Source organism: Coenobita brevimanus, chromosome 14 (assembly GCF_032717465.1).
Source record: "Coenobita brevimanus isolate Jiangsu-jjx chromosome 14, ASM3271746v2, whole genome shotgun sequence".
In the NCBI taxonomy this organism is placed as follows: domain Eukaryota; kingdom Metazoa; phylum Arthropoda; class Malacostraca; order Decapoda; family Coenobitidae; genus Coenobita; species Coenobita brevimanus.
The window spans coordinates 10,321,597-10,465,775 of record NC_136967.1 but is presented as its reverse complement, the minus strand read 5'-3'; the positions used below and the strand labels follow the sequence as shown (position 1 = coordinate 10,465,775).

Sequence of the window (144,179 nt, the reverse complement as noted above, 5' to 3'; positions counted from 1 at the left end):
TGAAGAGGGTATTGGCTATCACCAACCCCCTCCCGGTACAAATGTCCACTAACTCACTGCCATTCTCATCTATCTCAGCAGGCACACCCCACTCACCAACTATTCCATCCACCTTCACATTCCCTAGTTTACCATTCATATCACCGATCAAAAACACTCTCTCATTCCTTCCAAACTTTTCCATGCACACTTCCACATTTGTCCAGAACTCTTCTTTCACTCTGCCTGCACGATCTTGCGTTGGTGCATACACACACACACTCGCCCACATTTGTATTCCAACTTTCAATCTTACCCACACAATCCTTGACCCAACTGATCCATACTCTATGTTCATCTTCCATCTTTTATTCACAACCGTAAATATATATATATATATATACACATACATACATATATATATATATGTGTGTGTGTATATATATATATATATATATATATATATATATATATATATATATATATACCGTATATAATCCATCCATCCATCATCCAATCCTACGTTCCTACGTTGCCCCATGAGGAGCGTAGGAGGGTGGGGTTAGGCAAGTTGGTCTTGACATTTAAGATGAGAGTGACCAGCCTCGCTCATCCCTGAGTGGTATTATGTGAGCAATTACCCCAACCACCCCTTGGATATAAACTTTCACCGGCTTAATCTGATTCGAGCGCCGTAATTACCCACTAAACCGCCAGGCGCCAAAATTTGGTTATATGGTTACCACCCAGCGTAGTAAATGGTTTCTTGGTGTTCAGGAAACCAGTAGGCTTGTCACTCAGTGTAGAGTCACCCACAGGCAGAAGGAAGAGGAAAGAATGAAGGGAAGAAAGACAGAAGAAGAAGCATAAAGTCACCTGTAAGCAGAAGGAAGAGGAAAGAATGAAGGAAACAAAGATAGAAGGGGATGGAAGGAAAGAAGGATGGAGGAGAGGAAAGGGCAGACACCCGACAGCAGAACTACATCGAGTGAGTGGATTGTGAGTGCCCCCACCTACCACCAATATATATATATCCATGGAGGGTGAAAGACTGACAAAGAGAGTGTATGTGAGTGAGGTGGAGGGGGGAAGAGGGAGGGGGGGCCGAGGATGAGATGGAGGGATGGGGTGGAGAGGTAAATGAGAGAGGGGGATGTGAGTTGGGAGCAGGGCAGTGAAATGACGGGGGACAGGGCGACTTGGAGGCGATTTGTTTGTGGCCACCCCAAACGGGATTGAGGCGTCTGGCTATAGATAGATATATATATATATATCTATTGCCAGACGCCTCAATCCTGTTTGGGGTGGCCACAAACAAATCGCCTCCTCTGTCCCCCGCCATTTCACTGCCCTGCTCCCAACTCACACCCCCCTCTCTCATCTATCTATCTATCTATCTATCTATCTATATCTATCTATCTATCTATCTATATATATATATATATACAGTATACAGTAATCCCTCCAATATCCGATGTAATAGAGCCAAAGGCATGTCCGGATAGTGATCCTGTCCGGATATTGGGCCCCAGCCTCCTTGACTTGTACTTATGGACCCTAACTCAGAAAAACACCTATACATCTCCCTCTGGACATGCATTGCACTTATTTAAGACCCAAATCACACCAATAAGGGACATAAAAGACTGAAATAAATGCAAAAGAAACATAAAATGAGGTTTTAGAGGTGAGTTTATATAATATTAAACCTTCTGGGTACTTACAAGTCCCTGGCTCCTGGACTGGTTTGAACCACCAGTTTGCAGTCCACAGTTAATCCTCTGCACTCTAAATTCTAATTTCTTAACACTGCACAACACCGTAAATTCCCATGAGTTCTAGTGGCGAGGTATTGCAGTTTATTCACTGTTTATTCACAAAAAACAAGCACCTGTGGCTTGCACTGCTATAAGCATCTGCTCTCAATTGGAGTTTGGCTGTGACTGTTGATGATGGCGGGATAAAAGAGTTGCCAGATCGCAATGGCCACATTACCAATCTCCTCATCTTTCATTACCAAATTTAATTTTTCATTACCAAATTCGTAAAGCTAGCATTTATTCTTCACTAATTATATATACAAGTGGAAATACATGTAATCACTCTCCTTATAATTAACACCATGTTGATTATTTTCACTCTATGTAGGGTAACAGATTAATCAGAGAGAGCAAACAATCCACCATCTCCATCCTGTTTATCCTCATACATGTGAAAAATCCATTTGGTAATGCATTATTCTGATTCATTGCCAAACGAATTTTTCATTACCAAATTGGCCCACACTTGGTAATGAAAAATACCAAATGGCAACCCTGACAGGGGAGGGGGGAGGGGGAGGAAGGAAGGGGTGAAGGGACCATGGTGTAACAGCTGTTCGGTGCCACACGGCAATTTCAAATTACGGGAGGGAAAAAAAGTCAGATTTTTTTTTAATTTTTTATGGTTTTTGGACCATTTTGGGAATATTGGATCCCAGGATGATTATGTCCAGTTAGTGGGGATGTTCGGATATTGGGCGTTCAGATATTAGAGGGATTACTTATATCTATATATCAATCAATCATTTCCTGTGGCACCCTCGGGGATGCATATATCTATATATATATCTATATATGTATACACAGACAGACATACATACATACATACACAGTATATACTGTATACATGAGGCTATACAGGCCAGTAGTGGCTATGCTCCACAGTTTAAATATATATATATATATATATATATATATATATATGTATGTATACACATATACATACATACATACACAGTATATATACATGAGGCTATACAGGGCAGCAGTGGCTATGCTCCACAGTTTAAAAATACACAGTGCAAAGTTTAAGCTTTTTTTTTTTTTTTTTTTTTTTTTTAATAGATTGCAGAATGATGCCTAAATAAATGTTTTAACTTTCATATTAACAAAGAAAATGACATAAGCTACAGCCATGGATTATTTTGTATATATTAATGTCATTAATCATTTACTATCCATAAGGTTAGCTATACTCTCTCATGAAAGTGAATTATTTGAACATTCAGGAGATCATTATCATCATCATAGTTTCATTTGCTTACATACAATTGGAGATTCATATCACTGATGCATCAAAGAAAAATTGATGCTGTAGTTTTTAATGAGTTCATATTAGCTCCTTGCACAGGTCACAACTGAATAACAGGAAGGAAGAACGCCGATTGGCCCTGAAAATTTTTATGCTTTCCCTGATTGGCATAGAAACAATGGGTAACCTAAAGGATATATGACCTGTATTCCCATTGGGACACTCCTCCCTCTGGGACTGTGTTAGACCTTAACCACATGTGGCTTGACACATGCTGCCTTTCCCCTCATAAAAGTCACATAGGTGACAACATAACTTTTGGGGGAATGGAATTTTTGCCCTGTTTTATCAGACCTAGAAACAGTTGTGTGACATTTGGCTGAACTGTGTAGCAGTACCAAAATCAGGTTTCAGCCTGTGGTGGTAATTAGCTGCATCTGACTTGCATTGCCCCATATACAGCATTTTGAAGAGTTTGTTTAGATGTTAAATGATCATATCTATACAGTACAGTATTTACCTTTTTTGCAACACAGCAAAATGCTTTGGAATGCATATGTAAATTTATTTGAAGCAAACCTGAAAACCATTTCATGTTTCATAAACTAATGCCAGAGTGACTTGTTCCTCACCAGCATCTTTGAAATGTCAGGTTTTCACAAAGACATTGGTAGAAATAGCAGCCAGTCCCATTTTATGCCCTTTGAGATGTACAGGTCTGAGACTAAACTATTTTAACCCAGTACAGTGAAAAATGAATGTCCAGTCTGTACCCCATGATGGCATCACATGATCAAAGAACCTTCAGTCACTCTTTGGAGATCAAACCTAGGCAAGGCCATCACTCCAACTGGGGCATTAAGATCACTACACTATCATGTTAATCAGTGCAAGACATTGTAAATAAAGTGTCATTAGTAGTAGTAGGTATAGATCCAAGCTCATCTAAAATGTGAATCAAGTACACTGCAGGCTAAAGTTACCTTTCTCCAGCAGTCCAGTGTCTTTCATTCAGGAGATAGGGTGAAAGTTAAGGGTCATTTGTATAACTAGTTAATAGAGATGACCTACTACAGTCTTGCCTGGTACTCAGTGGGGATATGCAAGTGAAACTTATCGCATAACGATTTATCATATTCCAAAGTCAGTATAACATGGGTTCAGTGGGGATATGTTAGGGCTCAGGGACAGCTTAACCTTTAACAAAATATTTTTTAAAAAGTGCTAACCCTCAGTGTCCTTATAGTACCATTCTTTCCACTAGGGGTAGCATCCTTGCCAGACATGATTTTCAAGTCGTGTGTTTCAGTATTTCACACCAAAAAATTTTAACACTCCACTTAATATAATGCACCGCACTATTCACTGCACATTGTCACTGTTACTTGGCGAAAGCAGTGGTGTTTCAGTGGCCTTGCATGCATGAAACGGAACCAAAGGGAGACAATCATGGTGAATGTAAATTGGGCAGCCATCTTGGCTCAAATGTCTGGTTGTCAGCAAGGATGGGAGGCACCATGTACACATGGGCTTGTCATACATGGCCACCACAATATTCGTATAAATGAATTTTGCCACCGTTATCACGAAATTAGCCACTGCATAACTTTTCCCAGTAGTTCATCACTCTGTCAATTTATGACATACATTGAGTCTTGACTGTATATTGTTGGCACCTCATGAAGGTGTCCTTCTCTGACACCAGTGTCATAAGGTATGGTGAATACAGTATAGTGATATGGGGTACTGTACAGTATATCATGGTATGTTAAATATAGAGGCGTAAGGAATGGTGAATATCATGGCACAAAGTATAATGAATACAGTGGCATTGCATACAGTGAACAGAGTGGCAAAAGGTTTAGTGAATAACATGCCTTTATGCCACTTACCCCATTTCTCAAGCTTATTGTAAATGGAATGTAGCTGAAATACGCAGTAATATTGGAATTGTCTCAGTTGTGAGAGGGTTACAAGTGCTAATGAGGTGAAGCTGATGCAGTGTTAGTACACTGCTTGGATGGCAGAAAATACCTTCAATGTTTGACACCATGCAGTGGCACTGATATATCCAGGTGGCAATGTTACTTGGTTAAATAAACATCCCTGCACTCCCTCCCTGTCTTTCAAAAAGAGGATGGTGGATTGCAGGGGAAGAGCAACTGCAGTTGTTTGTCCATAAACTTCACATTTCAGCAGAACCAGGGACCACAGTTACTACTAAGCTGCTAATGTTTCAGACAGCTTTGCAGATGATGGCAGAAGTAGGTTGTGGCTTAAAGTTACTACTCTGAATATTTTGTTGCAAAATTATAAATACTCTTGGTATATATTTAAAAACATTATTGGAAATTCTTAGAACTGACCTTGTACAGTAGCACTCTGTAATCTTTATGTAATTATTTTTCATCCTACTTGATTCTGATTTATTACTTAAGAGCTCACTTTTCAGTATTATAATGCACAAAGATTATTTATGTATGAATGCACAAAATGCAAAGCAGTATATTTATATGTACAGTATATATAAATGATATATATATAGGCAACATATGTGTAAATGTCCCTAGTGGTTGCAGGTGGCTCTATATATATATATATATATATATATATATATATATATATATGTAAATACACTCAAACCTTGATTTAAGGGACTAAATGGGGAATCAACTTTTCCCCATACTTGAAAATGTCTCTTACTTGAAAATGTCCATTGTTTTACCACATGTAAAGACAATCTTATTATGAAATGCAATGACTGTTTCACTTTTCTTACTTATTTATATGATTATGAATATTATTTTAAGGGTACCGTATAAAGAAACATATTAATGTGTATAACCTAGACATTACGTATCACTTTTGAATGGTCTTGTCTGTTTGTCAGGTAGAATATGGAGTCCTTAAAGCCGAAATCCCTTAAATGGAGGTCCCTTAAATTGAGCTTTGAGTGTGTATATATATATACAGTATATATATATATATATATTGAGGATATTTCATTATACATTTCTTTTGTAACAGATAGTATTGTAACTGTAACAACTAAATTTGTTTTAATATTGCTCTTTGTAATTAAAAGAACCAAGATTGCTGGTAAGGTATTTCATGATGGTTCTTGTTGATTAATCAAAATTAAATGAAAAACTTGTGTGTATTTTTCATGAAGTGAACCTTCCTTCTTTCTCTTTCATGCTGTAAATGCTGTTCTTTGATAACATATTAATTGTATTTTGTACATTATCCAGCATTTGCAGATGTGTGGCAGAGACAGAATTGTAGCCGAGTTTGTTGAAAATGAGAATGTAAGGTCAGTGTTTTTGTCTTATTCCCATGCATCCCAGTCCCAGTATGCTATTGCTTTGATGTATGTTGGTGATCACTTAGCACAAGTAATGTCATTCGGCTTCCCCCCCCCCCCTTCCCTTCCCCCAGTTTCAATCACAACCTAGTCAGTTACTGAATCCTGCAGCAAGAAGTTATAGCCTGCAGGTTAAGTGTATTTTTTAGGTATACCTGTATGCTGTTTTCTCAGTTATTGCTTATGAGAGACAAGTAGTCAGAGTTGGTGTGTCTGTTTTTCCCAAAAATCCACAGTGAGACACAAATGGTCTTGTGGAGATGGAAAAGCCTATTCATTGTATGGTCTATCACTGTCTTCTTACACTGTAGTACAGACCATAGTAGCCCTATTACTCATCCATAAAGCTGTTTAGCCTAGTGTCTTTATTTGATTAGCATTATGTGTGGTGTGACACTTTGATCTGTTAAAAGGAAATAATCATGCTCTGTTGTGGACATGGTCAGTTATTTTATCGTATTTAATGCTGGAAAGCGGTGCAGAAATGTAGAAGTTACAGTGGAAAGAAATGTGAAAGTGTGAAGGATATAAGTGGTAGATTATATACCCATGGGGATGAAGTAAGGACCAAATGGAAAAAATATTTTGAGAGTCTGATGAATGGGAATAGAGAGAGCAGAGTGACTGTTAACATGATTGGCTTGGGGGATGTACAGAGAAGGAATGCAGTGCCAGGAAACGTGATACTCGCAGAGGTGAAGAACACTGTGATGCGGCTGAAAAATGGGAAAGCAGCTGGGGTAGATGAGGTGTATGCAGAGATTAAGTGTAGTGGGGAGAGTGGAATGAAGTGCTTGTTGGAAATATGTAAGAAGGTGTGAATGAGTGACACTGCTAGTCGAGTGGAAAATGGCAGCGATTGTACCCTTGTACAAAAATAGAGGTGGGCAAAGTGATTACAAGAATTATCGTGGCATAAGTCTATTGAGTGTTGTAGGAAAGGCATATGGAAAAATTATTATAAAGTAAGAGAGAGAGATCAGAAGTCCTAGTGAGTGATGAACAGGGTGGCTTTAGGAATGGCATAGGATGTGTGGATCAAATATTTGCAGTGAGACAGAAAGTGGAGAAGGAGTATGAGAAAGACAATAAGATCCTTATGGCATTCATGGATCTGGAAAAAGCATACGACAAAGTAGACAGGGAAGGATTGTGGAAGGTTTTGCACATGTACGTTGTAGATGGTAAGCTGATAGGTGCCATCAAGAGTTTTTATGATGGTAGTGAGGCATGTGTAAGTGTAAATGGGCATCTAAGTAAATGGTTCACAATCAGTGTAGGCGTGCAACAAGGTTGTGTGATGTCTCCATGGTTGTTCAATACACTGAACCCTCGGCTATCATGCCCAATTTGTCCCGTTATGGCTGCGCTATAGCCGAAACCGTGATAGCCGAATTGAGGAACTTGGTAATAATTCTAATGGTGCCATGACCTTAATATTTACCCCTAAGATACCCTATTTGTACCACATATTAACATATAATAGTCTAAAAATGAGCATGTTTTATGATGTGATTACGGTTCTTATAAATACCTCTCACAGTTGATTCATTGATGTTATATTTCTTCCCCACATTTCGCTTGGTCTCACCATTGTCTATAAGTTTCACATTTCCAGTTTATCTGCATAACTTAAGTTCTTCTTCGTCTTTATTTCCCTGCCAGGTGCCGCAGCATTACGTTGGACGATCATAGGGGGACAGGGAAGGGGTACGTTGACCGTAGTCATGTCACAAAAAAGGTTATTGTTCTCGCTATCACTGTTCACGGTCTGAGGGCACGCAATTGAATGGTTTGGTGGGCAGGAGACTCAGTCGGGCAGCCAGTCAGCTCTCAGCTGGCGCTGACATCACAATCAAACACGGAGTGAATAATTTGTTGGCTAGGCGGAGCACCGGAGCCCAGCCTTTTTGAAATTTTCAAACATTTCCGGTGCGCGATAGCGGGCATTTAGTGTGTGATAAAGGAATTTGGGTAGTTTTTTTATATAGGCACGATAGCGAGATACGCTATTGCGGAACCCGTGATAACCGAGGGTTGAGTGTTTATACGTATGGAAGGGGTGATGAGAGAAGTAAAAACACGAGTAACAGAGAGAGGGATGGCGTTGGTAACGACTGGTGATGGATGGAATATCTCAAATTTGATGTATGCTGATGATGCAGTGCTACTTGCAAATACTGGACAAGAGCTTGGTAGACTAGTGCAGAGTTTTAAGATGTCTGTGGGCATCGTGCCTTGATAGTAAATGTAGAAAAGAGTAAAGTGATGGTTATTGAGAGAGAAGGTGACTTCCAGTGCAATGTTACAGTGAATGGAGAGAGACTAGAATTGGTAAGAAAGTTCAAATACCTGGATACTGTGATAGAGAAGAAAGGAAAATGTGCAAAAGAAGTGGAAAGTAGAGTGACATAAGGAAGGAAAGTAGCTGGTGCTATGAAGGCCTTGATAAGAAACAGAGGCTTGAGTGTTGCAGCTGCATGAGACTGACATGAAGGAGTGATTGTGCCACATTTAACGTACAGATGTGAGACCATAGTGTGGCATGAAAATGAAAAGTTAAGAGTAAGAGCAGTGGAAATGGAACTGCTGAGGAATGTATGTTGAGTACATAGAGTGGATAGTATACGGAATAATGTGATAATGTGAAAGATGCAGAGTGAAGAAGTATTTGGACATCAGAATCGAAGAGAGTATACTGAGATTGTTTGGTCATGTTGAGAGAACGGATGACAATAGAGTGGTGAAAAAGGTAGATCTGAGCGAATTTGATAGAGGTAGGAGGCGAGGTAGACCAAGAAGAAGGTGGAGGGATATGATGGATGAGTGTGTGAGGAAGAGAGGTATGGAAGTTGGTGAGGCTAAGGGATTGACAAGAGACCGCGTTGGATGGATGAATTTTGTGCATAGAAGTGCATAACCAGGGATTTGGCACCCCTTTTTAATGTGACAGTGTTCAAATTGGCTTTGTCAGATAAGTACAGTGTATGTGAAGCTACAGAATGTGGTAAAAAAATTTTGGGGGGGCCTGTCTGATGGAGCTAAGATTTCAAGTGCTTGAATGATGAGTGAATGGAAGCGTGGCCCATTAAATTGGACAAACTTTGGCTGTCTGGACATTGCTACCCCTCACCCTGCCCCAGGGTGGGAAAGGATGTCCAGATAATGATGATGATGATAAAGCTGACATATTGATAGGTCATTTCTGTGGATGGACGTCAAATATTAAGTTCCGTACTGTATCATCTGAATCTTTTTAGTTAGTTTAAGGATAGCGGAAGCATGGCCCATTGAACTGGGCAAACTTTGACTGGCTGAACGTTGCTACTCCTCACCCTGCCCTATAGTGGGAAAGGGGGTCCAGATGATGGTGATGATGATGATAATGCTGACATAGTGAGAGGTCATATGTTTCTGCAAATGGACATCAGCTAATGGGTACTGTATTCACTGCATCTTATTAGTTAGTTTCAGAAAATGAGTGTGCACTACTTCGGTCAGTCTGTTTTTATTAATATACCCGTCTATCATTATCATCATCTAATCCTGTGTTGCCCCATGAGGAGCGTAGAAGACTGGGGTTAGGCAAGTTGGTCCTGACACATAATATGAAAGTGACCAGCCTCACTCATTCTTGAGTGGCATTACGTGAGCAGTAAATCCCAACAACCCCTTGGGTATAAACCTGCATAGCCTCAGTCTGATTGGAGTGCCTTAGTTACCCATTAAACCACCAGCTGCCATAATTTGGTTATATGGTTACCACCCAGCACTATAAATGGTTTCCTGGTGTAAAGGAAGCCATTTGGCTTGTCACTCATTGTACAGTCACCCATAGACAGCAAGAAGTGGAAAGAATGAAGGAAAGAAAGATAGAGGAAGAAGGAAGGAAGGAAGGGAAGAAAGGGCAGTCACTGGAGAGCAGCACTACATCGAATGAGTGGATGGTGAGTGGCCCCACCTACCACCATGTTAATATATATCATCAGCCAATCCTACTTTGCCTCATGAGGAGCATAGGAGCCCGCAGCTAGGCAAGTTGGTTTTGACATTTAAGATGAGAGTGACCAGCCTCACTCATCCTTGAGTGGCATTACATGAGCAATAAACCCCAACCAACCCTTGGATATAAACCCTCATCGGCTCAATCCGATTGGAGCACCTTAATTACCCACTAAACCACCAGGCGCCATAATTTTGTTATATGGTTACCACCGAGCGTAGTAAATGGTTTTCTGGTGCATAGAAAACCATTTGGCTTTTCACTCATTGTAGAGTCACCCACAGGCAGAAGGAAGAGGAAGAATGAAGGAAAGAAAGGCAGAAAAGGATGGAAGGAAAGGAGGATGGAGGAGAGGAAAGGGCAGGCACCCGAGAGCAGCACTACATCGTGAGTGGATTTTGAGCACCTCCACTAACATCTCTCCTACTTAAAAAAGTTTGTTGCAAACAAGCATCTGTATCAACTATTACCATTGATCACAGAAGATGCATTACTTAGCGTTACGGTAATATGCAGTATGTCACCTGTAGACCAAACCTAGTATACAAAAGAAAACAGGCTTACAAAGTCCAGGAATAAGAATGATTGGAAGGGGACTATTTTCCAACTCCCTCTGATCAACTTAAGCAACACTGATAGGTCAAATAGTTTTTTATGAGTGCTAAACTGCATTCCATTAAACCTACCATATTTCTTGGTACTTCTCATTCAAACAGGGCATGGAAAACAGACCACTAGCATGCCTGTGCTTGGGTCGTACGTGAATTACACACGGTTACTTAATGTTCGACTCACTTGAATTAATCATCTTATAAGCTGCCACGATACTCTACTCAACACCATTGTGCTTTTCCATTTGCCAGAAACATAAGTGAAGGCGAGTATTCACTGAAATAGGTGTTCAGTATGGACAAGACTGGCCTCTTTTGGAAGAAAATGCCGTCCTAAACATAACTCTCGAGGGAAAAAAACAAATCTATGCCAGCAAAGATCGCCTTACTCCACTTCTCAGTGGCAATGCTGAAGCCGTTGTTCGTCCACCATTGGGAGACAATGTGCGCTCTTTGGAACCATTAAGCAGAGGTTACTAGTCGTGTGGTATTCAAATGCGAAGGCCTGGGTGATTAAGTTTATTTTCATGGACTACACGATAGACTACTGTACTTTTCATCCTTTGTCAAGAAATACACACGAGCAAATAACCTCTCAAACAAGTGCCTCCTAGTTCTCAACAGTGTCCCAGGACATCCGACAATAATGGAGGATGTGTAGCGACAAGATTGCCACCGAACACCACCTCTCCTGCAGCCAGTGGACCTGGGCGTTATAGCAACATTCAAGGCATACTACACAAGGAAATGTAGGCCTATTCAGGACTTGGTGGTGGCGACAGAGGAGGAGAGGCAGATGGTCAAGGAGTTCTGAAAGGGCTACACCATCAAGGTTTGCCCTTGGAAACATCAGACTGTCTTGGGAGGAAGTGAAATCCAATATGAATGGTGTGTAGTGAGCCTCGTGGCCATAGGTGGCACGAGAATTCCAAGGTTTCCCGAAGAAGGAAGTCCCTGTTATTAGCTGATAGCTACCATGGCACAAGTGGCTGGCTTTCACGGGGTGAACGACACTGATGTGGCAGACCCCCTTGAATCGCACACCTAGGAGCTCACAGAGGAGGATATTTTCCTCTTGGATGAGCAACAGAATCAGGAGGCAAGCAAAGAGCTGCTGCCAGCCAAGGAGCATACCACAAAGCGCCTGGGAGACCCTTGCCAGAAACACGGCTGACCTGGCGATGGATCGTAACCCACAGATGGATAGAACTCTGGAGTGCAAGGCTAAGCTGACGGAGGTTGTGAGTGCATACCAGGAGCTTTACAAAAAAGGGCCAAGGCAACTCAGACAACATTCGAGCAGTTCTTCACTCCAATGCTACCGCCACCACCTGATCCACAGCTGTCCACTAAGTCATGAGGAAATGCCACCTTCATGGGAAAAGGGTGTTGTCTTTAAGGAAGATCTTATGCCAGGAGCAGGACCTCATCGTCCTTGGCTGCTGCCACATCTCCATCTGTTCTGTCTCCTCCAACCACACCATCTCAATTCACAGGCACCCAGTCTCCACCCTCTCCGGACCCTGACAAGCTTCTAGAATTTCCCCTGGAGGCAAAGGTTCTTCTAATGCCTTTGGCAAGCAAGACGGAGGGAGGGAGATCTTTAGCCACCCGATAACATCGCCATCACTTTTCTCTCGTGTCATGGCGAGAGAAAGTGTAGCCAGCCCCATTGGTGGTGGAGAGACTTGGGGTGGCTCAGGCAGACAGCGTTCGTACTACTTTACAAGCAAGTTTACTTACAGTATTATTGCTATTTCTTCCTTCTGTGAGCATCCATAACCATAATTATGCATTATTATAGGGCATATGGTAGTATTATAGGTGTGTATGTGTTTGTAATCTTTATTCCGTAAAATTATCTGGTCGGCCACCCTTCAATGTACTGGACCACAGTAGCCTAGCCTAGCCTCAGGCCCCTACACCTTGTAAGAAAGGTAACCTGTGGCTGTCTTATGCAGTGCCCTTCTGTCTACCAACCTACCCACCTGCCTATTAGGCTACATTGACTACACAGTGCCCACCTACCTAAACCCACCCACCGCAGTGCCTACCCACCTACTTATGTACCTACCTATATACCATAATGTCTACCTACCTATCCCCCAGTCTCCCACAGTGCTTACCTTCCTACCCACCAAAATAACTACCTCCCTTCCTCCTACAGTCCTTTCCTACCTACCTACCTGTCTTGTGCAGTGCCCACCTATCTACCCATCATCCCACTGTGCTTACATCTCCCATGGTGCCTACCCATCTATTTCCCACAGTGCCTAGCTACTTACAACAGTGCCTGCTTACCTATCTATCTCCCTATCTTCCCACTGTGCTTACCCACCCACCTGTCACAGTGCCCATAACCTACCTACCTATCTACCAGTGTTATACCTACTTACTTTCCTACCACAGTGTTATACTGTACCTATCTACTTTCCTACCACAGTGTTATACAAACCTACTTTTCTACCACAGTGTTATACCTACCTACCTACGTACACTCAATCCTTGTAAATCGCGTGTTCATAAATCACGGATTCGTAAATCACAGCTAGGTGGCTGTCAGACTGCCGGCAACCTTAAATCACTGTTAAGTCACGAAAATCGCGAATCTAGGCACCCAAGTGGGCCTTTTCCAAGGAGAACCGTAAACCGTGGCATTCAAACAAAATTGCGACCCAACAACCAATCACTGTGTGTCCCTGGTGGCATATGTGCATACTAATGCCGCCATGTTGTTGTTCTTGTCCCGCTAGTCCGCACACTACAGACCGTCGCCGTGGAGTACGAGAGTTACCTGCCTTTTTTGTGCAACTTTCCCCCGCCTCCTACCTGCCATGGCCCCTCCTGATCCCCCAATGAAGCGCTCTAAGCAGTATGGCATCAAGAAGCTGCCACAGTTGTCGTACAGTCAACGTTTGGATCTCATTTGTCGTGTTGAGAGGGGAGAGAAGTTTTCAAAGCTGGTGAAAGAGTTTGGGAAGAACAAGTGCTGAGAGGTTCTAAGTTCTTCCCAACACCATCCCACTTCATTCACTTAAGCAATTTCGTCATAGGATTAAGGTGAGATCCCTTAATACATGCACTGAATATTCCTAAATTTGTATGATTGTGTTTGATGGTGCTTAGACAGGTGTAGGTAGGGTGCTGTGGGGGCGAGTTGGCCAAAGTCCAGACCCAAATTAATTTTTCACATAAGAGTTATTATTCAAAAATCACGGAATTCATAAATCACGGCAGTGGTCCAGACCCAAATTGCCGCGATTTACGAGGATTGACTGTAGTTGCTACGGTGCCTGCTTACGTACCTTCATACCTACCTGTCTGCCCCATTGCCTACCTATCTGCTTGCCTACCTACTTACCTACCTACCTGTGAAAGTTAATACTGTTACAACTCTAGCATTCAATTCATTTAACGTCAGATGATTTTACTGAGCTATCAGTGAGTCATGGGTAACACTTGATATACAAATTGAGCTTAAGCATTAATACTGTACAGCGGAGTGAATTGTATTAATGTAATCATACAAATTGCAAAGGAATTATTGAAGAGACGGGTCAAATAATTCCTTCAAGTTCCAATAATTTTTGCTCCTCGAAGGAAAAATCACTCATTTGAGCACTTCACGAAGGGAAAGAATTTATTAGGAATACCAGTTCGGCTAAGGATTTCCTTCTCATGCCTCTACAAGGGAAGGAAATGTTTAGGAATACGGCTGTGCCATGAACGCGTGCGCATGCGCCTGTGTGTGTGTGTGTAATTCACCGGGTCGGTCAGGATCACCTGATGGTCGTGATCGTCAGCTTTTACCCTCCCGGAAGGGAGCTGAGAGCTCATATAGTCCGATCTAAGGGCAAGGCTGTGACCTTCACACATGCACACACCCGTCCCCTTGCTCAAGGAGGACAGTAACCACCCACTTCGTCAGTGAAACTTTTCGCAACCTGAGCGAGGCGCGAACTCCCGTCCACCAGTTGGCAAGCGAGAACGTTACCACTGCACCAGCAAGCGGTGTGTGTGTGTGTGTGTGTGTGTGTGTGTGTGTGTGTGTGTGTGTGTGTGTGTGTGTGAATATAAAACAAGCTTACCCAGCACTTACTATAATCCATTCAGAACTTGATGGTAGTAGTAGTATAGTAGTAGTAGTACAATGGTGGTAGTTGGTGGGGATAATGGCTGTAATTGATTATGGTGGTTGTAAGGTGATAGTTGGTGGTAGTGGAGGTAATGATGGTGGGGTAATGGTGGTAGTTGGTGGCGGTGGTGATAGTGGTGGTAGTTCATGGTGATGATGGTAATGGTGGTAGTTGGTTATGGTGGTGGTAATGGTGGTAGTTGGTGGTGATTGTTGTAACTGGTGGTGGTGATGGTGGTAGTTTGTGGTGGTTTTGGTGGTAATGGTGGTAGTTCGTGGAGGTGGTGGCAATAGTCGTAGTTGATATAGTGGAAATGGTCGTAGTTGGTGGTGGTGGTGGCAATGGTGGTACTTGGTGGTAGTGGAAATGGTCGTCGTTGGTGGTGGTGGTGGCAATGGTGGTAGTGGAAATGGTCGTCGTTGGTGGTGGTGGTAATGGTGGTAGTTGTGGTGGTTGTGGTAACTGATGGTGGTGACGGTGGTAGGTTGTAGTGGTTGTGGAGGTAATGGTGGTAGTTGGTAGTGGTGGTGGCAATGGTGGTGGTTGTGGTGGTAGTGGAAATGGTCGTAGTTGATGGTGGTGGTGGTGGTGGTGGTAATAATGGTGGTAGTTGTTGTTGGTGGTGGTAATATTGGTAGTTGGTGGTGTTGGCAGTGGTAGTTGGTGGTAGTGGTGGTAGTTGGTGGTGTTGATAATGGTGGCAATGGTAGTAGTTGCTGGTGATGGTGGTAATGGAGCCAATTGGTGGTGGCGGAGGTAACGATGGTACTTGGTGGTGATAGTGGTGGTAATGGTAGTAGTTATGGATAGTGGTGATGGTAATGGTTGTAGTTGGTGGTGGTGGTGATAGTTGTTGTTGTTGGTGGTGGTAATGATGATACTTGGGTGATAGTTGTTGTTGTTGGTGGTGGTGGTAATGATGATACTTGTTGGTGATGGTAATTGTGGTAGTTGGTGGTGGTGGTGAAGGTAGCTAATGGTGATAGTTGCTGGTGGCAATGGTGGTAGTTGGTGGTGGTGGTGGTTGATGGTGGTGGTAGTGATACTGGTGGTAATTGGTGGTGGTGATGATGGTAATGGTGGTAGTTAGTGGTGGTGGTGGAGGTTGTGGTGGTAGTTGGTGGTGTGATGGTGGTGGTGGTGATGGTGGAGGTAACGGTGGTAATTGGTGGTGGTAGTGGTAGTAATGGTGGTAGTTGGTGGTGGTGGTGATGGTAATGGCAGCAATTGTTGGTGGTGGCGGAAGTAATCGTGGTAGTTCGTGGTAATGGTGGTAGCTGATAGTAAATGTTGGTGGTGATGGTAATGGTGGTAGGTGGTGGTGGTAGTGATGGTTATGGTGGTAGGTGGTGGTGATAGTGGTAATGGTGATAGTTGGTGGTGGTGGAGGTAATGGTGGTAGGTGGTGGTGGTAGTGATGGTTATGGTGGTAGGTGGTGGTGATGAAGGTAATAGTGGTAGTTGATGGTGGTAGTGGTAATGGTGATAGCTGGTGGTGGTAGTGGTAATGGTGATAGTTGGTGGTGGTGGAGGTAATGGTGGTAGAAGGTGGTGTTGGTAATGGAGGTAGTTGGTGGTAGTGACGGTGTCAGTGGTATTAGCTGCTGGTGGTGGTGTTGGTGACAATGGTGGTAGCTGGTGGTGGTGGAGGTAATGGTGGTAATTGTGGTGATGGTAATGGTTATTGTTAGTTGTGGTGGTGGTAATGATGGTAGTTAGCCGTGGAGGTGGCAGTGGTAATAATGGTGGTAGTAGTAGTAGTAGGTGTTCCCTAGGCAGTCTGGCCGAACAGCCCCGAGTCCCTTAGGAAGGCCATGGCGAGACCGGGCTTTCCCGCAGAGCTCTCAAAGAGTGTATGTTGTGTTGTTGGCGTAGGTGATTGTGTGCAATGCAGTCTTCCATACTGTGCTTAATAGTATGGGGTGATGTGTTGCATCCTGGACAGGCATCAGCGATGGATTCATCCAGCCTCTTCTGGTAGCTTAAGAGGGCTGGATGGTGCCCACATCTCAGCCTGGCCAGGTGGACCCTGTCCTCACGAGGGAGATAGGATTCAGAAGGGTGGATGTCAGGAGGCCGTGCATGCAGCTGTGTGTTGTCTTTAAGTGACTGAATGGAGCGGCGAGTGATCTGAGTGTGGATATGCTTCTGGAAGCTGGTTTGAGGTGGGCGAGGGGGAAGAGATGACAATATTTGTGTATGGTATCGTGTGCTGGGTGTTGTTTTGATGTTCCTTGGTGTGGGTGGATGTGCTCCCATGTACTGTAGTGGATATTGTGGGTTTGTGGAGGCTGCAGCAAGAAACTGGGTGCCTCTCATGTCTAGGTGATCCTTGACTTTTGAGGACTTTGGTTTCTTGATGTAGGTGGTCTGTGGGTGTAGTGGCTGTGCAGCCTGTGATTATTTTTAGGGCCTTGTTCTGTATGGTGTGTAGAGTGTTGTAGTGTGTTTTGGTCAGGTTAGAAGCCCAGACAGGGCTTGCATAATTCATCACTGAACGTGTGTATTGTTTGTATACTGTGGTGGTGGTTTCTTTGTTGTGTCCGAATGTTGTATGGGCAAGTGACCTCAAAGCATTGAGTCTTGGTGTTATTTTATTTTTAATTAAAATGGTGGTGGTAGTTGTTGGTGGTGGTAATGATGGTAGTTGGTCGTTGTGGTGACTGGTGGTAATGGTGGTATTTGTTGTTGTCGGTGGTAATGGTGGTAGATGGTTGTGGTGGTGGTAATGGTGGTAGTTGGTTGTGGTGGTGGTAATGGTGGTAGTTGGTTGTGGTCATGGTCGAATGGTAGTAGTTATTTGTGGTGGTGATAACGGGGATCTTAGTGGTGGTGGTAGCTGTGGTAATTGGTGGTAGTGGTAATGGTAATTGAGGTGGTTAATAGTGGTACTGATGGTGGTCAGTGATAAAAATTGCGGTGGTGATGATCATGTTTGAGATACAACCATTAATGTTGGTGTAAACAACATCATCCGATCCGATAGATAGTGTGTGTGTGTGTGTGTGTGTGTGTGTGTGTGTGTGTGTGTGTGTGTGTGTGTGTGTGTGTGTGTGTGTCCTAAAAATATCGAGTGTTCTAGGGAGCCAGAGAGAGATGGGAAGGAAGACAGGGGACGAGGAAGGAGGGGTTGAATGAGGGAAGGGAGGAGATCAGGGGGAATCACGGGAAAAGGAGGAGGTAAGGGGGGAATGTGGGAGAGGGGAGGGAGGAGAAAGGAAGAATGGAGGGGGAGGGGGGAATGGAGGAAGCGTGCTTTTCAGGAAGGAGGAAGAGATGGAGGGAAGGAGGAAGAAAGAGGTGGAAGAACAACGAATGAAAAGGAAATAGTGGAAAATGAAAAAAAGGAGAGAGGGAGGGCAGGGATGGAGGGGAGGAGGAAAAAGGGGTGTGAAGGGAGGGAGGAGGTGGAGACCATATCTATGAATATACCTGTTATTCTATGGTATTTCTAGCATAATCGGGTTCTTCTAAACAAGGAGGATCACTACAGCAGGATTCAGCACTTGAGAGTAAAGGGTAGACACAAAAACTTTAGACGGCAAGACGAAAGATTTATTATCACACCAGCCTCTATATACAACTTTACTTCTAATACTGTGAGGTTTATGTACAAGAAATGATCAACTAAGGCGAAGGGGAATTGGGTGGGTGGGGGGGGGGATGTCCCGCATACAACACAGACACTCGGCACAAGAACCTCTCTGGAAAAGGATGGGGCCGGATTTTGTCTCTGTGTCTGTTGGGGATGTTGTGGTTTAGTGACTTATTTGAGGCAGGACCAAGGGAGAGATAGTCTACGACTCAGGCTCGGGAAGGGTGGAGACCCGATGTCTGGTTCTTTCTACCCGCACCGCCTAGGGATAGAGTAATGTGATCTGTGCCCAGAGTGGGTCTTGCAGTGAAGTTAGAAGGGACCTGAGACGGTTTGGTCAAGAAGTTTGTATTACTAAGCCCGGGATTCCTTTTCCAGGGGTAGGAGGGCACTCTCTTTGTGTGGGAGGGGGAACTTAGTTTCAGTATCGCATAGGGGAAGCCTGTGGAACTCCGGGGAGTATGTATGGTCTGGAACTCCTACTGCATTGCCAAGCTGTCTCTAGCACTAAGCTAGGTTGTGCCGCGTCTAGAAAGCACACTGGAACTCCTGCATTGTCAAGCCGTCTCTAGCAAACTCGGTTGTGCCACGTCTAGCAAGCACACTGGAACAGTGGATGGAACTCCATCTGCGTTGCCAAGCCGCATCTAGCTAGCTCAGTTGTGCTGCCTCTGGCAAGTACTAAGTTGACGAGCTCCCATCGTCAGTGGTACTGGTGGCTTGGGCTGTAGTGGTGATTGGATGGTGACTCCTGGCTAGACGTTGTGGCACTGCGTGTGGAGTGGGGTTCGTAGGAGGTGCAGCGGGTGGTGTGACATGGTTTGATGGTAGTAGGGGGCTATATCTGTCTGGTGTTCGTGATTGCCGGCCTGATCTAGTAAAGACCAGAACATGACTCCTCCTGTTAACCAGGTGTGAGGAGGATGTGGAGCTGTTGGTTGACTTGGTGCTGCAGGATGATGTGGAAGGAGTCAGGGAGGGTTGTGGGAATGGGGGGGATGCGGGTGAGCTGATATTGTAGCTTGTAGGTGAGAGATGAGTGAGAACATCTGGGTGAAAGCACAGGGCGGGATGGAGTGGTAGTGAGTTGGGAAGGGGATGAAGCTGAGTGGGGTGTGTCGGCCGAAGGGGGGGGGGGAGGCACGGGGGTTGGTGGCAGGGAACGCAGGGCTGATGATGTGGGTGGTGACGGTATGGATGATTATGGTGGGCTAGGGGTTCGTGAGACGGGAGAGCTGATTGGTGATGAGATGGAGGAGGGATGCGAGTCAGGTGATGGTGGGGAAATGTCTTTCCCTGGGGTACAGGCCCGGCAAGCTTCAATCACCCATCTGGCGACGGCTGATGGGTGTGGTGTCCAGTAGACATCGCTGAATGTTTGGAGTAGCTTCTGTTGTCTGAGGTGAATAGTTGAATACTATTCCTGTGGTGCAGATGGGCCATAACGCCCTCAACCTCCATGGGCCGGAAGGGGTGTGGAGGGGATCCCCTGTTTGCTCTTGCTAGTTGAAGACGTTTAGAGGCAGCCACCCCAGTTTTAGTTTAGTTTCCCATTGCCGCATAATGGTGTTATCTGGTGTGCTGCTCCTCATTTTCTGTAGTTTGGTGACAAGGGGAAGCCTCAACAAAGCATCTGCGTTGGTGTGAGGGGGGGACAGTTGCCGGGGAGGCCAGGCAATTCATGGCAAATGGTTGGTCCATCTGCGGGGGAAAAAGCAGTGAACGCTGGGCAGAGGTACTCGGCGGTACCCAGGATTGGTGGTAGGGTTGGATGGTGGTTGTCTTTTTCGTGACAGACTGCACAGTGTGCAGGCCAAAGTCACTCCATGCATATGACGCCGGCTGCATGATTGTGGACCCCGAACCGGAGGCGCCGGTGCTAGCAGTCAATCATTGCTCCCAGCTTTTGTAGTAGGTCCAATCCAAGATAACCATCATACGCTGTACACCTCGAGTCGAACACAATGAAGGGCTGGTTAATGTAGACTGACAGCTCTGGGGTGGTTACCCAGAGTGGAAGGGTTTCGCCCTTCAGGGTCAAGGACTCGTTCCCTGCTCCAATGAGGTCAGTGGACGAGACCTGGAAGAGTGTTGAATACTGCCTGATCCTACTGGTAGAACCGCATGTTCAGGCAGGAACACGCTGCACCAGTATCCATTAGGAGCCGCACTGGGACTCCCTGAAGTTTGATATTTGTGTAGACTGGCGTTTTGAGCCTGGTGCTACTTGCCCCTGCCAGAGCTTAAAAAATCCAACCCAGTTTCTGAGGATTCCGTGGTTTTCAGTTGCTCTTCCATGCCATAAAAGGTAGAAGGTAGCTGCTGGATCCACCTTGCCTTCAGGCCCTAGTTTGGTGCCGTTTGTTCGAGTGTACAGTAATCCCTCCAAGATCCGATGTAACAGAGCCAAAGGCATGTCTGGTACTTGGTCTTGTCCGGGACATGGGAAAATGCCCCCTGGACAGGTACTTATGGACCGTAACCCAACTAACTTTGAAAGCCACTTAAATAACTCCCTACTGGACATGCACAGCACCTATTTAAGACCCTATGCACACAAATAAGGGACAGGAACCATGAAATAAATGAAAAGGAACCAGAGAATGAGAAATCAGAAGTGAGTATGGAAAATATTTAGCAGTGTACAGGGTACTTACGACATGTCCGTGGCCGTCGCGAAGATTAAGGCCGTTTCACACCGGCTGCGATGCTACGTGAGCTACGCTATGCTGCGGACGCATGCTCGCGATGTTTCCTATGCGAATGTTCACACCAGAAGCTATATCTGATAACAGACACTCAGTTTCTTGGCTACAGCGATGGGAGATGGTACTCTGTGGTCCCCTGAGTTGGAGGAGGAGGAGGGGGAGTTATTAATGTTAACTGTAGCCATGAGCAATAAGAGAAAAAAGAAGTGGGTACATGAGACAAATATGAAAAGACTAGAATGTGGTGAATATCATCATCTTGTTCAAGACAAAAAAATATACTTACACTCCATTCGAAGGCTCTTTGCTACATTCTCCCAGCAACTGTCCTTCGGGGTAATGTCCCGGTAGCCTTCCATGGTCATATCATATAAGCACGGATATTTCCGTACCTCCTCTATCAGCTGCTCCATTCTGCTTATGGGCCCTCCAACGATACATCTCGTTCAAGTGCACGTGACAGACAGCAGACTGACATCTGAGGAGCGCGGGGTGACTGGCGCGAATCCCAACATGACCAAGTGCGCATGCATGAGCAAAGCTATGCTGGGAAAAATCACCGGCCCAGCAATCGGGAAAGCTATGGGAGTGGTGTCGCAGGCATCGCTCGCGTAGCTTCGCATCCGGTGTGAGCTGCCTCATTTAAAACAACGCAAGCAATTGAAAGCCACGTGGCTCAACATCGCCAGCATAACGTGGCTCGCGAAGCATCACAGCCGGTGTGAAACGGCCTTTAACCTGCCTCCTCTTAGGTACTGACAGAGGAGAAGGTGCACTTGAAGCAGGTACAGTAATCCAGTGTTGCGCTGCACTTAATCCTTTGCACTATGAATTCTAATTTCTTAACACTGGACATTCTTTTCTTACTTGCGCTGCACTTGAAACACGCCAGTGTAGCACTCTGCGCTTAATCCTTTGCACTCTGAATTCTAATTTCTTAACACTGCACAATGTAAATTCTCATGTGGTCTAGTGGTGAGTTTTTGCAGTTTATTCACTGTCAGAGTCGGAGAGCAGGTGTTGTTGGTGGCCCAGGGGCACGTTTCAGGGACGTGGTGGTTGTGCTACCCACTGCAGACGACTCTGAAGATAGCCACAAACTCAAGTCCAGTGGAGACTCCACCAAGGCTGATGTGCTGGGCTGTGGCTCAGAGGTGGAAGGCATGTCTTGGTGAGGCATTGGTGTGGAGCCAGAGCTGGACATAGCAGGTGTCAATGGTTGATTGACGTAAGGAACGGCGATTCTGGCGATTGATGATATACTGCCTAAAAGCGCGCACTTCCTCCACAAATCCCAGGGGTCCCATCTCCCGATCGCAGTCTGGGTGTTCAAGGTAATCCAGAACGAACTCTACGTGCTCCCAGGGTGCACTCAGCTTGGGGATGGCTGGAGCACTGGCGCGCTGAGAGGAGTCCACATCATCCTCACTGTCCTCGTTGGAATCTTCCAGCTGGGTACTTGTACCTGCAACTGAAGATGCGATGTCGATATCAGACATGATCTGATACCCAGGATCACCCTCGTCATCATCCAACCACTCACGCACTTCATCCATATCCACCTCATTGCCAGCCTCACAAAGACACGCATGAAAGTCATTCATGTCGAAACCTAGAAAGTCGTGCACCACATCAGCTCTGAGAAGCAGACGAGACCAACCACTTTCCAGTGTCTTGACAGGGACTTCCCTCCATGCACTGGCCCAGTTGTAGATGGCTAACTTGAGACTGTAGTGACGAAGGTTTGCCACAGTCTGCTGGCCTTCCGTGTCCCGTCCCTCCCTGCACTCGTCCTCGTCCTCGAGAACAACCATCACCTCATCTAGGAACTTCTGATGGTACAGCCTCTTCGTAGCCACAATCACTCCTTGGTCCATTGGTTGGATGAGAGCAGTAGTGTAGGCAGCAAAAGCAAGCATCTAATGCAGCCATTCTCAGCCACCAACTCCTTGTTGGACGAATGCGCAGGTGCTTTATGCAGAAGAAGGAGAGCCTTTACGTGGTTGCGTGGGATTCCCAGTGGCTTCGTCTGATAATGGATGACTTGATGGTCGAATGCGCAGGTGCTTTATGCAGAAGAAGGAGAGCCTTTACGTGGTTGCGTGGGATTCCCAGTGTCTTCGTCTGATAATGGATGACTTCCTTAATGAAGTGCTGGTGAAACCAGTCTTTGAAGATCTTGGCTGTGAACCAAGCCTTCACAGAATGGTACCAAACGACAGGAAGGACATCCATCAACCCACGATGGTACCGAGGCCTCTTTTGCATGACCAACAATAACAGGCTTGAGCCGGTGCATGCCGTTAGCATTGGCACAACACAAAGCAGATATCCGCTGCTCAGAGAGCTTGCGTCCAGGTACATGCTTCTCTCTCTCCTCTACTAGGGTGTTTGTGGGCAACAAGTGATGGAACAGACCAATTTCGTCAGCGTTGTAGACTTGACCAAGAATGAGGTCCTCCCTGTCGATCAAGCCCTTCATCTTCTGCTGAAACACTTCTACTCCATCCTCGTTGGTGTCCAAAGCTTTGCCATGGTCCTTACAGTTGGTAAGTCTATGTCGTGACTTGAAAGCAAAGAGCCACCCTTCACATAACTTGAAGTCTGGGGTGTCGTGTAACCTTGTGAACTTAGCAGCAGCCTTTAGCTCCATACCATGCATCAGCACACCAGCAGCTCGTTGTTGAGGATACCAAATCAGCGTGGAGTGGTCAACTTCCGCAAATTTGGAAGGGTATATAATCTTCCTCTGCACGTTGCATTTGGTATTCGATGCGAAGTTTGCAGAGTACTGGGTGTGTTTGTCCCAGGATTTCTTAATATCGAACAAGGTAGGGCGGGCCAGGTGGACCAGGTTGAACTCTCAGAGGATGCGGGAAGTCGACCATTCCGCGTCCACTTTCACCAATATCTCCCTTTTCTTCTCCAGTCAGAACCACTCATTTCCTCTTGTTGGGCGGCGGGGCCATCATCATACACATGAGTAAGAGGCAGCAGAGGAACAGCAGGGCCTGCAGCAGGCAGGGCACCACCACAAATGTGAGCACATGGGCGGCCATAGCAACTAGCATGCAGTTTCGATGGTAGGTAGGTGGGAAATGGGATGGATGCAGGGGCGATCTACTGGACATAGGAGGAAGTACGCACCAAAACACAGCTGCTCGTCTCGGCGCAGCAAATTCAAAGTAGGGTTGAAAGCATGTCATTTTTTTTAACGTTTTTTGGCCGTTTTTGGTGTCAATGGGCCTGAGCCCAAAATGTCTGGGACTTGGGATGTCTGGGTCTTACAGGGAATACTGTATTTATTGGCTAAGTGACGTTGGGTGGGGCGAGGTTTTGAGGGTGGGCCACGTCGGTTAGACGTGTTATGCCAAGCCTTAATGTGTTCCCACATATAGTGCAGGTCACAGGAAGCACTACAGGATTTCAATTCCCAAGGGTTGATCAGGATCAGGCTGTCTTGCCGTGTCTGCCTTTTTTGCGAGGACAGGGAGATTGAGACAGAAGGGGCAGTTCGCATTTCACCACTCCTCTGTCCTCCAATCCAGTTGAGTAGGGACGTGGTGCACAGCCCCAATCTGCTTTTGCTCCCCTGTATGCACCCCCAACAGCTGTCATATCATCACTATATCCCGGTCAAACCCTCGAGTGTCACGAATGGTAAAACGCTCCTGGATGGCACTCGATAGGATGCCCATAAGGCTAGCAAAGATGTATTGGTTTCGCCGTTCCTCAGTATATGTGGACTTTATGAACTTCTGCAAGTCGGCTAAGGTATTGTCAAGGCCTCCCTCGAATTTTGTGTCATTCAGTTGTGACAGCGCGACAACCGTCCAAAGAGGGATAGTTGGACGGCATCGATAACAATTTGTCTGAAATGTGGCCATGTTAGGGTAACGTTAACTTTCCCAGCTACCAGGGCAACTGACATCCCTAAGTGGGGTAGTAATACCTCAATCTTCTGTGCATCTTCCTCATATACCAAGTCCAACACCAGTTTGACTATTTCCATGTAAGTAGTGATATTGTACAGTTTGGGGTCATAATTGGGGATGGGGATATGAGGCCTTATTGCCACCCTGTTGGCTCTGTGTACCATGTACAGTAAGCAACAATAATCGTGTCGTGAAATTTGGTGAAAACATAAGGTAACGGGCTAAGCGTCTGGTACATTCCACCGTCTGTCATACAGACGGTTCATAATATTTCACGAGTTACATTTAATCTTCGGACAAAACTGCGACACGACTACTGTTGCTCACTGTACCTCAGTGATCAAAACTCTGCTTTGCCTTCCCATGCTATGGTATTTCTAGCTTAATGGGGTTCTTCTAAACAGGGAGGATCACTAAAGCAGGATTCAGCACACCTTAAAAGTAGAGGGTAGACACAGAAACTCCAGACGGCAAGGCAAAAGATTTATTATTACATCAGTCTCTATATACAACTTTACTTCCAGCACTGTGAGATTTATATGCTAGGAATGATCAGCTGGGGCGAAGGGGAATCGGGAGGGCAGATCTGGAGATATAACGCAGACATTCGGCACAAGGGCCTCTCTGGAAAAGGATGGGGCTGGGTTTGTCCCTACATTTGTGGGGGGTGTTGTGGTGTAGTGAATTATTTGAGGTAGGACCAATGAGGAGATAGTCTACGACTCAGGCTCGGGATAGGTGGAGACCTGATGTCTGGCTTTTTATCTCCCGCTCTGCCTGGGGATAGAGAAGTGCGATCTGTACCCAAAGTAGGTCTAGCAGTGGAGTTAGAAGGGACCTGAGAATATAAGCTTATATTACTAAGCCCGGGATTCGTTTTCCAGGAGTAGGAGGGCACCCTCTACATCATGCAGGAGGGGATATGTGTGTGTGCGGGGGTGGTGGACTTGCATCAGCTTCAGTGTTGCATAGGAGAAGCCTGCAGGACTCCGAGGAGTGTGTGTGGTCTGGAACTCCTTCTGCATTGACAAGCCAAGTCTAGCAAGCTCGATTGTGCCACGTCGAGCAAGCACACTGGGACACTGGAACTCCTTCCGCGTTGCCAAGCCGCCTCTAGCAAGCTCGGTTGTGCTGCCTCTAGCAAGCAGTCTTGAACGCTGGATCTCCTTCTGCATTGCCAAGCCGCGTCTAGCAAGCTCGGTTGTGTTGCCTCTAGCAAGCACTATGACTAAGTTGATGAGCTCCCATCATCGAGGTACTGGTGGCTCGCGCTGTGGTGGTGGCTGGGTGGTGACTCTGGGCTATAGGGTCTTACGGGAGTTGCCTGCTTGGGCTTCTTGTGTCCTTCTGGTTCTGACACTCATACTATATGGCTATACGTCTCATCATTGTTATCGTTGTCCCGGGTATTTTAATACCACTCAGGATAATGTGAAAGAAAACACTGCTCTGTACCACTGAAGGATTTGTGTAAAACAATTAAATAACTAAAAAGAAGTGAAGGTGAGAAAGAGGGAGAGATTTTTTTTATTTTTTATCTGGGGCAATAATTCTCAGAGCTAGACCTTGATTGATCATACAGCCCTGCTAGGTGGCAGGAGAGAGCTACTTCTCCCAACAGAGCAGTTACTCGGGCAGGGTGCGAACCCTTGACCCTTTGGTCTCGAGTCAGACGCTCTACCACTGAGCCACCTCGCCCCCGGAGACAGGGAGAGAGTGGAGTTTTGGCGATCACTCACCGACCCCATACGACCTACTGATAAGGCGGTGCTATGTCATCATCATACTGCCATGCTGTACTACTATAGCACTCTGATACTACTTCTCACCCTTGTATATAATATATCTGTTATGCTAGGTGTTTTTAGGTCAACTTCTCGTCCTAAGAACATTATAGCTACTGAACGGGGTCCTCTTTCGAGACCGGAACTAAAACACACAACAAGAGAAACAGGGCATAAAAACTCGGCGGACCACCCTTACACATATATTGCCTTAATTTGACTTCCTTCCAATATACAGCAATTATATACAATACACGTGATGTAGACAATGTCAGGCTTAGGTACACAATAATTACTGCACACAATATGTACAAATGTAATCACCATCAGTCAACAATATTCACTAATAGTACATAGGAGTTATGGGCACAGTCCATATAGTCCTTCCCGAACAGTCCTGTAGTCGTGGCGCGCGACTCTGAGGTTGTTATTATCGTACCCTGGCAACCTACCCCTCGATGATGCGTCCCGTTTTGTGTATAACATGAGACGCAAGTGATTCGTGTATCCTATGTTCGTGTATAATAATATTCGTGTATAATATATCCGTGCATAATAATATGATTCGTGTATAATATGATACGAAATCGGACGCACTTTTGCATGGTACGTTGCCAGGGTAGGATAATGACAACTTCAGAGTCGTGCGTCGCTACTAAAGTGTACCACTCATTAGTTTCAGACTTAGGTAATTCTCACTGTACATTAGAGGTGTCTGTGATGGGTATGGACACTGTCAGTTTTCACTGTACCACTGATGTGAATAAGCCATGTAATAGAGGCAGTCAGTCCTTGTTCTGTAGCGTGTCACTGTTATTACACTACTGGGCTTCTTGGACTGCTGAAACCTGGGCTTAATCAGAAGTGGCACCCAGGCATAGGTGGCTGGTCCTCGGACGTGCCCTCCCGTAGGGAACACGGGACTACTGCAGGAGGTGAGGTCTCCCGAGTGTGGTTGCGGTCTGGGGTGCAGGGAGGCTCTTCCTTAGTGGGGCAGATGGCCCTTGGGACTGGGGCCAAAAAAGGCCAGAAGACACGCCTGCCACCGTCTGCTCCTGGCGGATGGTCGTCGGCAGCATGGGCTCAGGAGGTCCTGCCCCGGGGTCCTGGGGACGTCCCTGGGTGGCTAGGGGCTGCGGTCACCACTGTGCTGGCCCACCGTCAGGAATTGACTGCGGCGTCCCTTCTGGGTGGCGTCCGTCAATGCCGGGCATTGTCCACGGGTGACTCATGGGGCGTGGATTCCCTCTCCTGGGATCAGGCCCTGCCTCCACTCCTCAAAGGGCAGCTCTTCCTGGGGACTAAACCTGTGGGGAGAGTAAGGGCATCCCGCTTGGCCTCTGGGTGACTATTGGGCCAAGCCAGGGGCTTCTTCTGAAGGGGGAGCCCTAGAGACAGTGGATGAAGGACGTACTGTGGCCGACCCTTCCCCAACGTGGACAGTGGCCGACATCGCGGTTCCACAGGCTCTGAGGGCAGCAGCAGAAGAGCGTACAGTGGCCGACCCTTCCCCGGTATGGACAGTGGCTGATACCGCGGTGCTGCTCCAGGAGGAGGAGGCAGACGAAGGGCATACAGTGGCCGACCCTTCCCCGATGTGGACAGTGGTCAACGTCGCGGTTCTGCCTTTCCCTGGCTTGCCAGCTGATGTGCGTACAGTGGCTGCCACTGTGGGGCAGATTCCAGGGGTGACTGCAGCAGAAGGGCACACAGTGGCCGCTCCTTCCCCGGTATGGACAGTGACCGATACCGCGGTGCTGCAGAGGACAACAGCAGAATGACATACAGTGGCTGATCCTTCCCCGGTATGGACAGTGGCCGATACTGCGGTGCTGTTTGGGACTGCCAGTAGACAAGTCCCACCTCGATCCTGGCGAGGGCTGGCCCAGTTGAGACGTAGTTGGCCGGGACTGCTTCCTTGCTGGTGGCCGTGTTGAGAATGAAAGGGTTGTGGGGTCATGGGGTACATGGGCCCATTTCGCTCGTCCCTGGCACTCTCTGTATACATCTCCTTGTGGTATCCTCCTGGGGTGGATGTGGGGCTGTCCTAGGGGGGGTGTCTCCGCGGGGAGGTGTATTTCATCACTGTCGGTGGGGAAGAAGTCAAGTCCCAATGGCTGGAGGTGGTTTGTGTCTGAGGTCGATGTCTGGTGTGTCGGTGTGGGGTGGTGGAAGAGGATGGTCCAGTGGTGTGTGATCTGGTTGGGCTCCGTGTGTGGGGCATAGGTGATGTGGAGGATGGAGATGTGTGGTGTCTGCAGGAGGAGGCGGAGTAGTTGAGGTGTCCCCCAGATTTACTGGCATTGTCCTTGTGCGAGGGACCAGACGGCGCATCGTACCTTTATTTCTGATGATGGTGAGTGGCTGACGTCTCCGGGCTGAAGGCTGGAGATGGGTGAGGCGACCTAGATTTTAGGGAGTTGCCAGGGGCTGGTGTGGGTGGTTGGTCTGGTGGGTGCTGGGGGCATTGGGGGTGTGGGTGAGGGTGTGGATGTGTATCTAGCTGATGGGCGGGAGAGCCGGGTGGATCCGGTAGTGGCGGTGGTGAGGACGGGTGTGGGTGAGGGTGTGGATGTGTATTTAGCTGGTGGGCATGAGAGCTGGCTGGATCTGGTAGTGGTGGTGGTAAGGAGGGGTGTGGGTGGCGATGTGGTGGGTGAGGGGCTGGTTTGTGGTTTGGTGTCAGAGGCAGTTGGGGAGTGGGTGTGTGCAGGGGAAAATTGAGTGGGGGTGGGGGTGGTGGGTGTTGTGCGGTGTTGACAACGTGGTGGGTCGACTGGGGGTGGGTGGGCGTCTCTGCGGGGGGGTGGGGGCCTGCGTATCTGGTGGTGGTGGTGCAGCAGCGAGTTCTGGGGTGGGAGGTGAGGTCGCCGTGGGTGAGTGGGGGGTCCATGGTGAGGGTGTGGAGTTGGTGGAGGGTATGGTGGGAGGGGGAGTGAGTGAGGGTGAGGAGTGTGATGGTGTGAGACAGGTGTATGAGTGACTTGTGTGGTCAGGGGAGGTGGGTGGTGGTGTGGCATGCTGGGTGGGGGGAGTTAGTGTGGCGTGGTTGAGAGGTGGTGGGTGGGGGGCAGACGAGATGCATATGGCAATTGCGAAATGAGCTGGGGGCATTGTGATGTTGGATGGAAGAGACCGTGTGGCAAGCTTGGGTAGCTGGTCTCCATCGGGCAGCTATGAGCTGCTCCCACATGTCATGAATGGGGCACCGGTGATGGCATGCTGAAAATTCCCACGGATCCATGGAAATCTGGTTGGTATTTTTGTTAGAAGGGGGGCACTTTTTGTTGGGGCGTGCCCTGGCCCTACTGTGTGGTGTTGGTGAGACTGTGTATCTGGGGGGCGTCCGTGGTTTTGGGTGTGGTGCCGGATTCATCGAGATTCAGCTCACTGCGCCGATGTGTTGTGGGGTGGTGCAAAGGGTGAGAAGACTCCCGTCAAGTCAAGGTCTCCCGTTGGGTCGAAGATTATGAAATGTTCTCTTATGGTGCTGGGGAGGATCCTTAACAGGGTATTGAAGATAATTTGTTCCCGGGTGGCTGTGTCGGTCTCTGGGTAAGCGGCATTGACAAGTCACCTGGCCTGGATGAGTGTGTCATCCAGGTTGCCGTCATAGGTGAGGGCATTGAGCAGTGATGCGGCTATGACTTTCCCCAAAGATGGCGTGACTGCCTGCATCTCGATTTGGGTAAATTGCTCCCATGTTAGCTCTGGGACGATCTTTGAGGCTATACTTGGTACTGCCTTGCCCAAGTGTGGCAGAGTGACAGCTATCTTTTCCCTGTCGTTTTCAAAGCCTTTGTCCAGTAGTGGCTTAACCATGGACAAGTATGCATTGGTGTCATATTGTTCAGAATCAAATTTTGGCAGTTGGATGTGGGGTTTGGTTGCCATCGTGCTAGATTTCCCTGTCTTGTTCCTCCCTGTGTTCTGATCGGGTCAAGAACCACCGCAGGCCACCAGTGTTATAACAGGTGTTCTTAGGTCAACTTTTCGTCCTAAGAACACTAGCTACTGAGCGGGGTCCTCTTTCGAGACCGGAACTAAAGCACACAACAAGAGGAACAGGGTATAAAAACTCAGCAGACCACCCTTACACATATATTGCCTTAATATGATTTCCTTCCAATATACAGCAATTATATACAAGTGATGTGGACAATATCAGGCTTTGGTACACAATAATTACTGCACACAATACTGCATATACAAGTGAAATCACCATCAGCCAACAATATTCACTAATAGTACATAGGAGTTATGGGCACAGTCCATATAGTCCTTCCCGTACAGTCCTAGTGTACCACTCGTTAGTTTCAGACTTAGGTAATTCTCACTGTACATTAGAGGTGTCACTGTGATAGGTATGGACACTGTCAGTCTTCACTGTACCGCTGATGTGAATACGCCATGTAATACAGACACTGTTAGTCCTTGTTCTGTAGGGTGTCACTGTTATTACACTAGTGGGCTTCTTGTACTGCTGAAACCTGGGCTTAATCAGAAGTGGCGCCTGGGTGTTGGGGGCTGGTCCTCGGACATGCCCTCCCGTAGGGGACATGGGACTGCTGCTGGGGATGAGGTCACCCAGGTGTGGTTGCAGTCCAGGGTGCGGGAGGCCCTTCCTTAGTGGGGCCTCGACCTGACAGGTGGCCCTCGGGACTGGGGCCAAACAAGGCCAGAAGATGCATTTGCCGCCGTTTGCTCCTGGCGGAGGGTCATCGGCAGGACGGGCTCAGGAGGTCCCGCCCCGGGGTCCTGGGGACGTCCCTGGGTGGCTGGGGGCTGTGGTCACCACTGGGCTGGACCGCTGTCAGGAGATGCCTGCAGCATCCCTTCCAGGTGGCGTCCGTCAGTGCCAGGCGTTGTCCAGGGGTAACTTGTAGGGCATGGATTCCCTTTCCCAGGATTGGGGCCTGCCACCACTCCTCAAAAGGCAGCTCCTCCTGGGAACCACATCTGTGGGGAGAGTGAGAAGGGCATCCCGCTTGGCCTCTGAGTGACAAGTGGGCCGATCCAGGGGCTTCCTCCAAAGGGGGAGCCCTAGAGACTGCGGATGAAGGGCGTACAGTAGCCGACCCTTCCCCGGTATGGATAGTGGATGATACCACAGTGATGCTCCCGGAGGAGGAGGAGGCAGACGAAGGGCATACAGTGGCCAACCCTTCCCCGATGTGGACAGTGGCCAACGTCACTGTTCTGCCTTTTCCTGGCTTGCCAGCCGACATGCGTACAGTGGCCATCATGTCCAACCCGGGGCGTACAGTGGCCGCTGTAATGGGGTGCATAAAAGCCCGTGTTGCTTAGAGACAAAGCAGGGATCCCCTCTTTGGCTCAGTGGTAACGTGTGCGTGTATGAGGTGAAAGAGCCTGAGTTCAAATCCCAGCCAGACCACTGTGATTAATTTGTTAAGTTTCAGTTTTGTCCTTTACGTTGGTGAGCATGGAAGTGAAAAAGTTACTACATGACAGTATTGTGATACCAACTCTAACGTATGGAAGTGAAACTTGGACGTTGCTGGAAGGACACAAGTCAAGAGTGAGAGCAGTGGAAATGAGTTATTTAAGAGGAGCCTGTGGAGTCACATGGAGAGACAGGCTGACAAATGAGAATATAAAGAAGTGTTGTGGTGTAGATGTGGATGTAATAGGAAGTGTTAGGAGGAATACACTGAGGTGGTTTGGCCATGTGGAGAGGATGGAGGGTGAAAGATTGATGAAGAGAGTGTATGTGAGTGAGGTGGAGGGGGTATGAGGGAGGGGGAGGCCGAGGATGAGATGGAGGGATGGGGTGGAGAGGTATATGAGAGGGGGGGGGGTGAGTTGGAAGCGGGGCAGTGAAATGGTGGGGGACAGGGCGACGTGGAAGCGATTTGTTTGTGGCCACTCCGAACGGGATTGAGACGTCTGGCAATAGATAGATAGATAGATAGACATTGGTGGCAGCGGTGGGATGTGAGGCAGGGCTTAGAGGGCCATGATGTTGAAAGTATCTTAAACCTTACATCCCGGGGGTGAGCTGTTGTGTGGTTCGCGGGCTCCCCCAGTGGTGGCCTCCAGTGTGCTACGCTACCATGTGCCTTCGAAACTGACCAAATTAATCACCAGGGGGAGAGGACAGTGATGTAATGGGGTGTTAAAAGCCTGCGTTGCTTACAGGCAAAGGGGGGATCCTCTCTTTGGCTCAGTGGTAGCGTGCACGCGTATGAGGCGCGAGGGCCTGAGTTCAAATCCCAGCCAGACCACTGATTAATTTGTTAAGTTTCAGTTTGGTCCTTTACACTGCCACCGCGGGGCTGGTTCCAGGAGTGACTGCAGCAGAAGGGCGTACAGTGACTGCTCCTTTCCCGGTATGGATAATGGCCGATACCGTGGTGCTGCAGGGAACAACAGCTGAGGGACGTACAATGGCCGATATCGCGGTGCTGTTTGGGACTGCCAGTAGACAAGTCCCACCCCGATCCTGGCGAGGGCTGGCCCAGCTGAGATGTAGCTGGCCGGTGTAGCGTTCAAATCTGACACGATTAGCGAGGAAGTCAGATTTGAACGCTACACCGGGACTGCTTCCTTTCTGGTGGCCGTGTTGAGAGCGAGAGGGGCGCGGGGCCGTGGGGTACATAGGCCCATTTCGCTCGGGCCTGATGCTCTCTCTATACACCTCCCTGTGGTATCCTCCTGGGATGGATGAGAGGCCGTGGGGCCGTCCTAGTCGGGGGTAGGTGTCTCCGCTGGGGTGTGTATTTCAATATCATATGAATCCATTTACTTTTCATAGCACATACTATAGCTGATATTAGCTGAAAGGCGTGTGGTTACACCCACGATTTTATAAACACTGATTGTATAAAACTGTATCTGCTGAAGGTGTGTGTCAAAATCCACCACCTTCTTTGTTATATAAATACCCTGTACACCTTTACAACAATAAATATTCAATCATTCGATCAAAAGGAAATATAGGCAAAGGAAGAAGTAGGCAACACTCCTGTACATAGTGAGTGGATGATGGTCACTACGTTTCTTGAAGTGGGCAAACATGTTGTATCTATTTCGTATGAGGACTAAATATATGGAAAGAGCCAAACATATTTTATTCGAGCCAAACCTGACAAAAGAAAGTCCAAACTTTTGCCCCGAAATGGCCTGTAGGACGTAAACTTTGGAATCCAAGCGACGTAAACATTGCTGCATGCAGTTGGTCAGTTGCACACGGTCACGAAGTGCTCACGGGTAAGGAGGTAGAGGCAGCGTATGTAGGATAATTAGCTTTACAGTCATTAGTCTGACGTCGAGCTCAGTTAATATTGTAATGATGACACTACGAAAGATGTCTACGATACTTGAATAAGTTATATGTTGTCAACAAACTTTGATTCACACTCAAGAAATCAGTATTTCTTTTTTTTTGGTTCTGACATGGTTTTTGAACTTCCATTTCAAAACAGTTCAGATTTTTCCCCTTTTTAAAAACATGTAACAGTTTAGAAGTGCTAGCGCCAGCACCGGTAGGAGCCTAATACTAGGCTAGGGTATATTACATTTCAGTTTCCGTTCTCACATTTTCATATACCAATCATTTTTTTTTTTCCTCACAAGAATGAAAAGTACGGTGAAACTGCAGTAAAGCTCCCCTGCATAAAATCAACAATTGTACATTTTTCTCTATAAACTTTAACATAATATCATTGCAATAGCACTAAAAGTTGCAGAAATGCATACTGTTAAAGATATCCACTACAAAACTAGCAGTTTTACAGGCAAATCATAGCAAGTGTTCACCCATCAAGTTGGATTTTTAGGTTAATTCGGCTGCAAAGTCATTCTGTTACTAATCACCGCCCCTACTAACCTGACCTAACCTAACCAAACATAATCTAACCTAATCAGACCTATTTGGGGATGAATGAGTTTGGGTCCAAGTGAAGTCATTGCCCTCTGCAGGACGCCATTGCTGATGTCAAGAACCCAAACCATGCTCTTAAGTAACATGTTATTTTCTCAGAATCTGAGTGTCAAATAAATTGATGATTATAAAAGACAATCTGTCATTAAATTTTCACCATTTGTTAACAGGAGCTCTCCTGCACTTTGGCCAAAAATACTCTCATTACTTCCTTGCTTCATCAGCAGATGCCATAATTATTCTGAATGTTCATATGCCATGATGATTCTGTTAATATTAGGGCAACTAAAACAAAGGGTGGTGCCTCAAAATGTGCTGTCAGGCATCAGCAGTCAGCACTGGAAAGATTGTGCAGCAAGTATATGCTTTCTAGTGTTACATTTATATAGGCCTATATGGTAGTTATAAGAGGGGTAGTTCTTACTTCAACACACAGGCTTTGGAAGGGTTAACCATGGGAGTGAGCTGGCACTGGATTACAAAGGACCCCAAATTCTGACTGTTAGCTTAGCAGACTCGTACCCAGACTGAGTGACTATGAGAATGAATGGTCTGTTGCCTATTTTATGCTAGTGTTGAGCTCAGAGACTATATTGAATTGCTGTTTCTCCAAGGAAAATTTGCAGTTGTAACCAAAAGTTACTTATTATTTTCTTATTACTGTACAGTACTAAGGGTAAATGCAGATAAAACAGGTGATGGTATCTAGGGTTGGTGGTGATAGTGTCAAAGAAGAGGGAGAGTGGCCATGTGCAGTTTGCCACGAGGGCACGAGAAGTAATTCCATAGTGTTTGTGACATCTGGGTGCATGAGAGATGTACGGTATTGGTATTAGAGGTAGACTGCGGGATAATGCTGATTTCATGTGTCGTGTGTTGGGGAGAGCATGTGGACTCTGTCAGTTGTGAAAGGATTGATCTTGTTGATGAGTCTCTCAAGTGTGTGGAAGAGTTTTGTTACTTGAGAGACATGCTGTGTGCTGGAGGTGGGGATGGAGTGAGGAGTAATTGGAAGAATTTCAGGGAGCTGTTGCCTCTCCTGACATTGAGAGGGCTCTCCCTGCATACTAAGGGATCTTTGTGTGTGGCACGTGTTAGGAGTGTTATGCTATAGAGTGAGACTTCGACAGTAAAGAAAGAGGATATTTGCTGGCTCAGACGTACAGAAGTGGCAATGATGAGACAGATGTGGAGGGCATCCTCGAATGCAAGGCCTGGGGGGAGAGGCTAGGTTTATGATGTTAAAGTTAAGGGGAAGGATGGAACTGGAGTGTATTGGTGTTGTGATGATGAGAGGTAGATTGAGATGGTTTGGGCATGTGGAGAGGATGGGGGATGACAATTGGGTGCAGAAACTTAGAAGTGTTAACATTGGAGGTAGGGTTGCAAGGGGCTGACTGAAAAAAGATCTGGGACGAGGTCATAGTGTGTGACCTCAGGGATAAGGGACTGATTAGGGAGGCTGCCAGAGTTCAAGTAGCACAGAGAGCTGCCATCAGGTGACCAAGGACAACACATGCAAGCGTGTTGGAAATGAACTGATAGAACTTGATGCATAATATTTAGTATAATGATGCCTGTTGCATTACTGTTATGTGTTCTGTTAAAGTCCTATACAGCAGTTCTTTGTAAAACTGTCTTGCCCTTTTCAGCGTGATGTTAAGGCAATGGATTTGGCGAACAAGAAAATTCCTGCTGACACAGCAACATGACGAATGCAACACATCCCTGTATCAAAATCTGTGCACCTCCAGCATGTGGTTGACAAGAGGCTCTTCAGTGGCATACTGCCAGAAGAATGGTAAACTAAATCAGATTATATTTACATGTGCACAATCCTCTTCACCTGAGGATTTATTCCAGATACTGTCAGGGGATTGTATTAGGCATAGGATTTTTTTTTTTTTTCTTAAGTGGTGGAGGTTGATATAGCCATCATTAAACTGTTTAATACAAAGGGTCTTTACTAACAAGAATATCATCTGAGGGTTGAAAGAAAAAAAACAGTCAAGGCAGAATTTTACCATGCAGGCATGGTGACTGCAACTGTCTTTATACAATCTTATGGTACAATATTCATGATAGTAATTTTAGTACAGTATGCAACACAGATAGTTATTTTGTTATTTTAAACAATAAAAAGTGTACCGGTATAGGAAAAAATTTAACTACCTATTTTGGGGTATTCAAGGAACCTGCCAGTTTGCCTACGGCAGCTTATTGACCAATGGGACATGTTGATTACCAACAGTCTTGCTAAAATAACGTGTCAGTGCACCAAACATTCAGAGCTATGGGAAACCTAATGATCCAACCTAGCCTAACGTATCCTTACCTTGTTTAGCTAATCTGTGGGACTAAGTCCCCCAAACCCCCTAGATTTTAAGCACCTTCAATTGCCAGTTAACTTAACCTAGAAAGCCCCCAAATGCCAACCAGAAAAATTCCAATCTCAGTCCTAAGTTACAAGTCCTAATTTAATTACTCTAACCCAGCCTAACCTATCCTAACATAAATGCCTTTAATTATCCAATCCCAACATCAGCAAAGAATTTGAAATTATGCCAAAAGTAAGCTGTGCATTAGGAGAGTTTAGCAGCAAGTTTTGATCTTGGGGGGTAACTTTGTGGCTGTGATGGTATGTGTGATATAAAAAAGTGTTTACATATTTCACAGGTAAAATTTTAAGAATTCCCCATATCTTTGGTGATCTATGAAACAAATACTGTGTGAAAAGCCCATTCCTGTAGGATATTTGGAAGACTTCCACCCCATGTGGTAAGGTACTAGTGAAGCTAATAGAAGGGTAGCATTGGTGTACTGTAAATGTAAGGGTCATAAATTACTTGGTGGTGAATGGGGGCACCCATCATCTACTCACTCAGTGTAGAGATGCCAAATGATCTCTCCACTGACAAGCCAAATGGTTTCCTGTACCTAGGAAACCATTTACAGTGCTGGGTGGTAGCCATATCACCAGGGTTTTTGGCAGGGTTAAGTGTCTCTCAGATTCCCCTATCCAAAATCACTTAATCATGGCAGTTGTTTCAGAGAGCCTTGGAGGGCCCAATACCCACCCAGGGCCCCAGCCAAATGGGCAGATTCACATGGCCATGTGGATTGTGAGAGGTGTGAATGAGGAGAGCAAAAGAGTGGAGGTGGTGAATGCGTTCAAGAGTGCGAGATACGCCACGATGGCTTTGTGTAAAACGAAGATGAAAGGGTGTGAAATGTGTAAGATTGGTCATGAATGGGTGAGGATGATGCAAGGAAGGAGTTGCTTTGTTGATGAAAGAGATGTGGCAGAGTGGAAAGAGAGACTACAAATGTGTCAGCTTAAGTTGTATGTATGTCAAGTTCAAGTTTGAGAAGGTGAAAGTGGCAATGCTTGTAGTATATGCACCGTGTGAGGATAGGAGAGAGAGAGAGTGAAAGACAGGTTTTGGGATGAGCTGGATGAAGTAGTGGGAGAAATGCTCAGGAGCTGTAAGGTATCGTAATGGCTGATTCGAATGGAAGAGTAGGCACTGGTCCTGAGGATAGCATAATGGGTTGTTATGGAGTACCAGGAGAAAATGATAATGGGAAGCAACTGAAGGATATGTGTCAGGAGAGGAGGTTGTGCATTTGTAACTCATATTTCAAACACAAAGATGCACATAAATATACATGGCATAGAGGGAGCAGGGACCATGCTGAAAGAAGCCTGGTTGATTACGTGCTTATAGAGAGGTCGATGATGGGAATGGATGCTGATACGAGGGCCGTGAGAGGACGATGTGGAGTTCCGTCAGATCATATTGATTGTGGTATGCAACATCAAGCTGAGAGGAGTGAAGTGGATCAAGAGAGAGAGGAGCAGTCAGGGAGAAAGACTGAAAGTTGAGAAGCTGAGAATCAAAGAAATGGCAGATGATTGCAGGACCAAAGTATAGGAGGAGTTAGAATCAGTGAATTGGAATGAAATGGATCTGGACAGCCTGTATGCATAAAGGGATTGCTTAGTTAGGAATGCTAAAGCGGTGTGTGGTGTGGCAAGAGTAACAAAAAAAAAAGAAAGGTATGGCATTGTGGGATGATGAGGTTAAGAGAGCAGTGGAGGAAAAGAGGAAGAAGTGGCTAGAGTGGTTACAGAATATGGTTCAGCTGAAGTAAGAACTGAATATATTGAGAGCAAGAAGCACATAAAGAGACTAGTGAATAGGAAAAAGGAGGTAAATGATGACCTAGGAAGAAAAATGAATGCAATCTACTCTGAAAATAGGAAGATATTCTGGAAAGAGGTGCGGAAATGTAGAAGTGACAGCGGAAAGAAATGTGATGGTGTGAGGGATGTAGGTGGTAGAATATTAACCCATGGGGATGAAGTAAGGACCAGATGGAAAGAATATTTTGAAAGCCTGATGAATGGGAATAGAGAGAGCAGAGTGGCTCTAAACATGATTGGTTTGGGGGGTTTGCAGAGAAGGAATGCAGTGCCAGGAGATGTGACGCTAGCACAGGTGAAGAGTGCTTTGAAGTGGCTGAAAAATGGGAAAGCTGCTGGGGTTGATAAGATGTATGCAGAGTTGATTAAGTGTTGTGGAGAGAGTGGAATGAAGTGCTTGTTGGGGATATTTAAGAAGGCATGGATGAGTGAAACTGTGCCAACAGAGTGGAAAAAGGCTGTGGTTGTACCCCTGTACAAAACTAAAAGTGAGCGAAGTGAGTGCAAGAATTATCGTAGCATAAGTTTATTGAGTGTGGTGGGGAAGGTATATGAAAGAATTATTATGGAGAAAGTAAGAGAGATATTGTAAGTCCTAGTGAGTGATGAGCAGGGTGGCTTTTGGAGTGGCACAGGGTATGTGGATCAAATATTTGCAATGAGACAGATAACAGAGAACGCTTGTGAGAAGGACCATAAGGTGTTTATGGCATTCATGGATCTGGAAAAAGCATATAACAAAATGGACAGGGAATGATTGTCGAAAGTTTTGCAAATGTACAGTGTAGATGGTATGCTGCTAGGTGCCATCAAGAGTTTTTATGATGGTAGTAAAGCATGTGTAAGGGTTAATGGGCATCTAAGTGAATGGTTCACGATTGGTGTGGGTGTGCGATAAGGTTGTGTGATGTTCCCATGGTTGTTCAATATATATATGGATGGGGTGTTGAGAGAAGTAAAAACACAAGTAATGGAGAGGGGGATGACATTGGTAATGAATGGTGATGGATGGAATATCTCAAATTTGTTGTAAGCTGATGATGCAGTACTGCTTCCAAATACCGGACAAGAACTTGGTAGGCTGGTGCAGTTTTGCTGATGTCTGTGAGCGTCATGCCTTGAGAGTAAATGCAGAAAAGATTAAAGTGATGGTTATTGAGAGAAGAGACTTTCAGTACGATGTTACAGTGAATGGATAGAGACTGGAATTGATGACAGAGTTCAAATACCTGGGTATAGTGACAGAAAAGAGAGGAAAATGTGCAAAAGAAGTGGAAAGTAGAGTGATGCAAGGAAGAAAAGTAGCTGGTACAATGAAGGCCTTGATAAGAAACAGGGGCTTGAGTGTTGCAACTGCATGAGGCTTACATGAAGGAGTGTTAGTGCCAACTTCAGCATATGGATATGAGACTGTGGTATGGCATGAAAATGAAAAGTCAAGAGTAAGAGCAGTGAAGATGGGACTGCAGAGGAATGTACAGTATGTGGAGTACAGAGTGCAGATAGGATATGAAATAATGTGATTCTTGAAAGATGTGGAATGAGGAAGTTGGTGGACACCAGAATCATAGAGAGTGTACTGAGATGGTATGGTCATGTGGAGAGAATGGTTAACAATAGAGTGGTGAAAAGGTATATCTGAGTGAATTTGAAGGAGGGAGGAGGTGAGGTAGGCCGAGGAGAAGATAGAGGGATATGGTAGATGAGAGTGTGAGGAAGTGAGGTTTGGAAGTCAGTGAGGTTAGGGAACTGATGAGATTAAGCTGGCTGGATGAATGTTGTGAGGAGAAGTGCATAATCAGGGAATTGGCACCCCTTTTAACATGGCAGCATCCAGATTGACTGTTGGATACTTTAGTGTGAAGCTACAGAACGTGGTGAATGTTTTGGACGTATCTTATAGAGCCAGTATTCCAGGGGCTTGAATGATGAGTGAATGGAAGCATGGCCCATTGGACTGGGCAGATTTGGGCTGTCTGGACATTGCTACTCCTCACCCTGCCCTAGGGTGGGAAAGGAGGTCTGGAGGATGATGATATCATAAATTACTGTACCAATAAATAGAATAATTGTTAATGCTGTTGTGGTGTGATACTAACAAGTATAAATAGCTATTTGTTTATGTATTAATGGTTATTTGTTGCTGTATTAATATGTATTAGTTTCTGTACTAATAGTTATATGTTTCTGTATTGATAGTTATTTGTTTCTTTATCTGACCTATCCTAAATCTTTTTAGTCATGCCAGACCTAAGAAATTCAACCAGGTATAGGTACCAGTGTCATAAGTACCACAGTCAAATTGTACCTCATTTCTTTGATGTAATTGTCATATATTCTTGATGTACAAAAAGGAAAAATCTACACTGAGTGCACTTTTGTGGGGAAAAAGGAAGAAATTCTACATAAATACTCCTTTTGAAGTATAAAACGTGAACACAAGGGATGTGAGTGAGGACTAACCCTTGTCTCACTCATGCTTTCCTGCCCTTGTGTTGCATGTAATCTCATACCCCTTATGACAGAGAAGGAGGAGGAGGGAGTAGACTGTAGTGCCTGCTAAACAGGGCAGTGCTCACAAGGTGGATGGAAAGTTGATGACAGGGAGAGCTGGAGCTCCTGTTTCATCAGCCCTCGGGACTGGCTTCTGACGATCCCACTCTGCTGAACTTTTTCAGTGTTTCAGTAACATAGAGAGTAGGCCAACATGCTTACCAATACAAGTTCCTCTGTCAATGCCAAGCTACGTGCACATTGCATACTACACTTCCTATTCAAAATTTCTTTAAAAAATGGCATCTCATCACCAAGCCTCAGAGTCCTCAGGAGGGGGGACCATAAAAGCCTCCACCCTCTCCCAGTGACGACCAAGCTAGATGCCTGGAACCAGTCTGACTCACTTTTTCTCCATTTCTGCAGCACTCACTGCCATTCCTCTAACTTTCTGTTGAACACCACGTCTACCCCTCTAAACCACTTCTTTTTTTCCTCACAGAGATTCAGCTGTCTGAGGTGACTGATAGCAAACTCGTCTCTGTATCCTCCTACTCTCTCAATACTCACTTCGAAGCCAGAGGTGGCTGTTGTGTATATGTTAGCATTTCTCTTGTGTTCCCGAGCTTGTATCTTCGGAAGTCTCTGCTCTCTGGCTTCGGCTATCCTGTCATTCTCTGACTAAATATATCTTTGCTGTTTACATATCCCCTAATTTTGCTGACTGAAAAATTCCTTGATTATCTTACTTCTAAGATGGAACACATCCTATCAAAATCTCCTTTCACTGAAATCTCCATTCTATGTGATTTCATTGTCCATGACCACCTTTGGCTCTCCTCTCCCGCTGCACCTAATGAACAAACCTACAACTTTTCCATCCTTAATGACCTAGAGCAGCTTGTACAGCACCTAGAACAGCTTGTGCAGCACCCTGTCCCTTACTGCCTTGGAGAGAGTTCCAGCATACTTGACCTCTTCCATACAACCAATCCTTGTGCATATGCTGTTAATCTTTTCTCTCCATTGGCTCCTCCGATCAACCTTGTCGCCTTAACCTGTCATGTTGCTCCAGTAAGGCCTCTTGACCCTCCCAAGAAGCGGTGGCTATGACACTTTGGAGTTTTTTTGTTTTTTTTTAATGCAAAGAAGAAGGGATCAAAGGCCAGAAGCCTGCAATGTTGTTCCCTCCATGAAAAACAAAAACCAGATTACGGAGAGATGCTGATTGGGCGACCCTCAGGCAGTACTTCATTGATTTTCCATAGAATGATTATTGTTTCCATGGCTTAGAGCTATCTGAGTGTGCCTTGTGCATTATGGAGGTTATTGTCACGAGCATAGAAGCGTACCTTCCTTTCTCTTATCATATGACTAGTGCATAAAAAAAAAATGGTTTAACCACACTTTCCCTAATGCTGTCCACAACAAGGAGAGGACCTACAAAAGGTACCACAGCCAGCCCACCCTTGAATCTTATTTCTTTTATGTTTCTGCCCGGAATCGTGCTAAGTACTATACAAGGTCTGTATAGGCTGTAACAAAATAAATAGCTAACCTGTTGAGCTAGGCCACTAATCTCCCTCAATGTAGGCCCCTTCTGACTTAACACACATAGCCCAACATTCTTTTCACTGCCTGAAACATTTTCCAAAGTTGATTTTTGGTGTCTCCTGCAGGTGCTTCGTAGCATTTGTCATGATCTCTTATCTCGTCTCAGATTGGGAACCCTGCAGCGCAGTCTTGAGCTTGGGGAATAACCAGAAGCCACACAGAGCCATGTCTGGTGAGTAGGGTGCCTGCTGGACCTGCAGGATGTTGTGCTTGGCCAAAAATTCCTGAATCAGTTGAGAAAAATGAGCAGGTCCATTTTCATGGTTCAGCTTCCAACTTGCCACTTCCAAAGGTCCGCTCTCTTCTGCCAAGCTGTCATGAAGACGACAGATAATATTGAGGTAGTAATGTTTGTTGACAGTCTGATCTTGTGGTGCGTATTCGTGGTGCACAACACCACGGTAGTGGAAACAAACTGTCAACATGGAAGTGCATTTCGCCTTGCTATGGACCTGTCATACTCCCCCCCCCAACCCCACCCCCCCGAGGCAACCCTACATGCGTCCCCTGGAATGGGTGTGCTTTTGTTTCTTGGTCATACCCTTACACCCAAGTCTCATCTCCAGTGGTAACAGTCTTCAGAAAGTCTGGATCACAATTTGCACACACTACCATGTCTTGAGCAATGTTCATGCAAGAGGAGAGATCATGACGTGTGCGACAAAGCATCTGCAGGAGATACCAAACCTGAAGAATGTTTCAGGCAGTGGAAAGAACACTGGGCTACGTGTGTCAAGTCAGAAGGGGCCTGCTTTGAGGGGGATTAGTGTCCTAGCTCAACAAGTTAGCAATGTATTTTTTTAGAGCCTAAGGTCAGATACTGTACTTTCTGAACAGACCTCGTGTGTTCCGCACTCTGCTAAACATACAGTCAACCCCCTGCTATCGCACCGAATTGGTCACAGCAAATGCGTGTGATAGCTGAATATGCGATAGCTGAACTGAACAATCAATGGGAAAATTTCTAATTGGTTTTTCGGTGGCCCATTTTTCTAACTTTTAACCACTTTATGTCTGCGATTTCCTGACAATCTCTCCTCCAACGTGAAATAATCATTATTATATTAATAATAACAGTATAATGAATAAATAAACAACATAAAAGGCCATCAAACTTTTATAAGGATTAAGGCTTGGGTGGCTTGATGGGTTCCGAGGCTTGGGAGTGGCTTAATTGCTGCCAGATCTCTTTAGCTGTCTCCATGATTTCTTAGTGTCCACAGCTAAAGGGGATATCACACGGTACATCGTATCAGGAATGGCTGAGGAAGATTTAAGTAGAACAAAACTTTCACGCTATCACACACGTTCCTCATACTGTCGCCAGAGCCCCGTCTCAGTTGTAAACACATGATTACTTTATCGACATTGCAGTTTTCTCGGCATAGGAAATATTAACTCTTTATAAGGGTTTCAAAACAATTGATATTTATTCTAAAATACAGTATTAATAAGTATTCAGTGTTAGGCTAAATTTCAATGCTGTAGTACGATATATTCTTTCGAGTCGAATGGGTTTTGTTCACACTGTTTTGTTTTGCCCGTTGTATCCTCGGCAGGAATCCGTTCAGATGCATTCCAAATGCCCGTGGTATCGTCGGCAATTTTACCACGTTACCGTTCCAATTAACCATCATATCCTTGGCAAACCTCGTATGAAGTGCCGTGTGAGTAAGTTTCGCTTAACCTGTCTTCAAACTCGATGCGTGATAGCAGTCTTGGGGTGCGTGATAGCATGTATGGTTGTGCATTTGATGTGTGCTTGATAGCAGATAAATGTGATAGCTGAACGCGCGATAGCAGGGGGTTGAGTGTAATTTTATTTGTACTAAATGCTCTGAACTGCAACTCAAATTCTTCCTGCTTCTTCTGGCACCTTGCCAAAGAACCTTTCTAACAACCTTACCTCATCATCCTTCCCTGCTCTTTTCCACGCTGATGACTTTGTAGTTATTTCTTCTGCTGATAAAGCAGAACTCTTTGCTTAGAGTTTCTTCTTAAATTCCACCTTAGATGATTCCATTGCTATTCCTCCATCACTTCCCCCCTCTGACTTCCTCATGGCTGACATTAAAATTTCTTTAAGTGATGTATTTTCTGCCATCATTGGTTTCAATACTAACAAGGCAAATGGACCTGATGGGATCCCTCCTGTTGTCCCCAAGAACTATGTATCTGTGCTTAAACCTTCCTGGGAAAACTCTTTCACCTTTGTCTATCAACTTGTACCTTTCTTTCTTGCTGGAAGTTTGCTATCATTCTGCCTGTCCCAAAGAAGGGCGACTATTCCCAGCCCTCTATCACCCAATTGCTCTAACATCATGCACAGTATTTAAAAAGTTTTTGAATCTGTTCTTAACAAAAAAATTATGAAACACCTTTCATATCACAACCTTCTTACTGATTGTGAGTATGGGTTCCGCCAGAGATGCTCCACTAGCGATCTTACCTAGCATTCAGACTCCTGGTCATCCTCCTGTTGGGACTTCGGTGGAAGTTTTGTCATTGCACTTGACATCTCAAAGGCTTTCGATTGAGTCTGGCATAATCTTTAACCCCTTAACCGCAGGGCGTCACTTTCATGACGCTTGGGAGCAAGGAATCATACCGTGGGGTGACACTTTTGTAATTCTGTGTTATTTTGAATTCGCCTGGGCTTTCAAGTGGTGGCTTGTATCATCTATCAGTACTGCTGATGTCCAACACTAGTCAGCACTCCTAATCTCATCTGTACTCCCATCCACTGTTGACAATTTAGCCATTTCTTCCCGTTCTTGACTCGCCTGCCTACCTCCCCTCCATTACCCTACCTCCCCTCCATTACCCTATCCTCTCGCCTGCCCGGCCGTGCTATGCTAAGTAAATCTTCCCTGGAATTTTTCATTGATTTCATACATTGAAATTAGCCCTATGCCCTATTCTTATACCAAATAATATATCTATCTATCTATCTATAGCCCGACGCCCTAATCCCGCAAAGGGTGACCGCAGACAAAACGCCTCCAAGTCACTCTGTCACCCACCATTTGACTCCCCTCCCCCCAACTCACCCCCCCCTCCCTCATATACCTCTCAACTCCATCCCTCCACCTCATCCTCGGTCTACCCCTCCCTCTCCCTCCCTCCACCTCACCTACATACACCCTCTTAGTCAGTCTTTCATTCTCCATCCTCTCCACATGTCCAAACCACCTCAGTGTATTTCTCCTAATCTTTTCAACCACATCCACATCTACCCCACAACGTTCCTTCACTTCTTCATTCGTCAGCCTGTCCCTCCATGTCACTCCACATGCTCCTCTCAAGTAACTCATTTCCACTGCTCTCACTCTTGACTTGTTCCCCTCTTGCAAGGTCCACGCCTCGCTTCCATACGTCAGGGTAGGGATCACAATACCATCATGCAGTGACTTCTTAACTTCCATACTCACCTCCCTATTTCTCATCACTGCTTTCAGTGTGCCAACAACCTTCCTTCCCTGCTGTACCCTTTCACGCACTTCATCCCCCAAAGTTCCATCCTTACTCATCACACTACCCAAGTACTTGAATGCACTCACATTCTCCATATCCTCACCATCCAACCTCACTGCACACTCTGTGACTTCATTCCTCTCAAACACCATAACTTTACTTTTGTTTACATTAACTTTCAGCTTCCTCCTCCTACACACTGTCCCAAATTCATTCACCAAACCTTGCAACTCCCATTCATCTTCACTCAACAATACTGTATCATCAGCAAACAGCAACACCGGAAGCTTCCAAATCTCACCCTCATTCATTAGGGCCACCCCCACATCCACTGCCCTACCTTGTACCTCCTTTACGACCCCATCCATATAAATATTAAACAGCCATGGAGACATTACACACCCCTGTTTCAGTCCCACATTGAGATCAAAGAACTCACTCAGCTCACCATCCACTCGCACCGTAGCCCTAGCTCCCTCGTACATACTCTTCACAGCACTCAACAATTTCCCCTCCACTCCATATATTCTTAATACCTTCCACATACCTTGCCTATCTATTCTGTCATAAGCTTTCTCCAAGTCCATGAAGGCAGCGTACACTTTCCTTCCCTTCTCTAGATACTTCTCCACTAAACATCTTAGAACAAATATCTGATCTACACACCCTTTTCCCTTCCTAAATCCCCCTTGTTCTTCTCCAACTAGCTCCTCTGTCATATGCCTAACGCTATCAATGAGTATTCTACCATATATTTTACCAGTCACACTAAGAAGGCAAATACCCCTATGGTTACCACATACTTCTCTCTCCCCTTTTCCTTTGTACAGAGGAACAATTATACCTGATTTCCAGTCCTCTGGAACCCTTCCCTCTTCCCAAGCCAATCTACACAACTTCCATATCCACTCCACAACAATCTCACCCCAATACCTAAGCATTTCACCACACACTCCATCAATTCCTGGGGCCTTTCCCAGCTTAATCTTCTTCATCGCTTCCACTACTTCCGACCTACTGATCTCTTCCTCCCTCCTCTCATCTCTTCTTCTCCCAGCCATTCCCCAACCACTTATACTCACACTGCTCTCACTCTCTACATTCAACAAATCCTCAAAGTGCTCCTTCCATCTCCTCAATTTCTCTCTCTTCTCCACCAACAATCTATTATTCCTATCTTTCACTCCCCTACTATTTCCCCTTTCACACTGCCTTACTTTCTTTACCTCCTTCCAAAACAATTTCTTACTCTCCCTCCATTTCACACTCAGATTCCTCCCAAACTCTTCATCCACTTTCTTCTTACTCTCCTTCACCAGTCTCTTAACCTCCCTTCTCCTGCTCACATATACCTCTCTCTTCTCTCTCTCATCTTCTCCCCTACCTCTACTCGCCAACCATTCACCATATGCCTTCTTCTTTTGTTCCACAGCTCGTTTCACCTCATCATTCCACCATGCTGTCCCTTGCACACCCTTGCATCTCCTCCTCACTCCACAAACCGCCTCACACGCTGCGCTTATCTCTTCCGTGAATATCTTACATACGTCTTCCACCCCTTCCATCTGCTCTAGCTCATACCTTCCCAATCTTTCTTCCACTATGCTCTTATACTCTGTCCTCTTCTCACTATCTTGCAAATTCTCCACTCTTCTCACAGGAGCTGCTTCCTCCTGTCTTCCCCTTCGCCTCCTCAACCACTTTCTTTGCAGCTCTACCTTGGCCATCACTAAGTGATGGTCCGAGACTCCATTCCCCCACCCTCTCCACACCCTTGCATCCAACACTTGTCTTCTCATTCGCTCATCCACACACACGTAGTCTATCATTGCCTTTCGTTCAACAAGTTCACCATCCATCCTCCTCATTACTCTCCATGTATACCGGTGGATCATCTTATGACGAAAGTAGGTGTTGGCTATTGCCAACCCCTTACCAGCACAGATGTCCACCAAAGCACTACCATTCCCATCTACTTCCGCTGGCACACCCCACTGACCAACCACTCCATCCACTCGTACATTCCCGACTTTGCCATTCATGTCTCCAATCAACAGCACTCTCTCGCTCCTCTCAAACTTGTCCATACATGCTTCTACTCTCGCCCAAAACTCATCTTTCACTCTTGCCACTCGATCCTCTGTTGGAGCATACACACATACAATCGCCCATGCTTGTATACCTACTTTCATCCTCACCCATACAATCCTTGCACCCACTGTTCCATACTCTCTTATATTCTCCTTCCACTTCTTGCTTATCATCAGACATACTCCCTCTCTTGCCCTCTCATTCTCACTGACTCCCGCACATATAACTACACCGTATTCCCATTCTCTCATCCTTTCACCTTTCCATTTAGTTTCAGTCAATCCACATATATCCACTTTTGCATCCTCAGGCACCTGGACAATCTCTCTCTCTTTCACTTCATCATTCACTCCTCTCACATTCCACGTTCCTACTCTCAGAATGTCCTTTGTCCGTTCCTTAGTCGTCAACGTATGGTCCGTCCGGGTCCGAGGCGCTTTATTTGCTTTTTTAGTTAGTTCTTTTTACGGGGTGGGGCACTAACCCACCACCAACCCTTTTAGTCGCCTCGTACGACAAGCAGGGATACTGGGGGAGTATTCTTGAAATAATATATACAAGAAAGAAAAAAGGTAAGTGAGAGTGCCATACACCTAGAATTGGCAAATTATCACCTGACAACACCTCACATGCACTCGTTAGCTAATTTTCGCTGTTTATTTCCCCTTGAAATATGCAGTATAATCTATTTTCGTAATAAAAATATATATAAGAAAGGAAGGGAGAAGCCTAAGTGATATTTACATTCACCTGGAACTACCTAATTATTGCAGGCCACCACACTGTATTCTATGCTAAGTAAATCTTCCCTGGAATTTTCCACTGATTTCATCCATTGAAATAAGCCCTATGCCCTATTCTTATACCAGATAATATATACAAGAAATAAGATAAGTGTTAGTGCCATTATTCCCCTGTACTTAGGAAAAGGGGAAAAAGAAGTGTGTGGTAATCATATAGGCATTTGCCTTCTTAGTTTAATAGGAAAAGTATATGGTAGGATACTGATTGACAGAGTTAGGGAAATAACAGAGGAATTAGTTGAAGAAGAACAGGGAGGTTGTAGGATGGGAAGAGGTTGTGTAGATCAGGTATTCATTCTTAGATCTTTAGTGGCAAAGTTTCTAGAGAAGGGAAAGAAGTTGTTTGCAGCCTTCATGGATTTGGAGAAAGCATATGACAGGGTGGATAGACAAGGATTGTGGAAAGTATTAAGAATATATGAAGTAGATGGGAAGTTGTTGAAGGCTGTGAAGAGTATGTATGAGGGTGTGCATGTGGAAAGTGAACTGAGTGAGTTTTTCTGTTTGAAGGTTGGATTGAAACAAGGATGTGTCATGTCACCATGGTTGTTCAGTCTGTATATGGATGGGGTTATGAAAGAGATACAAGGTAGGGCAGTGGATGTTGGAGTCGCCCTAGGGAGAGAGGGCAGTGTTTGGAAATTCCTTGTACTGTTGTTTGCAGATGATACTGTGTTGTTAAGTGAAGACGGAGGGGAGCTGCAAGGCTTGGTGAATGAGTTTGGGAGAGTGTGTAAGAAACTTAATCTAAAAGTGAATGTAGGGAAGAGCAAAGTGATGGTCTTTGAGAAAAGTGAAGTCAGTGAATGTACAGTGAGGCTGGATGAGGAAGAAATGAAAAATGTGAGTGTGTTTAAATACTTAGGTAGTGTGATGAGTAAGGATGGAAGTTCAGAGGGTGAAGTGCTTGAAAGGGTGCAGCAGGGAAGAATGGTTGCTGGTTCCTTGAAAGCAGTGATAAGAAACTGAGAAGTGAGCATGGAAGTGAAAAAGCTACTACATGACAGTACAGTAATCACTCTAATATCCGGACGCCCAATATCCGAACATCCCCGCTATCCGGACATAAGAATGTTTCATACTGTACTTTTTTTCCATACTATACTTACCTCATTTCACTCTTTAATGTCCTTTATTGGTGTGAATAGGGTGTTAGGAGCTATGCATGTGCAGTAGGAAGGTGTTTTTCTGAGTTGGGCAAGGTTAGGGTCCATAAGTACCAGTCCAGGAGCCAGTCACCAGAATGTTTATTATTGTATGAACCTACTTCTAAACCCTCATTTTATGATTCTTTTGCATTTATTTCAGTCATTTATGTGCCGTATTGGTGTGATTTGGGTCTTAAATAGGTGCTATGCATGTCCAGAGGGAGTTGTATAGGTGTTTCTCTGAGTTAGGGTCCATAAGTACAAGTCCATAAGCTGGGGCCCAATATCCGGACAGACCAATATCCGGACCTACCTATGGCTCTATTACGTCGGATATTGGAGTGATTACTGTATTGTTTTACCAACTCTGAAATATGGAAGTGAAGCTTGGACCTTGTTGAAGGGACAGAAGTCAAGAGTGAGAGCAGTGGAAATGAGTTATTTGAGAGGAGCATATGGAGTCACATGGAGAGACAGACTGACAAATGAGGAACTGAAGGAGTGTTGTGGTGTGGATGTGGATGTGATAGGAAGCGTTAGGAGAAACACATTAAGGTGGTTTGGCTATGTGGAGAGGATGGAGAGTGAGAGACTGATGAGGAGAGTGTATGTGAGTGAGCTGGAGAGGGGGAGAGGAAGAGGGAGGCCAAGGATGAGATGGAGGGATGGAGTGGAGAGGTATATGAGAGAGGGGGGCGTGAGCTGGGAGCAGGGCAGCGAAATGGCGGGGGACAGAGGGACTTGGAGGGAATTTGTTTGTGGCCACCCCTTATGGGATTGAGGCATCTGGCAATAGATAGATAGACAGAACTCCCAGGAAGTGAATTCCGGAGAGTAGTAGTTCCGGGGATAAGTGAATTTTGGTAAGCAGAGGTTCTGCATTGTGGGGAAGAAAGTTTAAGTTCATGGACACTCCCTGCTACCCAAGTAGTGAAGTGAAGGAGCATTGTGGTGTGGATGTGGATGTGATAGGAAGCGTTAGGAGAAACACAATGAGGTGGTTTGGACATGTGGAGAGCGAGAGACTGATGGAGGAGAGTGTGTGTGAGTGAGGTGGAGGGGGGGAGGCCAAGGATGAGATGGAGGGATGGAGTGGAGAGGTATATGAGAGAGGGGGTGTGAGCTGGGAGCAGGGCAATGAAATGGTGGGGGACAGGGCGACATGGAGGTGCTTTGTTTGTGGCACGCCTCACGGGAGTAAGACGTCTGGCAATAGATAGATAGATAGACTATCACTACTTCAGTGGTCACTGCTCCTCTGACCTGTCTGCTTGCATCCCTCCACCACTACGTTGGGCGCGTAGCACCTGTCCAGCAACAAACTCTCATCCCTTTCTGTCCAGCTCTCTAATGCAAGAGTTAACTGTTCCTCCCAGTCCTTCTTGTATGCAACAGGCCAACTTTGGAACTGTCTTTCTCTGTGTTTCCTACTGCCTATGACCACCAGTCTTTCAGACACAGTGTGTCCAGGCATCTCAAAATGAACAGTTCTTGAATTTTGCTCTCTCTTATCATGCTTTTGCTTTTTCTTTGAGGGAACAGTCTTGTGGGCTTTGGCCTTTGGTTCCCACTTCCTAGGGGGAAAAAAAAAAAAAAAAAAAAAAAAAGACTTTGGCTTCCATTCTACCTTGATTTGTGTCTGCAGTGAGAGCTGTACTCCAGTACTGTAATCAAAAGATGAAGGTGAGGTAGAGACATCCTGGGGTTTTATTGTGGCACAGTTATATCGTTCACTGCCGACTCCTGCTCCTGTATGACAGAGTGACGGGACCCACTGGTTGTCAGAGAGACAGATAATCTCTCACTGGCTGCCAACCTCCTACTCATTCCAGTCTCCTACACTTTTTCTGGGTATACCAGTACTGTATATTACTGCCTGGTGTGTGTGTGTGTGTGTGTGTGTGTGTGTGTGTGTGTGTGTGTGTGTGTGTGTGTGTGTGTGTGTGTGTGTGTGTGTGTGTGTGTGTGTGTGTGTGTGTGTGTGTGTGTGTGTGTGTGTGTGTGTGTGTGTGTGTGTGTGTGTGTGTGTGTGTGTGTGTGTGTGTGTGTGTGTGTGTGTGTGTGTGTGTGTGTGTGTGTGTGTGTGTGTGTGTGTGTGTGTGTGTGTGTGTGTGTGTGTGTGTGTGTGTGTGTGTGTGTGTGTGTGTGTGTGTGTGTGTGTGTGTGTGTGTGTGTGTGTGTGTGTGTGTGTGTGTGTGTGTGTGTGTGTGTGTGTGTGTGTGTGTGTGTGTGTGTGTGTGTGTGTGTGTGTGTGTGTGTGTGTGTGTGTGGAACACTTTCATCACATGGCTAACTGGCTTCCCTGAGATACATCATATGTTTGCATTCATGGTACTCTGGGCCAGGGGATGTTTGTGTTTCTCTTCCTGATGCATCAGATATATCCACCTACTTATTACATATTGTGCTATGACTATTTTAATGCCCATAATGGATTAAAGCAGGTTTATTTATACCACAGTGCATTTGCCCTGGGTAAACATGACTTAGAGCAGATGGGGGAGGTGGAATGTGTGTGCAAGGTATTCTGTGCAGCATGTGAGGTGGTGTGTGGGGTGAAGAGAAGACGAAAGGGGGTGCAAGGAACAGAATGGTGGAATGAAGAGGTAAGACAGGCTGTGGTGCAAGAGGAGAAAGCATATTGTGATGGATGCAAAGCAGAGGCATGGAAGAATCTGAGAGATGGAAGAGAGTTATATGTAGAGAGGAAGAGAGGTGAAAAGAGTAGTAAGAAAGAGCCAGGAGTGAGTGGATGAGGAATTTGGAAGGAATCTGATTGTAAATTGGAGGGAATGTAAGAAAATGTTCTGGAAGGAAGTAAAGAGAGTTAGGGTGATAAAGAAGTTAGTAGGGGAGTGAAAGATAAAAATGGTAGATTAACAATTGAGAAGGGAGATGGAGAGAATATTGTAAAGAACTGTTAAACATGGAGAATGAAAGCAATGCAAGCATAAATGGCTGAGGAATGGCTGGGAGAAGGAGGGGAGTGAGAAGGGAGGAGGAGATCAGTAGGATAGAAGTAGTGCAAGCAATGAAGAAAGTGAATGCACAATGAGGTTGGTTGATGAAGAAATGGAAAATTAGTGCATTTAAATACTTGGGTTGTGTTATGAGTAAGGATGGAAGTTTGGAGGATTAAGTGCTTGAAAGGGTACAACAGGAAAGAATGGTTGCTGGTTCTTTGAAAGCAGTGATAAGAAGTAGGGAAGTGAGCATGGAAGTAAAAAAGTTATTGAATGATAGTACTGTACTGTGATACCAACTCTAATGTATGAAAATGAAGTTTGGACCTTGTTGGAAGGACACAAGTCAAGGGTAAGAGCAGTGAAAATGAGTTATTTAATAGGAGCATGTGGAGTTACAGGAAAGACTGACAAATGGGGAAGTGAAGGAGCATTGTACTGTAGATGTGGATGTGATAGAAAGCATGGGGAGAAATACATTGAGGTGGTTTGGCCATGTGGAGAAGATGGAGAGCTAAAGACAAACGAGGAGAGTGTATGTGAAGTGGAGGGGGGCGGGGAGAGGTATGGGGAGGCCAAGGATATGATGGAGGGATGGAGTGGAGAGTGTATGAGAGAGGGGTGTGTGAGCTAAGGGGAGGGCAGCGAAATGGCGGGGGACAGGATGACATGGAGACGATGTATTTGTGGCCATCACTTACATGATTAAGGTGTCTGGCAATGGATAGATACATTCATTCTAACCATTCATTATTATGGTGTAAATATTCTGTATGTTTTTGTTCAAGCATTTTACCATTGAACCCCTTCACACTGGCTTATTTCTAGTGCCGTTGTTCACTTACTATAGGAATTTTCCCCCAAATAGCCTGTTTTCAGACCATAATATCTCAAAAACTATAGCAGTTAGGAATAAATTAAAGACCATATTACACAATAACTCTTCTTCTTGCGAATGAAAGTATCCCCAGGTCTGTAAGTCGTTGCATCGATGAGCAATGAAGTGAGGAAGAGGACTAATTTTTGCGGCGAGAACAGGATGTGTTTTTGTGTCTACCCACAGCCCTAACTATGGCTTTGCACTCAACATGATAACTTCTTCATTGTTAGATAAAGTAGACACAGCGGTGTTCAAGGCACGCCCTGTGGCACTATCATGAGTCCTTTCCTAGCATTCATGGAAAGAGGCTTGGCAGGGGTGGATGAGGCAAAAGTCCACGTCAGGCGGGAACGGAATCGGACGAGAAGGGTTAAGAAAAGATTGTCTTACACGTGGCAGAGTCACAGAGATGACTGAGGTATGCTTGGCTCAGCTGGTGGGAGTCCCTCCCTAGCTTTTGGTGATGAGATAAAGTGGCAGCCACTTCAAACTGTGGTGTGAAAACAAGTGTGGTTCCGACTGACATCCGGTGCCTCCTAGCCACCGGTTTCTTGACAGTTCCGACCGACACCCGGTGGTTAGAGGTTAAGATAGTGAGCAGAATGTGGGATGCCACCATATTTTTGGAAAATAATCATCATCCCAGCCTTAGTACACACCTGAAAAGGTGAGGAAATAAGTGCTTGAAGACTTGAGAGTTTAGGATCATTGTGTAATACGTTTATTTACTTCTCATCATTACTCAGCCTATTCCAGTATGATTTTGATTATTTGATAATTTTTCCCTTCTGATACTGATACAAATATTAGCTGGCTTTTGCTTGATGATTTAGAGCACTACTGTTCTCATATACCCTTCCTGTGTGAATGCTGCGTTAGAGTACTTGGTGGTGGAAATGCTGTTTCCTGGCATAGACACAGCAGTGTTTGGGGGAGGTGGTGGCTCAATCGGTAGAGAGGTGGCCTGCAGTCCTAACGGACCCAGGTTCAAATCCCCGCTGGGGCAGGGAACAGTTTAACCCCTTAACCGCAGGGCGTCACTTTCGTGACGCTTGGGAGCAAGGGATCATACCGCGGGGCGTCGCTTTTGTGATTCTGTGTTATTTTGAATTCACCCGGGCTTTCAAGTGGGGGCTTGTATCATCTATCAGTACTGACAATGTCCAACACTAGTCAGCACTCCTAATCTCATCTGTACTTCCATCCATTGTTGACAATTTAGCCATTTCTCCCCGTTCTTGACTCCCCTCCCTACTCCCCCTCCATTACCCTATCTTCTCGCCTGCCCGGCCATGCTACGCTAAGTAAATCTTCCCTGGAATTTTTCACTGATTTCATCCATTGAAATAAGCCCTATGTCGTATTCTTATACCAAATAATATATACAAGAAAGAAATCAGGTAAGTGAGAGTGCCATACACCTGGAATTGGCTAATTATCACCTGACAACATCTCACGTGCACTCGTTCGCTAATTTTCGCTGTTTTTTTCCCCTTGAAATATGCCGTATAATCTATTTTCGTAATAAATATACATGTAAGGAGAGAAGGGAGAAGCCTAAGTGATATTTACATTCACCTGGAACTACCTAATTTATAATGTATTGTCTAGATTTCCTGCCAATCATATCAGTGCTACACAAAGCTGTTTCAAGATTTAACATTGGTAGCTCTGATTATATATCTCCTAAGTAGGCCTCTAATCTATTTTCGTAATAAATATACATGTAAGGAGGGAAGGGAGAAGCCTAAATGATATTTACATTCACCTGGAACTACCAAATTTATAATGTATTGTCTAGATTTCCTGCCAATCATATCAGTGCTAGACTTAGCTGTTTCAAGAAGTAATATTGGTAACTCTGAATAACCCCTAAAGCAGGCCTCTAGGCTGGCTGGCCTGGCCCCTGCGTTATCAGTGTACTCTCATCTTCCGAAGTGAGAGGACGTATGTTTCATCTTGCTGACTTCAAGGCCTTTTTTCACCTCCATGCAAATGGCTCTGTGACCTTTACCCCCTACTAAACCTCGTGTGGAAAGAGGTAAAGGGCTGACAATTGATAAAAGAGTGACTACGATCTTTCTATTGAGTAAAACAGTGCAAGTGGAATTGTAAATAATGTGTAAATAATGTGTAAACAGCAAGTGAAAGTAATGAATGTAAATATACGTGAACAGTGGAAAATAGTTTTATAAGTTATTTCAAGTGACAGTGCACAACACAGTGTAAATAAAATAGAAATGTAAATAACGTAAGTAAAATGGAGAACGTAAATAGAAATGTAAATGAGTAGTATTATAAGAATACGAGTATATACCCTAGGAGTAATGAAAGTGAAAGTTTCACTCTAGCATGTCTGAATGCTATGAGTTATGAGAGTGAAGATGAAAGTGACATTCACTCTCAATGCCAGTATACAGGACGAGAAAGTGAATGCTACGTATTTTACTGAAAGAAATTGAATCCCTACAGTGACAATAAACTAATACTACTGAAGGAAACTTATGGATAAAGACTGTAGATATATATAAGTGTTATATAGTAATAGAAATATAAAGTGTGAGGGGTTTTATGAATAATAAATGACAGACTACCATGAGCGAACTAGTGCCAGTGCGACGATCAGACGCGCTTGTAATTTCCATTGCTTTCACAGTGTTTTTTTTTTTTAGTATGGATCCCAAACTACTTGAAAATTGTAGAATAGTGTTTATAGTGTTTGTATCTGGCAGTGGTAATCATATTACGGGTTGTCGGGAAGTGTAAAGTGGAGACTTCGTTACCCTACTTCAGAGGTCTCCACAAGTCCTACGGTAACCGACGAAGGCTCAACAATCATTCCAGGAGAAAGCTGAAGGTATGTGCCATAAGCATATGTAATTTTATTATTCTAGGACTAATAACTGATTTTTGGCAAATATTTTTTGAGAGTCTGTCGGAGCCCAAATAACCCCGCGGCACACGCAAGTCATTGGTAAACAAGCCCGCGGTGTAGGGGTTAAGGATTTGAATTTCATTAAATCAGGCTTTACTGATCTACCAGAAGACCCGCCGACATGTCGTAAAAATACCCCCGCTAATACCAATACACCAGTTCTGTATGAGACAGCCCTAGCATGTATTTAATATGGACGGTGGGTGTTAGTGCTGAAGTGGTGACATGTAGAGGTGTATGGTATGTAGGAGGACTGCTGGGCCTTGATAGCAGGCTGTGAAGCCTATGCCCAGAGTCGGGCACATTAAAAAAAAAAAAAAAAAAAAAATCATGATTACAGCCTAGATAACCATTTTTTTTTTTTTTTTTTTTTCCCCTACAACTAATCATCCACAACAAAACTTGAAGGTGAAAGATTGCAGGAGAATGAGACGGCAACACTGAGGTGGTGTGGTTGGTTCATCATCGAAAAGAGGTTTGGGATACACCAGCTAGGTATAAAAATATTTTCAGTCTCCATAAATCTAACCAGTTACTTTACTGTATGATATACAGGCTTCTTATGCTACCAGTATATAATTTTCATCAATGAATAATCTTCTGAATCAAAATTGGTGGATACTGAAATTAATAACACAATATTCAGTGAAGACTGCCATCATATCTAACAATAGAATACTGTACCAGTTGTGATTTTTTTCATTCAGGATACAAACCATTTTAACCCCTTAACCACGGGGCATCACTTTCGTGATGCTCGAGTGCAATGATTCATACCATAGGGCGTCACTTTTGCGATTCTGTGTTATTTTGAATTCACCTGGGCTTTCAAGTGGTTGCTTGTATCATCTGTCAGTACTGCCAGTGTCTAACAATAGTTAGTGCTGCTATCGTCATCTGTACTCCCATCCATTGTTGACAATTTAGCCATATCTCCCTGTTCTTGACTCTCCTCCCTACCTCCCCTCCATTACCCTCTCCTCCCACCTGCCCCAGCTGCGGATTTTTCCACTCATTTCATCCATTGGAATGAGCCCTATGCCCTATTCTTATACAAAATAATATATATAAAGAAGAAAAAAGGTAATTGTTATTGCCATACACCTGGAATTGGCTAATTATCACCTTGCAACACCCCACGTGCACTTGTTTGCTAATTTTCCTTGTTTATTTCCCCCTGAAATATGCTGTATGACCTGTTCTCATAATAAAAATATATATAAGAAATGAAGGGAGAAGCCTAAATGATATTTACATTCACCTGGATCAACGTAATTTATTATGTATTGTCTAGATTTCCTGCCAATCATTTCTATCTATCTATCTATCTATTGCCAGACACCATAATCCCATAAGGGGTGGCCATCTGACTTTTAGTTATTTGTTTTTCAGGGAGGGGCACTAACCCTCCACCAACCCACTTTCTGACACGTAGGGAGCACGTATGGTTTGGTTATATGGTTACCACCCAGCATTGTAAATGGTTTCTTGGTTTACAGGAAACCATTTGGCTTGTCACTGAAAGTAAAGCCACCTGTCAAGGAAAGAAAAGCAGTAAGAAGTGACAGGAAAGATGGGAGAAATAGGAAGAGAGGAGGGCAGGCACAGAAAAAGAATGATAAAGGCTAAGGAAGAAGTAGGAAGAACTACATCAAGTGAGTGGATGATAGTCCAATCATTTCACAGCATATAAATTAGCAGCTGTCACCTCGCTGAAGTTGTCAACCCTTGGCGGCCCCATATCCGCCTTGTCATTCAGTTCAGTGTTGTCTCTTGAGATGAAACCACGTAGCACTCGTGCCCCTCCATTTCCGCCGCTTCTAGAGGGCCCTGTAACCTCTACCCCTACTAAACCTCGTGTGGGAAGGGGTAAAGGACTAAGTGACTCTGCTGTGGAGCGTGAACTGGCTAAATTATCCATGATAATGGTGGACAGTGACTACAATCTTTCTGGTGAATCATGTCATGAGCCAGTGGAGGAAATGGTGATAAACTCCCAGTACGAGTGCTTCAGTGTCCCCAAGTTCATCCTGGCTCCAAGGGAAAGGAGCCCTTAGTTACTGGAAGTGACAGTGTATAACATAGTGTAAATAAAATAGAAATGTAAATAATTACTAATATAAGAATATGAGTACAAATACTTGGAGTAATGACAGTGAAAGCTTTGCTCTCTACGCTAGTTTACTGAACGAGAAGGTGAATGCCTGGAGTGAAAATAATTTACCATTACTGAAGGAAACTTATGAATAAATACTGTATATATGTATAAGTGTAATAAAGTACTAGGAATATAAAGTGTGAGTGTGTTTATTAATAATAAATGACAGAATACCAGCGGGGAACAAACACGGGTGGGAAGCTGGTACTCGCTCGTAATTTACATTGCTTTCACAGTGTTTTTTTGGGGGGGAGTATGGATTCCAAACTACTTGAAAATCATAGAATAGTGTTTCTAGTGATAATATCAGGCTGTGGTAATCATATTATGGGGTGTCGGGAAGTGTAAAGTGGAGACTTCGTTACCCAACTTCAGAAGTCTCCACAAGTCCTACAGTAGTCGACAAAGGCTCAACAAACATCCCAGGAGAAAGCTGAAGGTATGTGCCATATTCATGTTTAATTATAATATTCTAGGACTAATAACTGATTTTTGGCAAATACTGTATTTTTAAAAAGTCAGTAGGAGCGCAAATATCCCTCTGTGAGGTGCATGGATTGCCTCCGACATACCCATTCATAAGGTGTTAAACATTTATTAAACATGTACTGTAGTATAATGTATACATGTATAATTAGATCATAGACCCAGATTTGTTGGATCTCTTGAAAATATTTTTACTGAAGATACCTTAGTTAACCTGCCCCGTCCCGTCGACATATGGGTACGTTGCAACATTTTGCATTTGCCAGTCCCGATGACGTACTGGTACGTCGTGCAATTGCAAGGTTCCTAATTTGCACAGTTTTCAATTTTCACGTGTGATTTTTCGTATGTATACACGGGACACCTTCCTCTATTCCTCAATGAGATGCCAAGCAGGGACAGTGCCTTACACTGCATAACCTCCCCCTCCCCCCCGCACGCCAAAGTTTCAGCAATTCACCTGTTACCAGTGACCTGGCCAATAAAGACATTCAGGGCCAGAGTGATTCCCCAATCAATGACAATGTGGAGGACAAAGTTTGCATAGCATTAGAGGAAGAAACAGTCAGAAATGATGATCAGGTAATGTGGCAAAAGAAGGTCAGGTATGTTGATGAGTTAGTGAGTAAAACAATGCATATAATGCCTCTATTACTGTTTGAAAAACAATATACTCTCGTACTACATATAAATTCGTACCAAGTAAATAAATAAATACCGTTAATGTTTGGTGTGAAATAGTTACCCTCCCATAGAACTCATTTTCTTTGGTGCCAGCGTGTTAGAAAACCCAGTCAGGTAAGGAGGTACTTCTACCTGGATCGAGTATTTTAAACCTCAGGTGAGCGATTTCCCTATGAAATTTCGATGTTTCTCACTAAAAGTGGAGGTTTTAGCCAAAAAAAAATGTTTTGAAAATACCTCGGGATTGGGGGGTGTCGGAGGTGTGAAATTGCTCGGGACGTGACAGGTTAATATTGTATATACCAGAAATTGTACCACAGACGAGATCTGTGTTTGTTACACCACCAGACCTATCGTACATCACAAATCATCCAGAAATGGTAACATGTAAGCATGAAAGTACCAGGGTGCCCATTGAAATGGGACACATCCCCATTCAGTAATTAAACACGCCTTAGAAATTCTCAACTCATTGTTACTGACAAAATTATGGAGAGGGACACCTTCACATGGTGGCACTGATGTAATCAGCCAGCTCGATTGTCCTGTTATATAAACATTCCTCACCTCTTCCCTTATCCCATGAAAAAGGGTGTTGTAGTACAGGAGAATATTTTCAGCCAGCAGTTCACCTGGTTTGTGCCCACAAGAGTCTAGAACCACATCAACCTTACAAGGAAACCACAGTAAACTCTCAGTTATCCGTTGTTGCAATATCTGGTCCAATGCAATATCCACGAAATTATGCCATATCCGACGCTGAAACGAGACCTAACCGGTGTTTCTAAGCAATATCTGTCGTTGAGGTGTATCAACCAGGTCACAAATGGTAGCCAACTGGTGCTGTATTACTGTATTTTATCATTAATTTATTGTAATTTATGCTTAATTTTCATTTTTTACTCATGGGAAAGTTTTTAGGGTAGAGGGTTGAGACAGATAATAACGCAATATCCAGCTCATTGCCAATGAGGGGCACTGCAATATCAGACATTTTGCAATGTCTGGTGTTTTACAATATTCAGCGTAGGGCTTAGCTGAATTATGCCAGATAATTGAGCATTTCTTGTATTCACATAATTTTATATCTCTTCACAGACATAGTAGGATAGAACTCTTTTGTTGATGACCTGTTACAGTATAAAGAAAATGCAATACAACCCTCGTCATATACAGTACTACATACGTGCCTTTTTTACAGTCTGCTTTATGGCAGATATATGATCTGCTCATCTTCCAGTACTCCAAAATTGTTCACGTTACACCAGTTATTTTGATCTCTGCTCTACCTTTTCAGTCAATAACCTTTTGTGTATCTTCCCTTCAGCACTCAGCTGATTAATTCTGCAAGAATTTGTGCACTCTCTGAAGTCACCTTAATTTGTGAAAAGTTGTGCAGTTAATACATTTATTCAGGTATTATTTATTTATTTATTTTTTTTTTTTTACACTATAGTAGGTGGGGGCACCCACCATTCATTCACATAATGTAGAGCTGTGTTCAGGTAACTCTGCATGGAGTGACGAGCCAAATGATTTCTTGTACCCAAGGAAACCATTTACTGTGTTAGATGGTAACCAGATAATTAAATATACACTTGATGGTCTAATGAAATAAAGCACTCCAGCCAAATCTGATCATTTAGGATTTACATCTGAGAGGTAAATGAGAATTCTTGTTCATTAAGGGTCAAGGGACTGTCTTCCTCGCTCTAAATGTCAGAAAGAAGTATCCAAGTCTTGGACATCTGCACTTCATTTGGGGCAGTAAAGGATTGTATTATATAGTTTTGTTTTTTTTCCCCACTGGCATAGCTGTACTTGTTCAGATTTTTTGGCATATTTCACATAAACAGTTAATTGTGCTCTCTCCAGTACAGATTATAATTTTTTAATATACAGTACTTTATCCCACTTGTTTCTGCTTCCTTCCTCTTCTTAGCCTCCACAGATCCATCTTAATATCTATTTATCTATATATCTAGGCTACTTTCCCTCTAAAAAGGAGGGTAGCCGAGACAGGACATCACACTCCCAATTTTCTCACACACACACACACACACACACACACACACACACACACACACACAAATTTACTCGTATCTTAGCCCCAAGGGGAGAAGGGGACAGATCCTCACCATGCCACACCGCACGAGGGTCAACTGTGCATTACAATCAGCAACATCTGTCGCATGGCCCAACAGCAGAGCTGGTTTGCCTCTGCCACATCATAATGGACCTATTTCCTTACCTGCACCTGACCTGATCAGCTGATCAGACCATATGCAGGAGAATACAGTAACCCCTCAAATAATGCAAGGGTTAGGTTCCTGGAGAGGTCGCGTTAGTTAAAAACGCGTTTTTTAAAACATAATTTTCCCATAAGAAACAATGGTAATATTGGGGGTTACGTTCCTGGACTCTGGGAAAGTCTACCCATTTGGGGTTATGCTACTCTAAACTTAAAAGCAACAATATTAATTTGAAGGAATATCCACGTAAAAAACAAAAACAGTATATCTGGGGAGAAATAACATTTGAGCCCTAGTTGGGCTGAAACGTTGTTTACTTCTCCCCAAATACATACTGTTTTCGTTTTTTACATGATTCTCTTTCAATTCTGCTTCATTCAGGGCATTGTGAAAGTTCCTCAACATTATTAATGCATTAGTAGGTCATAAAAACACTACAGTAAAAGCAGCATTTTCATTACAGTAAGTAGGTCACAAACAATAACAGCACACAGCCTCACTTCATCTATGCATCACTCGTCGTCTGCTGCTGTCCTTCCTTACCCCGCTACCCCATCTCCTGCTGCTCCCCACCTTAAATTTGTTGTCCCTCCTTGCTCTGCTGTCCTTCTTCTTCCTCTGACTCCCGTGCTACTGGTGATGAAGATAACTCCCTTAAGATTTGTCTTCTTCATAAAGAACTGCGCAATCTTGGCTGAGTGGTTTTCTTCTTTCTGTTCTGCAGCATCAAGTTGTAACAATTTAGATCTACCATTACTTTCCTGGCCAAATTTTGTCCGAAAATGAGCCAAATTGCTCAGAATGGGGCCAAACTTCAATTTCGAATATTATAGTTCGAATAAAACCAGTATAAGCAACAGACAAAAAAAAATATTGTATTTATGCAATAAAGGCAGCAGGTGTGTCTGGGTTGACTGCCGAAATGTTGAAGGCCTCAGGCGATATAGGGGTGAGTTTAGTCACTGACCTGATAAATAGGATTATTTATGAGTGTGTTGTCCCAGATGATTGGCTGAAGAGTGTAATTGTAAATGTGTATAAAGGGAAGGGTGATGCCCTGGAAAGAGGAAATTATAGAGGTATAAAGCTTTTAGATCAGATAATGAAGGTAATGGAGAGAGTTTTAGAAGGTATGATTAGAGAAAGAGTGAATATTGATGAGATGCAGTTTGGGTTTATGCCAGGTAGGGGGACCACTGATGCCATATTCATTGTTCGACAGCTTCAGGAAAAATATATTGGTAGGAGAAGGGATCTTTATTTTGTTTTTGTTGATTTGGAAAAGGCCTTTGACAGAGTCCCTAGAGAGGTGGTGAAGTGGGCAATGAGAAAGCTTGGCTTGGAGGAGTGGCTGGTTAGGGTGGTTATGGCCATGTATGTGGGTGCTCACACCCAGGTGAGAGTGAATGGAGATTTGAGTGATGAGTTTTCCGTGAATGTTGGTGTGCATCAGGGGTCAGTCTTGAGTCCCATGTTGTTTATCATGGTACTTGAAGCCCTTTCACGTGACTTTAAAAACGGACTCCTGTGGGAGTTGTTGTATGCTGATGATTTGGTGTTGATTGCAGAGAATGAAAGGGAGGCGGAGGAAAGATTTAGGAAGTGGAGAGATGGTATGGGGCAAAAGGGTTTAAGGGTAAATGCAGATAAAACAAAAGTGATGATATCTAGGGTTGGTGGCGGTACTGTCAAAGACAAGGGAGAGTGGCCATGTGCAGTTTGCCACAAGGGCGTGGGAAGTAATTCCATCTTGTGCGGTGTGTGTGATAAATGGGTGCATAAGAGATGTGGTGGTATCAGAGGTAGACTGCAAGATAATGCTGATTTTATGTGTACGGCGTGCCGGGGTGAGCAGGTGGAGATCGTCAGACGTGAAAGGATTGAACTTGCTGGTGAATCTCTTGAGTGTGTGGAAGAGTTTTGTTATTTGGGAGACATGTTGTGTGCTGGAGGTGGGGCTGGAGCTGGCTCTGTGGCTAGGGTGAGAAGTGGTTGGAAGAAGTTCAGGGAGCTCTTTCCTCTCCTGACATTGAGAGGGCTCTCCCTACGTGCTAAGGGGTCTTTGTATGCAGCATGTGTTAGGAGTGTAATGCTGTATGGCAGTGAGACCTGGGCAGTGAAGGAGGAAGACATTCGCCGGCTCAGACGTACAGAAATGACAATGATTAGGTGGATGTGCAGTGCGTCCCTGCGTCCAAGGCCTGGAGGGGCTGGGTTTACAATGAAAGAGTTGAGAGGTAGGATGGGACTGGAGTGTATTGGTGTTGTGATGAGGAGAGGTAGATTGAGGTGGTTTGGACATGTGGAGAGGATGGTGGATGATAATTGGGTGAGGAAGGTGAGAAGTGTTAATATTGGGGGTGGGGTTATGAGGGGTAGACCGAGAAAGACATGGGACGAGGTCATTAAGTGTGACCTTAGGGTTAAGGGACTGAACAGGGAAGCTGCAATGGATCGTGCAGCGTGGAGAGCCGCCATTAGGTGACCAAGGCCGACACATGCAAGCATGTTGGAGCCTTTAAAAACGAAACGAAAACGAAACGATTTATGCATAAACTGCCACACACGGTCTATCAGCTCGGGACTGTCCAAGGGGCGCGCAGCTAATTTGAAACCATCATGTACGTGTAAAGTCGCATTAAATCAAGAAACCCTTGTTAGTTAAACATATCGCCTTAAATATTTGCTCGTTTTAAAACGAAAACGCGTTTTTTAAACTCGTGTTAGTTGAGAGGTAACTGTATCTCCTTGGGGCCACATTATTTATTCATTCACAATTTCTCTCCAGTCATCTTTATATACCTTAGTAAAACAAATCCTAACTGATCAAATTATGTAATTATAGAAACTTTTTTGTTCTGCATCTCCAGCTGTGGAAAATCATAAGCCACAAAAAGTCTTTCAGTTTGCTTTTCTCATTAATGCACCTGTTGTGCTGCCAGGACCATTCTTAAGTTAGTCATTACTTTCTCTTTGCCTGTTTTTTTTTTTTTTTTTTTTTTTTTTTTTTTTCCCCACAGCAGATCAGGTTAGGCAGTCACAGAGGGTGTAATGTTTTCATTTTCAGCACCAACGCTTTCTTTTTCAGATGCACCTACAGATACTAGAAGAGCTGAGTATGAGCCTCCAGAAACTCAGTATAGCAAAGAGTCAGCAAAAGACCTTTTGGAGAATGCAGCCAGTTATCAGGACACTCCAGCAGCACCTGATGATGTTTGGACACAAGGGCCATATCCCAAAAATAGTAATTTTAAGTAAGTCAGCTTTGAAATTGTTGCTATAACAGTGTATACTAGTACATGTTCTATCATTAGTACAGCAGCCCCTCAGTATAATGAAATAATTGGGAGAAAGGCTGACAATATAACCAATGTTTGTTAGGGGGAACTATAACTACTCCACTTTCAATTTCTACTAAATCTTTCATTGCAGTTTTTTATGAGTTTACACACCATATGAAAATCGACAGAAATTATTCTTTATACACCTTTCATTTGTTCTGGTGGCCATGTCAAATTGACCTTATGTTTGATGTATTTGCAGGTTGTTAGGTAGGCTCAGAAACGTGTATATAGCTGAAGTTTGGATGAACAAGGTTCAGTATAGTGAGGGTTTACTGAAGTTTGTTTCCCCATTATGTATGGAAGAGTACCTATCAGTGCAAAGAACAGTTATTCCATTGTATGTGGAAGAGTATCTGAGTATCTATCAGTGAAAAGAACAGTTATTCCATTGTTTATGGAAGAGTATCTATCAGTGCAAAGAACAGTTATTTCAAGGCTTCATATGTTACCTAGCACAGAAGTGAATATCGATTCATCTACAACCAGATGCCATAATCCTGTAAGGGATGGCTGTTTGTCTTTGAGTTAGTTGTTTTATGGGGAGGGGTGCTGACCCTCCCCAGCCCACTTGTTAACACATAGGGAACACGTATGGGTTGATTAAATGGTTACTACCCAGCGTTGTAAATAGTTTCCTGGCCTACAGGAAACCATTAGGCCTGTCACTTAATGTAAAGCCACCTGTAAAGGAAAGAAGAGTAATAAAAAATGATAGGAAAGATGGGAAGAATAGGAGGAGAAGAGGGCAGACACAGTAAAAGAATGATAAAGGTGAAAGAATATTTAGGCAGCGCTACATCAAGTGAGTGGATGATGGTTGCCACCATCTACCACTAGAAGTAAATAACATTAGTAATATAATAGTGACAGTGCCAAATTACAACTTGTGTTGTTTGAGCAACAGTGCAGTAAATGACACACATCTGGCATCTTACTAAACACTGCAGAGGAGTTGTTTTGTGAAAGTTTCATCAATGAGTGCTTGAACTTTAAATTTATTTGACTGAAAGTTTTGTGCAAGTGCAGTTGGTTTAAATATTATTGAAGTATATTGATAGTTCAATTTTTTTCTGAAGAATTTAAGGGTAGTTGGTTGAGTGATCAGTATACACTGGTCTTTCTTTTCTATTTAAAAAAAAAAAAAAAAAAAAAAAGAAAGGTTTGTTAATGAAAGTCATTTTTTTTTTTTTTTTTCCCCTCCCCTCCAGGCAGAGTCAAGCCAAATTTTCAAAGCGTCCCAGCATTGACCCCAAACAGACCTCAGTTATTCTGTTCCCAGGACAGGGCACTCAGTATGTTGGTAAGCCAAGTAGTTTCATATTTACCAGGTGCCTTTCTTTTAAGGGAAGATGTAAAATTTGTTGTTACAGTTTTTCATTATGTATTTGTGAATGACATCAGGCTTACAGCATTCACTGCACAATATATTCATTGCACTCATATACAATAATAGGATACCAGGTCTAAGTTGTTGAGTAACCCCAGTCAGACTCTCTGAGCAAACCCATCAACCCCAGGCAGGTAACCACCCCTGCAGGGGTGTCCTGTGCAGGGAAATGACGTTCTTTTGCGGTAGACAACACTGCACCACAGCGAGGCACAGGAGAAGAGTGTGGAGGTTTGGTTCCCGGATGGATGCTACATATGCATCTCCACCAAGTTAACCCTTTGAGATTCCGGTGACGTGTTTTAGAGTCATTTCAAATCCAACCTCAGAGATTCTGATGACTTGTTTATGTATCATTTTAAGATATTTTTGTTAAATATTCACCATAAATCACATTTATGTGTCATAACAAAGAGACTTGGGCATGATGTCGCGGAAAGCATCCTCTGTGCGTTGCAGGCAGTAGTTTAGTAGTTTTGCATGGTTTAAATCAGATTTACATAACTTTTTTTTTCTTGCTATATATTTTATATGGCAAGGTATAAAATTTCAGGTTTTTACCTAACTTCATTTTCTTTATTTTACTTTCTTGAAAATACTGTGATAATGCACAACTGTTCAGCTTCAAAATAACACCACAACCAGCATCCTATCATAAGGGTACTTACTCTGACTGATCAAAGAAAAAGATCATGAAGCGAATATGCAGCCGAGACTCAAAAATTATTGTGCTTGTTTTTCCTCTTGCTTTACTGCATAATAAAATACATAAATAACCATAATTTATATATCATCAAAAAGGTAATATATTGAAATTTTGCATGGTTTAAACCAGATTTATGTATCTTCATTAGTTTTTTTTTTCCCCGAATGTTTCTCTACAGCAAGGAATAAAATTTTTGGTTTTCACCTAACTTCAACTCGTCATTTTGACTTTCTTTGTTTTCCTTTTTTGAACATACTTTGATAAAGTACAACTAATCTGCTTGAAAATAGCACCACAATCAGCATTGTATCATGAAAAGTGTATTTGCACTGACCAGTCAAAGAAAAAAATCGCAAAGTGAATACTGTACAGGGTATGTGGCCGAGACTCAGAAAAAATTGTGCATCTTTTTCCTTTCACTTTACCGTGCAGTAAAATGCTGAAATAACCATAATCTATGTATTATTGTAAAGGTAATTTATTGTAGTTTTGCATGGTTTAAACTGGGTTCATATATCTTTATTAAATAGTTTTTTTTTTTTTTTTTTTGTACGGCAAGGTATAAAGTTTTTGGTTTTTGCTTTAACTTCAGCTCAGCATTTTGACATTTATTTTCTTTGTTTTCCTTTTTTGAACATACTGCAATAAGGTACAACTATTCAGCTTTAAAATGACACCAAAACCAACATTCTATAATGAAAAGTGTATTTCCACAGAGCAATCAAAGAAAAATATTGCTGCACAAAGATGTAGGCCAGCGTGAGAGCGGCAGACTCTAGCACAGGCATAATCTGCCTGGCCCAGAAACCTGATAGGGTTAACAGGGCCACTGTAGTAGGCTTCACATCACCCTGTTATTTGGTTACCACCCAGCTGGTTTCGTGGCACCTAAAGTGGAAGTAATAAAAAGTGATATGAAGGATGGGAAATATAGGAAGAGAGGCCAGCAGACAGAGAATAATAAAGGTGACAGAAGAATTGGACAGCAGGACATCAAGTGAGTGGATGATGGTTGCCACCTACCTCCACCAGTTCTGAGAAAGATTTTTATGGAGCCAAGGCAAGTATCTAGATAGATAGATAGATAGAAGAAGTTGAACTGAACATAGCTTATTTCAGATTATCACAGTGCAGCCTCTTTATGCTATAGGGTTGCATCAGATGAAGTCATGTTGCATAACGAGGTTGATATAACATGGGTTCAATGGAGTTAGGAAGGGAGTCTTCAAGCATGAAACCTAAAATGAACCAGAAAATATCTGCCACCCACCTGAAGTTTGTGCTATGCCGGTACGAGTCATCACCAAGGGTCCCACCCCCCCAGGATGAGGTAAAGTTGGAGGGCCAGGATGACTACTCGTCACAAAAAGATACGGTAGCACTTCATGTAATATCACACACTACACTGTTTGTTAAGCACTTGAACTGTTGTTTGGTGATAGCAATGGTGTTTCAGTGGCCTTTCATGCACAAAATTTTAAAAGCCAACAGTCATAGCTAGTGTAAACAGTAGGTGGACATCTTGGTTCAGTCAGCTGAGTAGGGGCCCATAAAGGGGATGATGGTTACCTAAGGATGACATATTTCCAAGTCACAGGTTTCAGTATTTCACACAACATATGCTGCACCTTGCACTATGTGTTGAGAGTTTGTACTGTTATTTGGCAGTGACACTGGTGTTTCAGAGGGCATTCATGTACAAAATAGAATGAAAGGCAGCAATCACAGCCAGTGTAAACACTGGGTGGGCATCTTGGCTCAGTCAGTAGAGGCCCATAAAGGGGATGATAGTTACATAAGGTTGATACAATTTCCAGGTCACAAGTTTCAGTATTTTACACACAGAAAAGCAGCACATTACTTAATATTGCACACTGCATGGTTTGGTAAGCACATGTACTGTTATTTGCCAATAACAGTGGTGTTTCAGTGGCCTTTCATGCACAAAATAGAATGAAAGGCAAGGATCACAGCCAATGAAAGCACTGGGCGGCAATTTTGGCTTGCGTGCGTCACCGCATCCACATGATATCTTTGGAGGTAGACGTAAAAAATATCGTTGTAGCGAAATCACAATTAATTTTTTAATGTTGTACTGAGACAGGATATAACTTTTTAATTATTGTAGTGATTTATCTCATAATGAGGCGTCATAAAATGAGGCTGCACTGTTCATCAGATTACAAGGTGCTATCCAAAATATTCCAGTCTGAGATCACAATGTCTAAAAGGCTTCTAGTAGTGCAGTGCGCCTCTAGGTGGCATTGTGAGTCAGTGTGCTATGCGGCGCAGAGCTAGATGGACGTGGGATTTAGTGACATTCATTTGTTTGCTGTTGTGCACATATTATGAGGAGGTTTTCAAGATGGATATAAAAAAGGAACAGTGAATATGCATCAAGTGTTTGGTGAGCAGTCTCTTGATCGGATAGCCTCACTAAGACCCCAAAAGGCCAGACAGGTGAAAGGCAATGTCAGGAGCATGCAGATCATTTTCTTTGACATCAAGGGGATTGTGCACGGAGGATTTGTCTCGGCTGGCTAAACTGTCAATTCCAACTTCTTCTGTGATGTTTTGCAGCGACTGCATGAAGATGTGAGTAGGCGCCGCCCTGTCTTCTGGCGAGACAACAACTAGCTGCATCACCATGACGCCTTGGCTCACAATGCACTCAACACCCAGCAGTTTTTGGCCAAGAACAACATGGTTATCGTCCCCCACCCTCGTTACTTGCCGAATTTGGCCCCCTGTTACTTCTTTCTGTTCCCCAAAATGAATATCAAGCTGAAAGGGTGTTGTTTTGATATCACTGAGGACATCCAATAGGAATAGCAGGTGGTGCTCGGCACTCTCATTGAAAAGGACTTCCAGGGAGCGTTCCATCCGTGGAGGAATTGCTGGGACTGATGTATCAGTGTGCAAGGGAACTACTTTGAGGGTGATGATGGCCAGTTGGAGCTATGTTTTTTTCATTTCTGTGTATCATTAGTTTGTGGTAGGTGGGAGTGCTCGCCATCCAGTCACTCGATGTAGTGCTGCTATCAGGTGTCTGCCCTTTCCTCTCCTCCATCTTTCTTTCCTTCCATCCTCTTCTGTCTTTCTTTCCTTCATTCTTCCCTTGTCCTTCTGCCTACGGATGACTTTACACTCCATCCTCTGTCTTTCTTTCCTTCATTCTTTCCTCTTCCTTCTGCCTGTGGGTGACTCTACACTGAGTGACAAGCCAAATGGTTTCCCTTACACCAGGAAACCATTTACTATGCTGGGTGGCAACCATATAACCAGATTTCGGCACCTGGTGGTTTAGTCGGTAATTATTGCGCTACAGTCAGATTGAGCCAGTGAAGGTTTATATCCAAGGGGTGGTTGGGGTTGATTGCCCATGTAATGCACTCAGGGATGAGTGAGGCTGGTCACTCTCATCTTATATGTCGGGACCAGCTGCCTAGCCCCAGGCTCCTACATTCCTCGTGGGGCAATGTAGGATTGGATGATGGTGATGGATATCATTAGTCTGGGAAATTTTGGATAGCGCCTCATATTATTTACACTTGTTGTAGGGAATTGGCTGTAGCACCAGCCAGTCAGGATGGTACTCCCAAGGGGAATGGGAATGCTTGTGACAGGGAGAGCTGGAGCTCCTGTTTCACTAGCCATCAGAATATCCTGACCGTCCCCCTTTGCTGACCTTTTCATTGTGACACTAACATGGAGAGTTGATCAGCATACTCTCCCAGATGCTTTTCTCTAACTATCTCATGCACTACCCTGCATGCTTTTAACATATCATACAACATACCCCGCTATGCCATAGGGGTTGACACCAGCAAGGGCATGTGGTCAATGCCCCCACTACCTAGTGGTGGACCTATTGAAGGGAAGCGTGACACAGGCTTCACCAGCACAGTTTCGGGGACTGGGATGGGATGGGGCTCAGATCTGTACTGGAGGGCACAGGGCACTGCGGTTCCCAGACTTCCATTGCCGCCCTGTAGATAGGGGCCCAAACCTGGGAGTAGTCTCCCAGGAAACTGCCCTATCAGTGGGTGTTTAATGATGAGGCAGTTAAAGTGCCAAGGCATGCTTGGAGGGTGTCCCTATACCTGTTCTGACAGAGTGCTTCGAGGCCACTGCCACAGCCACTGATCATGGCTGGTGGGCTAAGACTCCCAGGTCCCGTGCCTGGACTTGGGACTGTGCAGGTGGATGGGGCCTGTAGTCTCTCTCATCTGTGTATTTTTATGACATGACAAAAAATTAGAAAAAGCATAAGCCTGATGATACTGAATCACCCAAGGAGATCAGAGTGGCATCTTGGAGTGTGGGTAGTTTGAACGATAGAGCGAGAGAAGTGGTCAAGGCAATGAGTAGGAGGTGGGTGGATGTTGGCTGTGTGCAGGAGATTAGGTATAGGGGAGGATCATCCAAAATGATAGCTGGAAGGAATTGTCAATACTGTATAAGATACTGTATTTTGTCAGGGAAGTTGGATATTGTGGTGGTGGTGTGGGTGTGCTGGTTAAGGAAAAATGAGTGGAGTATGTCATAAATGTAATGAGAGTGAATGAAAGGATCACAATAGTGAAAATTTTGTTTGATAGGCCCACAATTTCATTTATATCGGTGTATGCTTCACAAGCTGGCATGGATGATGAAGAAAAAGATAGATTCTGGGATGACTTAATACATATGGAAAGTGGTATGGGGGATGATAGGATTTTAGTCTTGGGAGGGGACTTAAATTGTCATATAGGTGAAGCAGCTCAGGGACATGAAGGGGTATAAAGGGGATTCACAAATGGTTTGAGGAATGTGCGAGGGGAAAGGATACTCTAGTTTGGGAAGGCAATGAACTTGATTGTGTGCAACATGTATTTTATGAAAAGAGAGAGTAGGTTGGTTACATATGAGTCTGGGGGAAGCTGTAGCCAGGTAGACTATTTCCTTCTCACCAGGGATGATAGGAGGTTAGTGAGAGATGTTAAAGTTATAGGGAGCAAAGAGTGTGTGCAGCAACACAAATTACTGATATGTGACGTGGTGCTTAAGGAGCGGGTGGTAAAGAAGAGAACCTCTGCACCTAGGAGGAAAATATGGATGTTGAAAAACCAAACAGTAAGGGATGCTTTCCGTAGTGTGATGAGTAGAGTGGTGCCTGAACAGGGAGCTGTTGACAAGTGTTAATGAACAGCACAGAGCTCTCAAGAATGTTCTCCTGAGAGTTGCTGATTCAGTGTGTGGATGGACAAGGGACCCCCCAAGACATAAAGTAACATGGTGGTGAGATGAGGGTGTAGAATCTGCAGTTAAGGAGAAGAGAAGACTTCTTCAGGAATGGAAAAGGGGTTGTAAGAAAGAGGAATACTTGGCTGCCAAACGTAGGGCTAGAAGAGAGGTATACAGGGTAAAATCTGAGTCTCAGAGACTTTTACTGGAAAACCTATATAGAGTTGAAAGGATGAACCTGATGTTTAAGGTGGAAAATCAGGTGAAGAAAGAAAACAGGGATATCATAGGTGAACAGTGTGTGAAGAATGCTGAAGGAAAGGTAGTGGTGAACAGTAAGGAGATTAAAGACACCTGGAGAGAGCATTGTAACCGGTTGCTGAATGAGGAGTTTGGAACAGGGAAGGTTTGGAGTCAGCATATCCAGAGTTTGGCCCTTGGCCTTTGATTGATGCTGCTGCTGTGAGCAGGGCAATAGGCAGGATGCAGGTGGGGAACATGGCAGGTGTGTCTGGGTTGGCTGCTAAAATGCTGAAGGCCTCAGGAGATGCAGGAGTGGGGTTAGTTACTGGTTTGATAAATATGATTATATATGAGTGTGTTGTCCTAGATGACTGGCTGAAGAGTGTGATTGTAAATGTGTACCAGGGGATGGGTGATGCCCTGGAAAAAGGAAATAATGGAGGCATAAAACTTCTGGACCAGATAATGAAGGCAGTGAAGAAAGTTCTAGAAGGTATGATTAGAGAAAGAGTGAATATTGATGAAATGTAATTTGGGTTTATGCCAGGTAAAGGGACCACTAATGAATATTGATGAGATTCAGTTTGGGTTTTTGCCGGGCAAAGGGACCACTGATGCCATATTCATTGTTTGACAGCTTTAGGAAAAATATATAGGAAAGAAATTTGCTCTGTACTTGCTGTTGTTGATTTGGAGAAGACCTTTGACAGGGTTCGTAGGGAGGTGGTGAAATGGGCGATGAAAAAGCTTAGGTTCGAGGAGGGCTGGTTAGAGTGGTTATGGCTGTGCATTAGAGTGGAGCTTAAAAGATTTTTTTTTTTTTTTTTTATAGGTCTTACCCTGTAAAAATGTTCCACTTCAGCTGCAAACATTTGCAAAAAAGTTTGAACCTTCTAGTTTAATATATATAGGTAGCTAAATCATCAGAAAGAATACAAAATAAAAAATTTGTTAACAGAAATATACAAACAAATTGTATCTTTTTTTTTTTTTTCTTTTTTTAATCATGTGTAACATGCTCAGTTGCTTAAGTTGTTATTTATGTTCCTCAGCAGTTTGTCACATGCATGTCTTAAAGGCTATAGAAATGCAACAATATCAGTGTACTCCATAGGGTCCAATCAGTGTCAGCCTCTTGCTGTCCTTAGAAAGCTGCCGGTGCTGCTCAGTGATTTGTAATAACTGAAGTTGAGACTCATCCTTTTTCAAAAGGCCACTGAATTCTTGAATCAGAGTAATGCCACATTAAGCATGGTCAGTCACCACTTTGATGGCACAGACAACCTTTGCAGCTTCCTGGAAGTCTTCCCTTGTCTCCCACATGTCTGGATCGACTTTGAGAAATGTGTGTGGAAACTCCATCATTTCAAACAGTCATACTCATGACCAAGACAAAATCTTCAAGGGTGTGGCCCTTGAATAAATTTAAATTGGCACTGATTTGTTTTGTATGACCCTGGCCAATTTCTTCATGCTTTTTCATGGTGCTTACCATCAACCTCTTTGTTGAAGTACATACTGTACTTGACTGTCAAATATTGCCAGTCGAACTAGTTCCAGTGACAGGTACCACAAGTGATTAGAAAACTTCCGTGCTATAGCCTTTGATATTACAGGGTTGATTGTGGTGCAATTCACAAGTGATTTCAACAGCAGGAAGTTGTTGTATGGAGCCTTGGCTGCTAAGGGAGCCATTATCCAAGCCATTAGATAAACATGCGCTGCAAAAACACAAACTTCTTGGAGTCCCTTTTCCTGTTTGTGTGGGGGTGAATTGGCCATGAAGCATCCAGATCTTTAAAGAATCTCTTGGCTGGTTCTCTTCCAGATTCTGGAAGGTTCAGGAAGAGAACCAGCCAAGAGATGACTATAGGGAATTTTTAGAATTGGTCATTGTCTTTCTCGGTGCTGTTCCAGCAAGAGAAGTCCTATTCATGGCACCTGGGGCCATGCACCATCTCGATGGAGTTCTAAAATTATTTATTCCCTGAAGATCTGGATGTTTCATGGCCAGTTCACCCTGAAACTGAAAAAGGAGAAGGGACTTAGTGAGTGTTTTTGCAGTACAGTATGTGTTTATTATGATGGTTTGGATAAACCCCAGTAGCCAATGCTCCATACAACGACATCCTGCTGTTGAAATCACTTATGAACTGTACCACAATCAACCCAGCAATATCAAAGGCTACAGCACAGAAGCTTTTCAATCACTTGTGGTATCTGTCACTGGAACTAGTTGGATTGGCCCTATTTGACAGCCAAGTAAGTACTTCAACGAAGAGGCTGATGGTGAGCACCATGAAAAAGGATGATGAAATTGACCAGGGTCATACAAAACGAATCAGCATCAATTTAAATTCATTCAGGGACCAGACCCTTGAAGATTTCGTCTCAGTCTCAAGAGTGTGACTCTGGTTGAAATGATGGAGCTTCCAGACACATTTCTCGAAGTTGACCCAGACATGTGGGAGACAGGAAGACTTGACTTCCAGGAAACCGCAAAGACTGTCCACGCCATCAAAGTGGCAAATGATCATGCTGAGCATGGCATAGCTCTGATTCAAGAGTACAGTGGCCTTTTGACAAAATACAAATCACAACTTCAGTTCTTATAACAAATCATTGAGCAGCACTGGCAGTTTTACCCAGACAGCAAGAGACAGGCATTGATTGGACTCTGTGGACTATACTGATTTTGTTGCATTTCTACATCCTTTAAGACATATATGTGACAAACTGTTGATAAACATAGGTACAATATCAGCTTAAGCAGTTACCGTAAGCATGTTACATAACAATAAGGAAACTGTATACATACTGTTTCTGCATTTTTGTTACCTAATTTTTTTTTTATTCATTGTGATGGTTGATCTACTTGTAAATATTAAACTATAGTAGCCGCAGCGAGAAATGAACGCTGTGGTGGGGCAGCCGGGATGACCTGGGATTCCCCCACTGTAGCCATATCCACATGTCACCGACCATAGAGGTAGGATGTCACCGACCATCGGCCACCGCTGCAGCCCCGCTCCATGATCCTTACCCTGTGTCTCTGGCTTTCTCTTTCTTTCTCGGTTTCTATATAAACTGGTGTATTTCCAAAACTAATTATGAAATTATTATGACTTTTGTTCCACACCACCACTGAGGTAAAAATCAAGGAGAGTTTTCTGTATAAAGGTTTCCCCCCCCCCCTTGTCTGAGGGCAGGTCAGTTCTGGCGAGTGTATAATTATAGGTCAGGCGGAGGTATCGGCAAGGCCGCACTCCCCCGCTCATATGCCACATTTAGGAGGGGGGGGAAACCTTTATACAGAAAACTCTCCTTGATTTTTACCTCAAAGGTGGTGTGGAACAAAAGTCATAATAATTTCATAATTAGTTTCGGAAATACAGCAGTTTATATAGAAACCGAGAGAGAAAGAGAAAGCCAGAGACACAGGGTAAGGATCATGGAGCGGGGCTGCAGCGGTGGCCGATGGTCGGTGACATGTGGATATGGCTACAGTGGGGGAATCCCCGGTCATCCCGGCTGCCCCACCACAGCGTTCATTTCTCGCTGCGGCTACTATAGAGGGTTCAAATTTTTCTGCAAGTGTTTTTAGCTGGAGTGGAACATTTTTTTCCTCACCCTGCCCTAGGTTGGGAAAGGAGGCCAGGATGGTGATGATGATGACCTATAAAAAAAATAATAATAATAAAATAATTTTAAAAGCACTACCCTATCATGTATGTGGATGCTTGCACCCAGGTGAGAATGAATGGAGATATGAATGATGAATTTTCTGTGATGTTGATGTGCATCAGGAGTCAGTCTTGAGCTCCTTACTGTATATCATGGTGCTTGAAGCCCTCTCACATGACTTCAGAAATGGACTCCCATAGGAGATGTTATATACCAGTGATTTTGTGTTGATTGCAGAGAATGAAAGGGAGGCCGAGGAAAGATTAGGAAGTGGAGAGATGGTATGGGGCAAAAGGGCTTGAGAGTAAATGCGGATAAAACAAATGTGATGGTATCTAGGGTTTGTGGCAGTATTGTCAAAGAAGGGGGAGAATGGTCATGTGCGGTTTGCCACAAGGGCAAGGGAAGTAATTCCATTTCCTGCAGTGTTTGTAATAAGTGGGTGTATAAGAGATGTGGTGGTAATGGAGGTAGACTGCGAGAGAAGGCTGATTTCATGTGTGCGTTGAGTCGAGAAGAGCATGTAGAGATTGTCAGGAGTGATAGGATTGATCTTGCTGGTGAATCTCTAGAGTGTGTGGAAGAGTTTTCTTATTTGGGAGACATGTTATGTGCTGGAGGTGGTGCTGGAGCTAGCTCTGCGGCTAGAGTGAGGAGTGGTTGGAAGGAGTTGAGGGAGCTGTTGCCTTTCCTGGCATTGAGAGGGCTCTTTCTCTGTGCTAAGGGATCTTTGTATGTGGCATGTGTTAGGAGTGTAATGCTGTATGGTAGTGAGACCTGGGCGGTAAAGGAAGAGGATAATCGCAGGCTCAAACATACAGAAATGACAATGATTAGGTGGATATGCAGTGCGTCCTTGAATGCGAGGCTTGTGGGGTGGAGAGTCTAGGTTTATGATGGAAGAGTTAAGAGGAAGGATGAGACTGGAGTGTATTGGTACTGTGATGAGGAGAGGTAAATTGAGATGGTTTGGGCATGTGGAAAGGATTGGGGATGACATTTGGGAGCAAAAAGTGAGAGGTATGAATGTTGGGGGTAGGGTTGCGAGAGGCTGACTGAAAAAGGCCTGAGATGATGTCATAGAGTGTGACCTGATGGTAAGGGACTGAACAGGGAGGCTGCCAGAGATTGAGCAGCATGGAGAGCTGCCATTAGGCAACCAAGACCGACAGATGCATCAGTGTTGGAACCTTTATAAACGAAACAAAACAAACAATATGACTCCCCTCTAGAAATAATTGAGAAATAAGGTCATATTGATACTGTAAATATAGTAAAACTGAGCTAACCAGATTTATTTTTGTTTTGCTGCATAGAGTTATACAGTACTGTATGTTTTATTTCATTTTTGAAGGCTCCAATGTGCTTCCATGCATCGGCCTTGGTCACCTAATGGCGGCTCTCCATGCTGCTTGATCTATGGCAGCCTTCCTGTTCAGTCCCTTAACCCGGAGGTCACACTTAATGACCTCATCCCACGTCTTTTTCGGTCTACCCCTCTCAACCCCAGCCCCAACATTCACACCTTTCACTTTCTGCACCCAGTTATCATCCCCCATCCTCTCGACATACCCAACCCTCCTCAATCTACCTCTCCTCATCACAACACCAATACACTCAAATCTCATCCTACCTCTCAACTCTTCCATCGTAAACCCAGCCCCCCCAGGCCTTGCATGCAGGGATGCACTGCACATTCACCTAATCATTGTCATTTCTGTACGTTTGAACCTGCGAATATCCTCTTCCTTTACTGTTCAGGTCTCATTATATACTAATATTACACTCCTAACACATGCTGCATACAAAGACTCCTTAGCACGCTGGGACAGCCCTCTCAGTGTCGGGAGAGGCAACAGCTCCCTGAATTTCTTCCAACCACTTCACACCCTAGCCACACCTTCAGCACATAACATTTCTTCCAAATAACAAAACTCTTCCACACACTCAAGAGACTCACCAGCAAGTTCAGTTCTTTCATGCCTGACAATCTCCACCTGATTCCCCGACACACCGCACACACAAAATCAGCATTATCTCACAGTCTACCTCTAATACCACTACATTTATTATGCACCCACTTATCACAAACACTGCACAAGATGGAATTACATCCCATGCCCTTGTGGCAAATTGCACATGGCCAGTCTCCCTCTTCTCTGACAGTACCACCACCAACCCTAGAAATCATCACTTTTGTGTTATTTGCATTTGCTCTTACGCCTTTGTGCCCGATACCATCTCTTCACTTTCTAAATCTTTCCTTCGCCTCCCTTTCATTCTCTGCAATCAACACCAAATCATCAGCATACAACATCTCCCACAGGAGTCCATTTCTGAAGTCATGTGAGAGGGCTTCAAGTATCATGATAAACAACAAGGGACTCAAAACTGACCCCTGATGCACACCAACTTTCACGAAAACTCATCACTGAAATCTCCATCCACTCTTACCTGGGTGCTCAATCCCAAGCTTTCTCATTGTCCACTTCACCATTTCTCTAGGGACTCTGTCAAAGACCTTCTCCAAATCAACAAAAACAAAGTACAGTTCCCTTTTCTTTCCTATATATTTTTACTGAAGCTGTTGAACAATGAATATAGCATCAGTGGTCCCCCTTTTTGGCATAAACCCAAACTGCATCTCATCAATACTCACTCTCTCTCCAATAATACCTTTTAGAACTCTCACCATTACCTTCATTATCTGATCTAAATGCTTTATACCTCTATAATTTCCTCTTTCCAGGGCATCACCCTTCCTTTTGTATGTATTTACAATTACACTCTTCAGCCAAGCATCTGGGACAAGACAAATATAATCATACTTATCAGGTCAGTGACTAACCTCATTCCTATATCTCCTGAGGCCATCAGCATTTCAGCAGTCAACACAGACACACCTGCTGCCTTCCCCACGTGCATCCTTCCTGTTGCCTTACTCACAGTAGTAGGGTCAATCAATGGCCATGGGCCAAAAACTGGATCTGCTGGCTCCAAACCTTCCCTGTCGCAATCAAACTCCTCATTCAACAACCGGCTATAATGCTCTTTCCATGCATCTTTAACATCCCCATTGTTCACCACTACCCTTCTGTCAACATTCTTCATACATTTCTCACCTATAATATCCCAATTATCCCTCTTCACATGATTTGCCACCTTAAATATCATATTCTTCCTTTCCACACGATTTAGGTTATCAAGTAAAAGTCTCTCTGTGACTCAGACGTTGCTCTGTATACCTCTCTTCTAGCCCTACGCTTGGCAGCCAAGTATTCCTTCTTGTTACTAACCTTCTTCCATTCCCGGAAAAGCCTTCTTTTCTCCTTAACTGCAGCTTCTACACCTTCCAAAGTACTTTATGTCTTGGTGGGCCTCTTGTCGAACCACATACTCCATCAGTAACCCCCAAGAGGTTGTTCTTGAGGGCTCTGTACTGTTCATTAATGCCTCCGTCAATGGCTCCCCATTCAGCCACCATTCTCCTCATTTCGCTATAGAAAGCATCCCTTACTGCTTGGTTTTCCAGCTTCCATATTTTCCTCCTTGGTACATAAGTCCTTTTTTTCATCACTCGTTCTTTAAGCATCATGTCATATATCAACAGTTTGTGCTGCTGCACATGCTCCTTGCTTCCTGTAACATCCCTCACTAACTTCCCATCAGCCCTCCTGACCAGAAAATAATCTGACTGCTGTTTCCCCCTGACTCGTATGTAATCAACCCACTCTCTCTTTTCCTAAAATGTGTGTTCACACAATCATATTCATTCTCCCCAAACTCGAGTATCCTTTCCCTTTCTGTATTTTTTGTACCATATGCACATCCCCCATGTACTCCTTCATATCCTTGAGCTGCTTCACCTACATGACCATTTAAGTCCCCTCCCAAAACCACTATTTCATCATCCCCCATACCACCTACTACATGTATTAAGCCATCCCAAATCTATCCTTCTCTACCTCATCCAAGCCTGCCTGTGGAGCATATGGTGAGATAATTGCAATTATCATTCCATCCATTCATCCATCCATCATCCAATCCTACATTGCCCCATGAGGAGCATAGGAGCCCGGGGCTAGGCAGGTGGTTCCAACATGTAAGAATAAAATTTTCACTACTAATATCCTGTCGCTTACTCTCATAACAGTCATAACATACTCCACCCATTTCTTCACAACCAACACACCCACACTCCCATATCTATCTGTCCCCCTTGCCAAATCAGCTTATATTAGCAATCCTTCCCAACAATTTTTCTTACCTCTTACCATAATGCAGAGAGAATGCATACAACTGAAGACTTCCTGCATTCTAAATTTTTCATGAGAATCACAAGATGTGGATGAAGTTGCTCAGTGCATCAGCTCCCCCTCAGTTCTGTGTGTGTGTTTGTGAGGGGGAGTGCACTTGTGCATGCATGCATATGTTCAAATATGTGCTTGCCCGCCTGCTTGCATCTGTGAGTGTGCTCATGCGTGCATTATGAGAAGAACATGTTGATTATGGTTGTTTGTTATTCTTGTCAGTCCAGTGATGTATTTTCCATTTTCTTCTTTCTACCACCAGACAGTTTGATGTACAGTGATCCCTTGGTTTTCATGCATAATTGGTACCACACCTTGTGCGTGAAAATGAAATTACACGGTAATGAAGGCACAGAACCTGTGAGATTTATCCTAATTGGTACAAGGCACTGCATTCATAAATCTAAATTTTTCCCCTTTACAACAATTTTAGACCCTCTAAATACATACATACTATTATGGTGAAAATCAGAAACATATAGGCATGGTTAGGTTAATAGAAAATGAAGAAACACGTGCCATATAGAGACCTGAGATGGGCGTGAGGTAAGGGGTTCTGAGGCTAGGGGTTGGAGAGTTAGAGGTCTCCACTACCTGGGAATAGCTCCTTGAATAGGGCCTCATCTTTGAATCTCTCAAAGCCATCAGAAACCAGCTCAGGTTAGCGATAATGATGTTTTTTTTAATTGAAAGATGCGTGATAATGGCGGGGAGTGCAGAATTTCATCTTGGAGTGAGAACAAAAACTGCTATAAGCAGGTGCATGATAACCAAAGGATCATGTAATTTACCTTTTCAGAGATTTTGAACCTAAGGGGTAGGATGTAGCCTTCATCTAACCCATCACTTGAAGGGTCTCTCAAAAGTTGAATAAAATTGTCAGGTAGCAGCAGTACTAAAGTAAATACATAATGCATCACTAACTTGAAAAGGCCCAGTTGATCCTCTGAATCCAATGATGTACAGTAGTTTTGTTTTCATGAGGCCACCACCAGAATTTTTTATTCAGTCAAAAGAAGATATCTTTTTGTGAAAGGATTTATGGAGGCTGTACTTAACATCTCCTGGACTCCAGGTTGAAAAGTCTTCCTTTGCCTGAATAAAATGAGCTGGCATTAGCAGGAATAAAGTGGAAAAGATGTCCTCAGACTGAATTGTGTAAGACAGCAAATTGAGATTATGGTGGTACAGTAATGCCATAAATTAATTTTATTGGTATGCAGCCAGGACAAAAACATATTGAGGTGCCTGGTAGCTGAGGTTGGTTGTGACTGGTAACAAAAACAGTGCCTTTATTTCATGGTTATTTATTGTTTGCAGTGTAATGTTCACTTATATTTATATAATATTAACATTTTCAGCCTAAGAATGTCTTTCAATTTAGTCTGCTTAAGGAAGAATGTTTAAATTGGAGGGATTAGATAAAAGCCTCATTAAACCTTTCACCATCAGGGTGGTCTCCTTTAATGAATATGATCACTTTGCAGCAGCAAGAATAAATTTAAAAAGTACAGTACATCATTAGATTGAAGAGGTTAAGTTTGAACACCAATGATACACATTTGGTTTCTAAAGTTTAGCGATATAATGCCATTAATGTTTCATGCTTTTGCATAGTGGTATTACAGTATATTCATGTGTTTAGAATGTGTAACCTTCCAAACACTGTTGAATACTGTATAGGATAAAACCAAATGAATAGTGTGTGCTTGGGTTTTGTATGTTTGTATCTTTATGAAAAGCATGATGACCCCATCTTTTCAGGTGAGCAAAATTATTTGGATGATAATAATATTGAACTAATAATGGTTGAATTCTAAAATAGTTGCTTATTTTCAGGTATGGGGAAAGAATTACTGAAATATCCAAATGTTCAAGAAATGTATGACTCTGCATCAAGTATTCTTGGATATGATCTGTTAGACCTCAGTCTTAATGGTCCCAAATCAAAGTTATTTAAAACTAAGTATCAGCAACCAGCTGTTGTTGTAGCATCACTGGCAGCTATTGAAAAGTAAGTGTTATTACTAACATGTAAGTTCCCTTACACAGTATACATTTTAGTAATGATCTTCTGCAGTACAATGCCTTTCCCACACTTTTTCAGTCCTCCACCTTATCGTGATGTACTGTGTTCCTCAGGGCTTCAGTGACTGTGTTATACATGCAGTTCACTTGCTCGTTATTCATCCCAGTCCTATGTGAGTCCTTCCACTGGTAAGGGTTTCTTTCTGTGGACTGAAAATATTGGGCATTTCCAAAAGATAGCTTCTGAATGTGCCTCAACCATTAAGATGTTATGGAACAGTTCATTATTTATAATATCCTTGTTGTTACACCGATGTAGACTCTGGTCTCATCTCTCATTCATATTAATCTTTCTTCCCTTTGTTTCATCTCCCAGCAGATTGATTTCATATAGGAATTGTGACATGGCAGTCTGCAGATCACCAAATGGTCCTAGCATGGTCATCTCAGAACTGCTTTTTTTTCTTTTTTTTTTGCAATTGTACTATTACTCATGCGTAAAAAGTCAAAATATTATGAAAATATAGCATATAGTTTCTAAGATACAACTCTCAAAAAAAGGTCCTCCCCCCCCAAATTTAGGTTATTTTTTTCAGTCTTGACCAATTTTACATTAGTTTAAAATTTTGTACCTCCCTTAATATGTCAGGCATTGCAATGATTTTTTTCAGCATTTGCTTTTCAGACATGTATCTGGAGGATCACAGTGTTAACTTTAAGATTACACCTATACCCCGTTATCCGGCGCTTCGCTAGACCAAACATAAGAAATAGGGGAACATTCCCACAATCCAAACAATTTTAACGTTCGTCGCCTTGCTAGTCGAACACTCTGCCTCTCCCTAGGTTTGAAACGAGGCTCTTCTGGTCCTCCCGTCCTCTCTTCTGCCCCCCCACCCCATCCCTCCTCTCCCCTCCTGTTCCTTCTCCATCCCCCACCACACTCAGGGTTGCCAGGTATGTCTCTGTCTGTCCCCCTGCCTTCCCCCACCCCTGGTTGTCTCCCTCTCCATCCCCCCACCCTCCACCCCCACTTGTTTCCTGTATGTGTGTGTGTGTGTGGTGAGTGAATGAGAGTGAGTGAGTGATAATGGTGAGTGAGTGAGACTGAGTGATAGTGGTGAGTGATGAGTGAATGATAGTGGTGAGTGAGAGGGAGTGAATGAGAGTGATGAGTGAGAATGAGTAAGACAGGGGGGGTGGGTAGTAGGGCTGTTTGGCTTTCTTACCTCCTTTCCCATGCCCCCACACTCCCCCACCCCCCTTGTCTCCTTCCCTCACCCCTGCTTGTCTCCCTTTCCATCTCCACACCCTCCCCCACCCCCGCTTGGTGCACTTCCAGCAGCCTGCCTGGCTGTTTACTTGCCCTGAAGCAGTGTTGAACACCGCATGTCCCACCACCCTACCCTCCTGCATGTGATGTTTGATGTGCCATTTTTTAGCAGTAGTATTGTTTATGAGGATAATAACATTACCAGTGGTGTTTCTGTGTCAGCCTTTATTGATTGAGTAAGGTATATGAGAGTTTGGGTTTGGGTCTGCAATGCATTTTTGGCTTTTCTTCAGTATCATATGGGTAGAATTGCTTCGCTGTCTGACATACTCGCTGACCGAACACTCCCACTGGTACACAATACTGCCGGATATCGGGGTACGGATGTACAGATTTTAGTTTAAACCTGTCAGGTTTCTGGGCCGGGCAGATTATGTCTGTGCAAGAGTCAGGCACTCTCGCGCTGGCCTACATCTTCATGCCACAATATTATTCTTTGATCACACTGTGTAAATACATTTCTAATTACAGAATGTTGGTTTTGGTGTCATTTTAAAGCTGAAAAGTTGTACTTTATCATAGTACGTTCAAAAAGGGAAAAGAAAACAAAGAAAAATAAGAGTCAAAATTATGAGTTGAAGTGAAGTAAAAACTAAAAATTTTATACCTTGTCATACAAAAATACTGTATTTGGAAAAAAAAAAACAAGATATATATATCTGGTTTAAACCATGCAAAACTACAATAAATTACCTTTACAATGATACGTAGATTATGGTTATTTTAGCATTCTACTGCACTGTAAAGTGAAATTAAAACGATGCACAATTTTTTTTAGTCTCGGACGCATATTCGCTTCGTGATCTTTTTCTTTGATCGGTCGGTGTAAATACACTTTTTATGATACGATGCAGGTTGTGGTGTTATTTTGAAGTTGAATAGTTGTACTTTATCGTAGTATGTTCAAAAATGGAAAACAAAGAAAATAAAAAGTGAAAATGACAATTTGAAGATAGGCAAAAACCAAAAAAGTTTCTAGAGAAGGGAAAGAAGTTGTATGCGGCTTTCATGGATTTGGAGAAAGCATATGACAGGGTGGATAGACAAGGATTGTGGAAAGTGTTAAGAATATATGGAGTAGATGAGAAGTTGTTGAATGCTGTGAAGAGTATGTACAATGGTGCGAAGGCTGCAGTGCGTGTGGATGGTGAACTAAGTGAATTTTTCTCTTTGAAAGTTGGGTTGAAACAGGGATGTGTCATGTCTCCATGGTTGTTCAATCTGTACATGGATGGGGTAATAAAAGAGGTACAAGGTAGGGTAGTGGATGTTGGAGTGGCCCTGGTGAGAGAGGATAGTGTTTGGAAACTCCCTGTATGGTTGTTTTCAGATGATACTGTGTTGTTGAGTGAAGATGAAGGGGAGCTTCAAGGCTTGGTGGATGAGTTTGGGAAAGTGTGTAAGAAACGGAATCTAAAGGTGAATGTAGGGAAGAGCAAAGTGATGGTCTTTGAGAGAAGTGAAGTCAGTGAATGTACAGCGAGGTTGGATGGTGAGGAATTGGAAAATGTGAGTACATTGAAGTGCTTGGGTAGTGTGATGAGTAAGGATGGAAATTTGGAGGTTGAAGTGCTTGAAAGGGTGCAGCAGGGAAGAAAGGTTGCAGGTTCTTTGAAAGCAGTGATAAGAAACAGGGAAGTGAGCATGGAAGTGAAAAAGTTACTACATGACAGTATTGTGATACCAACTCTAATGTACGGAAGTGAAGCTTAGACGTTGTTGGAAGGACACAAGTCAAGAGTGAGAGCAGTGGAAATGAGTTATTTAAGAGGAGCCTGTGGAGTCACATGGAGAGACAGGCTGACGAATGAGGATGTGAAGGAGCGTTGTGGTGTTGATGTGGATGTGATAGGAAGCATTATGAGGAACACACTGAGGTGGTTTGGCCATGTGGAGAGGATGGAGGGTGAAAGACTGATGAAGAGAGTGTATGTGAGTGAGGTGGAGGGGGGAAGAGGGAGGGGAAGGCCGAGGATGAGATGGAGGGATGGGGTGGAGAGGTATATGAGAGAGGGGGGTGTGAGTTGGGAGCAGGGCAGTGAAATGGCGGGGGACGGCGACTTGGAGGCGATTTGTTTGTGGCCACCCCAGACGGGATTGAGGCGTCTGGCAAAAACCAAAAATTTTATTCCTTGCCATAGAAAAATATTCAGCAAAAAAACCTAATGAAGATATATAAATCTGGCCTAAACCATGCAAAACTACAATAAATTACCTTTACAATGTATATAGGATATGGTTATTTCTGCATTTTATTGCATGGTAAAGCGAAAGGAAAAAGATGCACAATTTTTTACGAGTCTTGGCAGCATAATCACTTCTTGATCTTTCTCTTGGATCGGTCAGAGTAAGTACACTTTTTGTGACAGAATGCTGGTTGTGGTGTTATTTTGAAGCTAAATAATTGCACTTTATCGCAGCATTTTCAAGAATGGAAAACAAAGAAAATAAAAAGTCAAAATAACAAGGTGAAGTTAGGCGAAAACCAAAAATTTTATACCATACCATAGAAAATATTCAGCAAGGAAAAAAGATATATAAATGTGGCTTAAACCATGCAAAACTGCAAAACTACTGCCCGCCACTCACAGAGCAAGCATTCCACGACATCATGCCTGAGTCTTTTTGTTATGATATGTAAATGCGTCATATGGTGAATATTTTACACAAGTATCTTAAAATGATGCATCAACGTGTCTTCGGAATCTCAAAGGGTTAATTGGGAGGCAGGCCAGTGCAGGGAAATTCTGAACATACTTTGCATAAACATCACTTTTTTTGTGGTCACATATCTTAGGAAGTATCATTTGAAGATGTCTGAAATTTTTATTCAGTATACCTGGATAATAGTAGGGCATATTTCAGAAAAGATTTTATTATCAAAATGAAAACCTTTACAATAGTGTCACCAAACATCGACAAAAAATAAATAAACAAATATAAAGAAATACAGAACATCATCATCTAATCCTGTGTTGCTCCATGAGAATCGTAGAAGCTCAGGACTAAGCAAGTTGGTCCTGACATTTAAGATGAGAGTGACCAGCCTCATACATCGCTGGGTGGCATTACATAAGAAAAAATAAACAAAAAAATGCACTACAGTATTTCAGAAGGCATATTCTGAGGAATGACAAGGAGGATCAGCATAATGATTATGTCATGAGACAGCAGAACTCTGTATCTAACAGTGTACCAAAAATTTATGTGGTCCCATGTGTCCGTATATTGAAAAAAGAAAAAAAAAAAAAGAAAAGAAAAAATAAAAGTCCAAAAGTAAACATTAGAATAACAAGATTTCGTAATTGCTACAGTTATGTTACACCATATCACTGTCCATCAGATTTTTAAAAATGTGTCCTAAAATTTACTTATGCAGTACTATTACATATACAGTATATATAGTATTACTTATAAACAGTGAGTTGTAACAGATTGAACCACACCATCATCACATAGCGCTGAGCCCCAGGAGTATATAGAAGTACTTACTGAAAAAGTAACTAAGCTTGTTTCACATCATTACAGCTCAAAACATCAAAGTTCTTATCTTTGCAGCCTTAAGGAGAATCTTGGTGATGATCAGTGTATAATGCTATTGGATTTTGAAAGAGCTATTCTTTCATCATCCAAGACACAGCACAAGGCTTTTACTGGGACAACAGTCAATGAACAATGCACCCTGTTGTAGTATATAATGGATGGAGAGAAAAGATTAGTTTGTAAGAGCATATGCATAATCGATGATTGTCTCAAGCGTGATACTGCTACTGTTTATGCCCTCCAGTGTGAGGTACTTGAATATTTAAAATCCATTCCCTCATTGTCAAAACTGTCAAAAGTGATATATTTCAGTGATGTTGCTGAGTCTCAATACAAGAACCATAAAAACCTAACTAATCTCATGCATCACCAGAAAGATTTTGGTTTGGCAGCAGAGTGGCTTTTTTTTGCTACTTCCCATGGAAAATCACCTTGTAATGGCATTGGTGGAACAGTCAAGCGGTGTGCAGCAAGAGCAAGTCTTCAGGCAACAACATCAGGTCATATATAATCAGCATCTGACCTGCTCTTATGGAGTGAAAGAAATGTAAAAATTTTACATTTTATTTGGGTAGGAAAAGAAACAGATTGGTTTATACCAGTTTCAACTTGCCACATTCAGGCAGGGAAAATATCAGGAGAAGAGGCTGTCATTTAGACAGGGAAAGTATCAAGAGAAGAGGGTGTCACTTAGACAGGGAAAGTATCAGGAGATGAGGGTGTCACTTTTGATTTGTTGGGAAATCAACCAGTTGTTGTCCAAAGAAATCCATTGCCAAGTCATCATACTTAGTCAGTGAGAGCAATGAATCCTGGTACCTACATATCCTGTAAATATAATGATCATGGGTGGTTCAGTAACAGAAAGGAAGTACATGAAGATGATGATGAGATACTGGTTTCTTTCCTTTATCCTCTTGGTCCATCCAAAGCCTGCAGTTGGCCAGGGAGACCTGATGAATGTTGGGTGCCAGTGTATCATGTGTTGAAGGTAGTGGTGTCTGCAACAAATGGCAAGCATTGCCAAATAACTGCAGAAGAGGAAAGATTAATCAGTAACATTTATGATAACATGTAATTCATTATGAGTATATATTCTGTAAGTAGATTTAGGACAAATTTTTAAAAATCTGAAGGAGGGTGATATGATGTAACATAACTGTAACAATTACCAAATGGACAGGGTGGCTTTAGGAGTGGCAGAGGATGTGTGGAGCAAATATGTGCAGTGATACAGATAGTGGAGAAGGCGTGTGAGAAGGACTATAAGGTGTTTATGGCATTTATGGATCTGGAAAAAGCATACAACAAAGTAGACAGAGATGGATTGTGGAAGGTTTTGTGCATGAACAGTGTAGATGGTAAGCTGCTAGGTGCCGTCAGGAGTTTTTATGATGGTAGTGAGGCATGTGTAAGGGTAAATGGGCATCTAAGTGAATGGTTCACGGTCAGTGTTTGCGTGCGACAAGGTTGTGTAATGTACCAATAGTTGTTCAATATGTATATGGATTGGATGATGAGAGAAGTAACAACACAAGTAATGGAGAGAGGTATGGCATTGGTAATGATTGGTGATGGATGGAACATCTCAAATTTGTTGTATGCTGATGATGCAGTGCTGCTTGCAAATACTGGACAGGAACATGGTAGACTAGTGCAGAGGTTTGCATAAGTCTGTGAGCATCGTGCCTTGAGAGTGAATGTAGAAAAGAGTACAGTGATAGTTATTGAGAGAGAAGGTGACTCCCAGTGTAATGTTACAGTGAATGGGGACAGACTGGAATTGGTGATAGAGTTCAAATACCTGGGTACAGTGACAGAAAATAGAGGAAAATGTGCAAAAGAGGTGGAAGGTAGAGTGACACAATGAAGGATAGTAGCTGGTGCTATGAAGGCCTTGATAAGAAACAGAGACTTAAGTGTTGGAGCTGCGCGAGACTTACATGAAGGAGTGTTGGTGCCAGCTTTAACACATGGGTATGAGGCTATGGTGTGGCATGAAAAGTCAGGAGTGAGAGCAGTGGAGATAGGACTGCTGAGGAATGTATGTAGAGTACAGAGAGTGGATAGGATACAAAATAATGTGATTCGTGAAAGATGTGGAGTGACGAAGTCCGTGGACACCAGAATTGAAGAGAGTGTACTTAGATGGTATGGTCATGTGGAGAGCATGGATAACAGCAGAGTGGTGAAAAAGGTATATCTGAGCAAATTTGAAGGAGGTAGAAGGCAAGGTAGGCCAAGGAGAAGGTGGAGGGATATGGTGGATGAGTGTGTGAGGAAGAGAGTCATGGAAGGCGATGACGCTAGGGGACTAACAACAGATCGAGCTGGCTGGATGCATGTTGTGAGAAAAAGTGCATGATTAGGGATTTGGCACCTCTTTTTAACATGACGGCGTTTGGATTGACTCTGTCGGATATGTTTATGTGAAGCTACAGAATGTGGTGAAAGTTTTATTTTGGCATATCAGATAGAGCTAGGATTCCGGGGACTTGAACGATGAATGAATGGAAGCGTGGCCCATTGAATTGGGCAAACTTGGGTTGGCTGGACGTTGCTACTCCTCACCCTGCCCTAGGGTGGGAAAAGAGGTCCGAATGATGATGTACTCTTAATTTGTACCTTTGGATTTTTTTTCTTTTTCCCCAGTATCAAGACACATGGAACCAAAACAATTTTTAGTATACTGTTAGGTACAAATTTCAACCATCTCATGATGTAATCATTATGCTGGTCCTCCATTTCATACCTTAGTAAATGCCTTCTGAAATAGTGTAATTTATGTGATTTTTCATTGGTGACACCATTGTAACAGTTTTCATTATACCAATAAAATGGTTTCTTAAATGTGCTTCACTATTATCCAGGTTTATTAAATAAAAGATTCAGACATCTTCAAATGATACTTTCTGAGATATGTGGTCTCAAAAAGTCATGTTCGTACAAAAATTTTCAAAATTTCCCTGAATTAGCCCCCCCTGCCAATTTGACAAAAAAGTCTATAATCTTAAATTCAGCACTATGATCCTACACATACATGACTGAAGAGCAAATGCTGAAAAAATCATAGCAGTATCCTGCATATTAAGTGAGATCCAGAATTTTAAAGTAAAGCAGTTTGCCCAGACTGCAAAAATTAGCAAGAAAATAGTCGTATTGTAGAGTATTATATCTTAAGAAGTTTTGGGTATATTAACATAATAGTTTGGATTTTTACATTAGACTGCTAGCTTTATATATAGATAGATAGATATACTGTAGATATAGAACAGAGGAAGGAAAAGAAAATGAATAATATAATCCATACACCAGACTACAGGTGTCCTCCATTCATAAAAAAATCTGAAACAGTTGGACTTGAACAGCCTTAGGTTGAAGGTTGGGCAGAAACCACACTGGGGAAGCGAGTTCCAAAAACATGCAGTTCAGGGAATAAAAGAATTCTGATAGGCAGAAGTTCCGCAATATGGCAGTGTGGCAGTCCACTCATGAGCATTACCAGATGCCTGTGTAGCACAGAGGAAGGCATGGAGAGGTGGCACAGTGAAATGCAACTTCATCTGAGCACTTTCCATAAAAGTATCCATAAAATAATACAAGGGAGGCAACATCCCTTCTTACCTAAAGGGGAGGTAGTTCATTTGTAATAGCAGGGTTATTAATAAGTCTAACACCCTTGTTTTAAATTTTGTCTGGTTGTTTTGGTGCTACCTCTACACATCCATTCCACAAGGATGGGCAATATTCCAGCTAAGAGCCCACATGATTCTCATAAATTATAGCTAGCTGCTCGTCAGTGAAGAAGTTACGGACTCTGGACAATAATCCAAGTTCCTTTTAAGTGGTTAGCAAGTGATCTAACATGAGAGACCCAGCAGAAGGTACTGTAAAGTGAAACACTGAGAATTTCAATACATTTAGAGATAGGAATATTAATAACATTGAAGGTAATATAGAAATCAGGCAGTACAGTATCTGCCTATTAGTAAATTGTATACAGTATCTGGTTTTTCTAGCATTAAATGAAACAATGTTTTTTTGGTCCCATTCAGTAATCTTTGACAACCCTTGATATATGGAGATCACTGTATTGAATTGTAAGTTAGAGATACTGAACTTTGTGAATGGGTGTTTAAGTGTGAATGAACTGTGAAGTGTTAGAGCCATCTGCATATGGGTGAATGGGATTATGGATGATAGATATGAGATCATTAACATGAATTAGAAATAGGGTTGGAGGCAGGACTGATCATTGTGGCACTCTGGCATTATTCGAGTGGATATTGGAATATACATCATCTACTTTTATCTTTCTGTCACTGAGATATGAGGAAATCAGCAAAGCAAAAGATAATAGGCCATAGCAAGGGAGTTTGGATTACAAGGAACAGTGCCATACTCTGTCAAAAGCAATATCAATGGCTATTGCATGAATTTCTCCATGTTGGTCAGTTGACTGGTGGATGGTATGAGTCAAGAGACTGAGTATATCAACAGTGGATCTTTCGTGGCAAAAACCATACTGTCTGTCACTAATAAAGTTGTTGGATTCAAGATGTTTAACAATGTGCTTATTAATTACAGTCTCAAATACTTTACCATAAGAAGACGTGATAGCTATTGGTCTGTAATCAGAGGGGTCAAAGGAACTTCCTTTCATTGGGATTGAGTGGATATTGGCTTCATTCCAAGAATCAGGGAATGAAGAACATATGCATAGTCTGAATAATTTAGCTAGAACAGGAACAAGTTCAGGGGAACACTTTTTCAAAACAATTGGAGGAATTCCATCTAGACCTGAAGCTTTGTTAGTTGGTAAATTGTCTAGGATGGATTTTAAATATCTATTGTGTACCTTAAGTGGAGTAATTTCTGGAGAGTCAGGTTATAATTAGTGATGCAAAAAAAAAAAAAAAAAAAGGGCATTCATTTTTTTCAATAAAGAACTTTTTTGTTAAAAAAAACTAGAAAAATATATATATATTTTTATTTTTTTTCAAATAGGCAAAAATATTTATTTTAAAGATTACTTCCCCCCCCCCCCCCAACTCTGGGCAAAGGCTTCAGGGCCTATTCCCAAGTCCCAGTAGTCCTCCTACATCTCCACATGTCACCACTTCAGCACTAACACCTACCATCCATATTGAATACTGTACATGCTAGGGCTGTCTCATCATCATCATCATCAGCAGCCGTTTGAGGATCCACTGCAGGACCGGCCTATCCCGACTGAAGTTGGGACGATACAGCCAATGTATCTCTACCAAGTGGCTTAGGCTGTCTAGTAGTAGAGATTGTATGTAGGGTGAGAAGTGCTTGTTAGTGTAATTGTAGTGTTGGAGTGGCTTTGGATGTGTATGTAGTCTGTGAACCAAGTGTAATCGGCCTGCGCAAGCCGACTGGGTGCAAGCATACTTTACAGTAAGCGACACTAATTCAACCACAGCACCCCTGGTGTCCGCCAATGCAGTACGTGGCTGGGTGAACACTCCCAAAGTTTATTACCCTGGCGGGGCGCGAACCCTGGTCCACCCGTGTACAAAATGCACACTCTACCACTGTACTACAGCTGGACTATATAAGAGTTCCATAAGCCAGTCAAGCTTACATGTAACAGAATTAGAACCATTTGAACTACTGATATAATTAACTGTACATGATACAAGCAAATTATATTTTAATAACCTGTTTATTAATATACAAGTTATGCAGCAGGCTTCTACATACTGTTATTTCTTTTTCCCTAATCAGAGATATAAAAGGATAATTATGAAAAAAAAAATAAATAGTGTAAACTGTAAACATTTCCTGATGTAAATCTTATTTACTTTTGTTGTACTTACCATAGAGGTCCATTGTACAAAAACTGATAACAGCTTGAGCCTTGGGCTGAAGCAGTATTATCAAATTATGGTCATGAGAACAAGAATTAAGGAAGAAGTAAAGAAATTTCACTGTGGTTATAAAGTTTAAGGCAGTCAGTTATCAAGCCTGAAGGTCAGACTCGTCAGAGGTTCTAGTCCTAACTCCTGGCCCTGCTACCTCTAACGTGGAGTCAGAAACTTGGTTAATTTCTTGCAAATTTTGGAATATATAAACACCTTGTCAACACAGTTCAGACAGGTTACAGGGGAAATATTTATTGTATTTTTACTCTTTCCAGGACTCTCAGAATGTTTGACTAATGTCTGACCCCAAAAATATGAACTTTTGGCAAAGAAAGTGGTATAAGAATAATTAAATATTTGTACTGGGAATTAAGGGGAAAAAAAAAAAAACGTAACACAAAAAAATGGTATAAGAATAATCAAATATTCTTACTGGGAATTAGAAAAAAAAAAAGAAAAAAGAAAATTTATATCACTATACCGGTTGCGTTGGCCAGTTTCTCTTGTGCCCCGCCCCCTTGGCCACGCCCACTCACCCGTTGGCCCAAGTAGGAGTTCTTAGCCAGTCTTTGCTGTGCCACTGTTGGGTAAACATGTCAGGCGCTCTCGCTAATTGAAGCAACAAAACTTTTACTTAACCCCTTAACTGCAATGATATCTTTTCCATTTAATTAGGAAATGTTTTGTAGTAAAGGATGTTGGAAAAAAGTACCAAGGAATGTCATCGGCCTGAAAGGTTTGTAAAGTAACGAAAGTTCCCTGTATGAAAATAAAAAGGTACACATTCTACAAAGAACTTAGTGTTTTGACATTTTTCTTAAATATGGTATCCACACACACACACAAAACCCTTTTCCTGCTATAAGATTTCACTGACTTCACGTGTATACTGTAGAAAGAGATTTCTCATTTCGAAGCGAAGCCAGTGACATTTCTTTTTCCTACTTCTATATTCAAACCTCTGATATTAATCCCTACACCGCGGGCATGTTTACCGATGTTTTGCGTGTGCCGCGGGGTTATTTGGGCTCCGACAGACTCTCAAAAAATATTTGCCAAAAATCAGTTATTAGTCCTAGAATATTAAAATTAAATATGCTTATGGCACATACCTTCAGCTTTCTCCTGGAATGTTTGTTGAGCCTTCGTCAGTTACCGTAGGACTTGTGGAGACCTCAGAAGTTGGGTAACGAAGTCTCCACTTTACACTTCCTGACAACCCGTAATATGATTACCACAGCCAGATATTAACACTATAAACACTACTCTATGATTTTCAAGTAGTTTGGGATCCATACTCCAAAAAAAAACCCACTGTGAAAGCAATGAAAATTACAAGCGCGTCTGACCGTCGCACTGGCACTAGTTCGCTCTTGGTACTGTCATTTATTATTCATAAAACCCCTCACACTTTATATTTCTATTACTATATAACACTTATATATATCTACAGTCTTTATCCATAAGTTTCCTTCAGTAGTATTAGTTTATTGTCACTGTAGGGATTCAATTTCTTTCAGTAAAATACGTAGCATTCACTTTCTCGTCCTGTAATACTAGCATTGAGAGTGAATGTCACTTTCATCTTCACTCTCATAACTCATAGTATTCAGACATGCTAGAGTGAAACTTTCACTTTCATTACTCCTAGGGTATATACTCGTATTCTTATAATGCTACTCATTTACATTTCTATTTACGTTCTCTATTTTATTTACGTTATTTACATTTCTATTTTATTTACACTGTGTTATGCACTGTCACTTGAAGTAACTTATAAAACTATTTTCCATTGTTCACGTATATTTACATTCATTACTTTCACTTGCTCTTTACACATTATTTACAATTCCACTTGCACTGTTTTACTCAATAGAAAGATCGTAGTCACTCTTTTATCAATTGTCAGCCCTTTACCTCTTTCCACACGAGGTTTAGTAGGGGGTAAAGGTCACAGGGCCCTTTCCATGGGGGTGACAAAGTCCCTGAAGTCAGCAAGAAGAAACAGACGTACCTCTACTTCAGAAGATGAGAGTAAACTGATAAGGGAGGGCCGGGGTAGAGGCCTACTTAGGGGATATTCAGTGCTACCAATGTTAGCTCTTGAAACAGCTATGTATAGCACTGAAATGATTGGCAGGAAATCTAGACAATACATTATAAATTACGTAGTTCCAGGTGAATGTAAATATCACTTAGGCTTCTCCCTTCCCTCCTTACATGTATATTTATTACGAAAATAGATTATACAGCATATTTCAAGGGGAAAAAAACAGCGAAAATTAGCGAACGAGTGCACGTGAGGTGTTGTCAGGTGATAATTAGCCAATTCCAGGTGTATGGCACTCTCACTTACCTTATTTCTTTCTTGTATATATTATTTGGTATAAGAAGAGGGCATAGGGCTTATTTCAATGGATGAAATCAGTGAAAAATTCCAGGGAAGATTTACTTAGCGTAGCACAGCCGGGCAGGTGAGAGGACAGGGTAATGGAGGGGGGGTAGGGAGGGGAGTCAAGAACAGGGAGAAATGGCTAAATTGTCAACAATGGATGGGAGTACAGATGAGATTAGGAGTGCTGACTAGTGTTGGACATTGGCAGTACTGATAGATGATACAAGCCCCCACTTGGAAGCCCGGATGAATTCAAAATAACACAGAATCACAAAAGCGACGCCCCGCGGTATGATCCCTTGCTCCCAAGCGTCACGAAAGTGACGCCCCGCGGTTAAGGGGTTAAGGAAATAAAGAGGGAAAATTACAATATGGTTATGATACTGTGGTAAATTACTAGCCATGACAAATTGGTGACTTAATATATTTAACAGTAATAGCAGCACAGCTGCGATGTGTTATTGCCAAGCTCTGAACTTTCTTGGCGGCAAAACTCAGCTGCAGTCGCAGGAGGAGGCAGGTTGGTTCTTTTCAAACTGATTTTGATTCAGTTAGCAAATTTTAGTGCTTCCTTTGTCATAAAGAAAAGAGTTCAAAGTAAAAATAAATACAGTAATACGACACTATTTCGTGGTAAGGCTCATTATTCTGTCAGTAAGAAGAATAATTATCTCAGCCAATCAGCAACGAGTAGAGCTGGAAGAGGGCGGGGCATCAGTAGGGGGTGGGGCACGAGAAACTGGCCAATGCGACCATTATAAATACAGGGACATTCTGGACAACTTTCTCTAAAGTAGAATTACTGGCAAATGTATTGGCAAGGATGTTTGCTTTACCATGCAGGTCATTTGTAATGTTACCATCTGAAGATATTAGTGGGGGAATGGGTGATGATTTGCTGAAGTTATTATTGAAAGAATTGAGAGTTGACCAGAATATTCTATTGTCATTAGGATTATTTAATAATGTGGATGCTTGGTTGTGAAGAAAATTTGATTTAACAACATATATTACTGTTTTTACATGGTTTCTAGCAATTTTATATTGACTGAGCAATTCACATTAATGACATTTGGGTTGCAACTCTGGCACAGTTTCTATCAAACCATTTTGGGGAGCCTGATCTTTTAGCAAAATGTTGACTTGGTATGAACAGTTTCATACCAGCTTCTACAAAGTCAGTAAGAATACTTGCAAATTTAAAACAAATGTGAGAAGGTCAGGCTGCAAAGTTTTCAGTAAATTCATGATCTGCCATGGAATGATTCATAAATAATAATATAGCATGTATGCAAGGTCTGTCCTAAGAGAAACCAAACTTTTTAAACGGTATACCAATCAGCCAGTATAGCATGATTGTGATGGGAGCGCTGTGGAGCAGCAACTTTGAACTTTAGTCTGACACTAGTTGCATCATGCCACGTTACTTAGTCACTGAAGTAGACATACTTGAGTGAATGTGTGTTTAGTACACTTGGCAGTTTGTTGCAGGGTGAATAATGTAGGATCTTGAAGAGCAATGTGTTTGCACAAAATTCCGTTTCAAATTTGGAAAAGCTTTTATGTGGGTGTATGGCTACAGTGTCGAAACAAAAAGACAGTCATCACAGCGAGTTGAAATATTGTCATTGCGACCAAAAAAAGGCACGTCAGAGTCTCTCCAATGTGAGTGATGTTGATCTTTTATTGGACTCGTGTCATTTATCATGAGGTTGTTGCATTGTTCAGACAGTCAATAGTTTTACTTGAATAACCAGAAGCATTTAAGGGAGACAGTGCAAAGGAAGAGACCTGAGGCATGGTTAAACAAAACCTGGATGCTGCACGATGACAATGCACCTGCTTTCACATCGCTCTTATCTGTAACTTTTTGACGAAGAACGAGACAACTATTATCCCCCAACCACCCTACACTCAGGATTTGGCCTCTGCAGATTCCCCACCCCCCAAATTGAAATCCATCCTGAAAGGTCGCCAGTTTCAGATAATAGAAGAGATAGAAGAAAATTTTCCAAGTGCACCAAACACATTCGCTGAAGTGTGTGTACCTCAATGACTAAGTGACATGGTGTGATGTGGCTAGTATCAGACTAAAGTTCAAAGTAGCCGCTACACTGTGCTCCCGTAGCAATCACAGTATGCCAGCTAGTTGGTGCGCTATTTAAAAAATTGTTTCATTTTGGACAAACCTTGTACATGTGTTATTAAGACTTTCTTTCTTTCTTACCTCCATTAAAAAATCATGTAATTACTGAACACTGCTACCTTATATTTCTTAAATACATAGTTGCCACGAGGGTCTGAAGCTAGACTGCAGTAGTGCATATATACACCAGTAATTTAAGCTCTACGAAGCCACCCAACATCCATGGCAGTGTTTATATGATAGAAAGACCTGTGGTTATCTCTTGGATTAGAGCTTTGTTGTATTAACTAAACATCTGTTGGTTTTGAGAGCTTACTGTATTAACTCAAATGACATTTTACAAAGTTCTTAAGGTATAACATTATTTGCCTGTAAGATGTTTCAGAACACACATGAACATCTTCATTGGGCTTTTTTCTTTCCCAGATTGAGAGATGAGAAACCTAGTGTTCTTGAGTCATGTGTGGGTGTGGCAGGGTATAGTGTTGGGGAAATCACAGCTCTAACTTTTGCTGGAGCTCTGTCTTTTGAAGATGGTAAGTTTAAACTTGATATCATTCTTGCCATATCTTAATAGGTGAAACTTTTATCATAATTTTTTTTTTTTTTTCTGCCATGTCCCTTTTTGTTTTCTTAAGGGCTAAGGCATTGGCCCTGGGTAGAGGACTTAGGTTTTGGAGCATATGAAAAATCTTATTGTAACATGCAACAGTAACCTATCAACCCGTCAAAATCTTCCACAGGAGTACCCACCAATGTTTAATAACATCCAGCTCAATCGTGCATCATCCTTGAACATGCTTTGGGTTTCATTCACACGGGACTTATCTTGGAAAGATCATATTGCATCTCTTGTAAAATCTGCTTCCAAGAGATTTGGTGTGCTTAGCTGACTCCGTGCCTTCTTTACCCCTGCACAGTTGTTGACTTTATACACGGGTTTTATTCGCCCCTGTTTAGAGTACAACTCTCATGTGTGGGGAGGCTCCCCACATACAGCTCTTCTCAGTAGGGTGGAGTCAAAGGCTATACGTCTCATCAACTCTCCTCCTCTTACTGGCTCCCTTCAACCTCCATCTCTTCGCCACACTGTTGCCTCTCTATCTTTTTTCTATCGCTACTTCAATGGTCACTGCTTCTCTGAACTGTCTACTTGCATTCCTCTACCTCTACAACGGGCGCATAGCACCCATCTAACAGCAAACTCTCATCCCTTTTTCTGTCCAACTCTCTAATGCAAGAGTTAACCGTTACTCCCAATCCCTCATTTATGCAACAGGTCAACTCTGGAACTGTCTCCCTCTGTCTGTATATCCGGCTTCGTATGACCTCCAGTCTTTCAAACACAGTGTGTCCAGGCATCTTGAAATGATCGGATCTTGAATTTGGCTCTCTCTTGTATTTTGTTTTTCTCTTGGAAGGAACAGGTATTGCAGGCTCTTGGCCTTTTGTTCCTTCTTCCTAGCATATATATATATATATATATATATATAGATAGATATATATACACAGGGTGACTCAAAAAACCTCCCACATTTCGAAAGGCTGTAGCACTGGCAGTAGTGAGGCGGGAGGGGCGGGGCTAGAGTCTGTTGGTAGCCCAACCCCAACCATCCTCAGTTGCCAACATGGCATGGTCAGGAGCACACCATGTGTTTGCTGTCGAAGCGTTCTTCACAAACAACCGTTCTGTGATCACTGTGCAGAGGGCTTTTCAAAGAAGTTTCAGTATTCCACGGAACCAAAACGTCCCAAATCGGAAAACCATCTTGCAGTGGGTTGAGAATTTCAGGGCAACAGACTCAGCTTTAAAAAGAAAATCACCTGGTCGACCTAGGAGCGCTCGTATGCCTGAGAATATTGAAGCATTGAGGCGATCTGTTGTGCAGTTTCCGAGATGTTCTGCAAGGAAGCATGCTTTAGCTGTTGGGATATCCCAGGAAACTGCAAGGAGAATCTTACACAAAGACCTTCACTTCCATCCATACAAAATGATGGTTGTGCAAGAACTCAATGCAAGAGATTGGATAAGCTGCAAGGAGTTATGCGAGAACATTCTGCAAAGTGTTCCGGAAGATGCTGTTCTCTTGTGCAGTGACGAAGCTCATTTTCATTTGAGTGGCTCTGTTAACCCGCCGCGTCCCGACCGATTTTCCACCACTGACTCCCCCCCAATCCCAACCAATTTTGGAAAAAAAAATTTTTGGCTCAAACCTCTGCTTTTGGTGAGAAACATCAAAAATTCATAGAGAAATTGCTCACCTGAGGTTTAAAATACTCAATACAGGTAGCAGTACCCTCTACCATACTAGGTTTTCTATCAGGCTGGCTCCAAAGAAAACAAATTCTATGGTAGGGTAACTATTCCACACCACTCATAAACAGTATTTATTTATTTATTTATTTGGTACGAATTTATATGTAGTAAGAGAGTATATTGGTTTTCACACAGTAATATGGGCAATATAAGCATTGTTTCACTCACCAAACACATCAACATACCTGACCTCAGGGCTGTTTGGCCAGACTGCCTAGGGAACAACTACTACTACTACTACATACCTGACCTTTTTTGGCGACATTACCTGATCATCATTTCTGACTGTTTCTTCCTCTAACGCTATGTAAACTTTGTCCTCCACATTGTCATCGATTGGGGAATCACTCTGGCCCTGAATTTTGTACTGTGGCACGATGTGTCTTTACTGGCCAGGTCACTGGTAACAGGTGAATTGCCGAGACAATGGCGTGCGGGGGGGGGGGGGAGGTCATGTGGGATAAGGCATTGTCCGTGCCTGTAGAGGAAGGGGTCCTGTGTATATGTACCAAAAATCACGCGCGAAAATCGAAAATTATGCAAATTAGGGACCTTGCAATTGATGCACATTTATATACGTCAATGGGACCGACAGTGACAAAACAAGCGGACGTATATATATGTAAACGGGACGCAGCAGGTTAACAAACAAAATTTTCGCTATTGGTCTGAAGACAACCCTCGCATGCTACACGAAAGACTGTTGCATTCCGATCAGGTGACTGTGTGGTGTGCTGTTGCTGATGTTGGCATCGTGGGTCCTTATTTCTTTGAAGAGGGTTGTGTAACTGTTACCGTAACTTCTGACTGTTACATTGATATGCTCGAAAACTTTCTAAGGCCACAACTCGAACACCTTGAGCTTGAAGAACTTGATGTGTGGTTTCAGCACGATGGAGCTACAGAAAAACACAGCTCGAAGATCATTGCAAGTGCTGAGGGAAATGTTTCCAGATCGGGTGATCTCATTGTGTGGCGATGTTGGGTGGCCGGCCCATTCCCATGACCTTGCCCCTTGTGATTTTTTTCTGTGGGGCTACCTTAAATCATGAGTGTATACTCATCGACCCCAAACTCTTGAAGCCCTTAAGGTTGCTATTCAGCAGGAGATAGCCGCTGTTCCACCCAACATGACCCGTCGAGCCATGGCAGCCTTCAGAAATCGCCTCCAAGCGTGTATAGACAATGACGGCCACCATTTGGAGGATGTCATCTTTAAAACATGATGAATAAAAACTGTATTGAATGAAGTTTCATGTGTGCAAATAATATTTTGATTATTTATTTTTTTATTTTTTTTATTTTTATTTTTTTTTTTTTTAAATGTGGGAGGTTTTTCTGGATCACCCTGTATAAGACTGATTATTAATGTGTTAAATGTGAGTTCTATTGGCACTTGAACATACAGACTTTATCAAATAAACTTCTTCATTCAGTGTTTGACCAGGCAGCCTCCGCCATCTTTAATGTTTGGTCAGTCAGCTGATGTGTGTCTACTTGGCCGAGCTTTTTCTCTCTCGATCTGCAGCGCGTGGTATTGCCCAAGTAGACACAAGGCTGATCACCCTCCTGTTTTTGTGTCTATTGTTATGTGTAATACATGCATTGACTGATTGCTTGATTGTGTGCATGTGTAAAGTGGGGAAAAGTGGGGTGAAAAGGGGGACTTAGGGCGAACATCTAGAACCAAATTCCATTTTTCCCATAGGTTTAGTTATTTGTATGGCATGGTTTTCTGTGGCACGGGCGCGGTCCAGAACCAATTAGCTGCGCCTTAAGCGACTTGACTGTACCCAGTATTTGTATTCTGTGATGTTACAGTACCATTAACTCATCAGTGTTGGAAAGGAAGGATTCTTACAAGAACAGAAAGACAGAGTAAGTCTTTGATGAACAGAGAGAAAAATGAGAAAGAGAGGATATGGGTATCAGATCAGCCTTTTAAAAATCCAGCCATCTCTTGGGAAAGCAAACCTATGCTCAAGGCAAGGTCATCGAGGCATTCAAATCAAATGAGTCCCCGAGACAGGACACCAGGATAACAAGAAATAATTCAAAGTAGTTTAGTAAAGGTACAGTTAGGTCGCCTAAGGCGTGGTTAATTGGTTCCGGACGCACCCGTGCCATAGAAAACCGCCTCATACAAATAACTAAACCTATGGGAAAAATGCGATTTGGTTCTGAACATTCACCCAAAGTCCCCCTTTTCACCCCACTTTTCCCCATTTTTCCCCACTTTACACACACACAATCAAGCAATCAGTCATTTCTGTGGCAAAATACATAACAATAGGCACAAAAAACGGGAGGGTGATCACATAACGAGCGGTCTGGCTACACACTGAGCAGGGCTTGAACGGCGGGTGAGAGCTAAGGTTCGCTTTCTAGCTGCTAGGGGAATTTGCCCGTGCATTTCAAACCTTGCTGCGCCCGCGCCATAGGTATAGTTCACCTTGCTGTGTCATAGAAGCAAGCGCCATAGGCTTTTTGACTGTATATCACTGAATTGAAGGGGCTAAGGGTACGTACAGTTCAGGTTCTGATGTGTCTGAGACAACAACAGTAAAAATAGTATCAGTTACCATGAATATAAGTTGCCTTTAACAGGCAACATTGGTGTTCCTAGTCATTGATTACATGAATGTGTGAGCACACAGTTCATTGCTTCTATTTTAACTTCAAACCATTCTTCCACCTTATTTTGCATATCCCTTAACCACATATAAACAAGTAACATTTTCTTTGCAGTGTATCGAATGTCTTATAAACATCTCCCTAAAATGCATAACACATAACCATTTTGCCCATTTAGAACCATAAGCCAGACAGCATGCATCTAAAGTTCCCCCAGAAATACCTCTTACAGAATCTGAAATTTCGAGTGTGAACGTTAAATACCTAGCCAGACCATAATACAGTCAGTTCTTTTCATTACAACAGTAACAACACAGAGAACAGCTCTGTGTACTGGTATCCCTCACACTATGTAGCACACCATACAAACGGTCCTTCTGTACAACCTCTAAGAAAGAGATTTGAGAGTGCCTGTTTGAAGTAGCCAGATGTAAGCAGTCCACCAAGCACTTTAATACGATCTAGTGGTAATAATAGTAATGACAGTTGTGGAAGCATAACAATTTAGTTATTTTAAGCAAAAATTTGTAGAATGGAGTGTTCTCTAGAATTAGTTTTTATCAGTTCACCCCATCCTTGATGGGAAATGAAGTCAGGATGATAACTGATGATTGATGATGTCAGTGAAAATGATGACTTTCCATACAATATTAGTTCTCTAAGTCACTGACTTATTTCAAACAAATTTGATTTTACAAATTTAATATTACAATTTTTTTCTGGTAGCAATTCATTTGGTGAAGGTGCGTGCCGAAGCCATGCTGCTGGCATCAGAGTTGACTCCAAGTGGAATGATGACAGTTATGTATGGGCCCAACTCCCGCCTGGGATTTGCCTGCTCGGTGGCCAAGGAATACTGTCAGCGTAAGGGACTCCCAGATGTTGACTGTCGCATATCCAGCTACCTATACCCTCACTGCAAAGTTATTGCTGGTAATGATGAGGTAATTTGCTATCTTTAAATTTCTGTTCACTGCTGCCATACTGTTGGGTGTAGGTGATAGCAACCATCATCCACACACTCGATGCAGCCTATGCTGCTTACTACTTCTTTCACCTATATCGTTCTTTTTCTGTGTCTCCCCTCCTTTCTTCTTCTTTCTCCCATCCCTTCTGTCACTTGTTACGTCTTTTCTTTCCACTTCAGGTGGCAGTGCACTGAGAGGCAAGCATGCTGGTGTCCTGTAACATAGAAGCCTGTTTACAATGCTGTCTGGTAACCAGATAATGGGGTGATGTGGAGCCTACTGTGGTGCCCTTGTTAACTAGGTGGAAAGATGCAAATGCAGCATCCATGCAGTAACCAAACCTTCACTGTCTTCCCCGTGCCTCATTGAAGTAAGGTGCTATCTACCACATGGAAACATCAGTTCACTGCATGGGACAGTTGCTTGCCTGCAGTAGAGGTGTCTGCTCAGCCAGACCAACTGGGGTTACTCAGTAACAACTGCTACTGCTATATTGTACTCAGTTCACTGTAGCCAGCCATAAAACTGCTATTTCTCCTATCATAGCTATATCCAGCCCATCAAAATATCCAGCAATTTTGGCTCAGCTCTGTGAAAGCAATGTCCAGCAAAGTTATGCAACATCCAGCGCTGAAACAGGAAATAACTGGCAGTTCTTTGCAATATCCAGCTGTGAGGTGTATCAACCGGCTCGTATGCAGTAGCCAACTGGCACCCAGGAAAATCCCACAGCACTAAATACAGTATAGTGAAAGTCCTCCCATTCGGCATCTTCAGGACCAAGCAGGTGCCAAAAGAGCAGAAACTGCCAGGTGACCAGGAAAATCTGCCAAAAAGTTTCTGGCAATCATGGTCGGTCACCCCAATGCAATCACAGTGTCTAGCAAGTATTATTGGTCAACCCTAAGCACTAAATCAGCCGTCTCTTCCTTACGGTCGTATATAGTGGAGGAGCTCACACCGAAATCTTCCATTATCTTCTTCCTAGGAACACCCAACTCCATTTTTTTCAGATTCAATCTTCTTGGTGTTAGTCAGCACCTAATGGGTGCATTTTTTCACAACACCAGTAGGCTTTCCACTAGTAGAGGCCATAGTGCAACATGAAAACGAGAGGATGACCGTAAAATAGCACGAAAAAGTTTCCAAATTTTCTAATGGTCCCACTCACAAAGCCAGACACTCATGAGTCATGATGGCCGACGGCACATGCAGTGTTGGCAAGCAGAAATCTTAAGCACCAAGCTATAGGTGAACTGTTCAAACACTCACACTAAATTGGACCGCAAAATGAGCTAGATATAGATGAAAATCTAATATTTATTGGCACTGAATTATTATGGATGTGGTTGAAAAGATTAGGAGAAGTACACTGAGGTGGTTTGGACATGTGGAGAGAATGGAGAATGAAAGACTGACTAAGAGGGTGTATGTAGGTGAGGTGGAGGGAGGGAGAGGGAGAAGTAGACCGAGGATGAGGTGGAGGGATGGAGTTGAGAGGTATATGAGGGAGGGGGGGGTGAGTTGGGGGGAGGGGAGTCAAATGGTGGGTGACAGAGTGACTTGGAGGCATTTTGTCTGCGGCCACCCTTTGCGGGACTAGGGCGTCGGGCTATACAGTGCTCGTCAGAAGTATGGAGCGCCCTGTGTCCCTCCTGAGAAACAAACCTTTCAACATTGAAAAAACATATAAATAATGCATTTTATTTACCTTTAGTGCTTCGTAGGGTAGCCTTTACGTTTCTTCACGGACCTGAGACGTCTTGGAAGTGAAAGGGCGAGGCTCCTGAGGTGCTGGAGGGGTATTTTGTCCCAGGAGCCACGAATGGCGGCTTCCAGCTTAGGCAGAGAGCTCATGTCCTTCCCTTGGAAACTCTTCTTTACGAGGTACCAGAGGTTTTCAATCGGGTTGAGGTCTGGGCTATTTCCTGGCCAGTCTGTCATGAATGATACCTCGCAGTCACGAAGCCAATTGGTGACCGATTTGGCCTTGTGAGCAGGTGCACCGTCCTGCTGAAACACTCGTGCACCTGTTAGCTCGAAGGAGTCTGGTAAATGATCACACAGAAGCTCCAGGTAAACATCCTGATTCACTCTGAGGTTCTTGGGAAGTACAACAAGATTCCCCAAACCCTTCCCTGAGAAACAACCCCATACCATGAGTGAATCTGGATGTTTAACTGTGCTTTCTACATACCGTGGGTCAAGTGGGTCACTACCTTTGTGTGCTCCTCTGTTACAGGTAACACTAAACGTTGCCTCATCAGACCACAACACTGACAACCATTGCTCCTCACCCCAGTTTAGATATTCATTAGCGAAGGCAAGCCTACGAATTCTCTGGCTGCTAGAGAGAAGAGGCTTTTTCACAGGCCTGTGACTTGTGTAACCAAGCTCATGCACCCTACGAGACACTGTTCTCACTGACACCTCACCAAACACTTCCGGGTTGCTCTCCTTAATTTTCCTTGCACTCACACGAGGATTAAACTCCACTGCACGTTTTAAAACATTAACAGACCTTGGGGAAGTTTTCCTAGGCCTACCAGACCTCGGTTTCTTTGTGGGAACTTCACCACTGTTTTCCTCCCGAAACCGCGCACACCAACGACGCACTGTCGATCGTGCCACACCAACCAATTCACTAATTTCCTTTGTCTGGTGGCCTGCCTCCTTTAGAGCAATGATCTGGGATATGATTTCACTCGATAGTTCACGGGTAGGTGCCATAACAAAGCTTTAAAGGCCAAAACACTGCGGGACACTCGGTAAAAAATGGCTCAATTTGAGAGGGACACTCGGCGGAGTTCCTCTCTCTCAGGCAGCCCGTGGGCGACTGAGGCGGGAACCAACCAGCGTGTCGGAAGGCCTCAGGCTACCGTTACGTCATGCTCGGAGCTCAAACTTGTGGCTCAATTCTTACCCCCAAAAATGGGTGATTCTTTTTGGGCCATAAGTATTGCGCGCCCGGCGTACAACGCTGAATACTTCTGACGAGTACTGTAGATAGATAGATAGACTAAATTATTATGAAAAGTGTTAGATCTAGCTCTAATAGCACCAAACTGGCCAATCGGCTCAGCATATGTGCCGGAAGAGCAGTGAACTTTCATAATGGGATTATTGTATTTAAGAAAACTGCCAAAAGACTGGAAATACCGTAAGACCAGATGCCGAATGAAAGGACTTTTACTGTACTGTATCATTATTGTATTGTATTTTATGTTTAGTTTTTACCTTTTACTCATGGGAAAGTACAGTATATATTTGAGATAGAGGGTTGAGACAGATAGTAATAAAGTATCCAGCTTGACACCAAATGTTGAGTCGATGGGGGGTACTATGTGGTACAGTATCTGATGTTTCGCTTTATTTAGCATGGGGTTGACTGAATTACACCGGAAAATTGAGAGTTCACTGAACAGTAATTGCTCGATTATCCAGAAGCTCCATATCCGAACATTAGGCCCTGGCTCTATAATTTCCACATCCGGATTTCTTTGTCTGTATCCAAACATAAAATTTCCAACTTCACCGGTTGGGTGGCCTACAAATTCAAAAAACTGGTTGGGTTGCCAGCTGACCTCTCTGGCCAAACGCAGGTGATAGACTGCAACCCACCAGCTGAGTAAAAGTGTCTGTCTGCCTCCTCACTGAACAGTCAAAGACCCCCAGCCACCTGGATCACTCAGACGGTACCGGTCGCACATGAGTAATGCAGACCCTAACCCACCAACAGAGCAAAAATTGCTGTCTGCCTCCTCACCGAATGGTCAAAGTCCCCCTGCCCCCCAGATCACTTGGATGCTTTCGGCCACGCATGAGTAATACGGACCCTAACCCACCAGCTAAGCTAAAATGGCTGTCTGCCTTTCCACCATACGGTCAGTCCCCTGGCCGCCCGGATCACTCGGACGCTACTGGCTGCGCACGAGTAATACAGACCCTAACCCACAATCTGAGCAAAAATGGCGGTCCGCCTCCTCAGTGAATGGTCAAAGTACTCCAGCCGCCTGGATCACTTGGACGTTCTCGGGCATGCACAGCTATCCGCCTCCTTACCGAATGGTCAAAGTCGCCTGGCCAGCCGGATTAATCGGATGCTCCCTGAGGCCTTGATGTATGGGGATCCATTGTTGCTGTCCTGTGGCGACATTTGCCTGGCCAAGCAGAATTGACCCTTGCGTTCACAGGACAGTTCGGTGCTTTTCCATGTGTGCTCATAGCCAAGCATGGGTAGAGACACGGCAGCTTTGTGTTCACGTGTTGGTACTGCACCTCAGTTCCCACCTTTGTCTCTCATGAGTGTGGACGTGCTTGGCTGAGTTGTAACCATGGCAGTTTCCATTGTTGCATTTGTGGTGGTTCCCTAGCTGCTTCAGGCCTTGATTTTCCTTATCAGCATTCTCTTGTGTATGATAATAGCCCCACCACAACCTGAGAAACAAAAGAGGAAGATTTTGACTCTGGAGAAAAAGCATGAGATGATGAGCAAGGTTGACGTGGGCTGGAACACGTCACATATCCTGTGGGAATATGATGTGGCCCGTTCAACTTTGTTTGATATCAAGAAATCACGGGACAAGCTGACTAAGTATGGACATGACTACGGTGATGGCACTCAGAAGGGCGACAGGAAGGTGATGTCTCAGCCCTGCCACGCTGCCATCAGCCAGTCAAACTGGTTTGGTTTTGCCAACAACCAGGTACCAGTGTGCTTGTATGTTGGACCAAGTTGAAGGCGGCAGCGGAAAAGTTTGCACACCTACAGTACACAACATGCATGACTTCAAGGCATCTGAAGATTGGCTCTTCCTTTTCAACATGGACGTACTGACTGTAAGACACATGGCAAGGCTTTGGACACGACAATGGAGTGGAGGATGTTGAGCCATTTTGCCTGAAAATGCAACGCTTGATTGAGGACAAGGGCCTTGCTCTCGGTCAAGTGTACAGTGCTGACGAAACTGGCCTCTTTTACCGCTCCTTGCCCACCAACACCTCAGCAGAATAGAGGGAGAAGACTGTGCCTGGTCGGAAGGTGTCCAAACAGCATGTCTTGGTTTTATGCTACACAGGCTGGACCGCCTCAAGCCCGTCATTGTTGGATGCACAAAACAGCCACGTTGTCTCTGTGGGTTGATGGATAATTGCCTCTTGTGTGATACCATTCTGTGAAGGCCTGGTTTACCTGTAAGATCTTCAGAGACTGGTTCCATGGACACTTTGTCAAGGAGGTTTTCCATTACCAAACAGAGAAACTTGGTATCTCTCGCAGCCAGATGAAGGCACTCCTGATCCTCGACAATGTCACTGCACATCCGTCCGAGAAGGAATTGGCTGCCGACAATGGTCATATCAGGTGCATATTTCTACCACCTAATTCAGGTAATGGACCAACATGTTATTGTAGCAGTGAAGAGACTGTACTGTCAGAGAGTCCTGGACAAGGTGATGGCAGTGCTAGAGGACGAGAAGGGGTCGACAGACATAGGACGTGCCGCACAGACAATGGAAAATCTTCGGCATCACAACATCAAATCAGCAGTGTTCAGGTGGGCGAATGCTTGGAAGGATGTCTTTATCAAAACCCTTGAAAGTGGTTGGACTCGTCTCCTTCAGGGATACGAGACTTCGTAAGACTTTGAAGGATTTGACGTGGATGATTTTCTTGTCCACATACAGCAGGCGAGGATATAAATGTCGACGACGTGAGGGAGTGGTTGGATGACAACGGTGGCAATCCTGGTTATCAGGTGTTGTCTGATGAAGAGATTGCCGCTGCTATCTCTGCGGGACCAACAGAGGACAGCGACGTGGACAAAGACCCTGATTATGAGCACCCCACCACTCCATCACTCCCACATCTTGGTGCGCTGTGTGCCAGCATAGAGCAGGTGCTTGAATATGCTGAGCACCTGCACAGCAACAGGGAGCTGGTGCTACTGAAGCTGGTGATGGATCTGCTGGCAGTCAAGGACACTGTCATCCTCCATCAGAATCGTCGCACCTATCTTCAGATCAGAATCAACTCCTTCTTCACTACTGCCATTCCCACACATATGAGCCCATTCTCCCCACCACCACCACCTTGTCCCCATTCTTCACTCTCAGACCCAGAACCGAGCACATCAACAGCCGCTGAGTCACTATTAGACGTGAGCATGCGGCTGTTTTCAGATTCTCCTAAGGTGGGTAGGCCTCCATCACCTTGCTGCACATCCCCACTCATCACCCAGCTCCAGCGGATGGAGGAGGAGGTGTTTGACATTTCTTAAACTGTACACCGGCTGGAGGCTAGCGGGTTATGATGCGTGACTCCCGTTCACTGGGTGGTAAGAACTATGGATTTTCTTTTTTAATTTTTATTGTTTATGCATTGTTTTCATATTGTCTAGCATACCTACAGACACGTTAATCCCGTAAGGGGTGGCCGCAAACAGATCGCCTCCATGTTGCCCTGTCCCCCACCATTTCACTGCCCTGTTCCCAGCTCACACCTCCCTCTCTCATATACCTCTCCACTCCATCCCTCCATCTCATCCTTAGCCTCCCCCTACCTCCACCTCACCCACATACACTCTCCTCATCAGTCCCTTACTCTCTATCCTCTCCACGTGGCCAAACCACCTCAATGTGTTTCTCCTAACGCTTCATATCAATCCACATCCACACCACAATGCTCCCTCACATCCTCATTTGTCAGTCTGTCTCTCCATGTGACTCCACAGGCTCCTCTCAAATAACTCATTTCCACTGCACTCACTCTTGACTTCTGTCCCTTCAACAAGGTCCAAGCTTCACTTTCATATGTTAGAGTTGGTATCACAATACTGTCATGTAGCAACTTTTTCACTTCCATGCTCACTTCCCTGTTTCTTATCAATGCTTTCAAGGAACCAATGTGTGTTTTGATGTCTAAATAGCTAAAAGACCGAGGAATACTGCCACAATTAGGAAGGGTACTGTACATAGAGGTTGGACATAGGTAGGGTATAGGTAGGTAGGATATTGCTCCGTATCCGGATATACCGATGGCTCTACTACATTAGATAATCGAGGGATTACTGTATTTATTTTTACCATTTTGGATATTGCCACAGTTAGTAGCTAAGTATTCTAGAGCAGAATGTATGTAGATAAACTGTATCAAGCTAATAAAGATCCTCTCACCCTATGTGGACATGGATTTATGGGCTGAAATAATAATGATAATTATAATGGTAGTTAAGCAGTGTAACCCTCTAGCTGCTAGTCTTTTCCCTCATTTCCATTAAATGATTAGCCATTAACTAGAATGAAATGCAAAAGTAGGCCTGGAGCAATAAAAGAGGAACTCTAATATAGGTACTGATAAAAAGATACTGTACCCAATTATATTTTTAATGCAAGGGCTAGTAAGATGGATAATATACTGTTAACACTAGTAAGTGATTTGAAGTATTACATAAAGTATAGAAACTGATACTGGTATAGCTTTCTAGTTATCTCACAAAATCCAAATTTCTAGGATGCCAAATATAAGAAGTTTTACTGTATTGCACAGAGTGTATGATATTCAGTTGTATCCCTACAGCAGTCTCTTCTCTGTAATTAATCTTAGCATGACTTATTTCAGGCACTTGCTTTCATTGAGCAAAATAAGGCAGACTTCAGACTGCGCCGACTAAAGAGACTTCCAGTGTCTGGGGCATTCCACAGTGACCTCATGAAATCAGCAGTTGAGCCAGTTCGAGAGGTTAGTTCACTCTGCCCACAGAAATTATTTACACTTTTCTTGTATATGCCAGGTGGTTGAGTTATGGCTAGAACTCTGACCTCAGAGAATGATAGTCATATAACTATTAATTGCTGTTTATGAAATTTCAGCTTATATTAAAGATACATGTGAAGGTGGGGGCAGACCTTATGAGGCACTTATTACAGTGCTCATCTCTGTAACATAGGCCTTTCAGCCTGTAGTGAGCTATTCACCTAATACCATGGAATACAAGGCCTTTGCATCATCCAGGCTACCACAGTTACCTCCTCTAGGTGTTACCCTAGGAACTCATTTTACCTATCAACCCACAAAGTGTGGATGAACACCTGAGCTGGGTGATACTAGCTGCCTGCACTAGGATCTGAACCCTGGCTGTAACAGGCCACAATTTCGCAGTCAGCAATGCTAGCCACTCAGTGTAAGTGGGGGCGCCCATCACCCACCCACTTAGTGTAGTGGTACTCTGTTTTTAGGGTAGCTCTACACTGAGTGGCAAGCCAAATGATTTCCTGTAAACCAGGAATCACTGACAACGCTGGGTGGTAACCATATAACTAACCAACACGTGTTCCCTACGTGACAACATGTGGGTTGGCAGAGGGTTAGTGCCCCTCCCCAGAAAACAGTTAACTAAAAATACGAACAAGAAACCTCAGACCAGGACTGACCGACAGGTGACCACTAAGGACCAAGAAAAGGATATGGCACGAATTGCAACATGGAATGTAAGGGGTGCAAATGATGAGGTGAAAGAGAGATTGTCCAGGTGCTTGAGAGTGCATAAGTGGACTTATGTGGATTAACTGAAACTAAAGGCAGAGGTGAGAGTGTAAGAGAATGGGAGTATGGATGGGGTATATATGTGACAGTGGGTGAGAATAAGAGGGCAAAAGAAGGAGTGTGTATTGTTGTGTGCAAGAGGAGGAAGGAGAATATAAGAGAGTATGGATCAGTTGGCTCAAGGATTGTGTGGGTAAGATAGAAAGTTGGACTACAAATGTGGGTGATTGTACTTTTGTATGCGCCAATGCAAGATTGTGCAAACAGAGTGAAAGAAGAGTTCTGAATAAATGTGGAAGTGTGCATGGAAAAGTTTGAAAGTATGAGAGAGTGCTTCTGATTGGAGATAGGAATGGAAAAGTAGGAAATATGAAGGTGGATGGAGTAGTTGGTGAGTGGGGTGTGCCTGCAAAAGAAGATGAGGTCATTTGTGCCAGGAGGGGGTTGGTGACACAAAATGATCCACAGGTATACATGGTGAGTGAGGAGAAGGATGGGTGGTGAAGAATGAACAGAAGACAGTGGTTGATTATGTGTGTGTTGATAATAAAATGAGGTGTTTAATTGATGCAAGAGCAAATAGAGGTTGGGGGAGTGGACTTTCTGACCACCACTTGGTGGAGGTGAGAGTCAAGGTTCAAATGAAATGAAGGAATAGAAGAACGGAAGGACAGAGGGAAATAGTTCATAGAAGGAGGGTGGAAAGGTTACAAGAGGATGGAAAAAAGGCAGAATATAAGAGAGAAGTGGAGGAGCGACTGGGTAAATATGATTTGGAGCAGATGGGGGACGTGGAAGGTGTGTGCAAGATATTCAAAGAAGAAATCTGTGCAGCATGTGAGGTGGTGTTTGGGGTGAAGAGAAGACGAAAGGGGGCGCATAGTAGAATGATGAGGTGAGACAGGCTGTGACACAAAAAAAGGAAGCATATAGTGAGTGGACGAGAAACAGGGGTGTGGAGGAAGCTGAGAGAGAAGGGAGAGTTATATGTAAAGATGAAGAGAAGTGAAAAGATTAGTAGGAGAAAGTAAGAAGAGAATGGATGAGGAATTTGGAAGGAATTTGAGTGTAAGTGGAGGGAATAGAAGAAAATGTTCTGGAAAGAGGTAAAGAGAGTTAGACAGGGTGTTAAAGTTAGTTCGGGAGTGAAAGATAAAAATGGTAGATTACTAGTGGAGAAGGGAGAAAAAGTGAGCAAATGGATAGACCACTTTAAGAAACTGTTGAGCATAAAGAATGAAAGTAATGCAAGTATAAGTGGCTGGGAAATGGCCGGGAGAAGGAGGGATGTGACAAGAGAGGAAGAAATCAGTAGGATGGAAGTTGTGGAAGCAATGAAGAAAGTCAAAATGGGGAAAGCCCCAGGAAATGAAGGAGTGTGTGGTGAAATGCTGAAGCATGGGGGAGAGACAGAAGTAGACTGGATGTGGGAGATGTGCAGATTGGCCTGGGAGGAAGGTAAAGTCCCAAAGGATTGGAAGTCAGGTATAATTATTCCCCTGTACAAAGGAAAAAGGGAAAAAGAAGTGTGTGGTAATCTTAGGGGCATTTGTCATCTTAGTGTAATAGGAAAAGTATATTGTAGGATACTTATTGACAGAGTCAGGGAAATAACAGAGGAATTAGGTGGAGAAGAACAGGGAGGTTTTAGGATGGGAAGAGATTGTGTAGATCAGACATTCATTTTTAGGTCTTTAGTGGAAAAGTTTCTAGAGAAGGGAAAGACGTTGTATGCAGCCTTCATGGATTTGGAAAAAGCATATGACAGGGTGGATTGACAAGGATTGTGGAAAGTATTAAGAAAATATGGAGTAAATGGGCAGTTACTGAATGCCGTGAAGAGTGTGTATGAGGGTGCTAAGGCTGCAGTGCGTGTGGATAGTGAACTGAATGAAATTTTATATTTGATGGTTGGATTGAAACAGGGATGTGTAATGTCTTCATGGTTGTTCAGTCTGTATATGGATGGGATTATAAAAGAGACACAAGCTAGAGCAGTGGATGTTGGAGTGGCCCCAATGAGAGAGGGCAGTGTGTGGAAACTACCTGTACTGTTGTTTGCAGATGATGATGTGTTGTTAAGTGACAATGAATGAAGATGAAGGGGAGCTGCAAGGCTTGGTGAATGAGTTTGGGAGGTGTGTAAGAAACAGAATCTAAAGGTGAATGTGGGGAAGAGTAAAGTTATGGTCTTCGAGAGAAATGAAGGCACTGAATGTAGAGTGAGGTGGGATGAGGAGGAAATGGAAAATGTGAGTGTGTTTAAGTACTTGGGTAGTGTGCTGAGTACGGATGGAAGTTTAGAGAGTGAAGTGCTTGAAAGGGTACAACAGGGAGGAAAGATTGCTGGTTCTTTGAAAGCAGTGATAAGAAGTAGGCAAGTGAGCATGGAAGTGAAAAAGCTGCTGCACGACAGTATTGTGGTACCAGCTCTTAACACATGGAAGTGACGCTTGAATCTTGTTGGCAAGACACAGGTTAAGAGTGAGAGCAGTGGATATGAGTTATTTGAGAGGAGCAACTGGAGTCACATGGAGAGACAGACTGACAAAAGAGGAAGTGAAGGAGCACTGTGGTGTGGATGTGATAGGAAGTGTTAGGAGAAATACACTGAGGTTGTTTGGCCATGTGGAAAGGATGGAAAATGAGAGAATGATGAGGAGAGTGTGTGAGTGAGGTGGAGGAGGGGGAGAGGGAGGGGGAGGCTAAGGATGAGATGGAGGGATGGAGTGGAGAGGTATATGAGAGAGGGGGGTGAAATGGCGGAGGACAGGACGACATGGAGGTGAACTTATGGAATTAAGGTGTCTAGCAATTGATAGATAGATAGACGTTTATATATTTTTAAAAATAATTAAATAAATAAATGATCACTGCAGAAGTTGTTGATATAATACTTTACACCAAAATGTGTATGGCAATATATCATCATCATCATCATCCAGACCTCCTTTCCCACCCAAGGACAGGGTGAGGAATAGCATTGTCCAGACAGCCAAAATTTGCCCAGTCCAATGGGCCACACTTCCATTCACTCATCATTCAAGCCTCCGGAATCCTGGCTCCATCGGATACACCAAAAGCATTCACCACGTTCTGTAGCTCCACATAAACGTATCCGATTGAGCAATACACACACACACACACACACACACACACACACACACACATACATATGTACATACAGTAAGACCTCACTATAATAGACTAATTGAGACCCAAGCCATTCCAAAAAAAGCGAAATTCCGATAAAAGCGGCATCCGGACTTCCCCCTGCTAACCCAGACTTTTTCCAATATATCAGACATCAGTCCAGATTGCACCAACAGTTTTTAAACTGTTTTCACTACCATTGCAGTAATGTACTGTATTTTACCTTCACTACAATAATCAAATGGTATAAGATATATAATAATATTGTACTGTACACTGATAAACATGTTTTTTATTTACGTTATTGTGATGAACATAGCTGAAGTGGTCAGGCAGTCCAGACTGCTTCTGGCTTTATCAGACTTTTTCTGATATACAGGTAAACCCTGGTTTAACAATGCAGTTGGTTAAGTAAAAACCCATCGATAGGCAGGGTATCATATATCAGGGTAGATTTAACACATAAAGTATAGGGATGCATTTTTGAGCCTTGGGTTTCCCCCTAACCAAGTTTTAAACCCACCCAGATGAGTCCAAAAACAAGTTTAAAGCTATTTTAAATGGCCTAACAACAGTAAAAGAAGCTAACCTATGCCTAACACCTGTAAATAACTCACCAAAACCATAAATATATTCTGAAAATCATAAAATATAAGTCTGGAAAAAATCAAGCTTACTAAACTGTACGCCAAAATGACAATGTTCACCCTACCTATGCGTAAAACACATTAATCTAAGTCTAAAAACAGTTTGTAAATCAACCTAAACACACAATTTGTCTAAAATAACATCAAAATCGGTAAAACAAATTCAAAACCCATCGTTAAACTGGGATTTGACCATTGTTAGGCGGGGTAGGGTTGTATTTCTACCCCCATCGCTAAGGGGGGGTATCGCACCTAGGGGTATCATATATCGAGGTATACTGTACCTCTACAGGAATTTGGTCTGGTTGCTCCTCGATTCCGATAAGAGCAAATTCCGATCTATTGAAGTCTGTTATATCGAGGTTTTACTGTATGTACATACGTACATACACACACACACACACACACACACACACACACACATATATATATATATATACACATATATATATATATATATATATATATATTTACAGGCGTACCACAGTTTAATGATCTAATTGGTTAGGTAAAACCCCATCGTTAGGCGGGGTATCATATATCGAGGTACTTTTAACATGTATTTCAGTGTGGGCCGTTTACCAGCCTTGGGTTTCCCCATAACCACCTCCAAAACCCACCCAGATGAGCCCAAAAACATGTTTAAAGGCAATCTAAATGGCCTAACAGTTGTCAGTGAAGCTAACCTAAGCCTAACACCTGAAAATAGCCCACTAAAACCAACAAATCAAATCTGCATATCGTCAAAAATAAGTCTGGAAAAATCAGACTTAGTAAACTGTTCCCCAAAATGACAATGTTCACCTCACCTATGGTTAAAACACATTAATCGAAGTCTAAAAACAGTTTATAAATCAACCTAAACACACAATTTTAGTCTAAAATATCATGAAAATCGGTAAGAAAAATCAAAGCCCATCATTAAACCGGGGTTTGGCCATCGTTAGGCGGGGTATGGTGCCATTTCTACCCCCATCGTTTAGCCAGGGTATCACATCTAGGGGTATTGTATATCAAGGTATTACTGTATGTGTGTGTATATATATATATATATTTACTGTACTCACTTGATGTAGTGCTGCCCACTTCCTTAGCTTTTATCACTCTTTTTCTGTGCCCGCCCTCTCTTCCTATTTCTCCTATCTTTCCTGTCACTTCTTATTCCTTTTCTTTCCTTTGCAGGTGGCTTTACATTGAGTGACAAGCCAAATGGTTTCCTGTAAGCCAAGAAACCATTTACAACGCTGGGTGGTAACCATATAACCAAACCATACGTGCTACCTACATGTCAACAAGTGGGTTGGTGAAGGGTTGGTGCCCCTCCCTGTAAAACAACTAACTCAGTGTCAAATGGCCACCCTTTGCGGGATTATGGTGTCTGGCAATAGATAGATATACTGTACATATATACAGTATATATATATATATATATATATATATATATATATATATATATATATATACACTGTATATACACACACAGTAAACCCTCAAAGATCCGGACTTCAAAGATCCAGATTTTGCGAAGATCTGGACCATTTCTTGTCATATTTCCAATTTAAAACATAGGCTACAAGATACACAATTTACTAATTAAATTTTACGAAAAAAATATTTGTACACATTATTATACTATCCTATTGATTTTATACTGTACTAAATTTAATTTAAATTTTATCGGTTTTCCGGTATCCTTTTGTGAGGCGTGCCTTGAGGGGACAATGAGCTGAGGCAGTTGACCAATTGTGAGTCGTGGGAACACATTGACTGAGTGAAAGCACAGTTTTCTTTCTTTACTCTTCCACCATGGCTCCAAAGCGCAAACATACGGTGCTAACCATAGGTGAAAAACTTGAATTACCTGTATAAGAAAAATTAGAAAAAGGTGTACCAGTGTCTCGGTTAAGTGAGGAATATGGTGTTGCAAAACAAACAGTCAGCGATATAAAGGGAAACAAAGCCAAGCTTTGTGGTTTTGCTGCCAAGGCAGGTGGAAGTGGAAGTGCAGGTCCCAGTTCCCAAGTGAAGCATCGTTTTGAGTGGACTCTGATTAAGAAGTCAGAGGCACCCCCACTAGAACCTGAGGATGAACAACAGAAGTGACACTTTGGCAAGGTGAATATAAAAAAATAACTTTTTATTTTTATTTTGCATTAAGTTATACCTAAACCACCATAAGTTTTCTTTCATACGAGCAAATTTATATAATTTCTGGAAGATACGGATTTTTCGAGATCCGGACAGGGTTATAGCCCCAATTAGTTCGGATCTTTGAGGGTTTACTGTATATATATATATACAGTAACCCCTCCAATATCCGGATCAATAGAGCCATCGGTAGGTTCGGATATTGGTTTCGTCCGGATATTGGGCCCCAGCTTATGGACTTGTACTTACGGACCCTAACACAGAGAAACACCTATACAACTCCCTCCGGACATGCATAGCACCTATTTAACACCCAAATCACACCAATAAGGCACATAAATGACTGAAATAAATGCAATAGAAACATAAAATGTGGGTTTAGAAGTATGTTCATACATTAATAAACATTCTGGTACTTATGGACTCTAACCGAACCTAACCTAACCGAACCTAACCGAACTCTGAAAAACACATTCCTACTGCACATGCATGAGGTAAGTTTAGTATGGAAAGAAGTACAGTATGACACTTTCTGGTAAGTATAGTATGGGAAAAAATACAATATGAAACATTCTGGTAAATATAGTATGGAAAATAGTACAACATGAAACATTCTGGCTACTTACAGCAAGTCCCTGGCCACCTCGATGAATAACCGCCTCCTCTCGGACTCTGACGGTAAGAACGATTTCCTGAAGCACTTGCACTACACTCTTCCTGAAGTCTTGCACTGAACTTAGTCACTAACACACAAAAGTCCGTTCTTTTCACAGTGTTCACTTTAGAACAAATAATGTTCCATTAAATTTAAGTGTTGCACATTAACTTTTCCCAAGTTTTTTTAAGTTTCCAAAGCCAAAACAAAGAAGGTTAGTTACGTTAAATTTCTTTTCTACTTAGTCTTTTCTCCCAACTTGAAAACCTTAACACAACACACCGTTTTTTTCACTGCACAACACTCAAAATTCCCGTGTGGTCTAGTGGAGAAGTTCTTGCTGTTTATTCACTGTCAGAGCCCGAGAGTATCACTGGCAGGCGTCCAAGGGGTGCATCGGTGGGTAGTGGTGATGGCGTACCGACTACAGAAGACTCTGAAGACAGCCGCAAACTCACGTCGAGCGGTGACTCCACTGTAGCTGATGTGCTGGGCTGTGGCTCGGAGCATGAGGGCCTGTCTTGGGGAGGCAACGGAGTGGAACTAGGGCTTGGCACAGCGGGGGTCACGGGCCTGAAAAACTGTCAATCGTTGACTGACGCAAGGACCGACGATTCTGGCGATTGATGATGCGCTGCCGGAAAGCACGCACTTCCTCCACGAGTCCCAAGGGCCCCATCTCCCTGTCGCAGTCCGGGTGTTCCAGGTAGTCTAGGACAAACTCTAGATGTTCCCGGAGTGCGCTCAGCTTGGGGATGGCTGGAGTAGTGTCCTGCTGGGCGGAGTCTGCATCATCATCGCCTTCGTCGTCGGAATCTTCAAGTTCGGGACTGACACCAGCAACCGAAGACGCGCTCTCGATATCAGACAACGTCTGATACCCAGGATCGCCCTCGTCGTCGTCCAACCACTCACGAACATCGTCCACATCAACATCGTCGCCGTGCGTACGTAGCCGTGCATGGAAGTCATCCACGTCAAACCCTAGGAAATCGTACTCCACATCCGTTCCGAGAAGCAGACGAGACCAACCATTTTCAAGAGTTTTCACAGGGACTTCCTTCCATGCACTAGCCCAGTTGTACAGCGCAGACGATGTTGTAGCGGCGAAGGTTTTCCAAAGTCCGCTTGCCTCGAGTGTCACGTCCTTCCCTGCGCTCGTCCTCGTCCTCGAGAACCACCATCACCTCGTCCAGGAACTTCCGACGGTACAGGCGCTTTGTTGCCACGATCACTCCTTGGTCCATTGGTTGAATGAGAGCAGTCGTATTAGGTGGCAGAAACATGCACCTAATACGGCCATTCTCAGCAACCAAGTCCTTGTCGCATGGGTGGGCAGGTGCATTGTCGAGGAGAAGGAGAGCCTTTACCTGGTCGCGAGGAATTCCCAGTGTCTTCGTCTGGTAATGTATGACCTCCTTGACGAAGTGATGGTGAAACCAGTCTTTGAAAATCACAGCTGTGAACCATGCTTTCAAAGAATGGTACCATACGACAGGAAGGACATCCATCACCCCACGAAGGCACCGAGGCTGCTTTGCACGGCCAACAATAACGGGCTTAAGCCGGTGCATGCTGTTAGCATTGGCACAACACAAAGCAGATATCCGTTCCTTAGAAAGCTTGCGGCCAGGTACACGCTTCTCCGTCTCATCGGCGAGAGTGTTCGTTGGCACCGAGCGATAGAATGGGCCAGTTTCGTCAGCGTTATAGACTTGACCGAGAGTGAGGCCCTCCCTGTCGATCAAGCCTTTCACCTTGTGCCGAAACTCGTCCACTCCATCCTCGTTAGCGTCCAATGCTTCGCCATGTGCTTTACGGTTAGTAAGGCCATGTCGTAACTTGAACGCGAAGAGCCAACCCTCGGATGCCTTGAAGTCAAGGGCGTCGTGAAGCCTTGCAAACTTCTCAGCAGCAGCCTTCAGCTCCGTTCCACATACCATCACACCAGCTGCACGTTGCTGTCGATACCAAATCAACGTGGAGCGGTCGATCTCTGCATACTTGGGGGTAAACATAACCTTCCTCTCCACGTTGCGTTTGCTTCTCGACGAGAAGTCAGCCGTGTACTGCTTGAGCTTGTCTCGGGAATGCTTGATATCGAACAAAGTCGACCGGGCCAGGTTGAACTCGCGGAGAATGTGAGAGGAAGACCAACCCGCATCAACCTTCTCCAATATCTCCCGTTTCTTCTCCAGAGTCAACACCACTCTCTTCCTTTTCTCAGGAGGCGGGGCCATCATCACACACACTAAGAGTACGGCAGAGAGCAGCAGGAGGCCTTGCAGCAAGTACGGCACCACCACAAAAGCGAGCACGTGGGCAGCCATGGCGAACAGCGTAAGTCTTGTCGCGGTGAGAGACAGGCGGGAAGTGGGGAGGATGCAGCGGCGCTCTATCGGACGTCGGAGGAATGACGAACCAAAACAATGCTCTCACGCGGCGCGCGCGGCAAGTTCAAATTACGGACGGCAAAAAATTGATTTTTTTTTTTTCCAATTTTTTTGGATTTTCGGACCATTTTGGGAATGTTTGATCCCAGGACGATAAGGTTCGGTTAGTGGGGATGTTCGGTTATTGGGCGTCCGGATATTAGAGTGATTACTGTATATATATATATATATATATATATATATATATATATACATATATACATATATATATATATATATATATATATACATATATATATATATATATATATATATATATATATATATATATATATATATATATATATATATATATATATATATATATGTAATATACATATATACAGTATATAATATACATATACTGTATACATATATATATATATATATATATATATATATATATATATATATATATATATATATATATATAAAATACATATACATATATATATATATATATATATATATATATATATATAATTATACATATATATATATATATATATATATATATATATATATATATATATATATATATATATATATATATATATATTATATATATAATATACATATATATATATATACTGTATATATATATATATACATATATATATATATATATATAATATACATATATACATATATATATATATATATATATATATATATATATATATATATATATATGGATATACAGTCAAGTTGCCTAAGGCACAGTTAATTGGTTCTGGACCGCGCCTGTGCCATAGAAAACCGCATCATACAAATAACTAAACCTATGGAAAAAATGCAATTTGGTTCTGGATGTCAACCAAAGTCCCCCTTTTCACTCCACTTTTCCCCATTTTTCCCCACTTTACACATGCACACAATCAAGCAGTCAGTCAATGCATGTACTGTGTTACAATATGTAACAATAGGCACAAAAAACAGGAGGGTGATCAGATAACAAGTGGTCTAGCTACACACTGAGTGGGGCTTGAATGGCGGGTGAGGGCTGAAGTTGGCTCTCCAACCTCCAGGGGAATTTGCCCACATGTTTCAAACCTTGCCGCACCAGCGCCATAGGTATAGTTAATGTGCGTGGTTCATTTTTTTGGGTTTGGCACCTTGCCGTGTCATAGAAAACCATGCCATAGAAGCACACGCCATAGGCAGCTTGACTGTATATATATATATATATATATATACAGTAATCCCTTTAAGACCCGGATGCCTAAGTCCCAGACATCCTAAGTCCTGGACATTTTGAGCCTGGGTCCAGAAATGTCCAAAAAATGTCCAAAGGCAAAAAACAAAGCCGATAAAGGTTCATCCCTACTCTAAATTTGCCATGTGGTGACGAACAGCTGTGTTTTGGCACATAGTTCTGGCGACGCCCACTAGAGCGCCCCTTCATCCTCCCCAGTTCCCGCCTACCTACCGTTGTGACTGCACGCTCGTCGCCATGGCTGCCCATGTTCTCACTTTTGTGGTGGACAGTGAATAAACTGTAATACCTTACCACTAGACCACATGGGAATTTACAGTGTTGTGCAGTGTTAAGAAATAAGAATTCAGAGTGCAAATGATTAAGTGCATCTGCAACACTGGCATGTTGCAACTGGCATGGCACAAGTAAGAACAGAATGTGCAGTGTTAAACAGGTATAATTCACAGTGCAAAGGAGTAAATGCAGCGCAATACTGGATTACTGTACGTGCTTCAAGTGCACCTTCTACACTGTCAGAGCCATAGAGAACGCAGGTTAATCTTCGCGACAGCCACAGACATGTCGTAAGTACCCTATACACTGCTAAATATTTTCCATACTCACTTCTAATTTCTCATTCTTTGGTTCCATTTCATTTATTTCATGGTTTCTGTCCCTTATATATTTGCATAGGGTCTTAAATAGATGCTGTGCATGTCCGGTAAGGAGTTATTTAGGTGGCTTTCAAAGTTATGTTGGGTTGGGGTCAATAATTACCTGTCCAGGGGGATTTTTCCCAAGTCCCGGACAAAACCAAGTCCCAAACATGCCTTTGGCTCTATTACATCGGATCTTGGAGAGATTACTGTATATGTGTATATACAGCCATGCACCTCTCAGCGTCCATGATACTTTCTGAAGAATAGGATGTTAAGGGATCTGGACGTTAAGTGACTACCATAACTTATGCACTGTACTGTATACTGTATATTGTACTATATATACAGGTATACTTTTCCTTTGTCTCTTGATACTGCTATCACTTGAACTCATACTGCTAAGTTTTGGAGCTACAATGTAACGTAAGATTCGGGAAAAAATTTTTGGTTTTTGTAAAAAATAGAAATACAGTAACTGATTTTTATATAAATTTGATTTTTATTATTTAAATTGATTTTTTTCACCTTTATGAAGACAATTTTTTTGTACTAAACCTTTGCCATTGTTAAGTGAAACCATATTTTGGTATCAGTTTTGGGAATTTTGTTAAAAGTGTACCATACAGGGTTGTTTTTCCTCCCACTTGCTGCAATGCATTCATTAAGCATGATTATATATCAAAGTTCAAATAAACAAGCTTACAAAATGATAATGTGAACGGAAAGTGGGAGTAAGCAAATGCACCAAAGGCTAGCACTCCTTGGTATGTGGGAGGTTACTCATGCTGATGAATTACTGTGTCAGATAAGGATGAAAGTTGCCATCTTGTCTTTTATATTTTGTCAAATTTGGATCATAATCATTAGATTGAGTCATGTTACCTTGTATTCAAAGAAGTGTTGTAGACACTGAACATCTATCTGTCTATCTATCTATTGCCAGACACCATAATCCCGTAAAGGGTGGCCATTTGACACTGAGTTAGTTGTTTTACAGGGAGGGGCACCAACCCTCCACCAACCCACTTGTTGACACGTAGGGAGCACGTATGGTTTGGTTATATGGTTACCACCCAGCGTTGTAAATGGTTTCTTGGCTTACAGGAAACCATTTGGCTTGTCACTCAATTTAAAGCCACCTGTAAAGGAAAGAAAAAGAATAAGAAGTGACAGGAAAGATAGGAGAAATAGGAAGAGAGGAGGGCAGGCACAGAAAAAGAATGATAAAAGCTAAGGAAGTAGGCAGCACTACATCAAGTGAGTGGATGATGGTCGCCACCACCTACCACAAATAATCACATTTATTCTTATTATCAAGAAAAAAGCATTCTTCCCTGTGTTCAGCATTTGAATATTTGCCTTGTAAAAGAAGGCGGTGGTTCTCAGGTGCCTGACTTGATACAGGATCAGTACAAGAAGCCTACAGGACAAGCACACTTGATGCATCTGTACAAAACACAAAGATCGCATTCTCTATCTTCTTCCATTTCACTGTACTGCATGAATTTATTTTAAAAACTCCATTTTGATTACAGTCATGATTTCTTTCACTCATTTAAATCAGTTTAAATCATATTTTTTAAATAATTTAATTTAAATCAAAACAACCCTAGATAGTGTAGATTGTTGTGTAAACCTGATGCAAGGATACATTCGAAAGCAGCGGTAAACATGCGACTGGATGCAGCTGCCTGCGGTTGGTGTTGATGATACTGTTATACGGTAAACATTTTACTGCATTTATGTAATCAAGGGAAAAGAAGAAAAATATTAAGACATGAACAATATTACAGTGTATGTGTATAGGTTATACATGTACTGCATATTGTATGGCTGGCAGCATAACTGTTTTGTTTTGGGATGCTGGCTGGCTGTCACAGCATCACACAGCAACACTGGTTTGCACCCACATACACTCGCCACGTCCCGCTCTTCGGATGGGTTTTTTTATTGTTATTATGTTCTTATGGGTCCCCGGACATTAAAGCAAATGGATGTTGTGCAGTCGGACGTTGTGCGACACATGACTGTATACGTTTGGAGAGAGTGAGTTTGTGTACATATACCAAGGCATCTGGATGCGAGATATTTAATGTTCTGCGTCAAAGAATATTCAGCACAAATGGTAAATATGGTTGAACAGTGCTCGAACTTCTGCAAATTGCTGTGAAAAGTTTAACTTTTACTCCATGGTCACGGCTCATTTCACATGAATGATTGATTTTTTCAGTGAAAAAAGCAGAATTCAGTCCTAAGGCCACTAGCTTGAATTACAGTCTTGTGTCTTACATGCATGAGTTTGAATTTCCATAAGGCAGCTGGAGGTTTTTCATTGTGTAATGTCACCAGTTCTTTAATTGTCTTATCCTCGGGGATTTTCTAATCGTATTCTTGCTGTCTCCTGATGACAGATTTTTCAAACAGGAGGGTTCAGATATAGCCTACAAAACCAAGAAATCCTTTCAGTACAAGGTCCTTCCTCAAATTTAAGTTAAATAAAGCTGACCAGTAACAGTAACAGTGAGCTCTATAAAGGCCATCACCTAGATTGACAGAATTAATGCTTAGGACTGTGGTTGCCAAGCCATGAGCCTCAACATCTTACAATAGGTAGTATGGCTCTGGCTATTACGTACCTGTTAAAATTTTCATATACAGTAGCTACTAATGTGACAGAGCACTGAACCTTTCTTTACCAGTTCATAGTACAGTACCTTTATGTTTCTAAATGGTAATATTAGTGCACTATCTTATGGATTTGTTTATAGGCATTTTGTGTGATAATTCACAAAGTTTTGCAGTATTAATAGTTTGCCATTGCCTAACGTTGAGTGCTGGTTGTCTGCTAAGACCCCTTTAATTTTGTGCAAGTAAATAATTGTACATTCCTTTTTATCTGAAGTTATGCATTCAGGGAGATCAGGTTGGGCATTTGTTCTGTTTACTGATGTAGTGCAATTGCCATGTTCTATCTATCTATCTATCTATTGCCAGATGCCTCAATCCCGTTTGGGGTGGCCACAAACAAATCGCCTCCAAGTCGCCCTGTCCCCCGCCATTTCACTACCCTGCTCCCAACTCACACCCCCCTCTCTCATATACCTCTCCACCCCATCCCTCCATCTCATCCTCGGTCTCCCCCTCCCTCTTCCACCCTCCACCTCACTCACATACACTCTCTTCGTCAGTCTTTCACCCTCCATCCTCTCCACATGGCCAAACCACCTCAGTGTGTTCCTCACAACGCTTCCTATCACATCCACATCAACACCACAACGCTCCTTTATATCCTCATTCGTCAGCCTGTCTCTCCACGTGACTCCACAGGCTCCTCTTAAATAACTCATTTCCACTGCTCTCACTCTTGACTTGTGTCCTTCCAACAATGTCCAAGCTTCACTTCCGTACGTTAGAGTTGGTATCACAATAATGTCATGTAGTAACTTTTTTACTTCCATGCTCACTTCCCTGTTTCTTATCACTGCTTTCAAGGAACCAGCAACCTTTCTTCCCTGCTGTACCCTTTCAAGCACTTCACCCTCCAAACCTCCATCCTTACTCATCACACTACCCAAATACTTAAACGTACTCACATTTTCCAATTCCTCACCATCCAACCTCGCTATACATTCACTGACTTCACCTCTCTCAAAGACCATCACTTTACTCTTCCCTACATTCACCTTTAGGTTCCGTTTCTTACACACTCTCTCAAACTCATCCACCAAGCCTTGCAGCTCCCCTTCGTCTTCACTCAACAACACAGTATCATCTGCAAACAACAGTACAGGGAGTTTCCAAACACTATCCTCTCTCACCAGGGCCACTCCAACATCCACTACCCTACCTTGTACCTCTTTTATTACCCCATCCATGTACAGATTGAACAACCATGGCGACATGACACATCCCTGTTTCAAACCAACTTTCAAAGAGAAAAATTCACTTAGTTCACCATCCACACGCACTGCAGCCTTCGCACCATCGTACATACTCTTCACAGCATTCAACAACTTCCCATCTACTCCATATATTCTTAACACTTTCCACAATCCTTGTCTATCCACCCTGTCATATGCTTTCTCCAAATCCATGAAAGCCGCATACAACTTCTTTCCCTTCTCTAGAAACTTTTCCACTAAAGATCTAAGAATGAATATCTGATCTACACAACCTCTTCCCTTCCTAAAGCCTCCCTGTTCTTCTCCAACTAATTTCTCTGTTCTTTCTCTAACTCTGTCTATAAGTATCCTACCATACACTTTTCCTATTGCCATGTTACTCCCATATAATTTTTTGACAGCTGTTGGTATACTGAGTTGTGGCAATCCCAACTTGATGCTGCCCATAAGGGTCTAATTCTAAGAGGTGGTTGGGGTTTATTTTTTAAATAATGCCACAAAGAGGTCTGCAGCTGGTTGCTCTTGCTTTAAATATCTGGATTAGGTAACCAAGGCCTAGACAGCTAAACTCCTGATGAGGCAGTAATTGATTGGATGATGACTGGAGTAATACTTTTATTTTATTTAGTTATTAAATTCATTATTATTATTTTTTTTTTTTATTTTTTTTTTTATGTGCTGTACAGCACTTGTGGATTTTATTTAATTGTTGACTTTTGATGCTTGAATATATTGCTGAATAAAAAAATAAAAAAATCAGTGATAGGCAGTATGAAAATCATACTGTAGTAATACTGTTTATACATCAGATTATTAACAACATATCAAAAGCCTTGCTTATTTTGTTTCCTGCTTCGAAGTTGCTATAATGGTGGGTCAGCATGTTCTAGCGAGAATTCCTGCCTCATGATATATTGTATCCCATACATAATGAGCTTCATACTGTATGATTTGTAACAGGGATAACTACATGAGTTCAGAGGGATGATAAAATATTGGATGATTGTGTATTTTTCAGATTCTTCGGAAACTCCACATTGAAACCCCCTTAGTTCCAGTTCATTCAAATGTGGATGGGAAACCATACAAGAATGAGGCACACATCATGAAACAATTGCCTAAGCAAATTTGCTCACCTGTAAAGTGGGAGCAAACAATGCATGTTCTGTATGAAAGAAATGAAGGTGTAACTTTTCCCAGTACATATGAATGTGGCCCAGGTACATCATTGAGAGGGATTTTGAAAATGTGCAATGCCAAGGCCTGGGATTCATGTTCAAGTATTGAAGCATGATGTATCATTAGCTCCAGGAAAGTGTAAAAAATTAGCGTTTAATTTTTATACTAACTGTAACAGAAGTATGGTAATAAATGTATATTCTGTACCACTGCTGTATGTTATCAATAGAACAGAGTCTGCCAGCAATTATGAAAATTTCATACATTTCTAACTGCGCATGGCACAAAACCCAGGTTTGTTTGGTCATTATCAGTGCCTAGCATAACACCTTGCTTATTAGTTTCATGTGTATTTTTTTAGTACTGCATGAGAAAGGAAAATGAATGTTGTGTAAGTAATCTGTACTGTAACTGTATACTGTTACTGTAAACTGAAGGAAGCTAGAGAGAGAAATCTGTGACAGCTTGGGTAAACTTATGGGTGTGGAAGGAGTGATGCTGAATGAGCACAGTTTGACTGCAGGATAAAGAGAAGTTTTATCATTTGTGAAGAGATGAGTAATATTATACTGATTACTTGTTAAGGGATGAGTATTTGTATCCCTAAACCATTTCAAGAATATCTCTGTATTTTTTAATCAGTTTGAAGTTGTATATTTGAACAAAATCATCGTTAACATGCTAATTTCTTTTCCACCTGAGGTTGGGGTGGGATACTGTTCAGAATGCAAGGATGGAAAGCAAGACAGAAGCAGAACTGTCAACTGTATGCCAAGTGAATTAAGTCAAACATGCTTTCACTCACCATTCAGCACCCCAGAAGCTTGGCTGTACTTCACAGGCACGGAAGGTGGCTGATGCCATGAAGACATTGATACAGTCCTAAACCATGGTCAGAATGCTAAGTGTATAAGGGGATGGCATGAAAGTGCGTTGGTCCATACATTAATGTACCGGTGTGAAACTGATATGACATGAAAAACGTCCAGAGTTAGAATTTTGGGAATGGAATTATTTAGGAATGTGTCTGAGGTGTGTAAAGTGGATTGTATAAGAAATAATGTATGTAATTCATGGAAGATGAGTATGGAAGACTAGACAACAGGGCTGAAAAGACTGCTTAGATGGTATGGTCACATGGAGAAAATGGCTGTAAACAGAGTGGTGAAAAGCGAATGAGAATGAGTTTGAAAGTGGCAGGTGTCGGAAACCAAGAAAAAGGTAAATGGATACAGTAAATGAGTTGGTAAGTAAGTGAGGTATGGAATCTGATATCCTAAAACTGACAAGGCACTGAGCTGGTTGGGTGACTTATGTATGGAGGAGCACATGTTTGACAAAAATGGCAAAGCTTGGTTACACCGAGGATGGCTTCAAATCCGATCTGTCAGCTTGGACGACAAAAATGCGGCTTAGGATTCACTTTCAGGATTCCAGAGGCTTGAATAGTGAGTGAATGGGAATGTGGCTCATTCAACTGAAACTATGGTTAATCATATGCACTGTATTTTCTGGCCCTCTGGTCCCTATCTCAATCTACTTTGGGGTGAGGAAGGAGGTTTGGATTTCCAGTAGCATTAGCTACTGCGTCTCCTTGTTATTATAAGTTAACATTGTCTAAAACTGCCATCTCTCCATCTTGAATGCTAAATTGTAATACAAGATTAATATTTGAATATGAAGCTAGTGATGAAGAAATGCTGTGGGATGAATGCAGAGCCACACCACTATCTTTTTGCCAATGAGCAATGAAATTTACAAAAGAATGAAAATCTGGGCCAAGTTATGGTCTCCTTAGTTACTAGTCAAAATTCCCCTCATTCTGACTATGCTTAGCCATAAACTGAAAAGAAGCTGGGAGTTGTAGCATGGACTTGCCTTAAGGGATGTCTCCTTGGTTACTAGTCAAAACTGCCTTTCCAACCTAACTACACCTGTCCTGGCTGGCCATCACGTAACTGAAAAAGAGCTAGCGATTTTTCAGAGGAGAAACTCATTACAAATTACAATTTAGTTATGAATGTAATTATACCAAATCCTCCAGAAAAGCCATGCGGAAGTAGTAAGCGTATATTAATCTATATATTGCAAGATGCCTCAATCCCGTGAGGGGTGGCCACAAACAAACTTCCTCCATGTCGCCTAGTCCAATGCCATTTCACTGCCCTGCTCCCAGCTCACACACCTCTCATTCATATAGCCTACCTCCCCACTCCATCCCTCCATCTCATCCTTGGCTTCCCCTCTCCTCCCCTCCACCTCACTCATACACTCTCCTTGTTGGTCTCTCGCTCTCCATCCTCTCCACATGGCCAAACCACCGCAATGTATTTCTCCGAACGCTTTCTATCACATCCACACCACGACGCTCCTTCACTTCCTCATTTGTCAGTCTGTCTCTCCACGTAACGCCACATGCTCCTCTCAAATAACTCATTTCCACTGCTCTCACTATTGACTTGTGTCCTTCTAACAAGGTCAAAGCTTCACTTCCATATGTTAGGGTTTGTATCGCACTACTTTCATGCAGTGAATTTTTTTTACTTCCATGCTCATTTCCCTGTTCCTTATCACTGCTTTCGAAGAACCAGCAACCTTTCTTCCCTGTTGTACCCTTTCAAGCACTTTGCCTTCTAAACTTACATCCTTATCACACTACCCAAAAACTTAAACGCGCTCACATTTTCCATTTCCTCCTTGTCTAGCCTCATTGTACATTCACTGGCTTATTTTATCTGGACCACCATAATTTTACTCTTCGTTTAGATTCCGTTTCTTAAACACACTCCCAGACTCTTTCACCAAGCCTTGCAGTTCCCCTTCGTCTTAACAACACTGTGTCATCTGCAAACAAGAGAACAGGGAGTTTCCAGCTTTCCAAACACTGCCCACTCTCATTAGGGTCGCTCCAACATCCGCTGCCCTGTACCTTTTTTACTCCATCCATATACAGATTGAACAACCATGGAGATATGACACATCCCTGATTCAACATTCAAATAGAAAAATTCACGCATAATAATAGTAATATTAATTCACTCCTTTCCTCTCCATCCTTCTTTCCTTCCATTCTCTTCTGTCTGTCTTTCCTTCCATTCTCTCCTGTCTGTCTTTCCCTCATTCTTTCCTTGTCCTTCTGCCTTCGGGTGACTTTACACTCCCTCTTCTTTCCTTCCTTCATTCTTTCCACTTCCTTCTGCCTGTGGGTGACTCTACACTGAGTGACAAGCCAAATGGTTTCCTGTGCACCAGGAAACCATTAACTACGCTGGGTGGTAACCATATAACCAAATTTTGGCGCCTGGTGGTTTAGTGGGTAATTATTGTGCTCCTGTCGGATTGAGCTGGTGAAGGTTTATATCCAAGGAGTGGTTGGGGTTGATTGCTCATATAATGCCACTCAGGGATGAGTGAGACTGGTCACTCTCATCTTAAATGTCGGGACCAACTGCCGAGCCCCAGGCTCCTACGCTCCTCATGGGGCAATGTAGGATTGGATGATGGATGGATGGATAATTCACTCATAAAATAATAATAATGTTGAGAAGTGTGATTTGTCAGTTAGGTCGTGCTGGCGAATTCCCGACGATTCTCAAATTTTTCTGCTACGTGTGAGACTTGCCAGTTAGCCTACTATTTGTGAGCATTATTCATTAAATTTTATGCTCTTTTTTTCTCTATAATGTTTTATTTATGTAACTTAAATTATGTAATTTCAAGTTTGAATGCTAAATAATTTACAGTGCTATGTAATGTAAAGAAACGGGCATGTTTTGGATGTCTTTGATTTGGCAACTGTTGTGCTAGAGTATGCTCAGAGATTCGAGTGTAATGCATGATTATTTAAGGATGGGGAAGGAATTGGAGGGTTTTCAGTTCAGTTCTGAGTTTAGTTTGACTAGTAGCCTTGTGAAGTTAGTGTAGCTCTGGTAGGCTACTTGTGATTTCTGTGAAGTGTAGCTGGCGAGCATACCGTGTAATTCTATCTATCTACAAACCTAAGCTGCTTTCCCCAAAGAAAGGGAGGTAGCCAAGACAGGATGACACACTCCAAATTTACTCATCCACACACACATTTATTTGTATCTTAATTAACCCCAAGGGTAGAAGGGACAGATCCTTTCACTGCACCACACGGTCCACACTGCACGAGGGTCAACTGTGCAGTGCAATCAGCAACATCTGCAGCAGGGCCTGTGTAATACTTGGTAAATAAAGACAACGAACGTAAGAAGCTTGTTTATATTCAACGCCTGTGCTGATCTGCATTGTTGTACACTGAAAGGCTGCCTCTAGGAAGAACAACTCACTGGGTAACATCCTTCCTATACTGAACTACTGCTGCTGGAGCATGTGGCAGTGTGGGACATGGATATAATACAATAATAATAATAATAATAACAACTGAAATGCTCACCCGAGGAGGAGACACCAGGGAGGGCAAGACAACCACCCCAAGAGGAGGCCACGGGGAGGTGCACAAGGGCCCCAAGCCACACAGGTCCACATCCTCTGCCACCATATGCCCCTCTTCCACCCAGCAAGACCAGCGAGGAGTGTATCACTCAACTGCATTACCCTCCAACCAGGACAGCGCTCACCAGACTCGGGGTGTGACTTGTTCTTATACAGTCCCAAGTAAGCCCTTGGTAACGTCCACAGGACTTGCCACTAGAGGAGGAAAGACCACCAAACCCAGTCCTACATACTCCAAGGGAAGCAGCAGCACAGTAACATCCACTGGACTTGCTGTCAAGGGAGTGTCCAGTGGATATCCCTCTTCTGCCACCCACCTACGGAAGCAGGGGCACGGTAACGTCCACCGGACTTGCCATCGGAGGAACGTCCACCAAACTTCCCCCACCTGTCGTCCCAGGGAAGGGAGCAAAGCCTTGGTAGCGTCCACCGGACCTGCCATAGAGGGGACTTCCACCGGATTCCCCTCGGCTGCTACTTTTCCCCCGCAGCAGGACCTTGGTAACGTCCACTGGACTTACCGCAGGAGAAGGAACATCCACCGGACTTCCTCTACCTGCTGCCCCCGGGACAAGTGAAGCCTCGGTAACGTCCACCGGACTTGCCGGGTGGGAGGAACGTCCACAGGACTTCCTTCCTTCACTACCCCACAAAGGAGCCTTGGTAATGTCCACCGGACTTGCCAGGTGGAAGAAGCATCCACCGGATATCTTTCCACTGCTCCGGAGTGGAGTTCCGGACTTGCCAAGCAGAGGGAACGAGCACCGGTCTTCTCTCCTCCACTACCCAGGAGGCTTCCACAGAGGGCAGCATCCCTGGCTCAGCCCACCCCTCCAGAGGCCAAGTGAGACACCCCTCATGCTCCCCCCTCACCATTAGGGGTGGAGATTGCTCCCCTACAGAGTCCGGTTGGAGGACATGTGGAGTGGACCCATCATGAGCCTAGGTGTCCTGTCCCTGCAGCTGAGCCCTTGACGCCCCCAGCTGCTGTCGGACTCCCCAGGAGTGAGTGGACACAGGCAGCCCCTGACAGCCTCCCCTTCCTGACGAGATCGCAGCCCTTGACCCTCGAGGGCCGCCCTGACGACCCCAGGCCAGGACCAGCCTGGACCCCCCAACAGGACTCCCACCACTTCCAAGGGCAGGTGCCAAGCAGCACACCTCCTAGCCCTGTTTGGCCCTAGTCCCGAGGGCCACCACACACCTAAGGGCCCCACCAGGAGAGGGCCGTCCACCACGCTGCCCTACAGCCCACACAGGACGCCCTACTACACAGCCCGAGATGAGTGCCTCTCCTGAGAGCACACCCTAGATAGCCCACCTCCCACACCTGGCCGCCATCTGCACCTACCTGTGATCTAGCCTGTGTTCCCATTTGATGTACCAATAAGTGTTGTATTGTGCTATATGTATTGTGTCCTGCATTGTATATTTGTAAGGTAATATACGTTTAAGACTGGTTAGCCTGTGTTTGAGCCCTATTCCTTTGTTGCATGCTCTGGCACAGTCCTGAACAAAAGAACCCAAGTCCAGGCAGGTGTTCTGTGTTCAAGAAGTTGAACTCTGAACACACTGCATAACACTGGTGGCTAGCGGTGGTTCTAGATCCAGCAGAGAGCAACAAGGAACAAAGGGAAAGTAACAAAAATGGCTTCCAAACCTCACATTCAGTTACCTGAGTTTGACCCCAAACAATACGAATAGACACATACATGAGATGATGAAACCTATATTGTACATATGTTTGAACACGACAGAGAATGGATCGCAGTCACCCTTCCACACCTGGGAAAAACAGTCTCCAGTATCGCTGCAAAAATCGTTCCTGAGCTGACACGGGCACAATTCATGCAAATCGTGACCCAGACGATCATGCCATCATTAGGGAAGGTTGTTGCCTTCTCTCAGCTAGATGCCCTCACCTACAACGGAAGTCTGGACGACACCCTCATCCAGGCCAGGCAACTCGTCACCACCGCCTACCCGGAAGTCGCCGCCGCCATCCGGGATCAACACAACTTCAGCACCCTACTGAGGATCCTCCCTAGTGCTGTCAGAGAGCACTTTACGATCTATGATCCAAGCAGGGTCCTCGATAAAGACATCCAGCTGGTCAGGCGCCTCCTCGCCGCCCACACCACCCCCAAACACATTGGGGCAGTTAGCCGAGTCCCGACACGTAAACCACCTCAACCCAAATCTTGGACGCCCCCCAGTAACACGGCTCTTTCAGCTTCACCCACCATGCCAAGGGCACTCCCCACCAACAGGCACCCCAACCCCAGAGAAAACACCAACCTCATCTCCATCAACCCGTGGCGTTTAACCATCGGTGCCCCATACATGACATGAGCGAGCAGCTGAAGGCCGCCCGATGCAGGGCAGCCAACCAGGGGCGCCATAAGGTTTCATCCATAGAGGATGACAATGGCAAGGACGAGGCCCCCACGACCAACTACTCTGAGCCCGGGGAATCAGAGCTCAGAGAGGAGGATGCCCTGCAACAGCTGGATTTTTAGGACCACCCCCACACCTCTCCACAGTGGCAGGGTCCACCTCACACAAATACTGTCCCCCAGTCTACGACAAGATGAGGCTGAACGGGGTGAAAGCGAGGCTATTGGTTGATACAGAAGCAGCCAGGTCCTGCCTCTACCACCGTTTCTACTCCTGCCACTCCTGAGATTTCGGCATATTCCTCCCCACTTCTGACCATCTCGTAGACGTGGGGGATGGCCCCCCGCCCATACGTGGGGAGACCCGGGCCCTATGTGCCGAAACCCTCCAGAATGTGCCTACTCAACACCAATTTATTATCTCTGACTCAACCTGCCATGCATATGATGGCTACCTGGGACTGGATCTCCTGCAAAAATCCACACTAACATCGATTGCCACAAGCAGCGCCTCCACTTCAGGAAACCCCCAGATCCCCCCCCCTCAGTCATATTGTACATGCACACTCACCCCCCCTCCCTGCCCCATCATGTCATCCACCCTACCTCCTGCAGCCCCTAGTCCCCCCCCCACTACCCCACCCAACACCCTCCCTGCCACCATTGCCTTCACCCTTACCATCCCCCCCCAACCACGAGGCCTGACTCCACCTGCATCGGTCCACCAGAAACTTCATCCTGTTCTTCCCAAGCATACCTACGGGATCCATCTCCTCCTGGTACCTGTTGTCCCCCACCTTCCTTCCCCCCAACATCGGAGCAGTGTGCATTACCAACATTTCCACCACCCCCTCACCCTCCACAAGGCATTACAGGTAGGTGTGATGGAGGAAGCTGAACTATGCGCCTCTTCCCCCTCCCTCCACCCTGCCACCCTACCCCCTATACATGAACACCTCTCATCACAACAGACAGCCTTCAACGCCTCCTCCTGGACTTCAAAGAAATCTTCTCGCTGGGACCAACAGACATTGGCCACACCACATACCTGTCCCACGAGATTCACAACACAGGACTGCCTATATGCCAACCATCGAGGAGGAAAAACCCTAACCAACGGGCTGAGGAAGACCGGCAGGTCCAGGACGTGCTAAACGCTGGCATCATATCTCCATCCACCAGCCCTTGGTCCTCCCCCGTCGTCCTAGTGAAAAAGAAAGACGGCACCATGCGCTTTTGCGTAGACTACAGGTGGTTAAATGATGTGACCACCAGGGATGCCACACCCCTGCCCAGGATCAATGACTCTCTCGACTCCCTATACGGGGTATCATAGTTCTCCACCCTCGACCTGCAGTCAGGATACTGGCAGGTCCCAGTGCATCCCAAACACAGGGCAAAACAGCATTTTCAACGAGTAACAGGAAGCATTACGAATTTAACGTCCTCCCCTTCGGCCTTTGCAACACCCCTGCGACATTCTCCCGACTGATGGAGACAGAATTCAGCAGCCTCACCTGGGAGATATGCCTCGCATACCTAGACGACATAATTATTTTCAGCTGGACCTGGGCCAACCACCTCCAACAAGTTTTCCTAAGAATCCGGCAAGCACGGCTCAAGCTTCGGCCATCCAAGTGTGTCTTAGCTCAACGATCCGTCTCCTTCCTGGGACATGTCATCTCCAAGGAGGGCATAGCACCTGACCCAGATTAGCAGCATGCCATCACAGACCTCCGCCTGCCCCAAGACATCCACGAAGTCCACACCTTCATTGGCCTCACATCATACTACAGGCGTTTTGTAAAGGGTTTCGCAAACATAGCAAAACCTCTCCACGACTTAAAAAAGGGCGAAGCTTTCACCTAGACAGAAGACCGCATACAGGCGTTTAACACCCTCAAAAACCAACTGATCACCACCCCAATAGTCGCATTCCCGGACTAAACCCTGCCTTTTCGCCTGCACACCGACGTATCTTTAGTTGCAATTGGTGCCGTCCTAGCTCAAGTCCAGGAAGGGCAGGAACATATCATCGCCTGCGGCAGCCATACCTTTAACCAGGCCGAAAAAAAATTACGCCATCACAAAGCGGGAATGCCTGGCCATCATCTGGGCCCTGGAATACTTCCGGGCTTACCTGTCTGGCACCCACGTCACCATAATCACTGACCACCTGTCCCTCCAGTGGTTCTGGCAATCAGAAACCCACAATGCCCAGATCATCAGATGGAGAGAAGCCCTTGGGGAGTTCAACTTCGATTTCGCATATCAGCCAGGGAACTTACATACAAATGCCGACGCCCTATCCAAACTGCCCATCAACTCCATCCATGCCGCCCCCAGCCTCCTACAGTAATGACTGGCCCAACTGGATCCCACCCCACATATTCTCCAAACTTCAGCGACACGGCGACCACCTGTGCACATACTCAGGATACATAGCACTTGACCCAGACACTGCCCTAGGCACCATGGCCCACTTACATTCAGATAATGAGATACACCTCGGAACAAAGAAACTGCAACAAATTTTCAACTACATCTACTAGACACCAATCCCCTCCCACCTGGCCAAGCAAGTGGTCTAAGCCTGCCGGGCATATGCACTCGGTAAAGACACCACCAGAACACCGGGCCCATCCAGCAACATCATCACCAGTAAACCATGGCAGCTCCTCTCCATGGACATTGTCGGGTCCCTTCCACCCAAAGCAGGCTATAAATACATTATCACATTCGTCAACACCTACAGTAGTCTAAATTCCTGATTGCCTGTCCAGCCAAAGAGCACCATGCCGTTGCCGTGGCAGATGCCTTAGTCCGCCACGTATTCCCGTATTTCGGCATTCCCCAAGCTCTCTACTCTGACAATGCCATGGAATTCACCAGCAGAATATGGACAGAGCTCGCCGAAATATTCAGGTACAACATCTCCCATTCCTCCCCATACTGGCCTCAAGGAAATGGCATTTGCGAAAGGAGCCACTGCACCCTACTCAACCAAATGCAGACAAGGATCCAGGAAACACAAAAAGATGACTGGACAGCCTACATAAAGATCATGCAGTGGGAAATGAACTCATGCCCACGCGAGGACGGCATCTCCCCACACGAGCAAGTGTTCAGCGAGGCACCACTCCTCCTGCCACTCCGCCACCACTTGCAACCACCTGCCACCTCCCTCGTCTCCGACCCCCTACACCATCTCAAACGAAGACTACACCACCTCTAATACACCCAGGACCTCAAACCCGACATCACTACACCCAGCCCATACAAGTCGGGTGACTCCGTCGTGGTGGCCAGACTACCGACCCTGAACAAGTTATCACCATGCTACATGGGACCTTTCACAATCATAAAAGTCCCTAATCCCTACCAAGTGATCATACAGTTTCACAACACCACCCACACCTACCGAAACCGCCACATGCGCCCCTTTCATTCACCTCCAACTCCACCACCCCGCCACCCTCACCCTCCTGCCCAGCACGCTGCCCACCACCTGATCACAGTGCTGACTCATACACTTGCTGTTTCATACCTTCCCTCTCCTCACCCTCACCCAGCCCCCCCTCCACAATCCCACCACACCCCCCTCCAACTCCTCAGACCCCCCCAACTCGCCTCTGGCAACCTCACCTCACACACCCGCCTCCACGGCCACACCGCCGTCCTCAACCCCGACACCACGTGGCCAGCCCTCACCCCCATCTCCCGCCCGCACCACCATCACTCCCAGCACCAGACAACATCCCCCCCCCATGCCCCTCAGCTTCACCCTCTCCTCACTCCATCCCCACGCCCCATTCACCCACTTCCCCATCCTCAACCCTCACCTCCCCACCACCACCTCGCATCACAACCTCACCTCCCCAACCACAAACCACCCACACCCACCCAACTACCACACCACCCACCTCTTCACCACCCACACCTGTAGTAACCACCACCACAGCCAGATCAGGCTGCCTATCTCGCCCACCTGCCAGATACGCTCCAACACCCCAACCACCACCCACACCACCCTCCACCGCACCACCCACACCCAAGACCTCCCCCCCTCCCTCAAAAAATACACCACATCGGATGGAAAATTCCAGTAGCCCAGCGTGCTAAGCCGATTAAAGCAACCCTCCCCCCCACGACCTCATAAAAGCAGGGCAACCTCACTCAGCTCCAGTCTGCAGCCAACAGCCACAGGTCACTCACCTTACTCCTTGCCACCCGAGATGAAAATCAAACACGTCCTACGGACCCCCACCGGAGGAAACAAACACCGGCTGAAAGGAACATCTCAATTCATCCACCTTCTGCAGCAGACGCCCTAGACCACCACCAAAGAAGTCATCTATAACCCCCACCAGGAGCCGAACCACCCCACACTCCATTGGACGGACCTACTCCACCACCTCATGCCCTGCCACCAGACGTCCACCTCTGATACCTACCACCTCCAGCCACGGGGACATGACATTCATCCCCGGGACAGTGGTGAGATACCCACCTGAGGAGGAGACACCAGGGAGGGCGAGACACCCACCCCAAGAGGAGGCGACGGGGAGGCACACAAGGGCCCCGAGCTACACAGGCCCACATCCCCCACTACCATATGCCCCTCTTCCACCCACCAAGACCAGCAAGGAGTGTATCGCCCCGCTGCATTACCCTCCAACCAGGACAGCACTCACCAGACTCGGGGTGGGACTTGTTCTTATACAGTCCAAAGTAGGCCCTCGGTAACATCCACCGGACTTGCCACTAGAGGAGGAATGACCACCAGTCTTCCCAGTCCTACACACCCCAATGGGAGCAGTGGCACAGTAATATCGATTGGACTTGCTCTAAAGGAAACGTCCACCGGATCTTACTTTTCCGCCATCCACCTACGGGAGCAGGGGCACGGTAACGTTCACCAGACTTCCCCCACCTGTCATCCCAGGGAAGGGTGCAGAGCCTTGGTAGCATCCACCAGACCTGCCATAGAGGGGACTTCCACCGGATTCCCCTCGGCTGTGACTTTCCCATGCCAGCAGGTCCTCGGTAACGTCCACCAGACTTACCGCAGGAGAAGGAACGTCCACCGCACTTCCTCTACCTGCTGCCTCTGGGACGAGTGGAGTCCCAGTAACGTCCACCGGACTTGTTAGGCAGGAGGAATGTCCACCGGACTTCCTTCCTCCACTACCCTCCAAGGGAGCCTTGGTAACGTCCACTGGACTTGCCAGGCGAAGAAGCATCCACCGGATATCCTTCCACTGCCCTGAAGTGGAGTTCCGGCAACGCCCACCGGACTTGCCAAGCTGAGGGAACGACCACCGGTCTTCACTCCTCCACTACCTCGGAGGATCCCGCCAAGGGCAGCGTCCCCGGCCTGGCCCGCCCCTCACGTTCCCCCCACACCACAAGGGGTGGAGACTGCTCCCCTACAGAGTTCCAGTTGGAGGACGTGGAGTGGACCCTTCGTGAGCCTGGGTGTCCTGTACCTGCAGCCAAGCCCTCGATGCCCCCCGCTGCTGTTGGACTCCCTGGGAGTGAGTGGTCACAGGCAGCCTGTGACAGCCTCCCCTTCCCAACGAGACCGCAGCCCCTGACCTTCGAGGGCAGCCCCAACGACCCCGGGCCAGGACCAGCCCGGACCCTCCAACAGGACCCCTATTCTAAGGGCAGGCGCCGAGCAGCACGCCTCCTAGCCCTGTTTGGCCCCAGTCCCGAGAGCCACCACACACCTAAGGGCCCCACCAGGAGAGGGCCGCCCACCACGCCGCCCTACAGCCTAAACAGGACGCACTACTACGCAGCCCGAGACGAGTGCCTCTCCCGAGAACGCAACCCAGACGGCCCACCTCCCACACCTGGCCACCACTTGCACCTACCTGTGATCTAGCCTGTGTTCCCACGATGTACCAATAAGTGTTGTATTGTGCTATATGTATTGTGTCCCGCATTGTATATTTGTAAGGTAGTATACGTGTAAGACTGGTTAGCCTGTGTTTGAGCCCTATTCCTTTGCTGCATGCTCTGGCCCGGTCCTGAACAAGAGAACCCAAATCCAGGTGCGTGTTCTGTGTTCAAGAAGTTGAAATCCGAACACGCTGCGTAACAACAACAACAATAATAATAATTATCTATCTATTGCCACACGCTATAATCCCATAAGGGGTGGCCATTTGACTCTAAGTTATTTGTTTTAAGGTGAGGGGCACTAACCCTCCACCAACCCACTTGTTGACACGTAGGGAGCACGTTTGGTTTGGTTATATGATTACCACCCAGCGTTGTAAATGGTTTCTTGGCTTACAGGAAACCATTTGGCTTGCCAGTCAATGTAAAGCCACCTGTAAAGGAAAGAAAAGCAATAAGAAGTGACAAGAAAGATGGGAGAAATAGGAAGAGAGGAGGGCAGGCACAGAAAAAGAATGATAAAGGCTAAGGAAGAAGTAGCCAGCATCAAGTGAGTGGATGATGGTCGCCACCACCTACCACTAATAATAATAATAACAATGATGATGACGATGATGAACTAATAGAAAAGAATGGCATACTCACCAAATTATTATCCAATTCAATCCCCTCTCCAAAGCAATGGTTGTGGTTTTGTGGTTGTGCTAGTAGTAGTGGTTGAGCTGTAGTGGTCGTAGGACTCTGCAGCTAAATGCCATGAAACCGGAAAGGGCGGCCACAAATTCGTCTCCATGTCATTCTGTTCTTCGCCATTGTGCAGCCTTCTGCCTCAAGTCACTTATGAAAGAGAGAATCCTTATAAGACACTACACTAAGAACTACATAACATCAACCATAAAATACCCATAAAATTTACATAGTGAAAACCAAAAGTCTACACTGAAAACTTGACTTCCAAACAAATCCCAAATTTCACACGCACACACACACAGCTCTGTTATCCTATTGTTACCTCCCCGTCCTATGCTGCCACAGGCTCCAACAGCAGCAGTTCAGTATAGGAAGGACATTGCCTAGTGAGTTGTTCTTGCAAGAGGCAGCCTTACGGTGTACAGTACACGAGATCAGCTCAGGCATGGTGAATAAACACTGGCTTCTTAAGTTCACTGTCTTTATTTTCCAAATAATTACACTTAATGCTTTCCAACTTCACTATTTTCACAAATACCGAATGTCATGCTGGGTGTTTTTAGACCAACTTCTCGTACTAAAGACACCAGCGACTGAGCAGGGTCCTCATTCTAGACCGGAGTTAGAACACTTACAAAGGAACAGGCCTTAAAAACTCGGCAAGACACCTTAACACATAAATTGCCTTAGCTCAACTTCCTTACAATATAATACAATTGTACACTGAATGTGGATGGAGTATAGTGACAGGTTAGTTAATAC

The 144,179-nt window shown here is 43.9% G+C and overlaps 1 protein-coding gene across 3 annotated transcripts; it reads left to right on the top strand.

Moving 5' to 3' along the window:
• The first annotated feature begins 34,370 nt into the window (after positions 1-34,370).
• On the top strand, positions 34,371-130,532 carry beg (malonyl-CoA-acyl carrier protein transacylase beg). Of its 3 annotated transcripts, XM_080287291.1 has the most exons (10): positions 34,371-34,417; positions 36,743-36,891; positions 43,511-43,576; positions 66,367-66,532; positions 67,831-67,922; positions 84,018-84,192; positions 99,941-100,050; positions 105,192-105,409; positions 113,052-113,171; positions 129,788-130,532. In XM_080287291.1, the coding sequence occupies exons 1-10, from the start codon at positions 34,377-34,379 to the stop codon at positions 130,061-130,063; spliced, it is 1,413 nt and encodes a 470-aa protein (XP_080143417.1). In that variant the 5' UTR covers positions 34,371-34,376; the 3' UTR covers positions 130,064-130,532. The 3 variants fall into 3 exon arrangements, with proteins under 3 accessions (XP_080143417.1, XP_080143421.1, XP_080143426.1); XM_080287295.1 differs by lacking the exon at positions 43,511-43,576; XM_080287300.1 differs by lacking the exons at positions 67,831-67,922; positions 84,018-84,192.
• The last annotated feature ends 13,647 nt before the right edge of the window (positions 130,533-144,179 follow it).

Coding starts and splice junctions, on each gene's coding strand:
- beg (XM_080287291.1), top strand. CDS start 34,377: ATGCAGTTGGTCAGTTGCACACGGTCACGAAGTGCTCACGG. Junction 34,418..36,742: donor CGGTCACGAAGTGCTCACGG/GTAAGGAGGTAG, acceptor TGCCCTTTTCAG/CGTGATGTTAAGGCAATGGA. Junction 84,193..99,940: donor TCACTGGCAGCTATTGAAAA/GTAAGTGTTATT, acceptor TTTCTTTCCCAG/ATTGAGAGATGAGAAACCTA.